Genomic DNA, 144,179 nt, shown 5'->3' with positions numbered 1-144,179 from the left:
TCAATATTTGTTAAATTGAAATCTTATCTCACAGAAAGTAGATTTTTTATTTTTTATTTTTTCCTTTTGCCCCAATTTAGCTTCACTAAAAGTATAAGTAGATCTAGGATACTGGTCAAGCACTTAGTCGCAAAGAGTTGACTAAGCCAGAATGATCTCATTTTTCTCGTCCAGTTTTATTAAGGTATTATTAACATGCAACAGAGTACAACTTTAAGGTCCACAGCATAGAGATTTGACTTACATACATCATGAAATAATTATCACAGTAAGTTTAGTGAACACCTATCATCTCATATAAAAAATAAATAGAAAATGCTTATTTCTATGATAATAGTTCTTAGGATTTACCGTCTTAGAAACTTTCATATATAATATACAGCAGTGTTATATTTACCATGATTTTTATTACATTCCCAGTACTTATTTATCTGATAACTGGAAGTCTGCATCTTTTAATTGCCTTCATCCAACTCTCCTTCCCCCCAACCCCTGCCTCTGGTAACCACAAGTTTTATCTCTTTTTATATGAGTTTGCTTTTGAAATGTAATTGACCTACAACAATATATTAGGTCCTACTACACAACAGAGTGATTCAATATTTCCATACATTTAAATGGTGACTGCAGCTACAAAATTAAAAGATGCTTGCTTCTTGAAAGAAAAGCCATGGCAAACCTAGACAGCATATTAAAAATCAGAGGCATCTCTTTGCTGACAAAAGTTCATATAGTCAAAGCTATGGTTTTCCCAGTAGTCATGTACAGATGTGAGAGTTGGACCATAAAGAAGGCTGGGTGCTGAAGAATTGATGATTTCCAGCTGTGGTGGTGGAGAAGACCATTGAGAGTCTCTTGGACAGTAAGATCAAAGCAGTAAATCCTAAAGGAAACCAACCCTGAATGTTCATTGGAAGGACTGATGTTGAAGCTGAAGCTCCAAGACTTTGGCCCCTGATGCGAAGAGCTGACTTATTGGAAAAGACTCTGAGGCTGGGAAAGATTGAGGGAAAGAGGAGGAGGGGGCAGCAGAGGTTGGGGTGGTTGGATGGCATCACTGACTTAATGCACATGAGTTTTTGAGCCAAGTCTGGGAGATAGTGAAGGACGTGGAAGCCCAGCATGCTGCAGTCCATAGGGCCTCAAAGAGTCAGACAGGACTTAGTGTCTGAACAGAAACAACAATGTATTTACAAATGATCATCATGATAAGTCTCATTAGGATATGGGGTCATACTAAGATATTACATAGTTATTGACTATATCCCACACACTGTGCATTTCATACCTGTCACCCCTTCTGCAACCGGAAGTTTGTAACCCTTATCTCCCTCACTTGTTTCTTTCCTTTCCCAACTCTCCTTCCCTTTGAATGCCACCTGTTTGTTCTTTGTATCTATACCTCTGCTTCTGTTTTGTTATGCTTATTGATTTGCTTTTTTTAAAAAATAGATTTCACCTGTCTGTCTGACTTATTTCACTTAGCATAATACCTTTTAGGTCCATTCATGTTGTTGCAAATGGCAAGATCACATTCTTTTCTGTGGCTGAGTAGTATCCCATTGCATATACACTGTTTTGGTGACTATAGTCTTGTAGCATAATTTGAAATTAGTGAGCATGTTGCCTCCTATTTTGTTGTTCTTTCTTAAGATTGACTTAGCTATTTTGTGTTTCCATTAAACTTTTAGAATTATTTGTTCTAGATCTGTGAAAATATGCCATTGACATTTTGATAGGGATTGCATTGGATCTGTAGATTGTCTTGAGTAGTATTATCACTTTCACAATATTAATTCTTCTAACCTTGAACTATAAAAATAAAGATGAAGCACTTGGTCTTTAATCTCTTTGATCTTTGTCCCTGAAATCAAATGGATGCCTCTTTCTAGAAACCTGACTTAGAGTGGAAAAGAACACCGACATTTATAAGGAAACTCCAAGAGCATTCAGATTTAAGGTGGCTCAGTTTGTAAAGCGTCTGCCTGCAATGCAGGAGACCTGGGTTCGATCCCTGGGTTGGAAAGATCCCCTGGAGAAGGAAATGGCAACCCACTCCAGTACTCTTGCCTGGAAAATTCCATGGATGGAGGAGCCTGGTAGGCTACAGTCCATGGGGTCGCAAAGAGTCAAACACGACTTAGTGACTTCACTTTTTTCTTTTTTAAGAGCATTCAGATTTAAGACTTCTAGCTGGACAAGATATTTGGCTGTAGTCACTTGTGCATAGATCTTGCCAGGGGTATGTAGAACAGAAATCCGCTAGGTTTTTACCGAAGGGCCTGCCCTGCTGGGTTTGCCATTTTCCATGGACTGGTGGCTGTGGTGTTTGACCAGCCTCCCTTTTACTGAATGGGGATTTCCCCTGCAGGTGTGCTGTTTGTTTCAGCATTGAGTGTTGGATATGCAAATAATGAGAAGCAGACAGGGTTTCCCAGTTTATGGGACATTGGGGTTCAAGGAGACTCCATCAGATCTGGTGGAGAGAACTGTACATCTTCCAAGACCCTAGTCTTTCAACACAGGATGGTTCCTAGATGAGTCACCAGGGCGTCTTCCTTAGAGAAGGGTATGATATACATAGAAAGAAAGGTTTGGATGTTGGGAGCTAAACAGATAAATGGACAGGAATTGTTTGATGCCTACTCATATCTGTTGTCCTCTTTTGCCTTAATGGAAGACGCCTCCAAGTTTATTCAAAGTGATGACCCACCCAGATGAAAGGATATATTCCGCAAACTTCCTTGTAGTTAGGTAGGCATGGTGACCAGGCTGTCCAATGAGATGGGAATTTAAGTGGCAGGTGGTACCTGGGAAAACTCTTGAAGGAGACCTAACTCATCAGGGAGGTACACCCAACACCTCTTCTTCTTTCTGCTGCCTGAGATGTGGCCAGTACAGTTAGAGTTCCATGGAGCATGAGGTGACCTTGAGGGTAGAAACTAGCACTTGAATGATCAAGTAGAAGGAGGCCAGGACCCTGATGACCACAGAGTGGCCACACGTGCCCTAGCTTTCCTATCTCTTTGTGTTACTTTGAGTTACTTTGTGTAAGAAAGAAGTGAACTTCTACCTTAACTAAGCTACTGTTATTTTAGGTTGTTACTGTTACACTTTGCCAAGCTGACACAAGTACCTAGTTAACATCTTGGCCGATGAACTGAGAATTTTCAAAGAAGTGCTTGGTACCTAGTAAGTGCTTAACATTGGGCTGGCCAAAACGTTCATTTGGCTTTTTCTGTAAGATGTTATGGAAAAACCCAAACTTTTGGTCAACCTGATAGCTACGAGGCATCATTGCTATACTAAAGCAGTACATGGATGGACCTTTTTGATCATCCCAGTGACCCTAGGGCATCTTCATTTTACGTATGTAAATCCCAAGGCCCATTAACCTATCTAACTTCACTCATTCAATTCATAACAGAAGAGAAATTCCACTTAGGCATTAGGGACCAGAATGCCTGTCAATAAAGCTGACTTCCCATCATCCTCACAACCTACATGCCTGTAGATCACCCTACAATTTCCATGAGCCCTAGTGATGTTCCTTTGTAGCTGGGGGCTCGTTCTACCTCTGCCTGGATGGTAAGGGGTTAACGAAATACGACCGGCAGGACGGTGGTTCCTGCTGCAGTGGACAATGCCCTCACAGAGTTTCCACAATTTCTGTTTTCCACTCCCCACCAAACCAGGGTCATGGCTCCTTCTGACCAAATCTGGAGCCGGCTGCAGGCAGCTGCCTTCTCTTTTCCCCACCCTGCCCCTGACCTTTGGCGATTCCCAAAGCAGAGTGAGAAAGAAGACCAAGGGAGGGGCAGTTAAACTGCTCCTAACCTAATTAGGTGTCAGGGTGGAGGCCAAGGATAGGTGGTTGTAAGAGGAGAAGGGGAAAGGCGCAGTCTAAATGCTGGAGCCTCCAACACAAACTCCTCCTTGGAAACCGCTGCCTGGTTCGCACCTCTGGGCCCACTGCTTTCCTTGGTTAATTCCTCTCACGCCCAGCAGAAAGGGCTGAGCTTTCTGGAAGGAGCAGAAGTGAAGCAGAAACCTCTGGAAATCAGAGAAGGGGAGGGAGACCTGGACTGTTAGCATGCAGCTGGAAGGCCCGGGGCCAGCCGTCCCCAAAGCGGGTTGAAAAGTTTGCGTGGACACTGGCTCCATTTTGCAGTGTTTTTGTTTCTTAGTCAGGAGGAAGATGCATCAGGCAACATTTCCTGACTGAGTGGGAAGTTGGAAAGCTAAGTTTTCCCAAGGTTGGTGTGGTCTTTGTGTTGCAGAGGGGAAAACTTAGAAATAGGAAAAGGAAAATGAAACAGAAAGTATGTGAAGAGTGAGTACCCAACAGAGGCTGACAATCCACAAAGCAGGGCCATGGCGATTACTGCTGAGATGCTGATAACACGTTGTTCTAAGCGCTTTCTAATCCCTTAACCTTCTCAACAAGGGATACCATTTATCTTCATTTGACACATGAGATAATTGGAGCACAGATAGGTTAAATAACTTGCCCAAGGACACACAGCCAGGATGCCAATCTGGGCATTTAAGACAAGGTAGGCATTCTAGAGACCATGAGTTTAATTACCAGATCCTCTGAAGGAAAGTGTTTCTTGAGTTAGCAAGGGAATGATTCAACTATTGCTGTTGTTTCAGTTGCTAAATTGTGTCCTGCTCTTCACAATCCCATGGACTGTAGCATGCCAGGCTCCTCTGTCCTCCATCATCTTCCAGAGTTTGCTCAAATTCATGTCTGTTGAGTCAGTGAGGCTATCTAACCATCTCATCCTCTGTTATTCCCTTCTCCTGCTACCTTCAGTCTTTCCCAGCATCAGGGTCTCTTCCAATGAGTTGACTCTTTGCATCAGGTGGCCAAAGTATTGAAGCTTCAGCTTCAGCATCAGTCCTTCCAATGAATATTCAGGAGCGATTTTCTCTAGGATTGACTGGTTTGATCTCTTCTGTTTGAGGGACTCTCAAGAGTCTTCTCCAGCACCACAATTTGAAAGCATCAATTCTTCAGTGCTCAGCCTTCTTTATGGTCCAACTCTCATATCCATACATGACTACTGGAAAAACCGTAGCCTTGACTATACAGATCTTTGTCAGCAAAGTGTTTCAATGAATGAATGACTAAATCAGTGAATAAGTTAATTACTGAATAAATAAATTTACAAACAAATGAAATGAATCAATGCCACCAATTCTGAGAGGATTATGTAGCATTTTTCAGATCTCCTTAGGGTCTGTACCATGAAATTACATTCTCCAAGGATTCTTTGATCAAAACAGCCCATGGAGAAGGAAAGCTATAACTGATGTCTTTTTAGGAAACACGGGGGACGGTATCCAAGTGCAGAAATGGAAAAGGGAGACCATTGATCCAGCCTCATCTTTCCCTCCAGGACCAGCCTTGAAGTCTCCTAGAGGCTTGAGTCTCCAGAGGCCAGACTACTCAGCAGTTACTTTCCAAACAAATTGTATTTTTTTTTCCTCCAAAATATCATTATTTAGAGATTTATTTGGATTTCATTTTTAAAAAAATAGGGTGAAAGTGTAAACAGTCACTCATAGTTCATTATTCATTCATTCGTTTGTTCAGCTTTCATCAAGTCCAAGTACATGCCAGCCTTTGCACTAGACTCAGTCCTTCCCCGAGAGGAGAATCACTGATTAGCCTTGATTCCCCTAAAAGCAGACTCTAAGACCAGGATGGATGTGCAAGAAGTTCATTTGGAGGCAATCCCAGGACAGCTGGTAGAGGAGTGAGGGGGTGAGGCTGGGCAGAGGAGGAAAGTAATAAAGGCTGTGTCATCATGTAACCGCTGGGGGCTAGCCTTTCCTGGGAACTATTGGATGTGCTGAAGAATTTGCCTTTGTAGTGATCTTGCCAAGGGGTAATGAAGCTGGGCTATTTATCACCTAACTCTCATCCATCACTGGTTATGGCGAGGGCTGTTCCCAGGGACCCTGATCCTCTTTCACTTCTGGTTTTTCCTGCCTGTGAATGCAGAAAAACTGTTCAGGTGGAAAGTTGCATGTACCTATAGCAGGACACGGGATAGTGAATGCTAACAGGCTACAGGTGGGGCCCTACAGTATCTGCTAGAAATGTACATACAGGTGATTAATTAAAGCAGGACCTAGAATAGAGGCTTTCAAATTGCAGTGCTGGAGAAAGTTCTTGAGACTCCCTTGGACAGCAATGAGACCAAACCAGTCAGTCTTAAAGGAAATCAACTCTGAATATTTATTGGAAGGACTGATGCTGAAGCTCCAATACTTTGGCACCTGATGCAAAGAGCTGACTCATTGGAAAAGAACCAGATGCTGGGAAAGACTGAAGGCAAAAGGAGAAGGGGGTGACAGAGGATGAGATGGTTAGATAGGCTCACCGAGTCAGTGGGTATGAATTTGAATAAACTCGGGGAAATAGCGGAGGACAGAGGAGCCTGGTGTGCTGTAGTCCATGGGATCACGGAGTCAGGAACGACTTAGTGAGTGAACAACAGCAGCAGCAGCATAGAGGCATGAGCAGGGGCCGTGAGAGCAGACAGGAAGGAATGACTAACTCTTCCTCCTCTGAGCTTCCCTGAGGATCCTCCAGCATGTATACGTACACACACACACACACACACACACACACACACACACACACAGAGGTTTCAAGGCTGGTTAAACACCCTGCCCAATTTCTTTCAAAGCTCACAGACATTTCTTATCAGAGCACATAGTATAACTTCTGTTCTCTTTACAAGGATGAAGGAGCTTTTGAGATACTAAAACTTGGAAAGGTCACGGTTCCTTTACTTCTGAAATATAATTCTATATAAAAACACTCCAAAAGCATACATAAGGAAGGAAGTTCAAACCAGGGATATTTTCTTATGGTGATAACTTAGTTGCATATGTGTAAAAATATCAAATTATTTCCAAACAATTTATTTGTGCCCCTTCTTTGTTGGTACCCCAAGCACATGCTCCTTGGGTAGTCTCTACAGTGTTTCCAAGACTTAAGTATCATGAGGGTGCATGGAAATGTGTCTCCTTTAAGATCATGGCATCCGGTCCCATCACTTCATGGAAAATAGATGGGGAAACAGTGGAAACAGTGGCTGATTTTATTTTTCTGGGTTCCAAAATCACTGCAGATGGTAATTGCAGCCATGAAATTAAAAGATGCTTATTCCTTGGAAGGAAAGTTATGACCAACCTAGACAGCATATTAAAAAGCAGAGTCATTACTTTGCCAACAAAGGTCCTTCTAGTCAAGGCTATGGTTTTTCCAGTGGTCATGCATGGATGTGAGAGTTGGACCATAAAGAAAGCTGAGCGCCAAAGAATTGATGCTTTTGAACTGTGGTGTTGGAGAAGACTCTTGAGAGTCCCTTGGACTGCAAGGAGATCCAACCAGTCCATCCTAAAGGAGATCAGTCCTGGGTGTCCACTGGAAGGACTGATGCTGAAGCTGAAACTTCAATACTTTGGCCACCTCATGTGAAGAGCTGACTCATTCGAAAAGACCCTGATGCTGGAAAAGATTGAGGGCAGGAGGAGAAGGGGACAACAGAGGACGAGACGGTTGGATGGCATCACCGATTTGATGGACATGAGTTTGGGTAAACTCCGGGAGTTGGTGATGGACAGGGAGGCCTGGTGTGCTGTGGTTCATGGGATCACAGAGTTGGACACAACTGAGTGACTGAACTGAACTGAAAATCAGTGATATCCCCAAGGTCTGGTAATATCAGGCACAAAGTAAGAAGTCACCAAGTGCTGAATGAATGGATGAGAGGATGGATGGATGGATAGAAAGATGGAGAGATGGATGGATGGATGGAAGAATGGATGGATGGATGGAGAGATGGATGAATTCTATTTAGATTGAGAAAAGTCTCAGGACCCATCAGAGGTTTCAAATAGGTGACTCTGAACACAGTTTTGGAGGTTGGTTATTGGAGATCTTCAGACAGACTTTCAAAATAAGAGGCAGGGAAATTGTAAAATGAATTCTTCAGGTGCTATGCACCACCTTTTAATTTGACTTCTCTCTACTCTCCTGTTGGAATGCATCAGGCCCCTGGGGTTAGGGCCTCTCAGGGCCTTCTAGTCAGCGTGAGGTGGAAAGACCTCATGGGTGGTCTCTGAAGTTGTCAGCAGCTTTGGTCACTGCCACAAATAATTTATTCCCTCTGCTTGGGCTTTTGCTACTGAGAAGGACAGCCTAATTGGGTCTTCCTGGCAACCCGCGTCAGCTAGAAGCTTCCTGCTACGATCTCTCCACCTTCTTTCCAACCAGACTCAGTGCCAAAGCCTAACAAGGATGAACGTTCACAAAGCACATGCCTGCTGAGAATACCCTCCAGTGATTGTTTTCCCCAGTCCAGGCTTTCCCTGCCAGCTACTTCAAAGGCTTTTGAAGTCACTACTAATTTAAAAGCAATAATAAGATTGACACTGAAATGCTTCCCAGCTGGTTTTTCTGGGCAATAACTCTCAGCAGTTCCTTTACAACCTGCTTTCTGTTACAATTTGAGGTTTGCAAAACATGACTTCTAAAACACGTTCAAAACAGAACAGAGCATGTTTTTAAAACAAAGAACATGGTCCTAGTACACATATAAATGCATTCTTCTCCACTTAGGAAATACTTCTTAATAATGAATCTGAGTGATTTCAGGTCTGGAGTCTGTGAGTCTTAGGGACAAAAGCCAACACTTTCGTTTATTAATTGGGTGCTTTTAGACAAGTTATTTACCTCCCTGAAACTCTTTTTTTGAAAATAAGACATAAAATTATCTTCCTTAAAAGCTGGTTAGGGAAGTGCAGGCCCTGGGGGTGGAAAATGCAGGTATGAGATGCAAATCAGACTCTGCCACTCGTCAGCTGGTAATCTTAGGCTTAGCTGGTTTTTCTAAACACCCTGAGAATCAGTTTCTTTACTTATAAAGATGATATACTAAGATGTATCTCATATGATAGGTGTGTGCATGCTAAGTCGCTTCAGTTGCGTCCGACTCTTTACGACCCAGAGACTGTAGCTTGCCAGGCTCCTCTGTCCATGGGATTCTCCAGGCAAGAATACTGGAGTGGGTTGCTGTGACCTCCTCCAGGGGATCTTCCAGACCCAGGGATCGAACCCAAGTCTCTTACATATACTACAATGACAGGCAGGTTCTTTTCCACTAGTGCCACCTGGGAAACCCCATAAGATAGGTACAAGGATTAAGTTTTTATGACACATAAAGCACAGTATCTGGTACCAAGGAAATATTCAGCAAAAATGTTAGTTGTTATGGATGTGAGGTTGAAAAGAGAAAAGGCGTGCAAGAACCTGGTGCAGGTGCTGGCACTGGAAAGTGTGTTTGACAAGAATTATCTTCTTTAGAACAGTTTACAATGTATCATCTGTTGCTTCATAACCAATCACCCCAAGCTCAGTGATTATTTTATCATTGCTTTACTTAGTTTTACAGCGATTGTGTCACTATAAACATCTTACCAATGCTTAAGCTCAGGCTTAAAAGAATAGCAGTTAAATATGGCCCCTGAGTCTACAGTTCAGCTGCAAGCTGGCAGCTCTTCTGATCTGGTTGGCGTCGGTTGCAATGGCTGGTCTCTGCTCTGCACAGTTCCTCAACCTCCAGCAATGCTAGCTCCAACTTGCTTACCCAGGGGCCAGGCAAAACCCCAAAAGAGAGAGCTCCAAAGCTTAGAATCGGCTCTTCATAACTTTGGCCACATTCATTGTCCAAGGCACGTCCCAAGCCAGCCCAGATCCAAAGGGGGAAAAGACTGCACCTCTTACTGGAAGGAGCTGCGAAGTTTCATACCAAAGAGCGCTGAACAGGGTGAGAGGAGAAAACGGTGCCCATTTTTGCAAACTATCACATTACCGCAAAGTACATTGTAGTAGACAGTTTAGGATGAGTTCAAGAGAATTCATCTGCTCCGCATTCAGACATAGGTTCAGAAACAGATGTTCTGCCTTTCAGAAGTGGTCAATTGCAAGGTTTACTTTTTGAAAAAAAGAAAAAAAAAATTGTTAAGTAGGTAGTTTGCATCATAGTCCTTGGGAGAACTAACCTGGCTTTGCTCGAGTCGGACACGACTTAGTAACTCAACAACAACCTCCTTCTCTGTTTGCCAGATGAAGGAATACCTGTCTCCTAAGATTGCTGTAAGGGCTGAACCAGCGAATACAGAATGACACCTGCCATATAGTCAGAGCATAAACTAGGCAACGCATCACTACTGGTGTCCTTGATTCGGGGCCAGTTCAGGTTCACCCACTCCTTTGAGGCCGGAGAAATCTTTCTAAGAACCTGATCTGTTCTTCAGGCCCTGCCAGTCCCTGTCCTCAGGCCCTCTGGTGATGACCTTCGACTTTAATGTGGCTTGCTCGGGCTCTCCCCGCGGTCCTGGTCCCAGCTTGATCTTATACTCTTATCACGTAAAGGACACACCATCCCCAGAAATGAGCACTCTGCTTCGGAGCCTTTGCATGCACCGTTCCCCCGCCTGGCCTACCTTCTGGATTTTTGAAAATCAAACTCAAGCACCACACCCTCTGTAGCCCGTCTCATTCCTCCTCCTCTGCCCCTAGACATGATGATCATCCCAAAAAGGAACATGTCCCACAGCATGCTGCATCCTTTGTTACAGATACCAAGTCTCCGACACAGGAACCCTCAAGCTGCAAACTTTCAAAGGTGTGAACGTGCATTCACATGTCCAGTCACGTAAGTTAGTTCACATGTCTGGCGTACCTCGTCACATGAGTGCCTCGTCTACAAGCGGCTGTGCTTTTGTGTACTTAACTGTATTCTGTTTGTTTTCTATGTGTTATTTGTGTGAAAACTATTATAAACCTATTACAGCACAGTACTATATAGCTGATCGTGTTAGTTGGATACCTAGGCTAAATTTGCTGGACTTGCAAACAAATTGGACTTAAAAACGCATTCTCAGAACATAACTCATTCTTATGTAGGGGTCTTCCTGAGTCAGAAGGTGACCGTTCCTCTCCTCTAGGTTCTGAGCCAAAGCACTGGAGCCCTTGGACCTAAACAGGTCCCGGCATAAGATAGGAGTGTTGCTGGGGATCCGATGAAAGATAAAGAAAATAGGAAGCAAAAGAAAGAAGAAAAGAGAAGGAAAGAATGGGATTTAAGGGGTTGGGGCAATTAATGCTGCGCTGGATTTGGGTTTCCTGGGCTACAGAGAGTCACACTGACCCACCAACACCAAAATTTGCTCTTCTTAGAAAAGCTGTTTTGTTTCTAAACTTTGTAAAACAAAAACATCCTGGTCATTTGGGCTGAACCCGCATACTTGCCCACACAAGCAAGACTCTGCTACAGGTTTAGGGGCCGATGTTAGTCAGAGGCATTTTTTTGTGCATTGTAGCTTGTTTAGTTGCTAAGTCGTGTCCAACTCTTTGCAATCCCATGGACTATAGCTCACCAGGACAGAGGCTTCTCTGTCCATGGAATTCTCCAGGGAAGAACGCTGGACTGGGTTCCCATGCCCTTCTCCAGGGGATCTTCCTGACCCAGAAATCGAACCCCCATCTCTTGCATCAACTGAACTGGAAGGAGGATTGTTAACCGCTGAGCCACCTGGGAATTGGCCTCAGATTAGCTCTGAAAAGGCTGTGCCATCTTTCAAGTCACCAGGCCAAAGCCTATTTCTTTAAAATGGATAACCAACAAGGACCGACTGTATAGCACAGGGAACTCTGCTCAAAGTTATGTGTCAGCCTGGATGGCAGGGGAGTTCTGGGGAGAATGGATACATGTGTATCCATAACATACTGAGTGCTGAAACAACTCAAGGATTAATACCCACAATGCATCTATCATAGTAATGCTGTGGCGTAAAGAAGGGTGGCATTATCATTCTATGGAAGAAATCAAAGAGTTTAGGTTCCATAGTGGAGAAGGCAATGGCACCCCACTCCAGTACTCTTGCCTGGGAAATCCCATGGACGGAGGAGCCTGGTAAGCTGCAGTCCATGGGGTTGCGAAGAGTCAGACATGGCTGAGCGACTTCACTTTCACTTTTCACTTTCATGCATTGGAGAAGGAAATGGCAACCCACTCCAGTGTTCTTGACTGGAGAATCCCAGGGATGGGGTCGCACAGAGTCGGACATGACTGAAGTGACTTAGCAGTAGCAGTAGCAGGTTCCATAGTCATCAGCTATTAACTGATTCCCACAAAAGAGATACATCTACCATCTAACACAGGGAAGACGTGGATGCCCCTCAATTGGGAAGGGGTCTTTGCAGGTGTGATTAAGTCCATCCAGGATCTTGAAATGATGGTATCTTTGGGACAATCTGAGTGTGTCTCAAAACCAAATGACAAGTGCCCTTATAAGACACAACAGAGAGAAGGCGATGTGAAGATGGAGTTGAGAGAGAAATGGCCACAAGCCCACAAGCCAAGGGGATGCCTACAGCAGCCAGGGGGAGCAAGAGACCAGGACGGGACACTCCCAAGAGGCTCCAGAGGCTGTACAGACCTACTGATTCCCTGACCACAGGTATCTGGCCTCCTGAGAAGTTTGAGAGAATAAGCTGCTGATGTTTTAAGCCACCCAGCTCATGGGCATTCATGATAGTAGCCTCAGGAAACAATTATAGCTATGAAGCCAGATTCAAACCCAAGTCTCCCTGGTTCTGCTCTGTAACTTGGGATAAAGTGAAAGTCACTCGGTCATGTCTGACTCTTTGAGACTCCATGGACTTTTCAGCCCATGCAATTCTCCAGGCCAGAATACTGGAGTGAGTAGTCTTTTCCTTCTCCAGGGCATATTCCCAACCCAGGGTTCGAACCCAGGTCTCCCGCATTGCAGGCAAATTCTTTACCAACTGAGCTTCTTGGGATAGATTATTAACATTGCAGAGACTTCATGTCCAAAGCTGTAAAAAGGGATATATTAAAGCAAAGATTGTGCATGTTTCTGTGTATATGGGGGCAGGGGGGTTGTGTGGAGCTCAGTCATGTCTGACTCTTTGTGACCCCATGGACTGTAGCCCACCGGGCTCCTCTGTTCATGGTGATTCTCCAGGCAAGAATACTGGACTGAGTTGCCATGCCTCCAGGGGATTTTCCTGACCCAGGGATCAAACCTGCACCTCTTGTGTCTCCTGCATTGGCAGCCAAATTCTTTACCACTGGGAAATCCCAAGCAAAGATTAAGTGAGGTAATATGCTTATGTCAAATACACGATACACTGCCTAGGAGGGAGCCCTCAGCCATACCCTACTGGGAGCTTAAGGATCAAGGAGGGCACAGGAAGAAATGAATTTTGGGGGGCCACGAAGCTTGGGTTCAGAAGCCCTGACAACCTTCTCTGCCATTTCCTAGCTGTGTGATTTCAATCCGCTTATTTAACCTCTCTGAGACTGAGTATACTCAGTAGCAAAATGGAGGTAACATATACCACCGTTTAATATCTACTTCAGATATTAAATGAGATCAAGTTGAAATCTGGCATAACTAGATTTCCTTTCTTTCTTCTCCATTGCTAAGTGAGTTAGAGGCAAAAGCCCAGATCCTCTGCTTCAGACAAATTAGATGTGTTTTTAAATGTTTGTTGAAAAATCCAGTTCTTCAAACCTCTCATGGTGCCTACAGTAAGTCTACACTGGGCTGATCACTGGAGATTCAGAGTTGAATATGGATGAACAGAATTCATTTTGCCAACTTAAAAGTCTCTAAGAATTCATAATCTGAGCACTCTGAACTGAGCTTGAACCCTTTGGCACTCAAATCGGCTGCTACAGTTTTGATTGCAAGAAAAGAGAATTTTAAAAAGTCATTAAATGAGGTGAAAAGCCTTATTGGACACGAATTGGCTCTTAAAGAATATTAGAATGATGTAAAGCTCAAATGGGTCAGAAATTTATGAAAGTCATCTCCCTTAAATAAAACATGATTTTAAATATTCAAGGGAGAGCACTTTCAAAATGCACTTGGTGTTCTAAAACATCTGAAGAACTGCAAGAGTTTTTGCTCATTCTATAGACATTGTCCTGGGTGTCAGGGCAAATGCATTAGAATTGAGGACTCCACTGTGGCTAAGACTTTTTTGCCAGGCACCCTGCACAGCCCTTCTCAGGACAAAGTCACGCATGCCCACACTGTGTCTGCCTGGCCAAAACAGCCACCTGAGATCTAGTGGTGTTGGAGAAGACTCTTGAGAGTCCCTTGGGCTACAGGAGATCAAGCCAGTCAATCCAAAAGGAATTCAACCCTGAATATTCATGGGAAGGACTTATGCTGAAGCTGAAGCTACAATAATTTGACCATCTGATGAGAAGAGCCAACTCATTGGAAAAGACCTTGATGCTGGGAAAGATTGAAGGTGGGAGAAGACAGTGACAGAGGATGAGATGGTTGGATGCATCATTGACTCAGTGGACATGAACCTGAGTGAACTCCGGGAGATGGTGAAGGACAGGGAAGCCTGACATTCTGCAGTCCATGGGGTCGCAAAGAGTCAGACATGACTGAGCGGGTGGACAACAGTAAGACCTGGCGTGGAATACACAGATCGGGAGCTCTGCTGTCTATTACAGTTCTTTTCCGTTAACAACAGGAAGATCTCCTGGAGAAGGGATAGGCTACCCACTCCAGTATTCATAGGCTTCCCGCCTGCAATGCTGGAGAGATAATAAGTGATAATGAACAAAGCAACTTGGGGTCAGAGAATCTACGCTTCTGTCTAGAACCTGACACATCCAGTCCATGTGGCTAAATCGCTTTACCTCTCTGAGTTTTGTGTCATTATTTCTAAAATAAAAGTGCAACAGCACTGTTACTTGACGATTAAACAAACATTCCCCCTTTTCATTGCAGCAGTATTTCATTTGATTCAGAAGCAATCTGCAGAATCCAAAAGTTGATCATGATTAGTTTATAGCATAGCTCTTATTTCTGTTTGCCAGGTATCCAGTTCTGGCCAATGGAAAATAAGGGGAAGTCTAAAATTTCTGGGGATACAAAGAAACAGCTGACTCGGGAGAAAGTCCCTGGGCCATCACCTCTCCTTTTCTTACTTTGAGTTGTATTATATGAATCTTTGAAGCCTGAAGCTTCAGCAGCAGCTGTATAACCATAAGAAGAAAGATGTGGAATTTCAACAAGACTGACTCATGCCCTTGACATGGTTGGAGTTGATAATTCAAGTTCAGAATCTACCGACTTTCCTCTTCTTGCTATATGAGACCTATGAAAATGGGTACCATATATCTTATTTTCCATATGTCGGGTCCTATTCTATATAAATTAACTCACCTAATTCTCACAACTACAGTTATTACTAAATCTATTTCACAGATGAAAATAATGAGACACAAAGAGGTTAAGAAACTTGTCCAAGGTGACTGCTTGCGAATGGTAGAAATCAGATTTGAATGTAGGCAATGGCCATTTGTCAAGCTCTGGGAGTTGGTGATGGACAGGGAAGTCTGGCGTTCTGCAGTCCAAGGGGTCGCAAAGAGTTGGACAGGACTGAGGGACTGAACTGAATGGCCATTTGTGGAATCAGCCCACCATACTGCTTTCTCTTGATTGCCAATTGTTTACTTTGGATACAGCCAAACTATACCAAGTTTTCCAAGGTCTATCCTTCTGTCTTGTATAATTTTTATGAATACATATTGATGCCAGTCTATCACATAACTTTCAAAGCAACGTTAAGAAGTATCTAACATTATTCTGAAATGTGAAAGTTAGGAAAATGATGACTACAAAGATTGAGTCATCTGCCAAAGCCCACACAGCAGACCAGTGACAGAGCTGGGATGGATGGCGCCCTGGTTCCCCTGGGTCTGAAGCTCATTCACTTTCCCTCATGATGCCCTGCATTCCTTTGAAATGCTCTTTTTTTTTTCTTTTTTTTTTTTTTTTGCACAGTGATAAGAAGATCCAAGGGGCTTCTTAGGTGACTCCAGTGGTAAAGAACCCACCTGCCAATGCAGGAGACATAAGAGATGCATATTCGATCCCTGGGTTGGGAAGATCCCCTGGAGGAGGACATGGCAACCCACTCCAGTATTCTTGCCTGAAGAATCTCATGGACAGAGGAGCCTAGCGGGCTACAGTCCATGGGGGTCACAAAAAGTCAGACATGAATGAAATGACTTAGCATGCACGCATGCAAGAAAACCCAAAGGAGTCCTCAGTGATGCTGGTGAAACCTGAATCCTAGGCTGAAAATAGTCCAGCATGTCAGTGAAGGGATTTGGGAGAAAATCCCAAAGGGATGTTCAATACTTTCAAAGGCTCCTGCAGTCTCCTCTCCTATCCTCCAGCTCCGGAAAGGTTATCTCTCTCTCTTCAGTTTGATGATTCAGAAAGACAAGTTCTCCCTTTGGGACTCAGCACTTGAGCAGTTTCAAGAGTTCATGTTCTCATCCCAGCAAGGGTCATTACAGCCTTGCTCCTGAGAAAGCGCTACCAAAGCCAATCAACTCTATAAACTGAGTTGGTCCCTGAAATACCCTGAACTAAGCCTGTCACATTTGGAAGGGGCTGGGATGGAGTTAGAGGGGGACATAAATCAAAGGGGAGCCAAGGGATGGGGAGTAGCCCAGAATCAGAGACCTTGTGATCTGGAAAGCACTAAGACCATCTGGTTTAACATATTCAGTTTATAGGGAGTGGACGTGAGATTCAGACATATTCGTGCATAACTGCAACTTTCATCCATTGAGCATACACTGTAATGTCTGAACTCACATATTCTTTGCAAAACACTTTCTACTCTACTTTGCTATATCTGAGAGATAGGTGATAGTAAAAGTGAAAGTCTCTCAGTCGTGTCTGACTCTTTGTGACCCCATGCACTACACAGTCCATGGAATTCTCCAGGCCAGAATACTGGAGTGGGTAGTCTCTTCCTTCTCCAGGGGATCTTCCCAACCCAGGGATCGAACCCAGGTCTCCCGCATTGCAGGCAGATTCTTTACCAGCTGAGCCACAAGGGAAGCCCAAGAATACTGGAGTGGGTAGCGTGTCCCTTCTCCAGCAGATCTTCCCGAGCCAGGAATGAAACCAGTGTCTCCTGCATTGCAGGTGGATTCTTTACCAACTGAGCTGTGAGGGAAGCCCAAGGGATAGGTGAGACCCCAACAAAAAAACAAATGCTCAGGAAGAATAGGTGATTTTTCCAAGCTCACAGAGCTGATAAGTGGCATAGACAAGCTATGCCAGGCAAGATTTGTATCCTCAGACAGCCAGGCTTTGCAGTCCTTCTGCTTCTTGAAGCCCCTAAGGAGGGGCTGACATGGAACAACAACAACAACAACAAAAAAAAAAAAGCTAGGAGTGAGGAGGAAAATGTCAAAAAGAAAACTGAGAAGGGAGGACAGACTCAGGGCCTGGTGTGATAGCGTGCACAGACCCTGAGCAATGCAAGCAAAGAGATGTGCCTGTATGCGTGGTTGGAGACGAGGAAAGGGAGCAAAGCTTCAGCTTTGTCTGATTCTCTCAGCCATTTGTTGAAGGACCACGACTCAACCGGCATGAATCTGAGCAAACTCCGGGAGAAAGTGAAGGACAGAGGAGTTTGGTGTGCTGTAGGTCATGGGGTCACAAAGAGCTGGACATGACTTAGCAACTCAAAAATAACAACAAAAAGGGGTGGGAGTAACAATTAGAACATCCTCCATGTCACAGGACAAAGTAGTGATCAATTAAGGGATTAACATTTGTGTGTGTGTGTGTGTGTGTGTCCTGGCTTCTCCACCACACACAATCTTTATTTTCCCTATTAGATGAAGTTTCCTCACAGTTTTTGAAAAGTCCTAAGAAGTTACTCAACAAAAAGAGTGGAAAAAGAAACTGCAAAGATAAATCTAGCGCCATGAAGTTCGGAAGGCACCATTGTGCCTGTTGTGAGTGCAGAGGTGATGGAGCATTTGGTTCTGGCTACACACTTTTGGCGGGCTTCCCTGGTGACTGAGTGGTAAAGAATTCACCTGCCAATGCAGGAGACGCAGGTTCAATCCCTGAGTCAGGAAGATCCCCTGGAGAAGGAAAGGGCAATCCACTCCAGTATTCTTGCTTGGGAAATCCCATGGACAGAGGTGCCTGGTGGGCTACAGTCCATGGAGTCACAAAAGAGTCAGACACGACTTAGGGACTAAACAACAACAACGCGCTTTTGGTGCCTTTGTTGATAGTATGAAGTAGTCAACCCACCTGTGGGTTTCCTGTCCCCTGAAATTAAAAGCTAACTAACAGCACCCCTGCCAGTTCTTTCTTCTCTTTAAGATGATTTTAGCATGGAGGGAAAATATCAGTGTGGCAGAGTTTCAGTTGAGCCTAAGCTTCTGGGTAACGCTCCACTTCCTCATGGTGGTACTGGTGCCCCACGCCTTGATCTGAGGTTGCTTTTCCATCGGTAAAGTGGGATGAGTGGTCACCAGTCTTGCTGGTCTCTTTCTTCTGTTCTTCAGCCTGCTGGCTCTCCTCAGCCATGACCTCTGGCTTCAGCCGCAGGCTTTGGCATGCACTAAACCTCTCCCAGGTGGCACTAGTGGTAAAGAACCTGACTGCCAATGCAGGAGACTTAAAAGATGTGGGTTTGATCCCTGGGTTGGGAAGATTCCCTGGAGGAGGGCACGACAACCCACTCCAGTATTCTAGCCTGGAGAATCCCATGGACAGAGGAGCCTGGTGGGACTCCATCCACAGGGCCGTACAGAGTCGGACATGACTGAAGCTTATTACACATGCATGCACACCTCTCCCCAACTCTTCCTGACCCTCACAGATCCAGACAAGCTGCTCTTTTACCTTCATCACAGTGATGAAGCTCTCTAGATTCCACCTCTCTCCCACATCAAGGCTGAAAGTTCTCCAGAAGTAAGGGATCGTGTCTGCATTTGTTGGGCATTATAGCCCAGGGCTCACGCCCTGTGCCCTGCACAGTGTGAACACTCAAAAATATATGTTGAGCCATTGAGTCTCTTTCAAAGGATTATCTTAAAGATCAAAGAATGTAATGTATCTAAAGGAGTTGTGTAACACCTTTTACTTTTTTCTTTTTTGACATCAAACAAATGCTGATTGTAATAGTTATCTTGGAGAACACAGGTACACAAATTCAGAGTCCTGTTGGGTTGGGTGGGATTTTGCCATGATCACCTTCCCCTCCCTCTTGCCTCTAAAGTCACATGGGAGTGTATTTCCAATTCCTACTTCCTTGACCTTGAGCTGGTGAGACAACCTAAGAGAAGGCACATAAAGCACTAGTTCATCACCTGAGAAATCATGGCATCAATGAATGACAGTTCTCTTTCTTTCTGTTTGGTTTATGGGGTCGTTTTGAAGAAAATTTGAGGCCGTGGTCCTACAAATTCATTATAGAGTTGAGGTATCATTAGATGTCCCTCGTTTTGTTCTCTGGGTAGTATGCCAGACTTGTCTTTACTTAATTCCACATGATGTAACAGAGACCGTTTCACCTTATTTAGTGATAAGAAGACCTTTTCTCCAAGTTCTGGTCTCTCACTCTAGCCTTGCTTCTCTCTGAGGTGTAATCATTTATCTGTATGCATTCGTCATCCGGTCCATCGTTGCTGCTGCTGTTTAGTCACTAAGTTGTGTCTGATTCTTTGTGACCCCATGGACTGTACCACAAATATCTTCTGTCCACCGGATTCTCCAGGGAAGAATACTGAAGTGGACTGACATTTCTTTCTCTAGGGGATCTTCCTGACCCAGGGATCCAACCCGAGTCTTCTGCATTCCAGGCGGATTCTTTACCACTGAGCCACCAGGGAATTCCCATCGGTCCATTGGATGGAGTTAAATCTACAAAGATAACAAGCCCTGGGGATTTGGTCTCTCTCATCCCTTCCCCATCTGGACTAGTGAAAGCAGGGACCTAAATTAGTAGACCTGAGCTGTAGACTCAAACCTTACCAGGGTGTGCTCTGTCAAGGTTAAGACTGGGTCTTTAAATTTAGCCGGCCCATTTTCAATCCCACTCTAAGACAGGTCCTTTTACATGGGCTTTATCAATAACAAATCTAAGACCCTGGCTCGCCATGGACTTTTCCTTAATTGTTTTCAAACTCAGGCTGTGAAGAGGGATCCTAGTTATGGCCCCAGTCATGGATCCCCAAACTGTCCTCTACCCCTTGTTTTGGCATAATGCTAGATACATAGTAAGCACTCGCTTCAAGAAAGAATAGTCTCATCTAACATTTATTTACTATTGTTTATCATATGCTAGGCACTGTTCTAAGCACTTCACAAATTTTATTCTATTTTTTGTTTAATCCTTATAGCAACCCCTTGAGGCTGATTTTCATTTTATCTTTCTCACTGCACAGAGTTATAAACAGAAGAACAGAGTTTACATAACTTGCCCAAAGACACACAGCATTAAGTGGCAGATGTGGGGATGTGAACCTTCCCAGCCTAGCCCCACTGAAGGCCCACTACACTCTAAGGATGGTTAAAGAAAATACCTACAAATGTCGCTTCCCTTCATTTATAGTGCATAGCATTTGTAAATACACTAAAGAAAAAGAATCTTGGTTTTGTTGAAGAATCACATACTTGATAATCCAGCAATTGATGGTTAAAAGTAAAATATCTAGTTATTTATGACAAATTTAGTTTTGATATCTAACGCTATGGAAAATGGGGTAGTTGAGAAAATAGTCCTTGTTTTACTTTCACATATTTAAAAGTTGTACATGGAAACAAGGGGATGTACCTGGACAGGTAGAAGTAACTCCGTCTCACAATTACTGAGATCTTCAGAAGTAGCTTGCCTGCAGAAGTATCCTTTGGGTCTGCTCCTCTCAAGAGCATACACTTTGAGTCTTACCCAAAGCTTGCCCAGGGCATAAGCACATCCATGTCGAGAACCATAACCATAGAACTGATCACTTTCAGTCAAGGTCATCTAATGTCTGTTTCATAGACGATCAGACCGACTGGCAGCCATGATTCACCCCTTTGTTCTCCCCATATTTTCCCTTCTTAAGACTCACTCATTTATTCCCAAGCTTCTCCAAATCGATCTTTCAAAAAGATCTAACGTAGTAGATGTATCTGTCTTATTGTAAGATTTTAAAAATTAACAGATGTCCCGTTGGCCTCTGATCTTTGTCTTGAATCTGAGGGAATTAATTCCTTTGCAGAAGAGAATCACAAAATACTTGAAAGGCAGTTAAATGACTCTGCACTTTCCCAGTCCTGCTTACTACCAACCCAAGAGCTGCCACGTGTCACCAGGGGCATGAAGGACTGAGCTGTGTTCTATTAAATCAGAAGTGTCTGACCAGTTGCCAGATACATGGATAAACTTGCCAATGGTTTCAGAACTCTCCTTGGTTGTGAAATTTGTGACATGTCACCATGCTTATTTTGTACTTGACACGCAATTGTACCCTGGCCTTCTTTGGACTCTTTCCCTGGATGAAGGGAAACATTAGCCTTCTGGAGTTCATACAGCAAGGGCTGCTTTTAAACCTTAGGAGGACCTAGTTAGTCTTGTTTTCAGAGGCCCTCTGCATACTTTATCAAAATAAAATGCATCCATACCCCATGCTAGTTATACTGTTCCATTTAGGAAACTGCTAAGGATTATAAAGCTTGTCCTGAATTTGTTTTGCTATAAACTATTGACTTTTTCCTTGTGGTTTAGCTTCCCTCATGGCTCAGCTGGTAAAGAATCCACCCACAATGTGGAAGACCTGGGATCGATCCCTGGGTTGGGAAGATCCCCTGGAGAAGGGCATGACTACCCACTCCAGTATTCTGGCCTGGGCATGGACTGTATAGTCCATGGGTTTGCAAAGAGTCGAACAGACTGAGTGACCTTGACTTTCACTTGTGGTTTAAGCTTTATATATAGTGCCTTAGCGGAGAAGAATCTGCCTGCTAATGCAGGAGATGAGGGTCCGATCCCTGGGTCAGGAAGATTCCCTGGAGAAGGAAATAGCTACCCACTCCAGTATGCTTGCCTGGGAAATCCCATGGACGAAGGAGTCTGGTGGACTAGAGTCCATGGCATTGCAAAGAATCAGATACAACTTAGTGATGAAACAATAACAGTTATATATGTGTGTGAGTGTGTGTAATATAAATTACACATATATTAAATATATGTGTATATGTGTGTCTGTGTTGAGTAGATCAGCTGACATAATGTAAAGTTCTATAAACTTTTAACTTAGCATATGTTCATTTTTCATTTTGAAGCTTTCTTCTCACCCTTTGGAACTTCTGTTTATTTTCTGATATCAGACATTTGTACTTAAACTCATGAAAAACTCTCAGGCCCCAGATTTTCCATGGTGGGTCTCTAAGAAATACTCTGGGTCAGACCACAGCCTCTTTCACTTGATATGTTGGTGGTAAGTATATTTTCATAGAGGTCTCCTTATGATGCAAATCCTTCAGGACAGGATCCCGGCTAAACGTGCAACAACTGTGTGTGCATGGGACCTCTGTGTGGAGGGGCCTTGGATACTGTTGTGGAATTGAGGTCCGCCCAACACGCTCCTAATACATTGTCTGTGGGAAATCACTTCTTGTTTTCACCAGCTGGAAAGCTACAAAAACAGAACAACACAAATCTTGCTACCTGCTTTCTTCTTTCCTACTTCTGCAAAAACTTTATCAACTCAAACACCATGCCATGGTAGACTTAAAACATTCTTTTCAATGGGGCTGTGATATAAAGTTTGGTGCAGAACTTCCCAACTTAGAGTGTTATTTTCTGGATCTGTAGTTTAGCCACAAAATTTTGCTCCAGACAGATTTCAACATGTTAGAGCTGAACTGAAAAATGAATATTTCATGTATTTCTTTCACTTTAACACCACAGAGTTTTTGTAGTATTTTTCTGCACGTGAGAACTGGGCAAAAAACTGCACATGAAAACTGCCATTCTTCCACAAGATTCCCTTTCAACAAGCAGCCTAGAATGTTTAATCTAGTCACCTCTATCCTGAGAAGAAAACTGACTTTGTTGAAGAACTAGTCCATTTTCTTCTTTTTAATCTTGTAACAACCTTGATAGGGGAGATAACGTTTTCCCCACTTTACAGGTGAGGAACCCATGGTTCAGAAAGACTTAAAACATTTTTGTTGTTCTTTTATCACTGTCATCTTCAACTCTTTGTGACCCCATGGACTGCAGTGCGCCAAGCTCCTCTGTCCTTTACTATCTCCTGGAGGCAAATATAAGACTCATTGGAGGCAAAATTTCAACTCAATTCTTACCATTACAGTTGTACAAAGCTTCCTTAAGGGCCAGTTGAGGAAAACAAGAGACTAACAGGAAACATATTCTGTGTGCTGTTCCTGCTACTTGTGTTGGTTATGGGAGAATTTTCCCATCAAAAAAAAAAAAAAAAAAAAAATGGATTTAAGTGTGCAAGGAAGATGCAAATCAGAGGTCTGGTGTTTGGTGATCTTGTTGTCTATATTCATTTTGCAGAAAGATTAATTGTCTTATTTGCCTTTTGTAGTGGATTTGTATTCATCTCTTAACTTTCCCTTCCTTTCTATTCTTATTCTTATATTACTCTTAAACATACCTGATAGTTTTTCCCTGATAGCTCAGTTGGTAAAGAATCCACCTGCAATGCAGGAGTCCCCAGTTCAATTCTTGGGTCAGGATGCTCCACTGGAGAAAGGATAGACTACCCACTCCAGTATTCTTGGGCTTCCCTTGTGGCTCACCTGCTAAAGAATCTGCCGGCAATGCGGGAGACCTGGGTTCGATCCCTGGGTGGGGAAGATGCCCTGGAAAAGGGAAAGGCTACCCATTCCAGTATTCTGGCCTGGAGAATTCCATGAACTGTACAGTTCATGGGGCCACAAAGAGTTGGACACGACTGAGCAACTTTCACTTTCACTTTAAACATCCCTAGGTTCGTGCAGTGACCCACAGTTAACCTCTTTGATTTCAGTACTTTCTCCTTCTCCTTTATGTCTGCCTCGGTTACCAAGGCTAGGTTGTGTGTGCTGAGTCACTCAGTCACATCTGACTCTTTGGACTGAAGCCTGCCAGGCTCCTCTGTCCTTGGGCTTTCCCAGGCAAGAATACTGGAACAGGTTGCCATCACCTTCTCCAGGGGATCTTCCTGACCTCGGGGATCAAACCCACATCTCCTGTGCCTTCAGCATTGCAGGCAGATTCTTCACCTGCTGAGCCATCAGAGAAGCCCAGTGTTAGGTTATTTTGCTTCAAATATCCCACGGAGGCCTCTGTGTGGTGGTGAGTGCCACGTTCTACACAGACGCACCTTCAGCTGCTGCTCCAGAGTGATGGAGACAGACACCTGTAGCTGGGTGTCCTAGACTCAGACATGTTCCCTCAGACAAGGCTACACTCTTTCCTGGGAGACCCACATCCACTGATGGATCAGCATGAGATTACAAAAAAAAAACAAAACCAAAAACAAAACCCGCTTTCTTATGCTAAATCAGGGTAACTCCAAAGATCCCTTCTAGTTCAGAGGCCCTAGTGGGGTTGGAAGAGGCTGTCAGGCCTGCATCACAACTCAAGTCCTGCTTCCTTCTTCTCCCTTCCTCAGGTGTTCACCCCAAGAAAATCCTTCAGTAAACATCCTGAGTGTTCAACTGTTTTGCAGAATTAGAGAACCCAATCCTCAATGCTTGGGCAATAGGCAGGAAAGGAGGAAGGGAAGAAGAAAGTGGAAAACCAATCAAGGAAGACAGAAAAGGAAGGAAATTAAACAGGATTATTTATTTTAATTAACGGCATTTATCTCTACTTCTAGTCTTCCCATTAGCTTCGCTGTTATTACTATCAGTATTTCTATTTGAACCTTTGACCAAAAACAGCCTCTGTGATGAGAACCTTAATTGATTTGTTTAGAAAGAGGATTCACAGCCTAAAAGACAACACTATGAAAAGATCTTCACAAACATGGGCCGCTCAGATGATTATGCCCACATGACCTGCCAGTTACCTGACCACCATATTACAGTTAAGTGGGGTCCACACAGTTCTAGACATATACATCTGTGTGGACCCTTTGACAATTATTGTAACCAGAGCACAGATTTACCTGAAAATCATCTAAAATTACGTTGTAGAGTAAGGGGCATACAAATCTATTTAATGAAACAAATGACTTAAGCCAGTGGTTCCACAAGAGACATGGGTTCGAGCCCTGGGTTGGGAAGATCCCCTGGAGTAGGAAATAGCAACCCACTGCAGTGTCCTTGCAAAGAAAATTCCATGAACAGAGAAGCCTTGCGGACTGAAGTCCAGGGGGCCACAAAGAGTCAGACTCGACTGACCACACAAGCTTGACTCTCAAGCTTTTAGGCACCAGGGACTGATTTCATGGAAGACAATTTTTCCAAGGACTGGAGGATGAGTTGGGGATGATTCAAGCACATTTATTTATTGCACACTTTATTTATAATCTAATGCTGTCGCTGATCTGACAGGAGGTTCCGGCCTGGAGGTTAGGAGCTCCTGGTTAAACAAGATTATCTATTCCAAACTACCATAGGATTGCAAAGAGTCAGATATGACTGAAGTGACTTAGCATTCAGGCACACACGAATGACTTATGGGGCTTCCCAGGTGGCATTAGCGGTAAAGAACCTGCCTGCCAATGCACAAGACATAAGAAACGTAGATTCAATCCCTGGGTCAGGAAGATCCCTAAAGGAGGAATTGGCAACCTGCGCCAATAGCCTGTGGAATCCCATGGACAGAGGAGCCTGGCAGGCTATGGTCCATAGGACCACAAAGAGTTGGAAACGATTGAAGCGACTTGGTAGGCATGCAGGCACTGTCGATCTACAATGTGGTCTAACATTTATTTCTGACTTACTCCTAGAAAACTATCTAGCCAGGTATGACAAAGAAAAGAACACCTGCTCTGGTTTGGGGTAAACTGCTCTTCCGTGTTGTACTGACCGAGTTCTGCTGGTCCCTTTCCGAGTCCGCCTACTGTTGTGGTCACGTGACCCGTGGTGTCCTTTCCTAGTGTCCAGGCCCAGTTTTGACTGTATGTTTGCTCCTAGTTTGGTTTGCAAGTCATCTTAAATAATTGGGTTAGATCGCTTGCTCCACGCAATGCTCAACAAAGAGCTGCCTGTAATCATGCCGCGGCCTGAGGACATGTGCCCTGTCTGCACGCGTACTCGCAGCCCACTGACCGTATCTGATTCGGGCACACTGTGTCCTGAGCCCTCTGTGCATCGGGCTACACCTGTGGGTTCCACACACATTATACATGTTGATCTGAGTCACTGCTGGGCGTCTGAGCTCATAACTCGTGGTCTATAGATAGAAATAGATGCTGTGACACTTTGAGTTTCAATATTTTCAGCACCCCTGGCTGCTAGGCTAGGGATTAACCTACTCTGGGTTCTCTGAAACTGAGGAAATCAAACCCATTGACCATGTAGGCTACACTGATTTGCTATTCCCACTGACCACCCCAAAGGGACGCTGACTTTTGTAGGGGAGCATTTGGCCCCTCCACACAGCATGCAGGATCCTAATTCTCCCACCAGAGATCAAACTCTCGTCCCTTGCAGTGGAAGCAAGGAATCTCAACCACCGGACTGATCACCAGGGGAGTCCCAGGGCCCTGACTTATTGTTTGAAGGTCTCCCAGCTTCTCAGCATGAACCTTCTGCTCTTGGGTTACTAAGACCCCTGCCATTCATTATCTTGTGCTTTTCTACTCAATTTAAATTGATCCTATTGAGGGTCTTCGGTTGTTGCTGTTCAGTCACTAAGTCGTGTCTGACTCTTTGTGACTCCAGGGACTATAGCACGTCAGGCTCCTCTGTCCTCCACTGTCTCCCTCCACATGCTCAAACTCATGTCCATTGAGTTGGTGATGCTATCTAACCATCACATTCTCTACTGCCCCTTCTCCTTTTGACTTCTATCTTTCCCAGCATCAGGGTTTTTTCCAATGAGTTGACTCTTCACATCAGGTAGCCAAAGTATTGGAGCTTCAGCCTCAGCATGAGGGTCTTTAAGAGGAACCAGTAAATAGCTATCATCTTTTTATTTAAGTTCCAAATCAGTGGAGAAATAGAGGAAAGGAGGCAGGCAGATGGGGTCAAAGTTTGACCACTCTTAAGCTGATATTAGAGAATTGGGTTTTACAGTCACAGACATTTCAGTCTCCTAATCCTAAATTCCAGAACTGGCCAGAATTTTTCACCTGCCACGCAGCTCCAAGGAAGGGCAAGTCTGATTCTGGAGGAGCTGGGTTTAATATGTGTCCCCAGGAACCCCATAAGAGAAAGATACTTCTCCATAGGACCAGTTTCTCCTTCTAAACTCTCCAGTGAGCTGAGTTAGTCCTCTCCCCCAGGAGAGGAGGTCAGGAGTGATATAATCATGGATTTTTCTCTACATGGATTAAAAACACCAAGAACAATGACAACTAGTGTCCATTAACCATTCCTGGTGCGTCCTATGTGCCAGGCACTGTTGTAAGCCCAGTACATGTTTTACTGTATTTACTTTTCATTGGAAAAGAGCCTGGTTCTAGGAAAGATTGAGGGCATAAGAAAAAGGGGGCAACAGAGGGTGATGGTTGGATGGCATCACTGACTCAATGGGCATGAGTTTGAGCAAACTCCATGAGACAGTGAAGGACTGGGAAGCTTGGCCTGCTGCAGTCCATGGGGTCACAGAGGTCTGTCATGACTTATCGATTAAACAAACAAACAAAAAAAAAAACAATTCTTATTAACAACCCCACTAGTTAGGAGGTGCTTTTGAACTGTGTTTTTGGAGAAGACTCTTGAGAGTCCTTTGGACTGCAAGCAGATCAAACCAGTCAGTCCTAAAGGAAGTCAGTCCTGAATATTCATTGGAAGGGCTGATGCTGAAGCTGAAGCTCCAATACTTTGACCACCTGACTCATTGGAAAAGACCCTGATACTGGGAAAGATTGAAGGCAGGAGAAGGGGATGACAGAGGGTGAGATGGTTGGATGGCATCACCGTCTTGATGGACATGAGTTTGAGCAGCCTTCTGGAGTTGGTGACGGACAGGCAAGCCTGGAGTGCTGCAGTCCATGGGGTCACAAGAGTCAGACATGACTGAGCAACTGAACTGAATCGATCCCTAACCTCCATTCAATAGACGAGAAAACGAATGCCCAGAGAGGCTCATGAGCTTGCCTGGAACTCTTCCAACAAGCAGTAGAGCTAGGGTTTGAACCCAAGAAATCAGCTTCCAGAACCCCAGAGTTCTAACCACCAAGCTAAGACAGGTTTAAAATCTACCAGTGATGCAAAATTGCTCTTCCCTAACACCTCCCTTCTCTGTAGTCCAGCTCTGCCCGCCCTTCATGAGCTCTAGCTCCTCCAGGTCTTCTTTGTCTTCCTTAGTGTGTGTGTGTGTGTGTGTGTGTGTAGTAAAAGTCACATATAATAAAACATACTATTTTAACCAGATTTAACTGTACAGTTCAGCAGCACTGAACACATCCACATTGTTGTGCAACTCTCACCATCATCCATCTCCCGAATTTTTCACCTTCTTAAGCTGAAACTCTGTCCCCATTAAACACTAACTCCCCATCCCCCCACCTACCCCATCCCCGAGTCCAGTGCCCGGCATCTACCACTGTACCTTCTGACTCTATGAATTTGACTATTTCAGATACTTCATATGTGTGTGCATATAAGTGGAATCAAACAGTATTTGTCTGCATCTAATGTATAGTGGGGGCTTCCCAGGTGGCGCTAGTGGTAAAGAACCACCTGCCAATGCAGGAGATATGAGAGACTCAGTTTCGATCCCTGGGTCAGGAAGGTCCCCTGGAGGAAGGCATGGCAACCCACTCCAGTATTCTTGCCTGGATCTACAGACAGAGGAGCCTGGTGCACTATATATAGTCCATGGGGTCGCAAAGAGCCAAACAGGGCTGAAGTGACTTAGCACGCAAGCCCTGTACACGGGAATGCATTTTTAAAGTTAACACAGGATATGTGCTACAGACAGACTGTACCCTCTTCTTTCCCCCGGTGCTATACAACTGTTGTTAGTTGTTTTTGTTTCATCGCTAAGTCATGTCTGCCTTTTGTGACTCCGTGGGCTGTAGCCCCACTAGGCTCCATTGTCCATGGGATTTCCCAGGGAAGAATACTGGAATGGGTCACCATTTCTTTCTCCATGGGATCTTCTCAACCCAGGAATTGAACCTATGTCCCTCAGACTGGCAGATGGATTCTTTACCACTGAGCCACCAGAAAGCCCATGCTATACAGTAGGTTCCCATTAGTTATCTACTTTAACATAGTAGTGGGTGAGTGTGTGCTAAGTTGCTTCAGTCATGTCCAACTCTTTGCAACCCTTGGACTGTAGCCCACCAGGCTCCCTTGTCCATGAGATTCTCCAGGCAAGAATACTGGAGTGGGTTGCCATGCCCTCCTCCAGGGGATCTTCCCCACCCGGGGATCGAACCCACATCTCTTCTGTCTCCTGCATTGCAGGCAAGCTCTTCACCGTTAGTGCCACCTGGAAAGCCCCAACACAGTAGTATGTATGTGCCAATCCCAGTCTCCCAATTTACCCCACCCCTCCTCTTTCCCCTTAATGTCCATATGCTTGTTCTCTACGTCCATGTCTTTATCTCTGCTTTACAAATAGGTTCATCCATACTATTTTTCTAGATTCCACATATATGCGTTCTTATACAGTATTTGGTTTTCTCTTTCTGACTTACTTCACTCTGTATGACGGTCTCTAGGTCCATCCATGTCTCTGCAAACAACAAGCTCCTTAGGGCCCCATCACTTGTTGGTTCTGCAGGGCTTTGGATCCACATGAAAGGCCTTCACCTGTAAACCTGCTTGTCAGCAGTCTGAACACTGTAGCCTTTGTTCAAGTGTGGACAGAAACCAAGGGATGCAAAGGTGAAGCCACTGAGAGATAAGGTCGGATTTGTTCTGATCAGTGACTAGATAACTTGGAGTGAATGAAATGATGCAGAGAAAAAAGGGCACAAACTAGAGTCTGGTTTGCATCTTATGACTCATAGCACTCAATTACCTACCACGTCGTGATATCATTATGAGAGTCTGCTCTTCGCGGGCACTGCTCTGAATCCTGGGGGGAGAGAGCTGAAAATAAACCACACGAGCAGGCCAGCAAGTCCTCCCTCCTCTCAGAGACCTTCCTGCCCAGCCAAGAGGCCCAACGCCATTTCAATAATCACACAAGCGCACAGAATGAAGTCTTAGCAAAAATACAGAATCGTGCTGTGTGAACCAAGGTTAGGGGAAGTGATTGTGTCTCGGGGGCAAGACAACCTTCCCTAAGGGGCCTTTCAGCCATAAGCGAAGGATGGGTAGTTACTGTTTTGAAGTTGGTTAGAGCGGAGGCCACCTTTAGAGGGGAACTAACACATACAGGTTTCAAGACAGGAGGCAGCCTGGAATGACAGGCAGCTCCCACGGGACTGGTTTCAGGCAGAGGTGGAATTAAACAAGACTGCACAGGCAGATAGGGCATGTGAAGGACCTCGGGGTTTATCGCAAGAGGAATGGGAGGCTTTGTTTTGTGTAATTCATTCATTGAATTTATCCATTTGACATAGATTTTTGCAAAATCTACAAGATGTCCAGGATTTATGCTGAGTGTTTTGGAGGCTACAAAAATGGGCAAGACAGAATGCCTCTCTCTTCACCCACAGGCCACTGTGTGACCTTTGTATGACTTTTAACCTCGATGGGACTCAGTTTCTTCATCTGTAAAGTGGAAATGATGCTTATGTCACATGTCGATGATAAATATTAAATGAAATTCTATGTATGTAATTGTTTAACCCAGCATCTGGTGCATACTTGGAATCAATTCCCTTTAGTTTCTGCTCTCATCAGAAGGCTCAAAAGCTAATAATAATTAGATGAACAACTCAATAATAGAAAACATTGATTATGTTTCTCTGTGTGCTAGAATCACACTAGGAAATTTACATGCAGTGTCACATGTAAACCTTACCTTTAACATGACAATCTAAAGATGCTGTACTTAAACAATAAAGAAACTAAAACTCAGAGCAAAAGTGAAAATCTCTCAGTTATGTCCAACTCTTTTCGACCCAAAGGAATTCTCCATGCCATAATACTGGAACGGGTAGCCTTCCCTTCTCCAGGGGAATCTTCCCAACCCAGGGATCGAACCCAAGTATCCCGCATTGCAGGCAGATTCTTTACCAGCTGAGCCACATGGGAAGCCCCAAACTCAGAGAGGTTAGTTACATAATTTACCTAAGATCATAGTTAAAGGAAGGGGGAGGGGGATTTAAACCCAGGTGAAGACCCACTAAGACTTACTTAGAAACAAGCTGGATTATAGATATGAGAAAGAAAAAGGATAAAATCTTCTGAAATTCTCATGCCTTTTCTAACTGTTCACCTATAATTATCATTCCTGTTTCTGGCCTCCCACCAGGTTATTTTCCCCAAACTCTTTTACCACCTGGACTCCTGAGCCCGGGAAAGGAGGAGACTTGCTGGCCTGAGTCCTAGGCATGGTCGCTGAAGACTCTCCCATCAGAGCGCCAGCGTTGTCAGGACACAATTAACACCTCATTCACAGGCGCTGATATCTCTGTGCTCTGTACTGGCTGGTGGCCCCTCCCACCCCCCAGAGCATTTTATTTTAGACAACTTCCTCAGAGGTTTTCAGAGCCTGAAATCTGGGAGTTAAAGGTGCTAGAAGGAGCAGCACTTGGCTAACAGATGGGAAGATAATCGCTCTGGAGTCTTGCCTGGACTCAGCTCTGGCAGAAGCCACTGGTGCACATTTAACCTGGGAAGGGAAGCACATAATGGATGAGAACCCATGACCTGCAAAGCAGGTAGGTCCCAACGACCTTGAAGACCTGTAGTCTTTGGCCTGCTGCCTATTAGAGTAATATAGGAAGTCTTTATAAAATACTCATGCCCAGACCCCAGTGCAGAATAATGGAATCAGAATCCCTGAGGGGCACCCGGCTGTCAGGAGTAATTTGCTTAATTTTTATTAGAGTATAGTTGACAAACCTAGATAGCATATTGAAAAGCAGAGACATCACTTGACCAGCAAAGGTCCATATAGTCAAAGCTATGGTTTTCCCAGTAGTTATGTACGGATGTGAGAACTGGACCATAAAGAAGGCTGAGCATTGAAGAATTGATGCTTTCAAGCTGCGCTGCTGAAGCAGACGCTTGAGAGTCCCTTCAACAGCAAGGAGATCAAACCAGACAATCCTAAAAGAAATCAACCCTGAATATTCACTGGAAGGACTGATACTGAAGCTGAGGCTTCAATACTTTGGCCACCTGATGTGAAGGGCCGACTCACTAGAAAATACCCTGATGCTGGGAAAGATTGAGGGCAGGAGGGGAAGGGGGCAAGAGAGGATGAGATGGTTGGATGGCGTCACCTGCTCATTGGACATGAGTTTGAGCAAACTCCAGGAGAGGGTGAAAGACAGGGAAGCCCGATGTGTTGCAGGCCATGGGGTTGCAAAGAGTCAGCCAAGACTTGGAGACGGAACAACAACAACAACAATAGCTGATTTACAATATCGTATTACTTTCTGCTTCACAGGAAAGTGAATCAGTTACATATATATATATCCACTCATTTTTTAAGGTTCTTTTCACATATAAGTCATAGTGGTTTTTGAATTCTCACCAAGGGATTCTGGTGGGTTATTGGAGTTAAGAACCAATAGTGTGTCCAACTGATTCTTTCACACATGAGGAAACTGAGACCCTGGGGAGTGGTCCTTGCCTAGGAGTGGCAATTGTCACCATTTTGAATCATAACTTCAGTTCACTAGTGTGTGACCAACATTAGGAATCAACAAAATAAGAAAATAAAGTTAAATGTGAAAATTAAGGGAAGCAACCAGATTACTGGAAAGAGATGCATTTTGCTAATGCAACTACTCTGGAACTGACTGCATTATACATTCCTTATCTGCTCATTTGTCTGACTCATCCCACTAACCCTTTAGATCGTGTTGGTTCCAAAGCAGAACCATGACTCCGTCATCTCCGTGTCCTTGCTTCTAGCACGGTACCTGATCTGGTGTTATAGATTGTTTTGTGTCCCTCAAAAGATATGTGTTTGAGTTCTAAGTCCTGGTACACGTGGACATGACATTTGAACACTGGGTCTCTGCAGATGTAGCCAAGTTAAGATGAGGTCATAGTGGATTAAGGTGGGCCCTTAATCCAACATCACTGGTGGTGTTAAGAGAAACAAACACACAGAACACCTTGTGAAAGTGGAGACAGATTGGATTGATCTGTCTGAAAGTCAAAGAATGCCAAGTATTGATGACTGCTCCCGGAGGTTGGGCTTCCCTGGTGACTCAGATGGTGAACAATCTGTCTGCAATGCAGGAGACCCAGGTTCCATCCCTGGGTTGGGAAGATCCCCTGGAGAAGGGAATGGCTACCCACTCCAGTATTCTTGCCTGGAGAAGCTAGGGGAAGTCAAGGAAAGAACGTTCTCAAGAGCCTTTGGAAGACGTATGGGCAATCTGACACCTTGACTTCAAATATCTAACCTTCAGAACTGCAGGAGAACAGACGCCTGTTGTCTTAAGCCACTCAGTCAGTGCCTGGAGAAAAGCTACTAGCATCTGTGTGATATCCAGAGTCAAAAAATGCCCCAACACATTCTCCTTACAGTCAGACAGAATTCAGAGATACAAGACTGCACACTCCCTGAAGACTGAGACAATGCTTTGCCCATCCTTGATTACAACTAACAGACAATAATTGCCTATGGGCTTCAACTGAACTGTATTTTTAAGTCAGTGTCTTGAAATATAAGGACATTTTTTAAAAGAATTAAGGAAATGGGAGGAGGGAAAAAATAAAAACTGTGAAAATTGTAGAGGGCTACAAATTTGAAGTCTTATTTGATGTAAAAATTAAAGAAGATAAAATCACAACTTGGGTAACAGACAAAATAGAAAGTGTAACAGAATTATAAGGGAAAGGTACAAACAAGATAGGGAGCACCATGTCCTATGGTCTTTAATAAGGTGTAAAGGTAAGAGTCACTAAGAAAATAATCTGGACTAGGGAGTGAGCCTGCCAGCAGGGTCCAGGACCAAATCAACTCAGAGAAATGGTTTGGGATGGGAATTTAGAATGCCAAGGCTCTGGATGTGATCTTGGTGAATCACAGCCCTCAGTCATCCATCCATCCTACTTGTATCCATGGAGCAGCTGCTAGGTACCAGGATCTCTGCACGTAGTGGCCAGGATACCTGCCCTTGTGAAGCTTACTGTCTTTCAGTGAAAAGAGACCTTAACAAACAGCATAGTGTGTGTGTGTGTGTGTTGGCAGGAGGTTTTGAAGGGAGCTGTAGGAACATACCCAGAGGTCTGTCTTGGTTTGTTGTTGTTTAGTCTCTAAGCCGTGTCCAACTCTTTTGTGACCCCATGGACTATAGCCCACCAGGCCCCTCGGTTCCAGGTAAGAATACTGGAGCAGGTTGCTATTTCCTTCTCCAGGGGATCTTCTTGACCAGGGATCAAACCCACATCTCCTGCCTTAGCAGGCAGATTCTTTACCACTGAGCCACCAGGAAAGCACTTGTCTTGGTTTAGAAGAGATGATTTAAACCCAGATTGTTAGAATAAATAAACATTCCTCATTGAAGATGGCAGTGTAGAGGCTTCCAGGAAGACAGAGGACCATATAAGGTGCTATGAACTGAATGCTTAAATCACCACCACCCCACCCCCGCCAGGTTCCTATGTTGAAACTCTAACCTGCAATGTGATGGTATTTAGAGGTCAGGCCTTTGTGAGGTAATTAGGTTTTTAGATAAAATCCTGAGGGTGGGGAAACCACCCTCTTTCCCCATAGAGAGATTCTTATTTGTTGTTCAGACACTAAGTCATGTCTGACTCTTTGTGACCCCATGGACTGCAGCATGCCGGGCTTCCCTGTCCTTCACTATCTCCTAGAGTTTGCTCAAAGACATGTTCATTGAGTCAGTAATGCCATCCAAACATCTCATCCTCTGTCACCCGCTTCTCCTCCCACCCTCAATTGTTCCGAGCATCAGAGTCTTTTCCAATGAGTCAGCTTTTCACATCAGGTGGCCAAAGTATTGGAGCTTCAGCTGGTTTGATCTCCTTGTTGTCAAAGGGACTCTCAAGAGTTTTCTCCAGCACCACAGCGCGAAAGTATCAATTCTTGGTGCTCAGCCTTCTTTGTGGTCCAACGCTTGCATCATATGCTCTATAGAGAGATTAGTGCCCTTGCAAGGAGGGGAAGGGCACTTCTCCATTGGAGAAGACTCTTGAGAGGCCCTTGGACTGCAAGGAGATCCAACCAGTCCATCCTAAAGGAAATCAGTCCTGAATATTCATTGGAAGGACTGATGCTGAAGCTGAAACTCCAATCCTTTGGCCACCTGATGCAAAGAACTGACTCATTGGAAAAGACCCTGATGCTGGGAAAGACTGAAGGCGGGAGGAGAAGGGGACAGAGAATGAGATGGTTGGATGGCATCACCGACTCAATGGACATGAGTTTGAGCAGGCTCTGGGAGATGGTGATGGACAGGGAAGCCTGGGGTGCTGCAGCCCATGGGGTCTCAAAGAGTTGGACATGACTGAACAACTGAATTGAACTGAAGGAGGGAAAAAGAGACTGTAGCTCTCCCTCTCCCAGCTTCCCTTTCTGCTATATCAGGACACAGCCAGAAGGTGGCCATCTGTCAACCAGAAAGAAAGCTGTAACCACTGTCCAACCGTGTTAACACCCTGATCTTGGACTTCCAGCCTTGAGAACTGAGAGAAAATAAACATGCACTGTTTAAGCCGTTCAGTCTATGGTATTTTGTCACAGCAGCCTGAGCTGACTGAGACAGAAGTGGAGGAGCTGAGAGAGGGATTGCCCACCAAGGAACTGATCCAAGTTCAGAGTGAGGGGGAGCTGGTGGGGCAGGATTCAAGAGGGGAGGCAAGAGACAGCCAGAACTGGTCTTGTCTGCCAGGCACCTCTCCAATAATGGTGGTGGTTTAGTCATTCAGTAACGTCTGATTCTGTGCAACCCCATGGACTGTACCCCTCAAGACACCTCTGTCCATGAGATTTTTCAGACAAGAATACCAGAGTGGGTTCCTATTTCCTTCTCCAGGGGCTATTCCCAACCCAGGAATGGAACCCATGTCTCCTGCATTGCAGGTGGATTCTTTACCACTGAGCCACCACGTAACTGTTCAACAATGATAGGGAGCTACTAAAGGTGGGATCAGATGTATCTTCTAGAAAGGTCTATGGGGCAGAATTGTGAAGAAAAGATTGGATGCATGAAAATGGATTAAGGAAGAGTAGCCTGGAAGCTGTTCAGAACTTGGTGAACAAATAATTTAAAATAATCCCCTGTGACTATGACCCATGATGTTAGTGAATGAGTAGAAAACTGTGAAGGGGAAATCCTGGCAGATGCATGGGTCAAAACAAGAAGGGGTCAAAGAGGATGCAGAGGGTCTGGGAACAGCAGGAACTTCTTGTGGATGTGGTTGACACAAGTGAGCAGGCTGATGGGATAATACTGGAAGTACCTTGTGCATTCAGCCAAAGGGTGAGATCCTCCTCCGTGGGATCGGAGCAGTCAGAGTTCAAATCTCAGCCCTGCTACAGCCTGTGTGCTTGTGATCAATTGACTTAAGCCTAAACCTCAGCTTCCTCATCTGTCCAATGGAAGCACTGTATCGAGCCAAAGGTTAAATGCTTGCTGAGTTGTCTTAATGACATGGTAGCAGCTTCTGAGGGGTCTGGAGCCGGTGTGGAAGCAGTGGGGTCACATTCTGGATATTCTCTGGACATCACACGAGTGCACTCTTGCTGTTCTTCTCCAGAGAGCTCTGGGAGGTCAACCGTGAACCTGTCCAAGGAGGCTGAGTGGCCAAAGCACACAGAGGTTTATTTCATGTTAATACGTAGTGTTTCTTAGGACATGCCAAGCAATGTGGAAGGTCTGTGGGTTCTCTGATTCTCTGTTTCAGGTCTTCTTACACTTAGGAAGCCTTAGCATCTTTCCCTGACAATGACCTGCCCCTTCAGGCCCACACACCATCCTGTGTCAATACTAATGCATGTCATTGCCTTCATGAGCACGCTAGCAAGGAGGCTGGTAACAAGTGGGTGTGACCTTTCAACAGATCACCCCTCTGGCCCCTCTCCTGACCCTGGCTGAAGGCAGTGTTCTTACTTGACCCTCCCAAACTGGGCACCCGTGACCCAGAGAAGACGTGCCATCTGCCCTCGGCCTCCAGCAGGGGTGAGATGGGCCCAGATGAACTCAGTCCATCTGCCCCCTGGCCCACTGTTTGCCCTGCTTCACTGGATGTCCTACAGCCAGCAGTCTGATCGTTTACCTGGCTTGCCAGGTAAGTCCTGCAGCCAAGAGGCAGCCTCGGAACTCTAACCGTGGTGATCAAAGCCCATTTCCACTTAGTATGTGTGTTACTCTGGCTATGTTACTTTCTCTGTGTCCTGTTTCCTCATCTGCAACACGAGGCTAATAATGGCATCTCATTATTGTGAGGGTCAAGTGAATTAATATGTGTGAAGCGTTTAATACCTCTCTAAAATGATTATGATAATGATGGTGATGGTGATGATGAGTCCAAGGGCCACTAAGGGGTAAGGAAGCCACGCTCTTCTTTGGAAGGAAGAAATCTTAGTGGGTTGCACAGGGAGCCCCTGCCTTGTCACATGTCACCAGCTGTCACATGCTGGAATATCCTGCCTGCGACCCTCTCCCATCTACATCGAACTAGTGCAAAAGGCAAATCTCTACAAAGCGATCATGCGTGCTAAATTTCCCCAACCTTTTGCAAAGGCTGAAGTATTCAAGCAGAAAGAGCAAATCTAGTCTGACTCGCTCATCTTAGAGTAAAGACATCTAAGGACAGAGAGGGGCAGTAACCAGCCTGAGGTCACACAGCTAATTGTTGGCAGAGCTGGTCCACAATCTGAGATTCTTGATGAATAGCTTAACATCACATAACCAATCTGCAGTGATGGGAGCCACAGAGTGACTGACATTCACTGATGACCTCCTGTGCACCAGGGATGGGGCTTCACCTTCATGATTTAATCTAACAGGGATCCTAAGATGTGGTTGTCATTATCCCCCTTTATGGGTGAGGAAATACTCACCAACGTCATGTCTTCTCATTGTTTAGTCACTAAGTCCTGTCCAACTTGTGAGACCCCCTGGACTGTAGCCCACCAGGCTCCTCTGTCCAGGGGATTCTCCAGGCAAGAATACTGGAGTGGGTTGCCATTTCCTTCTCCAGGGGATCTTCCCAACACAGGGATCAAACCCACGCTTCCCACATTGGCAGGCAGATTCTTTACCACTGAGTCATGCTGCATGTGTTGTGTGTGTGGTGCATTGTGTGTATGGTATGTGTATTGTGTGTGTGATGTGTTGTGCGTGTGGTGTGTGTATGTATCTATCTGTGGGGTGTGCGTGTGTATGTTCACTGGCTCATCTGGTGCTCACAACAACCCTTGGAGGAGGCACCATATTGCTCCCATTTCACACCAGGAGGAACCCCGAACATTAAGCAATGTGCCCAACTCACAGAGCGGTTGACACAGTTGAAATGTGAAGCCAAAAAGTAGGTCTGCAGAGACCATCTTTCCCCTGAAGGAGAATGAAGTTCTTCCTCTTGTCTTTGCAGAGCCAGGAGTCAACCTAAGCCCATGACGCTGAGAGCCAGGGTCTCCCATCACCCACAATCACGCTGGCCCCTCCTGGTGGCATGCCCAGGGCCCTGGGAGCAGCCAGGAGCATTTCTAGGGGCTTCCCTGACTGCAGAGCCAAGCAGAGTGGCACTGACTAATCCCGTGGAGCTGGGGCCTGCCGGGTGCTGTTGGAACTGCACTGAGGATTAACAGAAAAGCACGTGATTTGTTCCTGCCTGGCCGCTGGCCAGGATCCTGAGATGGGCAGAATAACTGCCAGATGGGTTACTGAATCTCGGCGTGTTCCAGTGACGAGCATCTCAGAGCTCGGTTCCCATTCCAAGCCAAGAGAGACTCTCAGCAAATGTCATCCTTGCTCTGGGGACGCTCACCCGACAGGTCACTTCAATTTCCGAGCTGGTGCATTAGTGTGGCGAGCACCCACTTCCTCCCCTCTTGGCCCTTTATCATTCTGTTTTCATTGAGCTGAGCTCCCTGGAATGAGGGCTGCTCACAGCCCTGCCCATCACCCTCAGCACCACACAACGGACGAGGAACAGCAGGTCCCCTATCAGCGGAGCCCGAGGTGCGGCTGGGGGGACAGGAAACCTCTGCCAGGGCCTCCGCACCTGCTCCACCGCTGGCCACCTCCCCAGTGTTCAGCTGGGGCGAGTCACTGAACTCAAAGCACAGCATCTCTTTAGAAAGCAAAGCCCACCCCATCTGCAGGCCCCACAGGACCTGAGAAAGGATGTCTTCTCCAACTGTGTTTGGGGGCCTTCAGATGCTGGACTCTGGGCCTGGAATCAGGGTGGGGGGCCTCCTTTTCATTCCACTTCAACACAGCACTTCTAAGAGTGCTTGTGCTTGAAAATCTAGGTGAAGAGACATCAATGAGAACATCTCGTCTTGCTGTCAAGGTGCTTATAATCTGGGAAAGAAGGGCAAAGCCAGAAGGGGAGGAGAAGCCCCAGAAAAAGACAGAGACCCAGTGCAAAATAGCCTAAAGTGTGTTTCAACGAAAAAGTAATGAGAATCATAATCTACTCTATAGACAAGAAAACCATGGCAGCTGCGGGGCAGGGATGCAAATCCAGTCTGCCACCTGCTTTTATAAATAAAGTTTTATTGAAATATAGCCATGCCCATTTGTTTACACACTGTCCATAGTTGTATTCGCCCTACAATGCAAAGCTGAGGGACCATAGTCCCCTGCAAGGGCAAATTATTTACTATACAACTTTTTCCAGAAAAATGTTTTAGACCCCCCACCTATGTGGGTACTCCCTCTCTTTAGTCGCTAAGTCATGTCTGACTCTTGTGACCCCATGGGCTGTAGCCTGCCAATCTCCTCCATCCATGGGATTCTCCAGGCAAGGATACTGGAGTGTGTTGCCATTTCCTTCTCCAGGGGATCTTCCCAACCCAGGAATCGAACCTGGGTCCCCTGCATGGCAGGCAGATTCTTTACTGACTGAGCTACGAGGGGAGCCCCAAACTGTTAGGAAACATATGGTAATATGTGGGTACTGGACATGTTTAATTCCACTTAATCATTCCAGCGACCTTTGCCCTGTATTATTAATGCACTTTGCAGATGGAGGCTAAGAGAAGAACCTGCTCAAGGTCACATAAATTAAAGGGAAGTATCTGGATTTGACCCAAAGGCACTGCTTCTTCTTCGACACCTGTAAGCTGAGACCTCTGCATTGGCAGATGATTCTGATTAATGACGAGGGGCTGGAGGAAGCCTTTGCAAGAGGAGGAGTGGCTGGTGGACAGAAGTGTGGCAGGAGGGAACTAAGCCAGCAGCAGAGGGGACCTTGAGAAGCGTTAGAACTGCAGAGCCAGAAGGAGCCTTCAGATCAAGCTCATAAAGCCCTTCATCTGAATCAGCTGGGGCTGCTGGCAGAAAATTCCAGAGACCGAGGGTCTTAAGCAACAGACATGTATCAAGGGGCAGTTTCTGTTCCTGGGGAGTGGCCACTTCCTGGTGTACAGATGCTGTTTTGGCTTTTGTTTTTGTTTTTTAACAAGGACACTAATCCAATGACGGGGCCCCAGCTCATGACCTCATGAACCTAATTACCTCCCAAAGGCCTACTCCACATATCATCACATTCTGGGTTAGGGCTCCAACATGGAATTCAAGGGGGGTGGCAAACAGTCAGTTCTACAGAATGGACTGGAGACCAGAGAAGAAAAGGAACACACTCAGGGTCACAGAGCAATAAAGACCGAGCTAGAAGCGAAACACGCCTAGAGCTTTGCCAAGCCTAAGCCTTTTCTGGGCCAACCGTGCCTCCCTATCAGATGCCATGTGTTTACTCTGGGCTGATCACCGCTCCAGGGAGTGCTAGAGCTTTGTGCTGTTTGCACTCAGAATCAAGCCAGTTGCATATTTGGTGCTTGTTTTACCTGCTCACCTTCATGTGACGGTCGTTTCTGTTTGGCCAGGTGCACAGAAAGGACACAGGACTGGAAGTCAGCCAGCCTGGCATCCTGTTGGTCACCGGCTCCATGCGTGACCTTGGACCAGTCACTTAAATGCTCCGCCTCCATCTGACTGCGTAAAATGTGGGGCAGAGATAGACAACACTTTCCTTTTGGCTGCAATTGTTCCTATCAAATAAGATTGATTAACATAGAGATCGTTAAGGGACCAAAGACCACACACCTGTCAGCTGGTCGTCCTTGTTTTTCTGTCACATTTGATCTCATCAGATCAAGAGTCAGGAATGCATTATTTGAATTTGGGAGACACACAATATCAAGAAGCAGAATTCAGGCACGCATTGCACAAAAAAGTATTAATTGAGCTTATTTTTTGTCAGGATATGTGCTTCACGCTAGGATGCAGCTGTGAATAAAACTGGGGTGAAGAGACAGTGCCATGTGGTGTAAGAAATGCCACACAGAAGAGGAAGTTAAGAATAACGACACCAAGGGGCCCCAGAGCAAGACGGCCTGGGTTCAACCCCTGATTGGACCTAATTCCATGTGTAGCTTTATACACATTCTTTAATTTCTCTCATCTGTGAAGCAGAGACAAAAATAGTTAAAAAAAAATAAAGTAAACAAGAAGCAGACTCAGATGTAGAGAACAAACTAGCGGTCACCCGTGACTGGGGGGAGTAGAGCGTCCAAACTGTTGGGTGTAAGATAGGCTACAAGGATGTACTTAGCGTACAACATGGGGAATATAGCCAATAGCTTGTGGAAAATGTAAATGGAAAATAACTTCTGACAATTGTATAAAGAATGTTAATTTTTTTTTTTTTAATGCTACATGTCTCAGGGTTGTGGGGGAGAATCAGTTGAGCTAATTCTCGTAAAGTAGTTTGAACTGTGCTGCGCAGTGAGGCAGGCCAGCTCTCATGGAGGTGATGGAGAGGCACTGGGTGACAAAGGAGAAGGAAGAAAAGGCACCTAGGTGATTCAGGCCAGGGTTGGGGGGACACAGCAATGCGGGCTCCCCAAGGGGGGTGACATCAAACAGGCCCAAAGAATGAGTGGTGGAGGGTGGGGGTGAGGAGCCTCCCAGGAAGGGGGAATCTCATGTGTAAAGCCCCTCAGATGAGGGGGAATAGGAGTTTGGGGGGAACCAAGAAGTGGGTGACAGGTGAGGCTGGGAGATCAGCCCAAGTCTGATACCAAAGGTTTTCTAACCCCCGTCTCCCACTCTGGAGCTAGAGCTGTATTTACCTGCTCAGCCATGTGAAAATCATGGGAAAAGCACTGGAGGAATCCCGCCTTAGGGGCCACGTCAGCGCTGGGGGTTGGAGTCTGGTCAAGTGGGAGTTTTGTCCGAAGCTGCCAAGGACAGAAGGGTCAGGGTGTGGGCTGGCTGTGTGCGGTCAGGCTCGGCCAGAGAAAGAGCCAGAGCAGCGGAAGCGGAAAACAAAGCCGAGAGGGCGGAGGGCAGCCAAGTAGACACCAGGAGAAAGCAGAGAGAAAGAGAGATCTCGGAGAAGAAGAAGTCACGGGGTTCAAGACACGTGACCAAGGAAGGCCAGAGTGCCAGCAGCCTGTGTGAATGGTCTTGATCGCAGGGTCCACGGGGGCACCAGGTGGCTTGACAGCCAAGGGCCTGGAGGGATGCCTGGCACCCTCACGCGCTCACGAGGCCAGTCAAGGTGAGCTCATGAAGATCTCTGCACAGACTGGTACCTGTGCTCAAGCACTGCCCTCTCTTGCCCTGGTGAGATGAGGGGTCTTTTATGGGGGCTTTTCACCATCACCACCCCAGGATGTCTAGGAGGAAAGTGTTAGGAGAAACAGCTTTCAACAGTCTCTGCTCTAAATCCAGAAGGTCTACGATCACCACTGCACCCCCATCTCATGTACGTGTGAGTGTAGATTATAATGGAGCTGTTGGATTATTTTTTTATGAGGATTACATACAGGCACTTCATGCTTGAAACAGAGTTCTCTGTGTTATTAAGTAGTTTGGTTTAGCTTTACCCACCTGAGAGGAAAGTTTATCTAAGCCTATATTCTAGGCTCCCTGTTGGCTGTTCAGAATATGAAGAGTATGGCATAGTCCCTACCCACAAACAACTTACAGTCTAATGAGTAAATCAGGCAAGGGAATGGTGAGTTCTAGCGACTGGGGTAGAGAGAAGCCAGTGGTTCTGGGGAGGCTGGATGAGCTTGATGAAGGGAAAAATGGGTTGGCCCATCGTTTGACAATAAAATACAATTAACCCTAAAAAAAAAAAAAAAATGGGTTGGAAACAGACGTAAACATAGTAAACGCAGACTGACCTGTCCAGATGACTCACACTTCTAACAATGATCCAGGGAGGGAAGAGGAACAAATACTGACAAAAACAAGAACTATTGGGGACTTCCCTCATGGTCCAGTGGTTAAGACTCCATGCTTCCAACTCAGGGGCACGGGTTCAATCCCCGAGCAGGGAACTGAGTTCCCATATACTGCGAGGTCAAAAAATTTAAAACAAACGAACAAAAATAAGAACTGTGAAGATAAAGTGGTGATAAAGTTCTGAGAAGGTACTGCCATATCACCAACTCCTGGGCCACCTCTAAGAGGAGACCTTCTTCCCCATTATTAAAGAGAAAAAAGATGCTGACAGACATTGCTTTTGTGGCTCAGAAAAAATAAGTATTTCAGAGCATAACCAACAAGTTGCTACCAAGTCTCCTTTTCCTCCTGATATTCAGGCTTCTGGGTTTTTATTGTTCCCCATCAATATACAAAGCAATAAAAATAAATATGAAAGGCAATGGATTTGTCCTATGGAAAAAAGAAGGTATCAGCGACTTTCAAATACATTTAGGGTTTTATTTCTATTTGAGTTTCATGTGTTGAAATGTGAATATATTAAGGGTTAGGATAATGATCATTCTAAGTGACTCCATCATCGAAACATTTAAAACAAGAAAAAAGTTTTTGCCTACAAAGCAAAGTGAAAATGGAAGTAGCTACCAGAATAATCAGAATAATTTAAGGCTACATAACATCATTTTACTTTTTCGTTTTCTGCCTTACAAATAGCTGTGAAAAGAAGAAAAGTAAAAAGCAAAGGAGAAAAGGAAAGATAAACCCATTTGACTGCAGAGTTCCAAAGAATAGCAAGAAGAGATAAGAAAGCCTTCTTCAGTGATCAGTGCAAAGAAATCGAGAAAAACAATAGAATGGGAAAGTCTAGAGATCTCTTCAAGAAAGTTAGAGATACCAAGGGAACATTTCATGCAAAGATGGGCTCAATAAAGGACAGAAATGGTATGGACTCAACAGAAGCAAAAGATATTAAGAAGAGGTGGCAAGAATACACAGAAGAACTGTACAGAAAAAATCTTCACAACCCAGATAATCACGATGGTGTGATCACTCACCTAGAGCCAGACATCCTGGAATGTAAAGTCAAGTGGGCCTTAGAAAGCATCACTACGAACAAAGCTAGCGGAGGTGATGAAATTCCAGTTGAGCTATTTCAAGCCCTGAAAGATGATGCTGTGAAAGTGCTGCATTCAATACGCCACCAAATTTGGAAAACTCAGCAGTGGCCACAGGACTGGAAAAGGTCGGTGTTCATTCCAATCCCAAAGAAAGGCAATGCCAAAGAATGCTCAAACTACCACACAATTGCACTCATCTCACACACTAGTAAAGTAATGCTCAAAATTCTCCAAGCCAGGCTTCAGCAATACGTGAACCATGAACTTCCAGATGTTCAAGCTGGTTTTAGAAAAGGCAGAGTAACCAGAGATCAAATTGCCACTGGATCATCGAAAAAGCAAGAGAGTTCCAGAAAAACATCTATTCCCGCCTTATTGACTATGCCAAAAGCCTTTGACCATGTGGATCACAATAAACTGGAAAATTCTGAAAGAGAATGGAATACCAGACCACCTGACCTGCCTCTTGAGAAACCTGTATGCAGGTCAGGAAGCAACGGTTAGAACTGGACATGGAATAACAGACTGGTTCTAAATAGGAAAAGGAGTACGTCAAGGCTATATATTGTCACCTGCTTATTTAACTTCTATGCAGAGTACATCATGAGAAACGCTGGGCTGGAGGAAGCACAGCTGGAATCAAGATTGCTGGGAGAAATATCAATAACCTCAGATATGCAGATAACACCACCCATATGGCAGAAAATGAAGATGAACTAAAAAGCCTCTTGATGAAAGTTGAAGAGGAGAGTGAAAAAGTTGGCTTAAAGCTCAACATTCAGAAAACTAAGATCATGGCATCTGGTCCCATCACTTCATGGCAAATAGATGGGGAAACAGTGGCTGACTTTATTTTGGGGGGCTCCAAAATCACTGCAGATGGTAATTGCAGCCATGAAATTAAAAGACACTTACTCCTTGGAAGGAAAGTTATGACCAACCTAGACAGCATATAAAATGCAGAGACATTACTTTGCCAACAAAGGTCCATCTAGTCAAGGCTATGGTTTTTCCAGTAGTCATGTATGGATGTTAGAGTTGGACTCTAAAGAAAGCTGAGTGCTGAAGAATTGATGGTTTTGAACTGTGGTGTTGGAGAAGACTCTTGAGAGTCCCTTAGACTGCAAGGAGATCCAACCAGTCCATCCTAAAGGAGATCATTCCTGGGTGTTCATTGGAAGGACTGATGTTGAAGCTGAAACTCCAATACTTTGGCGACCTGATGTAAAGAGCTGACTCATTTGAAAAGACCCTGATCCTGGGTAAGATTAAGGGCAGGAGAAGAAGGGGACGACAGAGGATGAGATGGCTGGATGGCATCACCAACTCGATGGACATGGGTTTGGGTGGACTCCGGGAGTTGGTGATGGACAGGGAGGCCTGGCATGCTGCAGTCCATGGGGTCACAAAGAGTCAGACACGACTGGGTGACTAAACTGAACTAAAGGCAAAAACCACTACAATATTATAAAGTAATTAGCCTCCAATGAAAATAAATAAATTAATTTACACACCAAAAAAAAAGAGAGTGAGAGAGACGGATATGACTGAGTGACTAACACATTAAAAAAATAAAAATACTGACTGTTGTCCAGCCATGGCACAGGCTAGACTGGAAGAAGCAGCAGGACCAGCTCAGGGAGCGGTCACAAGGGAGGAGACATGACGGTTTAAAAACAACAAAGCCACACACTTAGGTCCACAGTTCCTGGGAGCCAGCTGACGTCAGATCCCCCGAGAGCCCCTCCAGCTATCCCCGCCCTTGTCCAGCCTGACCGGTAAGGCTGGTGTTTCCTCTACAGCTACTGTGTGGACACGTCAGGAAGCACCTCCACCGACCCACCCCCAACCCCCATGCACTTAAAACAAAAAGGATCCTACTTACATAGCCTGGCAAAGGCTCTCTGACCAAGACAGGGCTTGGCAACTGTCTAAATGTTTTCTCTCAAGGACCAGACAGTAAATATTTTAGACTTTGTTGGGCACTTACCATGGGTCACATAGTTTTCTTTTTTTTTTTTCTTGTTTGTTTAATGACCATTTTAAAATAAAAAAGAAAAATAAAATAAAGTATTAACTTGAGCAGTATAAAAACAATCCATGAGTGAGAGTGTGGGGACCCCTGGACAGGGACTTCTTTCCTTTCTTATTAAAAAATAAAATAAACAGAGATCCTGAGAATTGTTCCAAAATTGCTAAGAAGTATGACATGGATTCTTATCCGATCTTTTTCTTTTAATTGAAGGATAGTTAATTTGCAATGTTTTGTTAGATTCTGGTGTACAGCAAAGTGATGTATGTACACACAACTTGTCTAATCTTAATTCCTTTCCTGAGAGACAGCCAGCACAGGCAGTTAAATACTCTGCGATGCGCCTCCAGCTCCCACAGGAAGAAGAGAGAGTGCTCAAACATTCTGAGACCATAGGTATCAAACGTTCTTTACATCTTTGTGAACTCACCACCATCGTGAGTTTTAAGAGGATGCCTTTTCCAAAATCAGAAAAGCCTAACTATTGCAATCAATGAATGGTTTGTAACACTAACGAACTGTAAGAAAAACAAAAAAAATTTTTGAAAAATACATAGTTTCATCTATTTTCGTCTTCACCAGAAACACAAACCATGATGCTGCACATACTTGTAAACTGAGTTGAATTGAGAATTTTACCCAAGTAGTTAATGAGAATGAAAGACTGAATCCACAAATGAGCAACAGCCAGGTCATACATAAAAATAGAACTCTGACCCAAACTCTGCTGCAACCAGCCCAGGAAACCAAACGTTTATCTATAGTAATCAGCCCAGGAAACCAGCCTGCTATAAATCAGACTTTCAGGAAGTCAGACTCCTGTATCTAATAACAATCCAGAAAGCCCAACAATAACCCCTAAAACAATCCACTCCAAGTGGCCAGGATTTGATTAATAACTGAGAACTTCCCTAACTTTTGCCTCTGTTTCCAACTTAAGACCAACCAGAAAAAGCCAAATTGTTGTAGCCCATTGCATCCAATTAAACAGGATGCCCCACTTCTAATCATCCTACCTACAGTTTCACCACATCAATACCTTCTGATCAAGACATACCTGTAGCTTTTCCTATTTCCCATTATAAAGCTTTTCTACTCCTCTCCTTGACTTTGGTGCTCTCCCAAACACAAGTGATGGTGACTGACTCCCTTACTCTAGTAAGTTCTGAGTAAATACCCTTTGCTTTTCTCATTGGCTAGCCTTCACTTATTTCCACATGGTTATACCCCCTTCTTCTGTTTTGCATATTTAAATCATAAAATATCACCAGCTTTAAGGCCCCAATTCATGATTACAAAGAATTTAAAGGTAGCTAATAATACAGGGGAGCTTTTTATTAAATATTTGAGATGCTAAGGTTATAAATAAGGAAAGTAAGCTACAGAGATTTTTTTGTTCCAGTGTTCCCTCCATGACATGACACTGGTTGTCTGAAGGTGGGGCCGTTTCACAAGGGGCTGGGCTAAACTGCTCTCTGTGTGAAGTAGAACACAGAACCAAATGAACAGGTTGAACAAAATTTGTTTTGCTAAGTATCTACTATTTGCCCAGTGCTACAGCAGATGTAGACACATACAAAGAAACGTGAAGAGTCATTGAAGAAGCTCATTCCCCAAAACTTAGGAACTTACATAAGATGCACCAAAAAGGAGTAAGTTACAAAACATGTTATTTCCAAATTGTGTCCCAAAGAATAGCTGCTAAGTGAAAAAAGAAATTTCTATCACAAAAGCATTCAGAAATTAAAACTCCAACAAGCTATTTTAGATAGCAACAAACTGATCCTTAAGTTTACAGAGAGGGGAAAGACTCAGTAGTCAATACGTTGTTAACAGAGAAGAACAAAGTTGGAGAACTGAGACTACTCAACTCTAAGACTTACCATAAAGCTATTGTAGTCAAGGCAGCACGATACTGGTGAAAGAACAGACAAATAAATCAATAGGACAGAACAGAGAGCCCTGAAATATTCCCCCATAAATATAGTCAACTGATCTCTGACAAAAACAGCAAATTCAAAACAACGGAACAAAGATAATCTTTTCAACAAATGGTGCTGAAACAATTGGACATCCACATGTAAAAAAATGAATCTAAGCATAACTCTTATACTTTTCACAAAAAAATTTAACTTAAAATGGATCATAAAACTAAATGTAAAACTCAAAACTATTTAATTCCTAGAAGAGAATGTAGGAGAAAACATAGATGATCTTGGGCATGATGATGATATTTTAGACACAACAACAAATGAACAATCCATGAAAGAAATAATTTATAAGCTGGGCCTTGTTATAATTAAAACCTTCTGCTCTGAAAAAGACAAGTGTCAAAAGACTGATAAGGCAAGCCACATACTGGGGGACAAATACTTGCAAAAGACACATCTGATCAGTTAAGTTCAGTTGCTCAGTTGTGTCCGACTCTTTGCAACCCCATGGACCAGGCTTCTCTGTCCATCACAACTCCTGGAACTCATGTCCATAGAGCTGGTGATGCCATCCAATCATCTCATCCTCTGTCATCCCCTTCTCCTCCTGCCCTCAATCTTTCCCAGCATCAAGGTCTTTACTAATGAGTCAGTTCTTTGCATTAAGTGGCCAAAGTATTGGAGCTTCAGCTTCAGCATCAGTCCTCCAATGAATATTCAGGACTGATTTCCTTTAGAATTGACTGGTTTGATCTCCTTGCAGTCCAAGGGACTCTCAAGAGTCTTCTCCAACACCATAGTTTAAAAGCATACATTCTTTGGTGCTCAGCTTTTTTTATGGTCCAACTCTCATATCCATACATGACTACTGAAAAAAAAACATAGCTTTGACTAGACAGACCTTTGTTGGCATAGTAATATCTCTGCTTTTTAATATGTTGTCTAGGTTGGTCATAGCTTTTCTTCCAAGGAGCAAGCGTTTTTCTGATAAAGGACCATTATTCCAAAACACAAAAAATAAAAATCCTTAAAATTTAAAAACAAGAAAACAAACAACCAGATTGAAAATGAGCCAAAGACTCTAACGGACATTTCACATACACACACAAAAAAATACAGATACAAATAAACATTTAGAAAGTTACTTCACTCAGGTGTCATCATGGAAATGCAAATTAAAACATTATGATATTACTATGTATTTGTTAGAATGGCCAAAATTGAGAACACTGACAAATGTTCAAATGCTGGTGAAGAGATGGAGCAACAGGAACTCTCATCATTGCTAGTGGAAATATGAAATGGTACCACTACTTAAAAATAACCTCATTGGTATCTGGATGCCTTAAGTGCAAGCCAAGAATGGAAGACAAGAGGAAACTCATTGTCCATGTGGACAACACCTTGTTTTTATCTTCTGAATCAGGATCCACCCAGTCAAAGTTGGTGACATTGAGAATATCAAAACATTCCCTGCTATCAGGGAATGTTTAACCAGGACCATGTAGACCAGTTGTATCAAGATGTTTCCATACTGGATACACAGAGAAGAAATTCATGGGTTGGCACAAGGCAGAGAGGTGTCTGGCTTCCTCTTTACATAAAAGTCAGTCTTATTCATTAAGGTAGATTCTCAAAGAGTTACCGGTTAATACAGATGACATGATATTATACCTAGGAAATCCTAAAGATGTTACCAGAAAACTACTAGAGTTCATCAATGAATTCGGTAAAGTTGCAGGACATAAAATTAATACACAGCAATCTGTTGCATTTCTACAACAACAAAGTATCAGAAAGAGAAATTAAGGAAACAATTCCATTTATCATCACAACAAAATGAAGAAAATACCTAGGAATAAACCTAACCTAAGGAAGTAAAACTTTGTGCTCTGGAAGCCATAAGATGTTGATGGAAGAAATTGAAGATGACACAAACAAACAAAAAGATATACCCTGTTCTTGGGTTGAAAGAATCAACATTGTTCAAATGACCATACTATTCATGGCAATCTACAGATTCAGTGCAACCTCTATGAAAATACCAATAGCATTTTTCACAGAACTAGAACAAATAATTTTAAAATTTGTATGGAAGCACAAAGGCTCCAAATAGCCAAAACAGTGTTGAGAAAGAAGAACAGAGCTGGAGGAATCATGGTCCCTGAGTTCAGACTATATTAAAAAGCTACAGCAATCAAAACAGAATGGTACTGGCAAAAAAAGATACACATACATCAATGGAACAGAAAAGAAAGCTCAGAAATAAACACTCACACTTATGGTCAATTAATGTGCAACAATATACAATGAAGAAAAGTGCTACTTCAGCAAGTAGTGCTGGACAGCTACATGTCAAAGAATGAAATTAGAACAACAAATACTATATACAAAAATAAACTCAAAGTGAACTCAAGACCTAAATGTAAGACCAGATACTGTAAAACTCCTAGAAGAAAACATGTGCAGCATACTCTTTAACAGAAACCACAGCAATATTTTTTTTATCCATCTCCTAAAGTACATAAAATAAAAGCAAAATATATACAAATGGGACTTAAAATAAACTCTAAAGCCTTTGCACAGCAAAGGAAACCATTGACAAAAAGAAAAGACAACCCACTGAATAGGAGAAAATATTTGCAAATGATATGACCGATAAGGGGTTAATACAATGCAACATTAAAAAAAAAAAAAATCAAACCACCTGATTCAAAAATGGGCAGAAGAATTGAATAGACAGTTTTCCAAAGAGGAAATGCAGATGACCAACAGGCAAATGAAAAATTGCTCAACATCATTAATCATCAGAATATAGATGCAAATGCAAATCAAAACCACAGATAGCACCTCATACCTATCAGAATGGCTATCCTCAAAAAGATCACTAGTAACAAATGTGGCAAAGATATGGAGAAAAGGGAACCCTTGTATACTGTTGGTAAGAATGTAAATTGGTGGAATTTTCACCATGGAAAACAGTATGGAGGTTTCTTCACAAATTTGACATAGAACTGCATATGATCCAAAAATTCCACATCTGGGAATATATATATAGAAAAAGACAGAAACTAATTCAAGAAGACACATGCCCTGCAATATTCACAACAGCTTTATTTACAATTGCCAAGATATGGAGGCAACCTTAGTGTCCATCAGCAAATGAATGGATAAATAAAATGTAGTATATACATACTGTGGATTACTACTCAGCCACTAAAAAGGATTGAACTTTGACATTTGCAGCAACTCAGATGGATCTGGAGAACATTATGCTAAGCAAAGTAAGTCAGAGAAAGATACAGCATCATATCACTTATATGTGGAATCTAAGAAATACAACAACCTTATGCACATAACAAAATGAAGCAGACTCACAGATACAGAGAACAAACTAGTGGTTACTAGAGGTAGGCAGGGTGGGCAAAAGTGGGAGGTACAAGCTATTGGCTGTAAGGTAGGCTCAATGGTGTACTGTGCAAAATGGGGAATAAAGCCAATATTTTGTGATAGTGATAAATAAAGTGCAACCTTTAAAATTACATAGAAAATTTTTAAAAAAAGATAATAATAAAATAAATGTACCTGTTGTTGTTTAGTTGCTAAGTCATGTCTAACATTTTGTCACCCCACAGAGTGTAGCCCACCAGGCTCCTCTGTCCATGGGATTTCTAGGGAACAATAATGGAGTGGGTTGCCATTTCCTTCTCCAGGGGAACTTCCTCACCCAGGGGTCGTACTCAAGTCTTCAGCATTGCAGGCGAATTCTTTACAGCGAGCCACTAGGGAAGGACACAAATGTACCTGTGCCATAGAATAAGGTGCTACAGTTTCTTCCTGGAATGCTGAGTTCAGTCTGCTACCTGAGAGCTGTAAGAGGGCAAATGAGGAAGTTCCTCTGGGGGTATTTACATGTTATGAGTGTCTTTCTGGCAGGCACCAGGCATGAGAGTTCTGTTTCTGCTTCATTTATTTTACAACTGAAAGGAAAGTTGACCAAGAAGGATATTTCATCAAAGTCATGTCCAAAGAATAAATCCACTGGCAAGTTTTAAGAGATGTCTAACAGATGTCAAAAAAAAATAAATAAATAAAAATAAAAATTTCAAGCTGTTATAGAGGTCCTGGAATTCTAGTTCAGTTAATTCTCTTGAGAGACCTTTTTTAAATATTTTTTTAATATTTAAAACTTATTTTTTTTAAAGTGTGAATATTTTTATTTTTGAATATTCCTTAGAAATTAGGAAGTAGAGTAGGCAGAGAGATTCCTCTTTATTCTATATAAAAATTCTTCTTTTATATAGTCTCCAGTTTTTTGTGTTTTTTGTTTTGTTTTTTTTTTAATTCAGTGGGTTTTGTCACACATTGATATGAATCAGCCATAGAGTTACACGTATTCCCCGTCCCGATCCCTGCTCCCACCTCCATCTCCACCTGATTCCTCTGGGTCTTCCCAGTGCACCAGGCCTGAGCACTTGTCTCATGCATCCCACCTGGGCTGGTGATCTGTTTCACCATAGATAATATACATGCTGTTCTTTCGAAATATCCCACCCTCACCTTCTCCCACAGAGTTCAAAAGTCTGTTCTGTACTTCTGTGTCTGTTTTTCTGTTTTGCATATAGGGTTATCATTACCATCTTTCTAAATTCCATATATATGTGTTAGTATGCTGTAATGTTTTTTATCTTTCTGGCTTACTTCACTCTGTATAATGGGCTCCAGTTTCATCCATCTCATTAGAACTGATTCAAATGAATTCTTTTTAATGGCTGAGTAATATTCCATGGTGTATATGTACCACAGCTTCCTTATCCATTCATCTGCTGATGGGCATCTAGGTTGCTTCCATGTCCTGGCTATTATAAACAGTGCTGCGATGAACATTGGGGTGCACATGTCTCTTTCAGATCTGGTTTCCTCAATGTGTATGCCCAGAAGTGGGATTGCTGGGTCATATGGCAGTTCTATTTCCAGTTTTTTAAGAAATCTCCACACTGTTTTCCATAGTGGCTGTACTAGTTTGCATTCCCACCAACAGTGTAAGAGGGTTCCCTTTTCTCCACACCCTCTCCAGCATTTATTGCTTGTAGACTTTTGGATAGCAGCCATCCTGACTGGCGTGTAATGGTACCTCATTGTGGTTTTGATTTGCATTTCTCTCATAATGAGTGATGTTGAGCATCTTTTCATGTGTTTGTTAGCCATCTGTATGTCTTCTTTGGAGAAATGTCTGTTTAGTTCTTTGGCCCATTTTTTGATTGGGTCATTTATTTTTCTGGAATTGAGCTGCAGGAGTTGCTTGTATATTTTTGAAATTAATCCTTTGTCTGTTTCTTCATTTGCTATTATTTTCTCCCAATCTGAGGGCTGTCTTTTCACCTTACTTATAGTTTCCTTTGTAGTGCAAAAGCTTTTAAGTTTCATTAGGTCCCATTTGTTTAGTTTTGCTTTTATTTCCAATATTCTGGGAGGTGGGTCATAGAGGATCTTGCTGTGATTTATGTCGGAGAGTGTTTTGCCTATGTTCTCCTCTAGGAGTTTTATAGTTTCTGGTCTTACATTTAGATCTTTAATCCATTTTGAGTTTATTTTGGTGTATGGTGTTAGAAAGTGTTCTAGTTTCATTCTTTTACAAGTGGTTGACCAGTTTTCCCAGCACCACTTGTTAAAGAGGTTGTCTTTTTTCCATTGTATATCCTTGCCTCCTTTGTCAAAGATAAGGTGTCCATAGGTTGTGGATTTATCTCTGGGCTTTCTATTCTGTTCCATTGATCTATATTTCTGTCTTTGTGCCAGTACTATACTGTCTTGATGACTGTGGCTTTGTAGTAGAGTCTGAAGTCAGGCAGGTTGATTCCTCCAGTTCCATTCTTCTTTCTCAAGATTACTTTGGCTATTCGAGGTTTTTTGTATTTCCATACAAATTGTGAAATTATTTGTTCTAGTTCTGTGAAAAATACCGTTGGTAGCTTGATAGGGATTGCATTGAATCTATAGATTGCTTTGGGTAGAATAGCCATTTTGACAATATTGATTCTTCCAATCCAAGAACACGGTATGTTTCTCCATCTGTTTGTGTCCTCTTTGATTTCTTTCATCAGTGTAAAACTTATTTTGTAAAGATATAAGTTCTCTGAAAACTTATTACACATACAGCATAATTTATAATCAACACAGAGATTTTTCAAAGTAGGTTAACATTTTATGGAACAGAGTTTGGATTCTGTGATAGCAGTGTGTTTTGAGAAGGCCAAAATACTAATAAAATGATTTTCATCTTACTAGCGATTGCTAACATTTCTTTGTGTATACTACTTGCTAGTCAAGGTTTTTTTTTTTAATATGTGCAATTAATATCTGTTGCTCTTGTTGTTCAATTGCTCAGTCATGTGTGACTCTTTGCAACCCCATGGACTACAGCATGCCAGGCCTTCCTGTCCCTAATATTTATTTAAGAGCAATTATGTCCTAGGCAATAGAATAGAACAAACATTCAGCTCACATGGAGATCACCTTTCAGTTAGGAGAACAGACAGTAAGTAAATTATAACTTACAAGATGATAAAGGTTAAAAAATAATAAGTTATAAGAGGACAATAATGAATGCTGGGTTCAGAAGGGAAGAGAGGTGAAATTCAAATAGTGATCAGAAAAGTCTTCATTGAGAAGATGACATTTGGCAAAGATTTGATACGGGAGATAAGGATGCTTATCTTATGTCCATTATCACATTTAATTCATTCTACAACTAGATTTTATGATTATCTCCATTTTATACATGAGGAGAGGAGAACAGAGAAGTTAAATATCTGACTCAGATCACGAAACAGTGGGCAAAGCCAACATTTGAACAATGGCAAATGTGGACTATTTTAGAGCCAGAACTCCAACCACCACCATCTGACAGTGCTTCCTAGAGATCAGAAAACTGGCTGACCCCCTTGTGTTTACTGTTTCTCAGCTCCAAACAGATCCTTCTATATTCTCCTGTTGGGGGTGTGAACATTGAAATTCTTCAAACCACGGTTTTCCTTTGCCAGATGACTTTGCTTATTATTGTTCAGTCACTCAGTCATGTCTGAGTCTTTGTGGCCCCATGGACTGCAGCTCACCGGGCTTCCCTGTCCTTCAGTATCTCTCAGAGTGAAGCTCAAACTCATATCCATTGAGTCAATGATGCCATCCAACCATCTCATCCTGTCACCCCCTTTATAGATGCTGCCAAACACAGGATCTCAAAAGAAGTTGGAAGCCCCAGAAGGAAGCAGGGACCTAGTTCTTTGCCCCAGCAACAGCACTTCACCATGGCAGCAACAGCCTTAGTTACAGTCTCCATCCCTATTTCATGGTTCCAGGACTAGTGGTGTGCAGAAAATTGATTCTCCAGAAAAAAATAAATAGCATTGGGCTATTTCTGTTGTATAAATACACCATTGTGGGTGACCTCAAGCTACTAAAGTTTCAACAACTGTCTCAAAAAATTCCTGGAAATTTAACAGTTGGCTCTCCTAACCCCCTGCTAGCCACCTCCAGCCCACCCTTGGCAGGAACAGACTCCTGTTATCCCCTCAGGGGTTCCACAAGCATCCAGACAACACTCCTCTTCAGCGTCTGAGTCCCAGCTCCTCAGGAACACCTTTAATTTCCTCATTTCTAACCACAGTGGCCCTCCATATCCATGTGTTCTGCATCCAATGATTCAATCAACTGCAGATGAGAAACATTAAGAAAAAAAAATTGCAGAAAGTTCCAGAAAGCAAAACTAGAATGTGCAGCACCAGCAACTATTTACATAGGATTTACATTGTATCTATAACTATTTACGTAGCATTTACATTGTATTTACAACTATTTACATAGAATTTACATAGCGTTAGGTACTATAAGTAATCTGGAGAGGAGTTAAAGTATACAGGAGAATGTGTACGTTATGTGCAAATACTATTGTCATCTTATATGAGGAAGTTGAGCATCCAGGAACTTGGTATCTACGGGGGTTTTGGAACCATTCTCCAGTTCAGTTCAGTTCATTTCAGTTGCTCAGTCGTGTCTGACTCTTTGCAACCCCATGGACTGCAGCACGCCAGGTCTCCCTGTCCATCACCAACTCCTGGAGTTTACTCAAACTCATGTCCATTGAGTTGGTGATGCCATCCAACCATCTCATCCTCTGTTGTCTCCTCCTCCTGCCTTCAATCTTTCCCAGCATCTGGGTCTTTTCCAATGAGTCAGTTCTTCCCATCAAGTGGCCGAAGTATTGGAGTTTCAGCTTCAGCCCTTCTAATGAATATTCAGGACTGATTTCCTTTAAGATGGACTGGTTTGATCTCCTTGCTGTACAAGGGACTCTCAAGAGTCTTCTCCAACACCACAGTTCAAAAGCATAAATTCTTCAGTGCTCAGCTTTCTTTGTAATCCAACTCTCACATCCATATGGATGCCCAATTTTTGCCCTGTGCTCCTCAGCCCTTGGGGTGATTGCTGCTTCCTGCACTTAACATCTCTAGGGCCTCAGTGTTTCTATTTTGCTTTCTTACCCCTCCAATACCTGCTTTAACCAGTCTTCCATAGTGGTGTGTGTGTGTGTGCTAAGTCGCTTCAGCCATGTCCGACTCTTTGGAACCCTATGGACTGTAGCCCACCAGGCTTCTCAGTCCATGGGATTCTCCAGGCAAGAATACTGAGGTGGGTTGCCATGCCCTCCTCCAGGGGATCTCTCCCACCCAGGGATCGAACCCAGGTCTCCTGCACATCCTTCATTACAGGTGGACTCCTTACCACTGAGCCATTGGGAAAGTCCTCAGTAAGTGGATACTTGTTAAAATAATTAATATAATTTCTCTTTTCCTGTATGGAACCTGACAAATGTTCTGCCAATTTCATCCTTCCAAGATTTTTTTTTTTTTTTTTTACAAATTTCCCCAATCAGATTATTCCCTTATGCCACACTCCCTTTAAATTCACGGGGCCTCTGGCCTAAATTCTCATCCCTTGGCTCTCCAATCCCATCAGTTCCTTCTCAGAACTCAACAACAATATATCTACTGTGTTATTAATGTTCTTCCCTGGGTGGTAAGAGTCTTGAAAATAGGGCCTCTGCCTTCTTATCTTTGCTGCATCCCTGGATTCCCAAAGTGCTGAGCACAATTTTAGAATATCACTGTATTAGAGAAATAGAACCAATAAAATGTAGGAGATATATGTATTACAAGGAACTGGTTTATGTAATTATGGAAGATGGCAAGTCTCAATGTCTGCAGGGGGAATTGGCAAGCTGGAGACACAGAAGAATCAATGACTCTGTTCCAAAGGCTCTCAGGAGCAAGACCCAGGAAGAGACCATGTCTTGGGTCAAGTCCAAAGGCAGGGAACATTTTCTTGTGTCTGGGAGAGGCCTTTTTCTTGTGTTTGGGAGAGGCTTTTCTTGTGTCTGGGAGAGGCTTTTTCTTGGGTTTGGGAGAGGCCTTCTTGTGTTTGGACTTTTTGCTCTCTTCAGGCCTTCAAATCATTAGACAGGTCTATCCATGTTAGGGAGGGCAATGGTCTTTACTCAGAATAATTTAAACATTAATCTCACCTTAAAACCCACTCACATAAACACTGAGATGAATTTGGAATCCATTATCTGGACACCCCTCTCATAGCTCAATTGGTAAAGAATCTGCCTGCAATGCAGGAGACCTGGGTTCGACTCCTGGGTCGGGAAGATTCCCTGGAGAAGGAAATGGCAATCCACTCCAGTATTCTTGCCTGGAAAACCCCATGGACAGAGAAGCCTGGTGGGCTACAGTCCATGGGGTTGCAAGAGTCAGACATGACTTAGCAATGATTAGTGATTGGTGATGGATGCCACCAGTCAAGTTGACTCACAGAATTGGCCATCTCAATTGCAGAAGTTCACTATACAGTAGTTAAAAATGTAGGTCTGGTATGGAATGGTATGGTAGGACCAGAGTGACCTGGATTCTAATCTGAGTCCACCCCTTTGTAGCTTGTGTGACTCGGCATGTGTGACTAGACTCCCTGAGGCTTGTTTGCTCATTTGTAAAGTGGGAAGGGTCATATCTGCCCATCAAGGCTGTTGTGAGAATTTAAATTGCTCATGGTAAGTGCCTAATTCATCTTCTAGACCAGTGTAAACAATTCACCTGTGTGCCCTCATCATGTGGAAGGGAACACACTGGATAACGTGTATGCTGGCTAGTCACACACCGCCTTCTCCAGGGCTCCTGGCTGAATGTGCAATTACTCTCAACCAGACTATAAAGAAAGCTGAGCGCCGAAGAATTGATGCTTTTGAACTGTGGTGTTGGAGAAGACTCTTGAGAGTCCCTTGGACTGTAAGGAGATCCAACTAGTCCATCCTAAAGGAGGGAGATCAGTCCTGGGTGTTCATTGGAAAGACTGATGCTGAAGCTGAAACTCCAATACCTTGGCTACCTGATGCAAAGAACTGACTCATTTGAAAAGACCCTGATGCTGGGAAAGATTGAAGGGGGGAGGAGAAGGGGATGACAGAAGATGAGATGGTTATGGCATCACTGACTCAATGGACATGAGTTTGGGTAAACTCCAGGAGTTGGTGATGGACAGGGAGGCCTGGCATGCTGCAGTCCATGGGATTGCAATGTTGTAGCCATGTGTTCCCAGAAACAAACTCACTCAGAAGGACCATGCAGATAGTGGAGTGCAGTTTATTACACTGGTGGGCCCAAGGCAGAATCTCCTCTTAGCCAAGGACCCCGACCAGTTATTGTGAAAACCTTATATACCCTGAGTGTACTTGCTCAAACCCACCTCCCCAAATTCCTTGAAACTAGTCTGGACAAGGTAAAAGAGAGTCCATTCAGAGTCCACTGGGAGGGTGGCCATGCGTGTAGCCTAATGTTTGCAGCCTGTGGAGTCCAGCTCTGTCTGTTTCCTCCTTCAGCAAAGAGTCAGGCATGACTGAGTGACTGAACTGAACTGAACTGAGACTAATAAGCCAGATTTCTGGGTGCCTGGGATGAAAGAAGTTTTTTCAGATTGATCTCTTTGGAGACCAGGAAATGTTGCACCCCAAAGAAAAGAAATAGATGTCTATCAGATAGGGGGCGGCAGAGGAAAGAATCTGGTTCTCTACTTAGAATGGAGTCATTCAAGATCTTAGGAAACCGCAGGCCTGAGAAATGGTACACAGGCTCCAGTTTCTGATCAAGATAGATCAAAAAGTTCTGCTAGACCCTGAGGCTGGGAAAGATGGAAGGCAAAAAGAGAAGAGGGCAAAAGAGGATGAGATGGTTAGACAGCATGACCAACTCAATGGACATAAATCCGAGCAAACTCCGGGAGATAGCAAAGGGCAGGAAAGCCTGGTATGCTGCAGTCCATGGGGTCGCAAAAAGTCAGACAAGACTTACCAACTGAACAACGACAGTATCTCAGCCACAGCCCAACCTGAGTCAGTGGCTGTCAGTCCCACCTTTGACCTGCGAGGTGTCCTCAGGTGCCACAGACGCGAGACACACACTCCTCCCTTGCTCTTCCCTTGACAGTGAGAGAAGTGGGTGGGTCCCTGGCCCTTGGCTCTTCTCACCGGCCCCCACCCACCCCCCATGGATTCAGAACAAATTCATTTCCTCCTGCCCTTGTTCCTTCTTTCGGGAATTTCTGCTCATTCTCTTTAGAAGCAGACCCAAGTTCAGTCATATCACAGCGGCTCAGCTGTCTGGCCTTGTTGGGTAAATTGCTTTATTTTTCAGATCCTCAGTTCTTTGTTTTGCAAAGTGAGAGAAATATTACATACCTCTCTACCCTTTATTAACACCTGGAATGTACTGAGTTCCTCCCCTGTCCTAGGCTCAGTGATCACCTTAACAGCTCTAGGAGGGACAGCTTCAAGTCATCCATGGACTTGACCTCAGAAAGGCCATAATGTCTGGACATGGTGCTCCACATTTTCAATCAGTACTAGACCCTGCAAATACTGCAGCCTGTCTTGGGTCTAAGAAACAGAAATTTCCCTTATCCTCCTTTTGAAAGTGAAAGATGAAATTGTTAGTGGCTCTATCATGTCCGACTCTTTGCAACGCCATGGACTGTAGCCTGCTAGGCTCCTCTGCCCATGGGACACTCCAGGTAAGAATACTGGAGCGGGTAGCTGTTCCCTTCTCCAAGGGAATCTTCCAGGCCCAGGGATTGAACCCGGGTCTCCCCATCGCAGGCAGATTCTTTATCACATGAGCCACCAGGGAAGCCCCCTGATTGAGGCGACCCCCTGGGCTGTTACCACCATCTCCTCTATCCTCCTTTGACAGATGAATGAGCCACGGCACAGAAAGTTTCACTTATGTGTCCAAGGTCACACAGCTAGTAGCTGGCAGAAGAAGGAAGTCTCCTTTAGACTCATTTTTTTTTTCTTTTGTTTTTAAGGCTTTTTAAAATGTTCTTTTCTTGTGGTGAAAATCACACAATATAAAACCTCCTATTAATATTTTAACCATACGTAACTGCACATTTCAGTGACACCAAGTCTGCTCAGACTGCTGTGTAAATTCTCACTATCATCCAATTCCTGAATTTTTCACTTTCCTAAACTGAAACTCTGTTCCCATTAGACAGTAAGTCCCCATTATTCCTCTCCTCCACCACCCCCAACCCCCAGTCCCTGGTATCTACCAATGTACTTTCTGACACTATGAATTTGACTATTCTAGATACCTCGTAGAAGTGGAATCAAATAGTATTTGTCTGCACCTACTGTATATTGGAATGCATTTTTAGGGTCAACTTAATATATCAGGCCCATGTTTTTAACTACTTCTGAAGAGCGCCTAAGAGAACTCTATAAAAAGCCATTAGTTAGTGCTTCATAAATCTGAGTCATTTGCTATGATTGGACTGAGGGGCCTGCTACAATAAAGTCACTGCCCTAGAAGCTGTGTTGAAGACAATATATACCTCCCGACTCTGCCATGCCTGGTGATGGCAGCTGAATAACAAAGGAATGATCAGGAGGAAGTGAGTGAAGTGAAGGTCACTCAGTCATGTCTGACTCTTTGTGATTCCATGAACTATACAGTCCATGGAATTCTCCAGGCCAGAATGCTGGAGTGGGTAGATTTTCCCTTCTCCAGGGGATCTTCCCAACCCAGGGATTGAACCTAAAATCTCCTGGAGAATTAGGTTCATTCCCTGGGTTGGGAAGATTGTGGATTCTTTACCAGCTGAGCCACGAGGGAAGCCCTCGCGGGAAGCAGGTCTTTTAGATTAGCTAGGTGTCCCTGGATCAGTCCTCTTCACCGTTAATACACGCTCACTGAACCACCGAGAAGTCTCCTGAAAAGGCACGCTGACTGATTCAGGAGGGCAGGCCTGAGACCCTGCCTTGTCACTGAGACCCCAGACAGGGCCGATGCTGCTGGTCTTCGGGCCGTATCTAGGGCAGCACAGTCTTACAAAACGGCCAGTTTAAGCTCCAGGCCACTAGATAGGTTACGTTTCATTGTGTAAATGTAAAGAACAGAAAAACGCCAGCTTGCTATTTCTGGGCAAGTATGCATCCCTTCACACAAAACCTGAAAGACCCAGGATGATCACTGCAAAGAGAATGACTGGGAAGAAAGAGAAGCTGAACATTTTCATTGACAAGATTAATTTATTTTCACAAAGTTTGGCATGATTTTAGGAATGACCAGAAGCCCCAAGGGGGTCTCATATCCTTCTTGCCTTTTTCCAGGGTATCTGAAATTCCCTTGATGAGGAAAAAACTACTATGTTTTATTAAGGCAGTATTTCCTCAAGAATATCCCACTCAAAGCAGTTGTTCCAAAGTGTTAATTCATGCTACAAAAATGATTGTTCCGTGATCTAATTAATTAAAGGAACACTGACTCAACAATAAAGTTGAACACCTGACCATGAGAATCCTCAGAGCATGTACGCTGTGATTAACTAGGATAGGAACATGACACACAGCATCTCCTAATCTTGTTTGACTACATAAAACCTCTTTTTACCTTTTGGATCCCTCATTTTGTTTATTAGCAATTAAATAAACACACCAATTACATCAAGGAAATGCTGGGGGTGGGAGACTCCTTATTTGATTTTTCTTTTTTTTAAGTATTCAATATGAGTGGAGGGGGGCATGGCAACCCACTCCATTATGCCTGCCTGGAGAATCCCACGGACAGAGGAGCCTGGTGGGCTACAGTCCATGGGGTCGCAAAGAGTCAGACACGACTGAGTGACTTTGCATGCAGGCACACCGTTGGCAGGGTGGTAGAGTAAAGCCTCTGATGTGGACTGAAGTTGGTGTAAGCTTCTTGCAAAGCGCTTTAGAAGAATGAAGGGAAAACAATAAGAATACTTATAAACTTACAAAAGATACTTGTCATACTTATAAACAAGACATCCACTTCTGTGATTCTGTATTAGGATTTTTAAAATAACCCCAAACAGAAAGGTTTGCTCTTCACAAAACTGTTTGCTGTTCTGCAGCAAAACAAGCAAAAAAAAAATCCTATATTTCTTAAAATATGACTATGTGCATGCTAGGTCATCTCAGTTATGTCTGACTCTTTACGACCTGATGGACTGTAGCCCTCCAAGGCTCCTCTGTCCATGGGCTTCTCCAGGCAAGAATACTGCAGTAGGTAGCCATTTCCTCCTCCAGGGGACCTTCCTGACCCAAGCATTGAACCCTCCTCTCTTATGTCTCCTGCATACTACTAGTGCCTCCTGGGAAGCCCTCCTTAAAATACGGGGATATTTAAATTATCTGTGATGGTGTCACTCAATGCAATACCATAAAGTCCTAACATATGTTGATGAGTTAATACAGAGTGTTCTTGCGTTATACTGAGTGATGGCAAGCCCTAGATACAACTCTCCTCTATCCCTGGCCATTGCACATGACCAGTCCCTTCCCATTGAGCATGCAGGCTACCTGCTCAGCTGTGGAATCCAGGTCAGCTTTGTGGCCTGCACTGGCAATAAACCACCGGGAATCAGCGATACACCCAGGCTGCAGTTAAACCTCCCCTGCTCCTGCTCTCTCTCTCCGGGAATCTTGCCACCATCACAAATACAAGCCCCGGCTGGTCTTCTGGAGGAGAGACTGAGAGCAGGTGAGTGGGGAGCCCCGCCCCCTACATGACTGAGATTGCCCAGCAAAAATCACCTGATGGCAAACCCATGTGTAAGCTCAGATGAGACTGCAGAGGGAAGAAATCTTCAGTCAACCCCCAGACTCATCAGTAATCAAAATGGTTCTTATTGTAATCCACTGAGTTTGGGGGTGAAAATAGATAACTCCCAGAGCTGTAATATAACAAGAAAGAAAAAAAAAAAAAAGCACAGGACATAAAACTATATCAACTAATAGGAAATAATTACAAAACAATTACAACAAAAGGAAATTGGTATATGTGAAAATGCAATGCATGCTACATCGCTTCAGTCATGTCCAACTCTGTAAGATCCCATGGACTATAACCCACCAGGCTCCACCATTCATGGGATGCTCCAGGCAAGAATACTGGAGTAGGTTGCCATTTCTTTTTCCAGGGGATCTTCCCGAGCCAGGGATCAAGCTCTGATCTCATGCATATTTGTCTCTTATGAAAATGTAATGAATTGCTGTTTTAGGGCAGTTCAGTCATGTCTGACTCTTTGAGACCCCATGGACTATACAGTCCATGAAATTCTCCAGGCCAGAATACTGGAGTGGGTAGCCTTTCCCTTCTCCAGGGGATCTTCCCAACCCAGGGATCAAACCCAGGTCTCCTGCATTGCAGGCGGATTCTTTACTAGCTGAGCCACAAGGGAAGCCCTTTAGGGCAGCAAGTCTACTAAAATACTGATGCATTTGTCCATATTTTTCTACCCTTCTGCATTTCCAAATTTTCTCTGATGAGTGGCATTATCATCATAATGTTTGCATACTGTAAAAATGGTTCACTTAAAATAATAACTCAGTAGTCTGATGTATAGGCTTCCCAAGTGGCACAGTAGTAAAGAATCTGCCTGCCAATGCCAGAGACACAGGAGATGTGGCTTTGATCCCTGGGTCAGGAAGAGCCCCTGGAGAAGGGAATGACAACCCACTCCAGTATTCTTGCCCAGAAAAATCCATGGACAGAGAGGCCTGGCCAGCTACAGTCCATGGAGTCGCAAAGAGTCAGGCACAACTGAGCACACATGTAAAAAAGTCATATCTATAGTTGGCTTCTTCCAGATACTCTAGAATTTACATAGGTGCAAGGAAAAGTATATGTGTTTTGAAAATCATATATTCTAGAATCTGTAGGTGTTATAGTGTTTATTACTATACACATTTTCAAAATTGGCAAATACTCTAAAATGATGCAACTCTTTTTTATTCTAAAATCAGTGGGGGTTCTGCATTTTATTTTGATTTAAGGTAAGAATGTGAGTATTAACCCTAAAAAGCCAAAAAAGTAACAACCTGAGAACTTGGCCCAACTTCTTCCTCACTAAATGACACATAATGCCACATCACCTCCCCGGTCACACTGAGGCTTCTCACGCTAAATAAAGCTGAGCTTTCATCTTGAATGGTAGCTTTGGGAACACAGCCCGTATGGAGCAATCCTTAAACTGTTTACAGAGACAGTAAAACCAGGAACACATCCTCTCAGGATAAAAGCTGTTTTATGGTATATAAAGAAAGTCCCTCTTTGAAAGTTCAGCTAAAACTGAGAAGGAGACTTTGTAGTTCTATAGAAACTCTCATCCAAGCCTCTGAAAGCATTTTATTGACATGCACCTTTAATCTACAACCTCCTGAGGGAACATAGCAAGTTTTACTATTCCCATTTTACAGGTAGAAAAACCAAGGCAGGAAGATACCAAAAAAGGTTGCATATTAGTTAAATGTCTTTGGTTGAAAGCAACAGAAAACAATTGGCCAATATAAGCAAAAAAAAAAGTATATATACACACATTTACGTGCTGCGCTCAGTCACTCAGTCTTGTCCAACTTTTTGCAACCCCAGGGACTGTAACCTACCAGGCTCCTCTGTCCATGGGATTTCCCAGGCAAGAATACTGGACTGGATTACCATTTCCTCCTACATGGGATCTCTCTGACCAAGGGAAGGAACCCGCATCTCTGGCTCTTGCATTGGCAGGCATGTTCTTTACCACTTAGCCATTTTGGAAACCCATACACAACTATATACAGTATGATTTTAGATAGACAGCTAGGTACTTAAATAGATAGATGATGATATGAGAGAATACAGGACTATAAAGAAAACAAGCTGTGTGCTCCAGCACCCCCAACTCCAGGAACCAAAGGAAAGCCTCTTCAGGGTGCTAGATGAAGCAGCTATAGCCATTTCTCATTACTATGTCACTCCATTCAAAGTCAGATTCTAGAGACTCTAGTTTGAATCTCAGGCCAACCCTACAAGTGTTGAGCAACATGGTTGAGGGGTAAGTCCTAAAAGGAAAATCAAAAGAAAGAAAATGGATGTTGGACAAGCAGACAAAAAAAACCTACCTATGCATATTATGGGGGCTTTCCAGGTGGTGCTAGTGGTAAAGAATCTACCTGCCAATGCGGGAGACACTGGAGATGTGAGTTCAATCCCAAGCTTGGAAAGATTCAATGGAGCAGGAAGTGGCAACCCACTCCAGTATTGCTGCCTGGGAAATCCCATGAACAGGGGAGCTGATGGGCTACAGTTCATGGGGTTGCAAAGAGTCGGACATGATTGGAGTGACTTAGTATGCACATGCATATTATGAGATGGATGAAAAGTAAAGGAAAGATTTTACAGGTTTCTGTCTGCCTGTCACTCTGCCATTCCTGGAATCAACCAGATGCTTCTAAAAGCCACAGGGAGGATATGTATCTTTAGGTCTAACCCACAACCTGCCACAGAGCTATGTTCAATAGGGGCTGAATGAATTCATGGACCATTTGTGTCATCCTTGACAAAATATCCAGGAATGACACATGTCTACCATTTCTCTCCCCCAAGGTCCTACACGCTTCAACACTCCAGGCCATGTTCTCTGTTCTCAGGACTCTTTCCAGGGGGCAGTGACTGTTTTCCTACCTACTAACCCCCCAATTCCCTGAAGTTGTTCCTTCCTATGAATGTGTTCAAAACTAGTTCTGGTGTTGGCCATCCAGAACCAGCTATATCTCAAGTCTGATACCTCTTTGCCCTCAATTTTCTTGCTTGTCTAATGGGAACAGATAATAGTTCTACCTTTCAGGGTTGTTATGAGGACTAAGAAAATATTTATAAGGCACTTAGGGTCACTGTGACACATACTGAGGCACTATTTGTTACCTGCTGTCATCATCAGCATTGTCATCGTCATCATGACATCACCACTATCCTTGGTTTGGACACTGCATAAAACCACTGAAAAAACATTGAGGTTTCAGGATTTATTCATAAAACCTCAGTTCAGTCACTCAGTCACGTCTCACTCTTTGTGATCCCATGAACTGTAGTACTCCAGGCTTGCCTGTCCATCACCAACTCCTGGAGCTTGCTCAAACTCATGTGTTCATGAGTTGATGATGCCATCCAACCATCTCTGAGCATGCACTAGCTAATTTATGTTTCTAAAGCTGAAATTTGACTTCCTTAAAAGCCTCTGATTTCTGCCCATCATCCTTGGGATGTGGTCCAGTGTTCTCTGATTCTGGACCTGTTTAGCATTCTAACGTCATTTTCCACCACTAAAGTCACACACTCCTTTTACAGTAACATCCAAGTATATATATATGCCCCCACATCCAAGATAGTTCATACAAATTTCTCTGTTTCCCTAATGTTTAGAATACCCTTTCTCTCTCTCTTTCTCTCTCTCTCATCACAAATTTAGTTCATTTACCAGCAAGGAGAAGTTCAAGTACAATATACCCTAGAACATCTTCCCTGCCTCCTTAATCCAGGCTAAGCTCCACTCCCTTCAGTGCTTCCTTCTACCTCAACATACAACAAATTCAATTACAGAAGTTCCTGATTATGTGGCCATCTGGTTGACCTCATACATTGCCAAAGTGAAAGTGAAAGTCGCTCAGTTGTGCCCGACTCTTTGAGACTCCATGGACTATACAGTCCATGGAATTATCCAGGCCAGAATACTGGAGTGGGTAGCCTTTCCCTTCTCCAGCGGATCTTCCCAACCCAAGGATCGAACCCAGGTCTCCCGCATTGCTGGCGGATTCTTTACCAGCTGAGCCACAAGGGAAGCCCATTGTTTGCCAAGGAACACTATATAGGGAGGGTCTATGACTTATCCACCATGATATTCTCAGCACCAAGCTCCATATAACCCTTACTGGACTGAAATCCTTCTCATTCCAGCTGATTCATTTGCAAGGTTAGTGGTTTCTTTTCTTTGTTGACAAGGCACCTTCGTTACATAAAAGTATTCCCATAAAGCTCTTATTTATCAAAGAAATTCTATCTTAGTTGTACCCACACGAATCCCCCTCTCTCATCTGGATCCTATAAGAATCTTAGAGCTTACTAGATCCAGGAAAATGATGGAGGTGGGGAAGGGGTGGGTAGTAAGGAGGCAACAGCCTCAGTTTTCATTTCTAGTCCCTGGTGTTGCTGTTGCTGAATAGAAGCCCTTTCGCAGCTGTCATGGATGACCAGAGAGTGAGTGCTTGTGCTAGCAGTCCCCCATCTCTGCACCAGCTCAGCCACAGGGGACTTTGCCAGAACTCCAGAGGCCACTGCACGCAACCCTCAGGACAGCAAGGAGGTCAAACCAGTCAATCTTAAAGGAAATCAATCCTGAATATTCATTGAAAGGACTGACACTGAAGCTCCAATACTTTGGCCACCTGATGCAAAGAGCTGACTCATTGGGAAAAAGCCCTGATGCTGGGAAAGATTGGAGGCATAAGGAGAAGGGGGCAACGGAGAATGAGATAGTTCAATAGCACTGCTGACTCAGTGGACATGAGTTTGAGCAAACTCCAGGGAATAGTGAAGGACAGGGAAGCCTGGCGTGCTGCAGTCCTTGGTATTGCAAAGAGCTGGGAATGACTTAGCAACTGAACAACAACAACAGGCCAGTGTAATGACCACCACCACCTTCCAGCTGGACTGGGTCTCTCAATATCTGCACAATCATGCCTTGAGCCAGGCCAAGAAGATACAACCATCTCACTGATTGTGTCCCTCACTGCTTTCAAACCCTGAAGGGGTCCCATCTCCAGTTTAGACTATACTTCAGTGGGTATGTACCTTGAAAAAAAAACAAACGAAAGAATACATGAGACTGAACGGGAAGGGGCCCACTCACTTATTTTTTTCAGCCTTGAGGCCCCAAAAGGCTATTAACTGCCTTCATTAAGATTAAAGAAAATTCTGATCTCAATAACCCAGAAAGGGATACCTTTCCTTTGCTTCCAGTGAATCTGCAGTAACATAAAAAAAAGAGACACAGGTAAGTTTCTCAATCACCCTGCTATGTTGCTCATTCTTTCTAACACCTACTATGTAACTTGGGCTAATAAGGTCTTGTTCCTCAAGGAATTCATCACATGATTGAGAAGACAATTGATTACACAGAAAACCGGGCTTCCCTCATAGCTCAGTTGGTAAGTCATCTGTCAGAAATGCAGGAGACCCAGGTTCAATCCCTGGGTCAGGAAGATGCCCTGGAGAAGGAAATGGCAACCCACTCCAGTGTTCTTGCCTGGAGAAACCCATGGACAGAAGAGCCTGGCAGGCTACAGTCCACGGGATCACAAGAGTCAGAATCGACTTAGCGACTAAACCACCACCAGCAGACAGAAAACCAGAGTACAGTGAGGAGCAGTAGGACTGAGCTGAAAAGAAGTCCAAGACGTGAAACAAACATACAGCGTGGGCACCTGGCTCAGACTAGCCAATCAGAAAAGCCAACAGCAGAGATGAGTCTTAGAGACTAGAAGACCCTGGGCGGGTCGGGCAGGGAGGCAAAGGGAGAGAAGTGAGTCTTTTTTTCTTTTCCATTTAACCTGCATAAGCATTCTTCCTGTTGTTAAGTAGAGGGTAAAAGGAAGTCATTAAAGATCTTAAGCGTAAGAGGGACATGATGATGGGGCAGGCTGGAGGGAAGCCAAGCCAGAGGCAGGAGGACCAGTTCTGAGCCTCAGTCCCTGCTTTCCTCCCGGGCGAGCTGACTGCTAATTATAACCTCCCCGGGAAACCACAGGCCCAGTAGCCTGTGATGACGCAGCACTGAGGGGTTCCTGCTTTTGCTGGGACTCCTAACGAGCTTCACTTAAGAGAGGGCTTGACTTCCCTAGTCTCCAACTCTTCTGCGAATCCCCAGAAGTCACCTGAAGTCTCAGACCAGAGTATACATGACCTGATTTCTGACTCAGGAGCATACCCTCCACTGACAGTGTTTTCAGGGACCAAAGAGAGAACGATTAGCTGAAAGGAAGAAACCTACAGAGGCACGGAGTTCCCCTTGGTTGAAGGAGAGGCGTGTGCCACCCACAAATGGTGCAGCTTAAAGAACCATAGTGCTCCCTGACCTTAAAGACTGGACCTAAATGTATGGTTCTTTTGAGCCTGTCAGAAGCCGGAATGAGTCATAACCCAGCTTGGCTTGGCGGGGAGGGGCGGGCTGTGGGGTGTGAGTCACCGTGGAGAGAAGGACTTGTTAACATGAAGCTCAAGAAAGACCTGCAACAGATGGTGGTGGCATCTTCTGGTTTCTCCCCTTTCCTTTAAGACTCTTAAAGGAAACCCCTGAGCTAAGCCAGGGGTTACAAAAGGAACTGTGTGGTGGCCTCTTGTTAATGAGACTAGATAATTAGAGGAAAGGGAAAATCACACCAGGAACAGGGATAACCCAGGGGAACTAGAACTCCAGATCCTTTTTTTTTTTTTTTTTTCTTTCTTCAATTAATGAAAAGTCAGGGTTTGTTTTTCTTCCAAGAAATGCAACTTGGCAACTGCATGGCACTACAGGAAGTGTACGTGTGATCTCCGGAGCCAGGTTAGTCATGCTGAACTCCCCCTATCGCCACCCTCTAGCTACGTAACTTCACAGGCAAGTTGCCAAATCTGTCTGAGGCTCAGTTTCCTTATCCAGCAAATGGGTTTAAACAATGCATTAATGCTGTCCATGAATGAACAATTACTGCGTGCCAGGCAGTGGACATGGTGTCTTACTTATATCATCTCAAATGATTCCCATTCCTATTCTATAATAATATATTCATTTTAGGGTTACTAGGAGGATTAAATGACTGTCTCACTGCCTTAGCACAATAAAGGAGCTAAATGCAGTTGTTGTTTCATCACTAAATTGTGTCTGACTCTTGCAATCGATGGACTGTAGCCTGTCACGCTCCTCTGTCCATGGGATTTTCCAGGCAAGAATACTGAAGGTTTTCCATGTCCTTCTCCAGGAGATCTTCCTGATCCAGAGATCAAATCCACATCTCCTGCATTGGTAGGTGGGTTGTTTGCCACTGAGCCACCAGGGAAACCCAGGGGCTAAATAGATATTAATCACTGTCAGTTTTATTTTTAATCTGTAAGGAGGCTGAACTATCTTGAACTGTAGGTTTTCTTTGGACACATTTACTTAAATTTAATTAAATCTGTACATTTTTCCCTTGGGCAAAAACAAAACAACAACAACAACAACAAAACACCCTGCTTTTATTTTGATCATTCTTATATTGCTTTCCTTTATTTGGATTTTTTCATCAATGTGAACATTGCATATATCATCCTTATTCTGATTTGTAACATATGGTATCTTAGAACTTGACGAGGATGTAACAGTGAAAAGTCAAACTGTTTAAGCAACAAAGAGACTGGAATAACACTGTTTTTAACTGTACCTATTACTGTGAGACCTTGAAGGCAGAAAGAGGCAGCTCACTTGGTTTTATGGAAATGACCTTCAGATTGTACAAATCAGATCCATTTGGCACCAGAAGCAGTATCCGAATCTAGATTTTAACAAAGGAGAGAGTGAGAGGGAGGAAGAAGGAAGAAGCCTCTCCACCAGATTCCTCCTCATTGGAAGCGGGATCCTTAGATAAGGCTTGTTTCTTACGAAGACAAAATTATATACTAATTTATGGGGGCTTCTCAGGTGGCTCAGTGGTTAAGAGAATCCGCCTTCCAATGCATGAGGAGCAGGTTCAATTCCTGGCTCGGAAGATCACTTGGAGTAGGAACTGGCAATCCACCCACAACTTATTACATAATTTTGCCCTCTGTAAGAAACGAGCCTGATCAAAGGGATCCCACTTCAAGTAATTTGTATATTGTTAATAAGTTGGATAACATCACTGACTCAATGGACATGAGTTTGGGTAAACTCCGGGAGTTGGTGGTGGACAGGGAGGCCTGGAGTGCTGCAGTCCATGGGGTCGCAAAGAGTCGGACACGACTGAGCGACTGAACTGAACTGAAAGAAGGACCTGGACTCTGGACGCAGAGAGCCTGGGCTTGACTCTTGGTTCTGCACACTTTTGTGACCTGGTATGTTAATGAGCTTCTCTACGCCTCCGTTACCTCCTCTGTGAAACGAAGGCATAGAGAGCTTCAAAGTTTGTCTGGTTTGTAAACAGCACTCCCTGAATCTTATCACAAATCCCCCTGTTGACTTCATTTTATGGATGAGTAAGTAGGCTCAGAGAGGCTTCCCTGGTGGCTCAGAGGTTAAAGCATCTGCCTGCAATGTGGGAGACCCAGGTTCGATCCCTGGGTCGGGAAGATCCCCTGGAGAAGGAAATGGCAACCCACTCCAGTGTTCTTGCCTGGAGAATCCCATGGACGGAGGAGCCTGGTAGGCTACAGTCCACGGGGTCACAAAGAGTCAGACATGACTGAGCGACTTCACTTTCACTTTCAAGTAGGCTCAGAGAGGCTGTGACTTGCCCAAGGTAACACAGCAAGGAATGAGGGCAGAGTTTCTCCATCCTGTCTCAGCTGTGATCCCTTCCTAGCCCACCACACTGCAAGGGGTTGGGAGAAGAGGACAAAGCTTCACTGAGAAGTCTGTAAACAGCCTTGGGAACTGACGTGGAACTATGCACAAATCTAAGAGCAGATTGCTTGTAAATTCCTAAAGCAGAGTGAAGTGAAGTCAAAATCGCTCAGTCATGTCCAACTCTTTGCCACCCTATGGACTATACAGTCCATGGAATTCCCCAGGCCAGAACGCTGGAATGGGTACCCTTTCCCTTCTCCAGGGGATCTTCCCAACCCAGGGATCGAACCCAGGTCTCCCGAATTGTAGACGGATTCTTTACCAGTTGAGCCACAAGGGAAGCCCAAGAATACTGGAGTGGGCAGCCTACCCCTTCCCCAGGGGATCTTACCTGCCCAGGAATCGAACCAGGGTCTCCTGCATTGCAGGCAGATTCTTAGAACTCATTTAATGCATCTCATATTGCCAGTGCCCGGCCCAGTATCCAGACCAGAGTAAGCACTAAAGGAGTACTTGTAGAACAAGTGATAAAGAGGGGAATGAGATAATTTAGGGATGGGAATAACGTCAGTATCAAGATTTTTGAACCAGGATGAATGAGCTGGACCCAGGGGGTGGCCATTATCCAGATTTCTAGGAAAAGGTGGACAGGCTGCCCTGCCCCAAGAAAATACAGCTGAGGTGCAGCCTATTGGAAAGAGAAGGGTACACGGTTCTTGACTTTGAAGATTAGGTCTATTATGGGGTACATCCAGGGAAGGGGGAAAAACATATGGCTGAATTTATAGCCCCCAGCAAGATCTCACCCTTGACATTCTCCCAACACCCACTTCCACTCAAGCCTAGAAAGGCTTGGTAGAAGCTGAGCAGAAATCAAATGGCTGATCAGGAAGAGCAATTGCCACAATTGCCCTGGTAAGAAACTTCTTTTTTTTTTTTTTTTTCACAGAATTACCTGAATTCTCTGCTCATGCTAAGTTATAATAATCATGTCTGTGCTTCACAAGGCATTTTATTGATTTCATTAGAGTTCCTCAAGGCTGCTACAAGGTAGAAAGGGCAAAGTCTATGTACCCATTTCACAGGTGTGAAGACTGAGGTCCAAATGCACATGCAAGACACACTCAGGGGTGAGGGTCAGGAGCCAGCCCTGACACGTGTACCATATCCACACCCCAGCCTCTCCCCTCAGTTCATCCACATTCAGGAGCCACACCTGGCAAATCCCATAGCCCAGGCACTGAGTGCTTGCCTGCATGCTAAGTCACTTCAGTCCTGTCTGACCCTTTGCGACCCTATGGATTGTAGCCCACCAGGCTCCTCAGTCCATGGGATTCTCCAGGCAAGAACACTGGAGTGGGTTGCCATACCCTTCTCCAGGGGATCTTCCTGACCCAGAGGATCACACAAGTACCTCCCCCACCCTCATACATCACCCTCTCATCCCACCAGCCAGATGTAAGTGTCAGGAGGGGCAGTGACTCTCTGTCTCCAGAGGTTGAGGGCAGTCTTGATTTGAACACAGCTATGATGGCCTTTGGTAAACTAGGAGCCATCTGCATAGTGGTCAGAGGGATGGACTAAGGCAACTGTCTAGATTCAGATCTGTAGCTGGCCCCATACTGATGGTATGGACTTAGTTATTGAACTACACAGGACCTTAGTTTCTTCATCTTTGTAAGAGAAAATCATAGGAGATTTTTAGCTCCATTTAAAGGTTTCTCTGAACAATTAGAACTTTTCATGATAGATAGGGTTGCTCCATCAGATAATGAGCTCCCCATCATTGGGAGCATACAAGCAAATCCATATACCCATGCATCTGCTCTTAGGGAGGATTTGTATGGGTGAACGCTAGATGATAGGTAGACACGAATACTGGTCCCAAAACTACCAACCTGAGCAGAGTCACTCAAAGAACATTTAGCAAATGTAGTTCCAGTGGTCCCACCCCTGAGTATTCTGACTACAAACATGTCCGACAGAGCTCAGAACCCTGGGTTTTTCATAGAAGGATCCGGGTGTATTAGTTAGCTAGGGCTGTCCTCACAAAGTACCACACACTGGGAGGCTTAAACAACAGACACTTGTCTCACCGTCCTAGAGCCCAGGAGTTCAAGATCAAGGTAGCAGTAGGTTTGGTTTCTTCTGAGGGTTTCGGGGAGAATATGCCTGAGTCTCTCTCCCAGCTTCTGGTAGTTCACTGGCAATAGCTGGCATTCCTTTGTTTATAGATGCATGCATACCTACACACTCAGGCATGTCTGACTCTTTGCGACCACATGGACCGTAGTCGCCAGGTTCCTCTGTCCGTGGGATTCCCCAGGCAAGAATACTGGAGCGGATTGCCATTTCCTCCTCCAGGAGATCTTCCCAACTCAGGGAGCAAACCCACAGCTCTTACATTGGCCAGCAAATCCTTTACCACTGTGTCACCTGGGAAACCCTTCTTTATCGATGTATCAACTCAATATCTGTCTTCATCTTTGCAAGGACGTTCTGCTGTGTGCATGTCATCTTTGTGTCTAAACCGCCTCTTTTTATAAGTCGTCACAGGTTAACCAGGCTCAAAGTTAAGGCACTGATGATCTGCAAAGACCCTAGTGCCGAACAAGGTCTCGGCCATGGATCCTGGGGGCTGAGACTTGAGCATCTTTTTGGAGGATACAAGTCGACTCAGAATTCCAGGTGATTCAGATGTGCAGTCAGGGTTAAGGACCAATAACAAGAGTTCTAAACAAGGATTGTAAACAAGAGCTTTCCAAATGGATGTGTGTGCACCCCACTGGGAATCTCACATAACCACAGCTTCAGATTCACAGCGTCTGGAGGGCCTGGGACCCTGCTTTGAGCTGCCTTTTTTTGTGTTTTCTTAATTCAATCTGAGTGCACAGGGAAAACCCTGCCAGCAGAACTCTGGATCCTTCGTGCCTGATGCCCATTTAGGAGGCGGCATTCTAGTAGGAGCAGGGATCCTAGGGTGGGGAAAAAAAGGGATTGGGGCCCCACACTCGGGAAAAGCTTCCTTCATCCCTGCGCACATATTCGGGGTCACCTCGTTGTTCTTGTCTTGTTGCCCTGTCCGCACCGCCCCCAACCCCACCACCTGTTAACTCAGCCCGGCCTGAACCCTGGCTGGGGGCAGCAGGCCACCAGAAAGGACGGCCCCCTGGTCACGCGCGCTGGCCGAGGCAGAGGCCAGAGGCTTCGGGGCAAGCGAGGCCAGTCCCCCGGGGGCAAGGAAACCCACCTTCGGTGTCAATCCCCGAGGCCCGCCGGAGGCGGTGCGCCCCCCCAGCACGCACCACACCCCGCCTACCGTGTAATCGCATCCGCCGCGGGGCAGGCTTGGCCAGGCACGAAAAAGACAGCTGTGCCGCCGGGCTGCAGCCCGGGGGCCGCCGCCCGCGCCTCGAAGCCTCCTTAATTTATTTATAGATGCGCTCACTCTTTATGTGGCCTAGTTAAGGACGCCTTTCCATAAATACATAGAAACGGATGTTATTCTAGAACCCACCAATAATAGACACAGCTGCAGCGCTCGCGGCTGGATTAAGAGCCGGGTCTCCAGCTCATCATCCCTTTCCCCCAAAATAGAAAATAAAGTTTTGTTTTTGTTTTGTTGTTTTTAAGCGTTTGTATGAAAGAGAGAAATTCTGCTTAATAATGAGACGTTTCTTTCAGAGCCAAGACAGGATTTCTTAGGAAACAGAACATGGGGAACTAAGGCTGTATCTGTGCCAACTAACCCATCGAAGTAGCTTTCAGCCTCCCCCTCCGGTGATGGAAATGTCTGGGTCCTCTACTTTTCTCTTTAAATGTGAGCATAGGTCTAACCCAAACAAAATCCTCCTGCTCCAAAGACTGTACGAGGTTCATTTATCTGCAATATATATATATATGATTTGCCAAAACATGATCTTCTGGCTTTCTCCAGCGTGGTCAGTTGTTTGGATTGCTGGCCTGGGGACGGCTCTCTGGATTTACGGGGCAGAGAAAGAAAAAAAAATCAAATCATCACAGAACTGTGAATGAGTCTCCAGCCTGCATCCTTTTGTTTTTTTCTCCCAGTTTGTTCTACAGACCCTTAATTCTATTATCCAGCTGTAATTTGGCTCTGTGTCTCTCCAACATTTTCTCCTTTCTTCTGCCCCCTTTCTTTTTAATCGATTGATTCATCTGTAATTGGATTTTCTCTGGTTCTTACCAGCTATTAAAAGTATCTATGTGTGTTTATGTGAGGGAGCTTTGTAACTAGGTCACCCTTTCAAATGCCTGTTCATCCTGACTCTTGTTTAGGCTTCTTAGTATGAATTCAATTCCCTGGTTCCTTTAGAGGGGGCAGGGCATCCCAAAGGGAACTGCCTGCTTTGGAAGCAGACAAATCCATATCCTGTCCTGTTTTTTGTTTTGTGTGAGACTGACATTAATTGAGCTCATACTATGTGCCAGGAGTTTTTTCAAGCACTTTACAAGCATTCATAACCCTCAATGCACGCTTTTAAAGCAGGCACTATTATTAGCCCATTTTACAGATAAAAGCATAGCAACAGAGAAGGTTAGGGAGCTTACCCACTATTACAAATGAGCTCTTTTTAAAAACATTTTTATTTTATATTATATTTCTAATGTAATTAAGATATAATTACATTACATTTTATTCTATATTAGGGCTCCCCTGGTGACTCAGCAGTAAAGAACCCACCTGCTAACACAAGAGACCCAGGAGGCGCGGGTTTGATCCCTGGGTCAGGAAGATCCCCCGGAGAAGGAAATGGCTCCGCACTCCAGTATTCTGGCCTGGGAAATCCCATGGACAGAAGAGCCTGGAGGGCTACAATCCATGGGGTCACTAAAGAGTCAGACATGACTTAGAGACTCAATAACAACAATAAAGTGAAAATGAAAGTGAAGTCGTTCAGTCGTCTCCAACTCTTTGCAACTCCACGGACTGTTGCCAACCAGGCTCCTCAGTCTACAGTCCATGGAATTTTCCAGGCAAGAATACTGGAGTGGGTTGCCATTTCCTTCCCCAGGGGATCTTCCCCACCCAGGGATCGAACCTGGGTCTCCCTCATTTCAGGCAGACGCTTTATCATCTGAGCCACAGGGAACTGATTAGCAATGTTGTGACCATTTCGGGCAGACAGGAAAGGGACTCAACCAGACATAGACAGGTGTCCATTCTCCCCCAAACCCCCCTCCCACCCAGGCCGCTACAGTTCATCCAGCAGAGTGCCCTGTGCTATATACATAGGACCTCGTTGGTTACCCATTTTAAATACAGCAATGTGCACACATCGATCCCAAATGAGCTCTTGACTGTGGGGCAGTTTGCCAAAATTCTGCCCCTTTATAATATGTGTAACTTCAAATATGGCTTATCTTTTTCTGCTTCAGTCTCCACATCTACAAAATGGATTGAGTGGCTCCCACTCACAGGACGATAGTTAGAATGCGTGAGTGTGGGGCCTGACTCTCACTGGCGAGGGTCAACTCACAAGATCACCACGAGGGAGACCCCTAACTCCTGACCGTGGCTGAGACCAAAGACCAAATAAAGGAACCCTGTGAGCGTGGAGAACAGGAATATTGTCCTTCGATGCTTGCTTCCTTAAACACCACAGTCTTTGCTCTGAACAAACAAATAGAAACCAAGCAGATTCCTTTATAGCATCTCTAGAGGGATTGTGTTGCTGGCAAGCCATGGGGTTTAGACAAGCATTTCTGCTCTCCCAAATATGAAACGATGGAGTCGAGGTAGCTGGCCAAACCTCGGCCGTAACCATCTCAGGGGACAGGCTCAGTGCTGTCACTGTAAGACTGGCCCATGGACCAGCTGCCAGGTCGTTATAAAGCACTTGAGCTCTTAACAGCTGCATTTAATAGAGTGATTTACCTCTCACCACAAATGCGTCCAGCCCACACTCTTACCCCCATTCCACAGACGGGAAGACTGAGCCGCTGAGCGGTGGCGCGGTGACTGGCAGAACCCACTCCCACAGCCACGCTCTCTCCACTATGTTCACAGGCGTGTTGGACCTCAGGGAAGATGTGCAGAACTTGGCTTTCTCATCGAAACAGGGTGGGACAGGTGCCGGGGCGAGTTAAGCACTGGGAAGGAATGAATTGCTGAGGAACAAAGGAGCTGCCAAACTGACTGCTGGATAGCTTGTGGCTTGACCTTCCTTTGGGTTGTGTAATACTTCCAACCCCCATTTCTTAAACAAGCCCATCAGTGATTTCACAAGACTGTGGAACGAAGCAATATACACGAAACAGCACAGCACCTGATCCTCAGAGCCTCATGACTTCCCGGCCCGTGGAAGTTATGCTAATAACAGTTATTGTTACTGCAAGGAATTTTAAATATGATCTACATGTGCAATTGTATGCAAGGTTTTTTTTTTTTTAAAAATATGCTTGCCAGATTCCTTTTATATCAGATTATGGTCTTTTTTTTTTTTTTTTTCAAGCCAAATTTTAAAAATCCTAGAACTAGGAACAGACTTGGTTCCGCTGCACACCCTTCCTCCTGCTTCTTTCTACCAGGTCCTAAGGCTCCTCAGAGAGACACAGAACACAGTTTGGACTGTCACTCCGGGAGGAGGAGTCAGAGACCAGCTTCCACAGTGAAACTGCAGAGTCATATAATTTCACAACTTTGAACGTCTGGCAAACTCAGCAGGCAGTATTTGCAAAAGCAATTTTGCAATGACCACACTAGGGAAATCCCCAAAGAATGTTTGTAATTCTGCAGATTTAGAGGTTTGTTTGAATTCTAAATTTCCCCCAAACCGCATCATCCAAAAATGTAACGCTCCTTTTCAAATTGAAACAGCATGTGTGTGTTCACTGTGACATAAGTCAAAAATATCATTTAATTGCACCACAATTTCACAGACTGATCATTACAATATTTTTGAAATCATACGTAGTTGTAAGCAATTTACATATCCGAGGGTGAGAAACTCTGTCTGTAACTCTAGCATCTCAATAGCATTATAGTTACTATGCGCCAGGGGCTAGAGGAAGGGGTGAACTTTGTCAACAGATGTCTGTGTTGTTTCAGGGGTGACGGACATGTCCTTGAATTAGAAACCAGTTATGGTTGCCCAGTCATGTGGCTACACTGAAACCCACTGAATTGTATACTTTCAAAGGGTGAATTTTATGGCAGGTGAATTATCTCGATAAAAATAGGTAGTGGGAAAAGATTGGTAGACTTCTTTGTAAATTGGGTCAATGAACTATGATGGAAAAGTTGGAAAAAATAATGATATATAAACACAATTTTTAACAGAATAAAATCAAGATATTAAGTGGCGGGGGGGGTGGGGTGCGGAGATCATGTTCCAATGACCAAATCTCACACACTTTGATAAAAAAAAATAACATCTGATGGATCTCGAAGAATATATTGGCTTCCCTGGTGACTCACACTTTGATAAAAAAATAACATCTGATGGATCTCAAGGAATATATTGGCTTCCCTGGTGACTCAGTGGTAAAGAACCACTGCCCCCCCTCCCCGACCCCTCACCAATGCAGGAGACTCAGGTTCGATCCCTGGATTGGGAAGATTCCCTGAAGGAGGAAATAGCAACCCACTCCATTATTCTTGCTTGGAAATCCCATGGACAGAGGAGCCTGGCAGAAAATGACTTAGTGACTAAACAACCACAACAGAAGAATATATACCAAATTGTTAACTGGTTTCTGGGATGATAGGTGGGTTTTAGTTTCTTTTTGCATTTTTAGGGTATCTTTTTTTTTTTTTTAATAAAGTTAAGGAAAAGATAAAAACAGTTAGGCTGGAGGAGGAAGGTAGATGATAAAGTTTTACTTTAGACCCTCAAGGTAGCCAAACCCAACAAGCTTCAACAGTGTTTCCAGCAAACTGACAATATGTGCTGTGTTAGGAAAACAGCCATTGACTGCCAGCAACAAAATGACAAATAAACAATGCTTCAGTGTTTCTTCACTGACTTCTCTCCCCGATTGCTTTCATTTTGATTTAGACAATGTGGGGACTGTTCTCCTGATTTAAGTTACAAGCAAAGCCAATCTCACTTATCAACTGCTTTTTGATAAACATCTTCCCTTCCCCTGTTATCAAAGAGACCTTATTCAGAATGTTATGAGCGATGTTTTGGTTGGTTGGTTCTGTTCTATCGACATCATGTACAAAGTTACACCTATGGAGAAGGAGAAGAAAGGAAAATAATAGGATGGGACCTACTGTATGTCAGGGGCTTCCCAGGTGGCGCAGTGATAAAGAAGCCACTTGCTAATGCAGGACACTCGGGAGCCGCGGGTTCGATCCCTGGGTGGGGAAGATCCCCTGGAGGAGGACATGGCAACCTGCTCCAGTATTCTCTCCTGGAGAATCCCATGGACAGAAGAGCCTGGTGGGTTATAGTCCATGGGGCCCCAAAGAGTCAGACAGGACTGAGCATGCACACACTCTATGTCAGATATGTTTCAGGCATCCTTGATGGCATGGGGTATTTCATTAACCACAAGAGTATGTTCACGAGGGGAGCAGTGTGATCTCTGTTGTTAGAGACTGAGAGAGCCCAGTTGACCAGCCTGTGGCCTCCTGGCTCCAGAGTAGGAGAGCTGGTGTCTGAATGCCTGTGTGTCTGACCCCCAAGAGCCACGTCCTAATCCTTTATAACCACCCCCCGACCCTTGATCCCACGGGCTCCTTACAGCCGACTAATTATCAAACCGCATCATATGAAATAAATTTGATCAGCTGCCAAACAAGTCATTTCCTAAATTGCCAGCTCTCAGCCCTGACCTTCCTCACTGAGGATGAAGCCCCCCGCCTCCCCCCACATGCACACAGGCTCCAAGCGGCACTAGAAACATTCTGTTCCAGGGGGGAGGGAGAAGGGGTGGGAGGAGGCAGGGAGCCTCGCTCTCTCTCCGCGGGCCCACCCTTCAAGTGCTCCCGGGGCCCCAGCTCTGCAGTTGGTCCCATTGAAGTTTCCACCCTGGCTAATTATAGTCACTGATTACCTAACAGCAAGCCCGCTGTCACCTGCTTAGGCCTGACGGATTAGGCCATCTGGGCCACGTGGCCAGGGTCCGAGAGCCACGAGAGGTCACAGAGAGGGGCAAATGGCTCTGAATGGGAAGAAATGTGTTTACAGCCCTGACAGCTGACTGGGCCATTAAAGGGGCTTTAGCCCAGCGGGCCCAGCTGAAACCCCCTCTCCAGGGGCCCCGCTATTAGCTAATGGGATGTGACTGCGTATGGCTCCCGCTCCAAATGTGGGCAGGCTCGGGGCCGGCATGCTCTCCTAAAAAGGAGAGGAAAAAGGACTCGGGAGAAACCCGGGCTCTCAGTCGTCTGGGGTCCCTGTTGAGCAGACAGCGGAACCTGCCTGCAGAAACCATGTCCCACTGCTGAAGTGATCCAAGCGCTCGGCCCACCTCCCGCCTGCATGTACGTTAAATTAGACACGTGTATGAAGTGCCCTGTGTGACGCTAAATAAACTCTGTAGGGCGACTTCCATTTCATTTAGAACTTGCGTGTCCTTACCAGCAGTGCCTTGACCTCGAACTTTAATACTCCTGTGTCTGACCTGGGAGTCTTATGACAAGGCAGGTAATGAGTCAGCAGACCCGGGTGGGAGAAGGGCAGATGGAGTAGTGAATCTGTATTTCTAAGGTGTCCCCAGATCTAGATGGAGGAGGCCACTGGTCCACGAACCATGCTTTGAGTTGCAAGGAATTAGTTTGTTTATTGAATGAAATTAAACACCTGAATTAACATTATGCAGAAAACCTATAAAACAGTATTTCTCAAGTAGTGTATTACAGAATGAGAGTCAGCTAAGGAAGTTGTCTCCACCCCAGCAGGTACGCAGGAGAAGGCAACAGTGGATGAGATGGCTGGATGGCATCACCGACTCAACGGACATGAACTTGAGCAAACTCCGGGAGAGAGTGGAGGACAGAGGAGCCTGGTGTGTGGAGGTCTTTGGGGTCACAAAAAGCCGGACACGACTTAGCAGCAGCAGCAGCAGGTAGTCAGTCTATCAATTCAGAAATCACCGTGTCCTCTGAGTCCCCCTGGGAATCCTCAGTCCCCATCTGCCACATACTGGAGCACTGGAGGCCCGCAGTGATTTGTTCCACTTTGCATGTGAACAGTTTGCACTCAGCCACAAGTTTGGCGCTCTCTGCCCTATTTTTTGTTGCAACCCTTGCTGAAGATTTTATATTATCCCGATTGCTTAACCTGTCCATAACTTTCTTGATTTGAAAGAGGCCTTCTCAGTCATACAGGATTATTCATGAGAAATACACACAAGAAAGACTTTGAGGCTGTGAAGCGCTGCTCATAGGCGATACTGTCATCAAATACAGGAATTATGGAGACTAGTTACCTCTGAGAATTTCGGGGGCCTGTGGCCACAGCTTGCCCAGCTTCCCCTACCCCCCCCCCCCCCCCCCCGCCCCAGCTTGAGGATGCAGAATGGACAAGGAAACAGCCAGGGAGAAGTGGCCAGCAGGTGGGATCCTGAGGACTGGATAGGCATTATTAGGTCAGGAGGCCTGATGACAAAGGTCAGTCCCCTTTGGAGATTAATGCTTCAAGACTGCTTTGCTTAAAATGTAACTTAAGAGGCAGAGAAAAAAAAAAAAGAGGCAGAGATTACCAAACTGCTTTCTAAAAGTGCTTCCACAGGATATCATAAACTGTTTACCACACAATGCTAGATAAAAATAAAACAGGCCACAAAATGGAAGATACAATGCAATCACAGCTTGTGTGTGTGTCTGTGTTTGCAGCCTGTGTATGTCGGGGCGGGGGTGTGCATGTAACTACACACAAGATTTTTTTTTTAATATTTATTTTTTTGGCAGCGTGGGGTCTCAGCATGAGGAATCTTCGTTGCATCATGCAGGATTTTTCATTTGCAGCGCACGGATTCTCTGTGGTATGCAGGCTTTGTCGCTCCAGGGCATGTGGGGTCTTAGTTCCTCCTCCAGGGATCGAACCCTCATCCCCTGCATTGCAAGGCGGATTCTTAACCACTGGGCCACCAGGGAAGTCCTGGCACACAGGATTTGAAGGCTCAAGGAGAAGCATAAAGAGTGTTAGCTTTGGAGTCAGGCAGTGTTAAGTTCGGGCTTCCCAGGTGGCTCCGTGGTAAAGAATCTGCCTGCCAGTGCAAGAGACTCAGGTTCAGTCCCTGGGTTAGGAAGATCCCCTGGAGAAGGAAACAGCAACCCACTTCGGTATCCTTGCCTGGAGAAGCCCACAGACAGAGGAGCCTGGCAGGCTACAGTCCACAGAGTCACAAAGAGTTAAACATGACTGAGCAACTGAGCCGTGTTAAGCTCAAACTGCAATGGATCCAAGTTTCTTAACCTTTGGTTTGTATCTTCTTTGAGATGGGGTTGCTGATTCCCACCTCAGGCTTAGGTGGGAATTAAATGAGATAATGTCTGGCAAGCACTTAGAACACTGCCTGGCTCAAACTAAGCACTCAGCAAATGGAAGTTATGCTTGTAATTAACATAGAAAAAAAAGCTGGAAGAAAATGCATGGATTGCTAACAGTGGGTCATCTCTGGGTAGTGAGTTAGAAGTAATTTTGATTTTCTTCTTTGTACGTTTCTGTATTATTCAAAGAATGAATGTCATTTTAAAATTAAAAAGAAACAGAAAATAAACTTTTTGAAGTAAAATGCTACTGGTAATTTTCTCTGGTAAAAAATGGATTACTTTTATTTTCTCTGCTCCACTTTCAATGTTTCCCAGATTGTCCACATCTTATTAGTCTTAACAATTTTTTACTATAAAAGTCATGCCCATCCATTTTGGGCATTTTAGAAAAGTACAGAAAAACCCTGAAAAAAAAGTAAAAACTACTAACAGTGTCATTTGTGCTTGTCACTCAGTTGTGTCCAACTCTTTGCAACCCTTTTGATTTTAGTCTGTCAGACTCCTCTGTCTGTGATATTCTTCAAACAAGAATACTGGAATGGGTTGCCATTTTCCTCCCCCAGGGACTCTTCTCAACCCAGGAATCAAACCCAGGTCTCTTGCATTGCAGACAGATTCTTTACGGTATGAAAAAGCCCCCAAAAGTGTTTCTCTGTGTTTGTTATTCTTTGTTTAAATTTATAAAGTACAGATTCATATAGAAATGAATGGTCCCTAGAGTTGTGCAGTGTGCAACATGGACAACCATACTCAATGATTCTGATATAGTACCCATTTTCCTCCCCCCGCCCCTTTTCTCTTTCCACTTTTCAGAAAAAGCCATAGATAAGTTTTATATGAATTCTTTCAGTGTATATATAGTACCCACATTTGCATGTGTACATTAGTATCTCAGTCATGTCCGACTCTGTGACCCACAGACTGTAGCCCACCAGGCTCCTCTATCCATGGGATTTCTTAGGCAAGAACACTGGAGTGAGTTGACATTCCCTTATCCAAGCACCTACATATACATGTAAATAAATGCTCATGTGGTTAGGTAAAAACATCTCAATGAGAAAGTTCGAGAAAGATTTTAGAGACCCTGTCAATGTTACAGATATAATTAGACTCTCAAGACCAACTGTAGGAGGGAGGTGCCTTCTCCATGTTATCCACGTGTGAATTCACTTTAGCAAATATGCACGAAGCATCTACTCTATTCCCTATTCTACTATTAAGGAAACCAAAACGAAGTTACAGGCGAGACCTCAGCAAGCTTCTGGTGTTTATCAACATGTGTGTATTACCCAAGTTTGGAGTGCCAAGTGATAAATGCAATAATGGAGGCTGCTAACAGGTCCGCAGAGTCGGATTCGACTGAAGTGACTTAGCAGCAGCAGCAGCAACAGGTCCAGAGGCAGTGAGGGGAGAGAGCGTGACCCCCTCCTTCTGTACGGATTCTGGAAGACCTCCTGGATGGGAGCTCATCTAGCCTGCATCTGAAAGGCTATACATTCGAGTTCCTATCACACCTACACAACTTGACATTGTCCCACCTCCATCAAGTCCCTGCAGGTGTCTGGTTGGGCTGGAACCTGCTCCCACACCTGCTCTCCAGGGCCAACCTACTCATCTTTCACAACTGAAACAGAGGTGACTTCCCGGAGCCCTCCCTAACTCCCAGAGGAGAGGAGAGTCCTCTTCTTTCTGTGTCTTTATCATACACTTGCCTATTAATAAATAACTTGTGCCAAGTCTCTCAGTCGTGTCTGACTCTTTGTACAACCCCATGGACTATGGCCTGCCAGGCTTCTCTGTCTATGGGATTTTTCCAGGCAAGAAACTGGAGTGGGTAGCCCTTTCCTTCTCCAATAAATAACTTACAGACATGGAAGTCGGTATTTTGCCCAATTTTATTGCTTCGCCTGAGGGGGCAGAAGTAAACACTGCAAGCGGTACACAGTTTTCCAGTAAATGTTACTAAAAATAAACAGACGCTGCTAGAGAAGCTCTACATTAGACCAGAACACAGAGGACTCTTGCACAAAGATCACCGTGAGGCTTAGAAAGCAGCTCTTCTGAGCGGAATGGTTAAAACGGGGCTTCCTCTGGGAACATGCCCTTCCTCAGGCCATAGCTTAGCACAGAGACTGTACCTTTGTCTCCCTGAAAGGAGTCAGAACTCCATCCAGGCTGTTCCTCCAGGCTGAAGCCGCTTCGAAAATCCAGAGCAAGGTAACTTCCCTGGCTGTGCAGTGGTGAAGACTTCACCTTTGAATGCAAGAGGATTGGGTTTGATCCCTGGTTGGGGAGCTAAGATCCTACCTGCCTTCAGACTGAAAAACTAAGACATAACACAGAAACAGTAATGTAACAAAGTAACATAACAAATGAGGAGAAGGGGGGGACAGAGGATGAAATGACTGAATGGCATCGCGGACTCAGACTCAATGGACGGGGGTTTGAGTAGGCTGCAGGAGATAGTGAAGGACAGGGAAGCCGGGGGTGCTGCAGTCCATTGGGTCTCAAAGAGCTGGATACACTGAGAGACTGAACAATAACAATGTAACAAAGTCAATAAAGACTAAAGATGGTCCACGTTAAAAAAAAAAAATCTTCCAAAGCAGAGCAGAGGTTGAATTCTAGCCCTGACCCCTTCGGCTCTGTCCTGGAGGTATACTGCACCACTGTCTAAGGCAGGAACAATATACACTCCCTCCCCGCAAGGAGCCGAAAATCTGTTTAACGACCAAGTAAACATACATAGGTTTGTCACAGCTTTCCTTCCAGGGAGCAAGCTTCCTTTAATTTCACGACTGCACTCACCATCTGCAGTGATTTTGGAGCCCGAACAGATAAAACCCTAAATGTTCATTGGAAGGATTAATGCTGAAGCTGAAGCTCCAGTACTTTGGTCACATAATGCAAAGAGCCAACCCACTGGAAAAGACCCTGATGCCCAGGAAAAGTGAAAGCCTAAGAAGAAAGTGGTGGCAGAGGATGAGTTGGTTGGATAACATCACCGATTCAATGGACACGAATTTGAGCAATGTCTGGGAGATAGTGAAGGACAGGGAAGCCTGGCCTGCAGCCGTCCATGGAGTCACAATGAATCAGACATGGCTTAGAGACTGAACATCAACAATAGAGGTTCATAGTGAGTGTTACTATTAGTTGCTCAGTTGTGTCCAACACTTTGCAACCCCTTGGACTATAGCCTACCAGGCTCCTCTGGTCCATGGGATTATCCAGGCAAGAATACTAGAGTGGGTTGTCATGCCCTCCTCCAGGGGATCTTCCTGACCCAGAGATGGAACCCGGTTCTCCCACATTGCAGGCTGATTCTTTACTGTCTGAGCTATCAGGGAAGTCTACATAGTGAGTGGCTACTTACAAAATCCTGAGCAAGTAAGTGAATCAATGTTAAAAAAAAAAAAAAAAAAGGATGGATTTTGTCAAACCCATTTTGACGGAATTCAGTTAAGTTCAACTGTGTATTTGCTTGGGGCTCTTGCTAAGGTTTTGCTTGAATCCCGAGAGGTTCTAGCTCCTTTTCTTCCAGGCTAAAGGCCATGGGGTTCCCTGGCTGGTTTGGAACCAGTTCAGCATCCTGGTGCCGGTCGAGGACCTGAAGAGCAAGTGGAGCCTGACTCAGCACACAAAGGGCTCTTTCAGGGAGATTTATGTAAACTGACTCACCTCTGCTTTGGCCCGGGCGCTCCTCAGGTACCCCGTCTCTCCCCTTGGCTTTCAAGCGCATTCTTTAATACACGTGGACACTGTTTGAGGCAGGCAGAGGCAGTGATTAGCCTGTTTTATCAGGAGGGTGGTGGTGGCAAGCGGCGATGACCCCAGGGCTACCCACAGCCCTCTGCATACAGGAGGCATTCCGAATGTCCTAGAAGAGGGCCTCTGTGCCAAAACCCCTGTTAGACTGAGTGGATGAGATGACGCAATCATGAAAAACAAGGCCAGAAATCTATAAGAGCTACCTGAGGCAAAGCCCGCCCCCCCCAACCCCCTCCAGTGGGTCCTAGCCTGAGGCCTGGGGCTCCTGACTCTAATGAGAGCTCTTTAAGTGCCACACACAGGCCTCTGGCCACCCAGGGGGTGACTCTAAAGCGCCCCTGAGGTCCCCAGACATCAGTTACAGCAGGATCAGCAGTGTCATTAAAAAGCAAATTATAGCCCAAGGTGGCTTCAGATGCCTGTGGAATCAGCCCTTTGCTTTGCCAATTACACACAGCCACCACTCTCATCTCTTGGCAGGACTGTTGTAAAAGCATCTTTACTGGGCGTGCCAGACATGCCCCTCTCCCTATTCAACCCCACCCTCAGCTCCCCAAACCATACTATAATCAGACCACCTCTTTGCTGGAAGGTGATCAGCTTCTCTCAGATCATCCACGAGTCACAGCCCCACCCAGCTTCTTAGCCCTGCATGGATGAACCCCCTGGACACTCGACCCCCGATTCCTGGCCCTTCTGCACATTTCCCCAGCACCCCTCTCCTCTCCCTGGTTTCTCTGCCTCAGCCAAAGGGATCCATTTCCTGGTCTGACCTGCCCAGGACCTTCCCCTCTGCTGGCCCAACTGCGGAGAAGTCGGCTCAGAACGGCCTTTCGCTCTGTCTCCACCTGTGCCAACCCTCTTCCTCCTCTGTAATTTGGTTCACCCTCCACCTGTCTGGAGAAGCCTTCTTGGACCCTTGCAGTGGAAAGTGCTGGTCCCATTTCTGGTTTCCCCATGGCTGCCCTAAATCTGCCTTGGGCAGGGCATTTAGCAGACCTCTGTGGTCTACGGCCATTGACCTGTACCCTGCTGAAGTCACATCTCATCTGTACAAGCTGTCTTAGCGTGAGAACCACACCATCTTCTGCATAGCATGGTGGACAAAACCTCAGGTCCTGGAGTCACCAGCCTTTTTATAACCCTTTAACTTCCTTTAACTATCTTGCCTGGGCTTCCCAGGTGGCTCAGGGGCAAAGAATCTGCCTGTCAATGCAGGAGACAGGTTGGATCCTTGGATCAGGAAGATCCCTTGGAGAAGGAAATGGTAACCCATGCCAATATTCTTGCCTTGGGAAATCACATGGACAGAGGAGCCTGGTGGGCTACAGTCCATGGGGTCACAAAAGAGACATGACTTAGCAACTGAACAACAACTATATTGTCTAGAGCAAGCTTCCTTTCCAAGCCTCAGTTTTCTCGTCTGTAAAAGGAGGATGTAAGAATTATCACTTGGACAGTTCTGAGGTTTATTGAAATGCAGACTGAGTGATTGGAAAGTACCCAGCATAGCAGGTGGTCAATAAATATCAGGTGCTCTTATTATGAGAGGGCGGGATGGATCAGAGAATGAGTATGGGACTTCCCAGGCGGTGCAGTGGTTAAGAATCCACCCACCAATGCAAGGGACACCTGTTGGATCCCTGGTCCCTCATACCGATGGGTGACTGAGCCTAAGAGACACAGCTACTGAAGCCAGTGCACCCTAGACCCTGTAATCCGAAGCAAGAGAAACCCCCGAAACAAGAAGTCTGTGAGCTGCAACTAGAGAGTAGCCCCTGCTCGCTGCAGCTAGAGAAAAGCCCAGACAGGGACAAAGACCCAGCACAGCCAAGAATAATAAATAAATAAGACTGAGTGTTGCTCCCCAGAGGCTGGACTTTGGCTGTAAGGGCAGAGTGGGTGGACCAGGTTGGAGAGCTCGGCCAGGTCCGGGAGATGAAATGTCCCCTAAGCCTTGCGAAGGCGTTTGGACTTCCCCAGAGGACGAGAGAACTCATTGGAGAGTTTTAAGCAGCGGAAGGATGGGTCTGAGTCCCATCTTAGAGACTTTCCTGACTCTGATGGGGAGGATGGTGTCCAGACTGAATAAACTAAAGTCAGAAAAGCGAGTTAGGAAGCTGTTGCCGTCACCCCGGTGAGGATTGAAGAGCATCTGAGAGGGCAGCCCTATGTGAACAGTCAAACAACTTCTGTCTAGAAGTTAGTCATTAAATGTGCCCAAGTGATGAGACTCAGTCCCTGACTTCAGGTAGCTCAGAGTCTATGGCAGGGAGATGGGCAAGAAAAACAAAATATGATAAATGGAAAATGATGGGAGAAGAAATGTCTACCACTCAGAAGCAAAGAAAAAGAAGCACTGTCTGCACCTGATTCAGAGGGATATGGAGGAAGGCTTTAGGGAGGACACACCTGTGAGGTCTCCACCTTTTAATAAGGCTCCTTCAGACTGTCTTTGGGCTTCCCAGGTGGCGCTAGCCTTAAAGAACCCGCCTGCCAATGCAGGAGATGCAGGAGACTCAGGTTCCATCCCAGGGTCAGGAAGATCCCCTGGAGAAGGGCATGGCCACCTACTCCAGTATTTTTGCCTGGAGAATCCCCATGGACAGAGGAGCCTGGCAGGTTACAGTCCATAGAGTTCCACAGAGTGGGACACAGCTGAGCTACTTTGAAGCAGCAGCAGCTGGTATTCTTGTCTGGAGATCTCCACGGACAGAGGAGCCTGGCGGGCTACAGTCCATAGGGGTGAACAGAGTTGGACACGGCTGAAGACACTGCACGCGGGCACAGGCATGCTGTCTTTAGGTCACGCATGTGTGCTAAGTTGCTTCAGCCATGTCTGACTCTGTGCGACCCTGTGGACTGTAGCCCTCCAGGCTCCTCTGTCCATGGGATTCTCCAGGCAGGAGTACTAGAGTGGGTTGCCACGCCCTTCTCCAGGAGATCTTCCCGACCCAGGGATTGAACCCACGTCTCCTATGCCTCCTGCTTTGGCAGGCAGGTTCATCTTGAGCTTGACCTGGATGTAAATTCTCAGACATTATAATATGGTCCCACAAGTCCAGGAAAGAAGTTCCCACCATGTATAATGGATGAGAAGAGAAGATGGTGAGGATTCCCTTCAAGGATAAGATACCAGAATGGTTTTATAAAATCTCTAGATTCCATTTTCATCACTATGGTTTGAACCTTTTTTTTTTTAATTGTGATTGAAGTATAGTTGATCAACAATATCATGTAAGTTTCAGGTGGACAGCACAGCGATTCAGTTATATCTATATATATCTCTCTATATATACACATATATATTCTTTTTCAGATTATTTTCCCATATAGGTCATCCATAACAGAGTACAGATCCCTGTGCTATACAGCAGGTCCTTGTTGGTTCCCCACTTGGTTTTGACGTCACAGATGTCACCTTCCTCCTTCTCCATCTTATTTCTCCTCCTCCTTATGTCCCTTTGGTGCCGAAGTGTCAGTGTTTTATATTTTAGAGGGCAATTATGTGAAGAAGGTCAATCAGTTACTCTTCTGCCCCATCCATTCATAACTCTATCAGTCTATTTATTTTTAAAGATTCCCTGGGGGAAAAAAAAATTAGAGTAAATCAGGAACTCTCTAATGAACCAGAGTTTTCAGAAAATTCCAGCAAGAATCTTGAGGAGATAATTGTATACTAGGGGAGAAAATTGGGTGTGCATGCCATAGTTCCACCAGAAAGAAACTGTTTTGAAGTGGGTGGTGTCACCAAATATTATTTGGACTCAATAAGTATGAACTCAGTAATTATGAATAAAGTGATGTTTGCATTTGAACAAATAATTTCTAACTGGACTGTTCATTAAGTGATTGAGTCCAGGAACCATGATAAATGTGACCAAATTGGAAAGGCTCAGACAGGAGGGCTGTGATTCATTGCAGAAGGTGAGAAATGCTCAACTCTTGGGTCCTATTTGCCTTCAGCTGTTCCAGAAAGGAGTGGCGTGGCCAGGAGCCAGCAATGCCCAGAGCACCAGCAAAAGCCCACTCCTTCACAGAGGTTTACAAAGCGCTTTCCCACCTAGTTTGGTCTCTCCCCACCGTCCTGAGAAGACACAGGGCAGATGCTCTTCTTTCTCCCTGTTTATAGCTTCGGAAACCAAGATTCCAGTGACCCACCCAAGGTCGCAGAACAGGGGCCGGAAGGGGACACACTTGAGGCCAGCTCCTCTGACTTTCATCCGTGTGTTCAGGCTACCCTGCCTCTCAAAACCTTCCAGGAGTTTCAGCTCATCATCAAGAGACTAGGCTTGAGGACAAGTGTAAATGTATGTGTGTGCGTGCTCAGTCGTGTCCAGCTCTTGGTGACGACATGAACTGTAGCCCACCAGGCTCCTCTGTCCATGGGATTTTCCAGGCAAGAGTACTCGCTTGGGCTGCCATTTCCACCTCCAGTGGATCTTCCTGACCCAGGGATCGAACCTGCACTTCCTGCATTGCAGGTGGATTCTTTCCCACCCGAGTCACCTGGGAAGCCCGTGTGTAAACATAGCTGGTACACTAATGGGTGTAAAATGATTGTGCAAAAATGACCTGACCTACTGGGGCTCAGGGAGCAGGCATGGAGATGCTGCTGGCGAGGCCCAGAAGGGCAGCCGTTTGCAGCTCAGGCTCACAGCTGCAAGTGCCTCACTCGCCCCTCCAGGCAGGGGGAATCCAGAGAAAGAGACCAGAGAGAGATGGCTGTCACAGCAGACAGACGGGAGGCAGAGTGACCAGGAGGGCTCAGCTGATGGATTCCAGATATAGACTGTTCTCTGACGATGCGCATAAGGTGATTCTTAGGGCCCTGTGTGGTTAGCAAGAACAGATGCAAAGCAGGAAGCCAGCACCCGGCTCAGGCTCAGAGACTCGAGAGCAGGGTGGGGCATGCAGACTGAGACACATCTTTCTGGCACCTTATTGTGGAAGGAGCTCCCTGGTCCATGAGGGAGGAGAACAGTAACTGTCTCAGCCCCACTAACCCTTTCAAAGACGTCCTCCATTGACCAGAGGGTGCCATGCAAATTTCTTAGGCGGACCCTCAGTACCCTCTGAGATCCCACCCTTGATTACTTCTTCAACCACGGGTCTCATCCCATGCCACGCCTCGCACATACACCCCCAATCAGCTGACACTGTCACCATGGCGCTCCAAATATTTACGGCCCCACCTCCTTAGTTCTCTCCTGCTTCTAGGCCCTGCCCCATGCTGTCCTGTGTACCAGCTTCACTTCCTCCTTCCTGTCCCGACTCTTGTTGTTGTCTTTCAGCTGCTGCCCTTCCTGACTCTTTGTGACCGTGTGGACTGCAGCCCGCCAGGCTTCTCTGTCCTGCATGATCTCCTGGCCCGTGCTCAAATTCAGTTCCATTGAGTCGGCGATGCTGTTTAACCATCTCATCCTCTGCTGCCCCCTTTTCCTTTTGCCCTCAGTCTTTTTACTTCTACTCATCCTCCAGGTGGGAACCTAAAGGTCACTTTCCATAGGAAGCGTCTCTCCATCACCTCTTAGCCTTTTCTAGGTGAAGTCAGCCAGCCACACCCACCCATACTGGTTTCTGTGCTTCCTCAAACGTCACTGTGAGTCCTTAATTCACAGAGCCCATCCTCGAATCTGGCAATCGCTTGATAGAAACAGGGACAGCTAACCTGCTCTCTATGTTAACCCCAGGCCAGGCATTGTGGTGTTCGTGGAATGATGAGCTGGATTAATTCTTTAATTAGTTTAGCAGGTAGTAAAATCTTGTGAATGAAAAGCATGTCTCCTCCATAGATGCTAAGTTCAGTTAGTCTCAGGTCAACGAAGCTGGACAAGCCCTCCAAGAGCGTGTTACATAAACCCCCGAATGGACCTTGCGTCAAAATTCTGCTGCCAAAGTGAACAAGAGTTCTATTTAGAAAACTCTGTCTTAAGAAGGCTTATTTCTATCTGGGTGGGATCCAAGTTTTACTGAGGGCTTTAAATAATTGGGGAAAGACATTATCTTTGGAAACTCTTTAAAATCCAACCTCTGTCCCTTGATTCTTGCCAAATCTCTCCCACAGTTCACATTAAATGGATTACCCTGTCTTTAATCACATACTAAATGCCTGCATCTGTGGTTGGCATCAGCTAGCTCTGAGGCAGCCGCAATCGACTCGTACATGTCCTGCTACTAAAGCAGGAGGAATATTAGGTAACGAGCTCCAAGTAGTGAGTGAGAGCAAGATCTTGATTTACTCAGTCAGTCAACTCTATCTGAGAGTCAGTTATATTCTAGGTACTAAACTGAGATAAATACAACATATTGCTTTTCTCTGGAGGGGGCACTCTTTAAAAAAGTGTTTGGAGGACTAAAAATTTCTTGTAATTGTACAGTCTCTGCTTCTCAGACTTTCATGTGTAAATGAACTCACCTGGGGACCATGACGACTTGAGATTCTGACTTCGTACGTTTGGAATGGAGTCTGAGACTGCATTTCTGACAAAGCTCCTGAGTGATGCCAGCACTGTTCGTCTGGGGACCACACTTTGAGCAGAAAGCATCACAATATGACCTAAGAAACATGTATATTATCTAGGGTGAAACAGATCACCAGCCCAGGTTGGATGCATGAGACAAGGGCTCGGGCCTGGTGCACTGGGAAGACCCAGAGGAATCAGGTGGAGAGGGAGGTGAGGGGGGGATCAGGATGGGGAATACATGTAAATCCATGGCTGATTCATGTCAATGTATGACAAAAACCACTACAATATTGTAATTAGCCTCCAACTAATAAAAATAAATGAAAAAAAAAAAAAAGAAAGACAATAAGCATATGCTCATTATCCCATTTGATTCCTATAAAAGTTCCTGGGAAGGACTTTTCTGGCAGTCTAATGGTTAAGACTTCACCTTCCAATGCAGGGGATGTGGGTTCAATTCCTGATCTGGGAGCTAAGATCACACGAGCCTTGCAGCCAAGGGAGCATAAGACAAGCAATATTGTAAGAAATTCAATAAAGACTAAAAATGATCCACATCAAAACATTGTTTAAAAACAAATGCTGTGAGTGAATAAGGGAGATACTTTATGACCCTTTTGCAAATAAAACATTGAGTCCAGGAGAAATATTACTTTTCCCAGTGATATCACTATGAATCAACCAATAGTTAAGATCAAGATTAATTTATTCATACCCAGGACCTCAAATCCCCAACTTAACCCTTTACAGGCTCCCTACCCTTGGCTGCTGGTCACAGCCATGATGCTCTTCTGCCTCAGGACAAGACCGTATATCCATCAGGTGGCTGCTTAAGCCCCAGAGTAACACAATGGCAGCCATAGCCCTTTCCTCTGTGATTGGCCTTAGCTGACCACCATGAGTTTGGCCACTCCCAGGAAAGTGGACAGAGGACACCAGGGAGCAGAATAAGCAGGGCTTTATGTTCTAGAAGCACCTGTTCCCTCTGGGTTTCAGCAAGATCTCTGTGCACCCAGCATCTCTGCCTCTGCACTTCTCTGGGGCCCCTACTCAAGTTACTCACAGATGATAAGCCATGCTCCTAAGGGGAATGGAAGAGAACCACCCTTGAGGAGCACCTGTTATGTGTAGGATATGGCTCAGATGTTTCCCCTGAGTTACCTCATTCAGTAGGGGCAGCGTGGGGAAAGATCATCACTCGAGCACACATTGATTCATTTAACACTCATTAAGGACCACCTATGGGGCTTCTCTGGTGGCTCAGTGGTAAAGAATCTGCCTGAAATGCAAGAGACACAGGAGATGCAGGTCTGATCCCCGGGTCGGGAAGAAGCCCTGGAGGAGGGCATGGCATCCCGCTCCAGTATTCTTGCCTGGAGGACCCCATGGACAGAGCAGGCTAGTGGTCTATAGTCTATGGGACTGCAAAAAGTTGGACACAACTGAAGCAGTTGAGCACATCACAGCTCAGAAAGAACCACCTGTATTCTAGTCACTGAATATCAATAAAGAGAAATAAAATTCATTCCTTCCCTTCAAGTGATTCTTGAAACAGGTAAGTTACATGCCAAAATGACCCTGCTAGTAAGCGTGCCAGAAACCAGTGTTCTGTGCCAGTGGAACAGAAAACCACTATTTGCCCAGCCTAAAATTCATCACTTTTTTCTAACCTTAATGAACCTTAGGTTTCTATACAGAGATGCTCTATACAATCAGCAAAAACAAGACTGGAAGCTGACTGTGGCTTGGATCATGAACTCCTTATTGCCAAATTCAGACTTAAATTGAAGAAAGTAGGGAAAACCACTAGGCCATTCACGTATGACCTAAATCAAATCCCTTACAATTATACAGTGGAAGTGACAAATAGATTCAAGGGACTAGATCTGATAGAGCGCCTGAAGAACTGTGGATGGAGGCTTATGACACTGTGCAGGAGGTGGTGATCGAAACCATCCCCAAGAAAAAGAAATGCAAAAAGGCAAAATGGTTGTCTGAGGAGGCCTTACAAATAGCTGAAAAAACAAGAGAACTTAAAGGCAAAGGAGAAAAGGAAAAATAAACCCATTTGACTGCAGAATTCCAAAGAATAGCAAGGAGAGATAAGAAAGTCTTCCTAAGTGGTCAATAGAAAGAAATAGAGGAAAACAATGGAATGGAAAAGAATGGAGATCTCTTTAAGAAAAGTAGAGATAACAAGGGAATATTTCATGCAAAGATGGGCACAATAAATGACAGAAATGGTATGGACCTAACAGAAGCTACTAAGAAAAGGTAGCAAGAATACACAGAAGAACTGTACAGAAAAGATCTTCATGACACAGGTAACCATGATCCCTCACCTGGAGTCAGACATCTTGGAATGTGAAGTCAAGTGGGTCTTATGAAACATCACTGCAAACAAAGCTAGTGGAGGTGATGGAATTCCACTTGAGCTATTTCAAATTCTAAAAGATGATGCTGTGAAAGTGTTGCAGTCAATATGCCAGCAAATTTGGAAAACTCAGCAGTGGCCATAGGACTGGAAAATATCAGTTTTCATTCCAATCCCAGAGAAGGGCGATGCCAAATACCATTCAAACTACCATACAATTGTACTCATTTCACAAGCTAGCATAGTAATGCTCAAAATTCTCCAAGTTAGGCTTCAGCGGCACATGAACTGAGACTCTCAGATGTTCCAACAGATGTTGGCAATTTGATTTCTGGTTCCTCTGCCAGATCATAGAAATATCAAGAGAGTTCCAGAAAAACATCTACTTCTGCTTCATTGACTCGGCTAAAGGCTTTGACTGTGTGGATCACAACAAACTGTAGAAAATTCTTCAAGAGTTGGGAATACCAGACCTCACCTTACCTGCCTCCTGAGAAATATGCAAGTATGCATATATGCATATGCAGAAGTATGCACGTCAAGAAGCAACAGTTAGAACAGAACATGGAACAGCGACTGGTTTCAGATTAGGAAAGGAGTACATCAAGCCTATATATTGTCACCCTGCTTATTTAACTTATATAGGATACACCAATGCAAAATGCCAGGCTGGATGAATCACAAGCTGGAATCAAGATGGCAAGAAGAAATATCAATAACCTCAGATATGCAGATGATACCACCCTTACGAGAGAAAGCAAAGAGGAACTAAAGAGCCTCGTGATGAAGGTGAAAGAGAAGAATGAAAAAGCTGGCTTAAAACTCAACTTTCAAATAACTAATATAATAGTATGCAGTCCCATCACTTCATGGCAAATAGATGGAGAAACAATGGAAACAGTGAGAGAACTTACTTTCTTGGTCTCCAAAATCACTGCAGATGGTGACTGCAGACATGAAATTAAAAGACCCTTGCATCTTGAAAGAAAACCTATGACAAACCTAGACAGCATATTAAAAACCAGAGGCACTGCTTTGCTGACAAATGCCCATCTAGTCAAAGCTATAGTTTTCCAGTAGTTATGTGTGGATGTGAGATTTGGACCATAAAGAAGGCTGAGTGTGGAAGAATTGATGCTTCTGAACTGTGGTGTTGGAGAAGACCCTTAAGAGTCCCTTGGACTGCAAGGAGATCCAACCAGTCAATCCTAATGTAAATCAATCCTGAATATTCATTGGAAGGACTGATGCTGAAGCTCCAATACATTGGCTGCCTGATGTGAAGAGCTGACTCACTGGAAAAGATCCTGATGTTGGGAAAGATTGGGGACAGGAGAGAAGGAGGTGACTGAGGATAAGATGGTTGGATGGCATCATTGACTCGATGGACATGAGTTTGAGCCAACTCTGGGAGATGGTGAAGGACAGGGAAGCCTGGTGTGCTGCAGTCCATTGTATCACAAAGGCTTGGCCATGACTTAGGGACTGAACAACAAAAATGAACTTTGGAGCACAACAGCCCTCATCATCTTGGAGATCTTGGAGATCTGATGCAGAGATTATGGTTCCGCAAGTCTGCGAGAGGCCCAACAAACTACATGTTCACAAGCACACTTAGTGATTCAGGTTCCAGCAAACTGCAGATCACACATTGAGGGCCAGGACTTCTGACCAACTGTAGAAGTCAGACAGGACTGGAAACTTCTTGGTGAGGAGAGAGGAGACATGCTCCCACATTGGAGACATGGAGCCAACTGAAAAGAAGAGGGCCATTATTGCATGCAACCACATTTGAAAGCGATATAACGAGTGTCACATGGGAGCTCAGGAATGCAGCCATGCTAGAATGCTGCAGGGCTGGCAGGGTGTGGGGGTAAGGCGGCTCATGAGAACCACCCCATGCCACTCACATCACATCATGGTATTACGCCTGGTGTTCCTTCATGCCAATGACCTGCCATATGATTATCACTTTGTGGTTTTCAGCCCCACAGTCTTAAGGGATGAGTCACTTCGATCCTGGATGAACACAATAGTACACAACCCTACTAACCAAAGAGTTAGGGCTAACCCTGTGTACCTGGACCCCAAGGGAATCGCCTGCAGCCACCAGCTTGAACACAGAAGAGGGGAACAATGAACCCATGTTGACAGATGCACTGATCCCAGCTGGATAGACTCAGGACAACTGAGGTAGTGAAAAGATCCCTGGGCTGAGAGCTGAGAGTTCTGGGTTATGGATCTATCTGATTGCAAGAGCCTCAGTAAGTCACGGAGAAGGCCATGGCAGCCCACTCCAGTACTCTTGCCTGGAAAATCCCATGGACAGGGGAGCCTGGTGGGCTGCCATCTATGGGGTCGCATAGAGTCAGACACGACTGAAGCGACTTAGCAGCAGCAGCAGCAGTGAGTCATGTCTCCACTCTGGGTCACAGTGTCCTCATGAGTAAAAAGCTTTCAGCTCTGGTTTTCTGAAAGTCTTCCACTTGGCTAACGGGAAAAAGCCCTTGCTCATCTTTTCTCGTTACACCCTTCACTCCTTAGAAAGTGTCTGAGTCTCTCTCATTCCACAGCCCACCTCCCCCTACTCCTCCTCTTTGCAAGGTTACTGAGCTATGTCACAGAATCAAGAAGATTTGACCCAGAAGGAGAAAGCAAATGGACATATCTCAGCAACAAGAGTTTGTAGCTTTTCTTCCTAGGATGTTGCGATTACCTTGAGTCTGTATCACCACCTGCCAAACTCTGTGCTTTTCTACTTTAATTCTTCAATTCTGGGAGAGGGAGAATCCCACTGGCCCAGATGGAGTTGTCTGTCTACTCCTGGCTCAACCAGGTATAGCCAGGTGGGCAGGGTCACTACATGAAAACATGGCCAGTTTTCCTCCGTGGCGTGTAAGATGCAGTCCCCAGGGAATGGGGTAGCCACGTCAGGGCTGCAAGGCAGGAGAATTCCTGGGAGACCTGAGCCTTTCCTGTCCTTTCAAGTGTTTCCAACTTCTGTTCATACTTGCCCTTTCTCCAGCCATCAGAGCACCATCCTAGACCCTCCGCAATGAATACACAAGCTACTGCCTCCTCCCATAATGTCATTCTCTCCATCCCCAGAGGTCAGCCCTCACTCAGAGCTCATGAAATCTGGAGCTGGTGGAACACACTGCTATGATCCACCCTATCAGAATGCCATCCCACCGCCGCCCCCTAGAAATCCTGTAAGTAAACCTTTAGGCCACATTGATTATAATGCAAAGTGTTGTGCTGAATGCTGGGGATAAAGATAAGCTCACCTGTACATAATCCCTGCTTCCAGGAGGGACATCAGGAGAGAGAGTGGGGCACAGTCAGCAACGTAACAAAACAGCTTCCGAGTGCTTTCAGAGGCTCAGTGCAGAAAGCAGAGGATGAATTTGGGAAGGTGGCGCTCTTCTGACCAGTGCCTCAGAGAATAAGCAGAAGTTATCCAGAAGCGAATACAGTAGAGCAAGTACTCTAGGCAGGAGGAAGAGCATGTGGAAGGCTCGGCCGTTTCCCCACGATCCAGCGAAGGAGAGGAACATCATCTGTGAGACCGGAAATCCAGTGCGGATGAGGCTGGAGGGCTGGGACGGGGCTGGCCTGGGTCAGGCTGAAGGGACCAGGCTGAAATCTGTGACTTGTGGAGGGAGGAAGGGAGTGCAGAGAGAGACATGGAGGCAGAGAGACCAGCAGGGAGGTGATGACAGTCATCCAGGTGGGGGGTGATGAAGACATCCTGCAACGTACAGCTGAAGCTAAGACCTAAAAGACAGGGAGGAACCAGCTACAGAAAGAGCAAAGTGAAGAAAAGTCCAGAGAGACAAAGACAAAAAATCAAAAGTCGGGCTTCCCTGCTGGCTCAGTGGTTAAGGACCCGTCTGCCAATGCCAGGAGACACGGATTCGATCCCTGATCCAGGAGGATCCCCTACGACTCAGAGCAACAAAGTCTGGCACAACAACTACGGAACCTGTGCCCTAGATAGAGCCTGTGCTCTGCAACAAGAGAAGCCATTGCAATGAGAAGGCCGTGCACTGCAACTAGAGTAGACCCTGCTCTCCACTCTAGAGAAAGTCCACACGGCAACGAAGACCCAGCCCAGTCAAAAATAAAATAAAAAAGTCCCCAAGGAGGGAAACTGCATGGCTTGTTGATGGAATAGAAAGTAGGCTCTGAGTGGCTTATGGGCTTTCCTGGTAGCTCAGTTGGTAAAGAATCTACAGTATTCTTGGGCTTCCCTTGTGACTCAGCTGGTAAAGAATCTGCCTGCAATGTGGGAGATCTGGGTTCGATCCCTGGGTTGGGAAGATCCCCTGGAGAAGGGAAAGGCTACTCATTCCAGTATTCTCGCCTGGGGAATTCCATGGACTGTATAGTCCATAGGGTGGCAAAGAGTCGGACACAACTGAGTGGGTTTCACTTCACTTCACTCAGTGGGTGGCTGAAGAAAATAAGAACAGTGAGATCCAGATGATAAGTAAAGACTGAAATTGACCTAGTAAACCGGGAGAAGGTGTCTGGATTTTCTCTGAAGCATTTTAAACAATCAGCTTACATGATCTCATTAACATTTGCTTTTAAATTGTCTGTGCAGACAGTGGGCTGAGTGAAATCAAATCGGAACTACTGATGTATTTGAGGAAAGAATGAGATCACCCTGGGATGAGGATGGTGAAGTGGCAGGGTGATGTGGGCAGATTGGGAGAAGTTTTGTAGGTAGAATTGATGGGAGTGGCTGATATCTTAGATGAGGGATGGTGAGGGAAGGAAAGCAACCTTGTCTCATTGGCAAGGGCAGCAGAATGCACAGTAGTCCCATTTACTGAGGTGGGAAGACTGGCAAATGAATGAGGTTTTATTCTGAGGTAGGGGGACAGGTAATACGGAAATCAAGGGTTCTCTTTTCAGTGTGTGATGTTTGAGATGCATTTTAGACATCAAAGTGGAGATGCCAGGTAGAAGATGGTTGTATATGTTTCCCTTTGTGGCTAGAGACATAAACTTGAGTTTCATTAGCCTAGAGATGGCATTGGAAGATATGGGACCGGATATGACTACCAACACAAGAGAAGACTCTACACATGGACATCACCAGATGCTCGACACCGAAATCAGATTGATTGTATTCTTTGCAGCCAAAGATGGAGAAGCTCTATACAGTCAGCAAAAACAAGACTGGGAGCTGACTGTGGCTCAGATCATGAACTCCTTATTGCCAAAATCCGAATGAAATTGAAGAAAGTGGAGAAAACCACTAGACCATTCAGGATGACCTAAGTCAAATCCCTTATGATTATACAGTGTAAGTGACAAATAGAATCAAGGGACTAGATCTGATAGACAGAGTGCTGATGAACTAGGGATGGAGGTTCATGACATTGTACAGGAGACAGGAATCAAGACCATCCCCAAGAAAAAGAAATGCAAAAAAGCAAAATGGCTGTCTGAGAAGGCCTTACAAATAGCTGTGAAAAGAAGGGAAGCAAAAAGCGAAGGAGAAAAGGAAAGATATACCCATTTGAATGCAGAGTTCCAAAGAATAGCAAGGAGAGATAAGAAAGCCTTTCTCAGTGATCAATGCAAAGAAATAGAGGCAAACAATAGAATGGAAAAGACTAGAGATCTCTTCAAGAAAATTAGAGATACCAAGGGAACATTTCATGCAAAGATGGGCTCAAGAAAGGACAGAAATAGTATGAACCTAACAGAAGCAGAAGATATTAAGAAGAGGTGGCAAGAATACACAGAAGAACTGTACAAGAAAGATCTTCATGACCCAGATAATCATGATGGTGTGATCACTCACCTAGAGCCAGACATCCTGGAATGTGAAGTCAAGTAGGCCTTAGGAAGCATCACTGCAAACAAAGCTAGTGGAGGTGATGGAATTCCATTTGAGCTATTTCAAATCCTGAAAGATGATGCTGTCAAAGTGCTACACTCAATATGTCAGCAAATTTGGAAAACTCAGCAGTGGCCACAGGACTGGAAAAGGTCAGTTTTCATTCCAATCACTAAGAAAGGCAATCCCAAAGAATGCTCAAACTACCGCACAATTGCACTTATCTCACACGCTAGTAAAGTAATGCTCAAAATTCTCCAAGCCAGGCTTCAGCAATACGTGAACCTTGAACTTCCAGATGTTCAAGCTGGTTTTAGAAAAGGCAGAGGAACCAGAGATCAAATTGCCAACATCTGCTTAATCATTGAAAAAGCAAAAGAGTTCCAGAAAAACATCTATTTCTGCTTTATTGACTATGCCAAAGCCTTTGACTGTGTGGATCACAATAAACTGGAAAATTCTGAAAGAGATGGGAATACCAGACCATCTGATATGCCTCTTGAGAAATCTGTATGCAGGTCAGGAAGCAACAGTTAGAACTGGACATGGAACAGTAGACTGGTTTCAAATAGGAAAAGGAGTACCTCAAGACTGTATATTGTCACCTTACTTATTTAATTTATATGCAGAGTACATCATGAGAAACGCTGGGCTGGGTGAAGCACAAGCTGGAATCAAGATTGCCAGGAGAAATATCAATAACCTCAGATATGCAGATGACACCACCCGTATGGCAGAAAGTGAAGAAGAACTAAAGAGCCTCTTGATAAAAGTAGAAGAGTGAAAAAATTGGCTTAAAGCTCAACATTCAGAGAACTAAAGTCATGGCATGTGGTCCCATCACTTCATGGCAGATAGATGGAAACAGTGGAAACAGTGGCTGACTTTATTTTTCTGGGCTCCAAAATCATTGCAGGTGGTGATCGCAGCCATGAAATTAAAAGACACTTACTCCTTGGAAGGAAAGTTATGACCAACCTAGACAGCATATTAAAAAGCAGAGACATCACTTTGCCACCAAAAGTCCATCTAGTCAAGGCTATGGTTTTTCCAGTGGTCGTGTATGGATGTGAGAGTTGGACTATAAAGAAAGCTGAGCAGAGCCGAATTGATGCTTTTGAACTGTGGTGTTGGAGAAGACTCTTGAGAGTCCCTTGGACTGCAAGGAGATCCAATCAGTCCATCCTAAAGGAGATCAGTCCTGGGTGTTCATTGGAAGGACTGATGTTGAAGCTGAAACTCCAGTACTTTGGCCACCTGATGGGAAGAGCTGACTCATTTGAAAAGACCTTGATGCTGGGAAAGATTGAGGGCAGGAGAAGAAGGGGACAACAGAGGATGAGATGGTTGGATGGCATCACTGACTCAATGGACATGAGTTTGGGTGAACCCCAGGAGTTGGTGATGGACAGGGAGGCCTGGTGTGCCGTGGTTCATGGGGTCACAAAGAGTCAGACACGACTGAGCGACTGAACTGAACTAAACTGATGATTATCAAGAGAGTGAGACAGAGAAGAAAAGGAGACTCAGGACCAAACCTTGTAAATGTGGAACAGTTTAAACTGAAGAATGGAAGGTAATCGAGGAGCAATAGCCTATGAGTTGGAAGTAAATAGAGTCGTTGTTTCAGAGAAGCTGAAGCAGGGGTGGGAGAGGGGATTAGAACGTAGCTTAAGAAGAAAAGAAATGGCCAACTCTGTCTAATTTTGCAGAAAGGGTGAGCAAAATGAGAACTGAAAATAACCATTGGATTTATACCCCCAACCCTTGGGCCCAGAACCAGCACAAAGTAGATGTTCAATAAATAAAAGCTGAATGAACTAACTGAAGACTGCACTCAGGACTGGCAATATTTTCGGTTTCCAGGGTACCACTTCTCATTTGCCTTCCTCGGTGACAGACACATAATCAATTACTGGCGTGTTGTTGTTGTCGTTGTTGTTTTTTAAATCCCGTCTCAGCCCCGGAATCCTTCCGCTCTAGGCAAACACTGTCAAGTAATTGGAATCGTCGTGCAAATTTAAGCTGATTTGCAGCTCCTGGTATAGACTAAAGAGTCTGAACATATCTTTCTATCAGAGCTATTCAACAATGGAGTCTCATTGGGGCAGCTTCTGGAGCGACCCCAGACCATCTGCAAGGGGCCCTGCAGAGGGAATTCCTACTTAAATGAGGACTGAACCAGGTGATACTTAGGCTCCTCAAAGAGTCCACAGTTCCACTGGTGGTTCTCCCTCCCCCCTCCCCCACACAGCAGCTCAAAGCACAAAGAGAAAAATCCAACCCAGCCTAAGTTAATATGTGGAAATCAACCCTTTCTTAAAACTTCCTCCTATGCATTCCTTCTCTCTCTTATCCTTACTGGCCTCCTGAAATGCCTTATCTGCAAAGGCAAGTTTCTGTTCTAAATCTGTGTCTGTGAACACAATTACCAATTCTGCTTTCTTCACCAGGTAAAAATGAATCACTGAACACCAGACGTTACCTTAACTCATCCACCTGGTCATAGGCAGACTGGCTTCATCCCTGAATGATGTACACCCCCACATAAAATAAGAGCAGACGGCTTCATTCTTCTGTCCAACGCACTGAGCATTATGGAGAGACATCTGCTGCAGACAAATCTTGGGTCTTTGGAGCCCTTAATATTTTAAAATTTATTCCTCTCCACCACCTGGAGGCTCCTGAGTCCATTTGTGGACTTTTCCACCTCATGCTGCCCTGCAAGCTAATGAGCAGTTGGTTCATAGGCATGCAAGCTGTAGCTCCTCTAATAAAATTCATGCATCCATATTGCAGCAGAAAAGACAGAATGCACCATCAGGAGTTTCTTGGTAGCTTCCATCTTGTCTCACCTTGAATAACTGCTTCAACAAACATGTTCTGTATGCCAGATTCTATCCTGTTTTCTAGAGGAGAATGTAGAGGTACAGCAAGGACTAAGATTAAGTCTCTTTTCCCACCTGGGGCTCATGAAGGGGCCTTAGACATCCCATGCATCCTTCTGAAGCAATAGGCAAGATGCTATGTAGATGTGCATGTTTGTGTATAGGTCTCCAGTGGGTGGCCTGTCATTTTCACTGGATTCTGCATCCAAAGAGATTAGGGGTCAATGGGACTCTAAAGGCAGCTTTGACAGCTCCCTTTCCTTCATCCCCAGTCACATACAAATCAGTCACCAAGACCTGTCAGTTTTATTCCCTTAAATTGCTGTAAGTCTAGTCCTTTGTCTTCATGACCCCACCCTGCTCCAAACTACCCTTATCTCCATGGGTAACTGAAAATGGCCCCCTCGAGGCCTCCCCGTGGTGTCTTTTCCCTTCTCCATATATTCTCCAAAGAGCATCTGGAATGTATTTTCAGATCTCTAATCCGATCATTTCAATCCTTTGCTTCAGTGTTCAGTTCAGTCGCTCAGTCATGTCCGACTCTTTGCGACCCCGTGGACTGCAGCACGCCAGGCTTCCCTGTCCTTTACCAACTCCCAGAGCTTGCTCAAACTCATGTCCATCGAGTCGGTGATGCCATCCAACCATCTCATCCTCTATCATCCCCTTCTCCTCCTGCCTTCAATCTTTCCCAACATCAGGGTCTTTTCCAATGAGTCAGTTCTTTGCATCAGGTGGCCAGAGTATTGGAGCTTCATCTTCAGCATCAGTCCTTCCAATGAATATTCAGGACTGATTTCCTTTAGGATGGACTGGTTTGAGGTCAGTCATAGAGGGGAACTGAAGGCCTCAGATCAAAGGGAGAAAGCAGGAGGCAACAGGCATTGCTGACAAGTTGCCTTCTTGCATTGCTGCAAGAAGGACAAGTACAAAGGTCTGAAACCACAGGAAGGAGCAGAGGTTCTATGGAGGAAATGGAGAGTGAGTGTGGTAGAGATAGAAAGTCCACTCCCCATCCCTCACTAATTCTCCTTCTGGGAGAGGCGGCCTCCTTACCCCGATGCTGTCTGCTCTGAGCCCGTCAGCTCCTTAGTCGTGGCCTCTGCTACGGAGAACAGCCTGACCCAAGGTCTCCTGGTCCAGAAGCAGTGGCTGAGGCTTGAAGTACCAGCAGGGGACCTTTCTGGAAGCTTTCTAGCTCCAGGGAGCCCACAGGGGCTGGCAGAGGCCACAGGGACCCCGCATCATTACAGCCTAACTTACTATTCCCTCCACCTTCCTCGCTCAGATGTTGGTCCTCCCACGGAGCACTGAAGTCAGTATCACAGTCAGCCTCGGTGAGGAGTGGATTTACAGCCTCCTGTAGGAGTGGGTTAGCACAGGAAAGTGAGTTTGGGGCTAGACGGTGAGGACCCTCAGTGCTGCGTCAAGAGACAGCAACTTTTCCTGCAAGTGGGGAGAAACGAGAGGCTGCTGAGGTTACAGCCCGGTGTTGAGAGACCTTCCCGGCTGCCGTGCGGTGACACAGTGGGAGAAGGGAAGGGACTTGGCAGCCCCTGGACCAGTCCGGGGAGGAGAAAAGTGAGGCGCCAGCTGGAGAAGTGGTGGGTCGTGGGGAGAAAGACTGGGCTTGAGAAATGGAGGAGGAAAAATCCACAGCCCCTGGGACAAGGTGACTGTGGCAGGGTAAGGGATGAGGGACAATGACACAGAGGGAGTGTGCTGAGTCCCAGGACTTGGGTTGAGAGCAGCATCTGTAGCTAACAGTGCTTCATTATATACTTAGCATCCTGCTGGGAGGAGAGATCTTACGTTAAGCATTTTATCACCAGAAAATAATAACTAAATAAAGAGAGAAGGAAGAACCACTGTGTAGAAAGAAAGAAAAGAAAGTGAAGTTGCTCAGTCATGTCCGACGCTTTGTGACCCCATGGACTGTAGCATACCCGGCTCCTCCATCCGTGGGATTTTCCAGGCAAGGATACTAGAGTGGGTAGCCTTGCCCTTCTCCAGGGGATCTTCCCAACCCAGGGATCAAACCCGGGTGTCCTGCATTGCAGGCAGACGCTTTACCATCTGAGCCACCAGGGAGAAGGTAGAGGATGTGTAGAGGATGAGTTATACTGGTTATGGTTTCGCAGGTGTACGCTTAACTCCAGATTCAGGCAGTTATATACATGAAGTAGATACAGCTTTTTGTATGTCAGTTATACCCCATTAGAGTGTTTTTTGTTTTTTTTTTTTTTAAGTATTTAGCAACCTGGAAGAGGAGTTTTTTCTCCTAACTCTTTTTTTCGAGACACTCCTGAGTAGTGGAGAATAAAACAGTAACTGGCATATTCCAATATCATTTAAATACATAATCAACCAGTAAAGTTTTATTTTTGAATTTTAATCATATGTTTTATTTAACCCAGTGTATCCAAAATATTTTCTTTTCAGCAATCAACAAAAACATTACTGAGGTGGTTTTTTTTTTTCCTTCTTTTTTGTTTCATTCTAAGTCTTCAAGATTTTTATAGTCACCACTTCTGTATCTCCTCTTAAGAGCTCTTTGTCATACAAGGTTAAATGATTTTCTAATCAGATATTATCACCCAAATATCTGAAATAAGCCAGAAGCTTGTTAGAAATATGAATTTTCATCTCTTCTCAGCCTTTTGGCTAAGATCAAGTAAAATAGAAACTTTCATTTACCACTACTCTGCTATAGCGCATCTCTAGTAGACTGTGCCTTCAGACACTAAGTAATGAAGGCATGAAGCTATCACAAATGGTGAAATATTTAAAATTATTTTTCTTTGCACATTATTCTTTGAAAAACAGCTATTTGGTATACAAATTATGCATTTATAATGTATTTATATTTATTTATAAATTATATATCCTTAAACCAGTGATGTTTTATAAGAAGTGAAGTAAAAGCACTCAGTCTCTGCAAACCCGTGGACTGTAGCCCTCCAGGCTTCTCTGTCCATGGGATTTCCCAGGCAAGAGTACTGGAGTGGGTGGCCATTTCCTTTTCCAGGGGTTTTTCCCAACCCAGGGGTCGAACCTAGGTCTCCTGCATTGCAGGCAGATTCTTTGCCGCCTGAGTCACCAGGGAAGTCATCATCGAAATGATTGTTTGTTAAGATCTTGGGGGGTTTTCTTTGATAGAATCAAACATTATGTTGCTAAAGAACATTTTCATGTCAGAGAGGTCTTCAGAGAAGCAAAGAGCAAAGCAGGTATGGATTTGCAAAAGCAGAATACCAAAGCTGTATAAACAACTTGTTATTGTTGTTCAGTGGTTAAGTCATGTCTGACTCTTTGTAACCCCATGAACCAGGCTCCTCTGTCCTTCACTATCTCCTGGAGTTGGCTCAAATTCATGTCCCCTGAGTCAGTGATGCTATCTAACCATGTCATCCTCCACAGCACCCTTCTGTTTTTGCCTTCAGTCTTTCCCAGTATCAGGATCTTTTCCAATGAGTTGGTTCTTCACATCAGGTGGCCAAAGTGTTGGAGCTTCAGATTCAGCATCAGGTTAGGTAGCTTCATGAATGGGCATGAATTTGAGCAAACCCCAGGAAATAGTGGAGGACATAGGAATCTGGCATGCCGCAGTCCATGGGGCTGCAGAGAGTCAGACATGACAGTAATGACTGAACTATGATGACACATATGTTCTAGAATAAAAATATATGTTAATTTACCAATTTTGTTTTTACACAACCCACTCCAGCATTCTTGCCTGGAGAATCTCATGGACAGAGGAGCCTGGCAGGCTACAGTCTATGGGGTCACAAAGAGTCAGACACGAGTGAGTGACGAACACTTGGCCACTAACCAGAAGCAATCTGTGCATCTACATAAAAGTCACATATTCTGACTTTTAAATGATTTATGCTTCCCTATACACACAGGCTTTCTAGAACCTGCAGAAGATGCTAGTCTTCCCCTTTTCTTTTTTTCCTTGGATAAGAGCCAACCTTGAGCTAGGGTCTTAATTGCCTGTTTTGTATACAGAACCTCACTCAACCTTTCTGCAGCCCTGTAAGGGAAATATTACCGTCCTCATCCTCCAGATGGGGGGGAAGCTAAGACCCAGAGCAGGGAAAAGATTTGCTCCAGTTGCCCAGCAAAGAAGTGGCAGATCTGGGATTTTAATTTGGATCTTTGGACTCCAGGGTCCATGCTCTCACAACATGACTGAGTAAATGTTTGCTCCTTCCCACTCTCCTTTCTATGAATCTTACTCCACCCTTTTGAAGTGCAGAATTGTTTGAGGAACAGGAAAGGTGCTTTTCTGCATCCTCATAGCAGAGAATAGTTCGCCAAGCTGGGAGGTAGGACCACAAGAAAGCTTGAAGGTCTCATCTGTACTTCCAGAGCTCTGGTTATCAGATGGTGAAAAATCAGGGCTGACGTCACCGCTCTTCAGCTACCCAAACGTGAGCCCACATGGAGAGAATGCTATTAGGAGGAAAAATCATACAGGTCATTTCAGAGTGAGCCATAGATGTAATTAGTGTTATTGACAATGAAAAGCCTCAGTCGCTGAGAGACAAATGAGTCAGTGGTGAGTTTGCTGTTGAAACTGCATGCTCTCTGCTGTTGCTCAAATACTTACTGAAAAAAGAAATTTCTTGATCAACACATACAAAATTTGGGACTGAAAACCATGTAAAATGTAGAAGAAAAGCAACCTATATCTTATATTTTCAGTGCACACATGTGCAGGCAAGTACGCACACACATACACACACACAGACACTGATCTGTGTGCATAATTCTGGGCTTGCCATTACCCTTTAAGAGTTTTTTTTTTTTTTTTTTTTTTTGTCTTCTGTTAGCATTAGACCTTTCATAACCCAATCCCTGTTTCCCTTCTTGTAATGACCCTCTCTAGTCCCTTCATTCGGAGAAGGCAATGGCACCCCACTCCAGTACTCTTGCCTGGAAAATCCCATGGACAGAGGAGCCTGGTGGGCTGCAGTTCATGGGGTCACTAAGAGTCGGACATGACTGAGCGACTTCACTTTCACTTTTCACTTTCATGCATTGGAGAAGGAAATGGCAACCCACTCCAGTGTTCTTGCCTGGAGAATTCCAGGGACAGGGGAGCCTGGTGAGCTGCCATCTATGGGGTCGCACAGAGTCGGACACGACTGAAGTGACTTAGCAGTAGCAGCAACAGTCCCTTCATTAAGTATCCAGATTCTACTGGTCATTTCAGAAGCAGTTGTACCCAGATGTGATGCCCACTGTAATCTCTGAATCAGAAATGCAGGTCATAAGAGGGCATGACCTGTTTGCACACCAGTGAGAAATTTAAGTGCTCCCCAATTTTAGTAGTGACAGGCATGTCATCTCTGTGTTGTATCAACCCTTTCTTTTTCTGAGAGCCTTTCTCAGCACATAGTTCATACATCTATTATAGGTCTCGACATCATGCATTGCATTGCATGTATTTCCATCCACCTCGTAAACTCAGAAAATATTTGGTGCATGAGAATGGATGCACGGTAGCATCTTTGACAATAAACTATGAGACTCGTAAGAGTAGCATCCTTATATTATTCGTTTTGTTCTTCTCTCTGTGCTTGGCATCTTGTTTTGAACAAAGTAGGTGCTTGATGAGTATTAAAGGGACGTATTTGCATCCATCAGATTGCTACCTGTGATCACAAATTTGTCACAGTCTACATGACATTGGGTGCCTCTTAAAAACAGAGGCAAACTGATTATCTGATAACACAGAGAGAGATCTTACCAGGCTGAAGCAGGAGCATGAGGAAATCCATGTGCGAGACTAACACAGATGCCGCTGCGTCAAATTATTCCAGCCTGTAAATCTGCGTAGGATGTAGAACTGATGGAGCATCACATGTGAGAGGACAACTTGACACCCATGTTTGAAAAGGGATCTTCTGGCCCATTTTGGTGAAGTAGAATCATCCGTCTCGACCCTAGGAAGTTGATGGCGACGGTAATAATAGCTACTGCCTTTTAGTAATTTACCGTGTGCCAGATGCTTGCAAAGCCCTTTAGAATATTAGCACATTAAATGTGTCTCATTAGCTCCCATGAGGAAAGAATTATTACTATTATGCATTCCGTATCCCAATTTGGAGATTAAGTTTCAGCAAACTCCAGTAATTTGCCCAAAGCTTCAGAACTACTAGGTGGAAGAGGGGATTCAAATTCAGATCTGCTACTCTCAAGGTCCAGGCTCTAAGCTAGTCTGTTCTGTAAGTGAATGCTTACAGATGGGTGATGCTTTGAGTTGAATTGTAGAGGGGATCATCTACTACAGAGGTCCGTCCGCGGCTTCTAGGATCTAATGCCTGGCAATCTGAGGTGGAGCTGATGTCATAATAATAGAAATAAGGTGCACAGTCAATGCAATGCACTTGAATTATCCCCAAACCATCCCCCATCCTGGTCCATGAAAAAACTGTCTTCCAAAAAACTGGTCCCTGATGCCAAAAGATTGGAAACCACCTATAGACCCTAGTCTCATTTTACAAAGAAGAAAAATGAAATCCAGAGAGATGAAAAAAATGCAGAACTTGGAATCTCATGACCAAAATATACTTTAAAATTCACTTAAACACCCTAACATCCAGCTAATGACTTAACATCTGCTTTTGTTTTCAACAGCTTTATTGACATATGATTCACAAACCATACAATGTACCCATTTAAAGTTACAATTTGGTGGCTTTTAGAATATTCACAAAGTTGTGTGACAGTCACCATATTCAAATTTTAGGACATTGGCGTCCCCCTAAAAGAATCCCTAGGCTTCCCTGATAGCTCAGCTGGTAAAGAATCCATCCACAATGCAGGAGATCCTGGTTTGATTTCTGGGTTGGGAAGATCCCCTGGAGAAGGAAAAGGCTACCCACTCCAGTATTCTGGCCTGGAAAATTCCACAGACTGTAAAGTCCATGGGGTCGCAAAGAGTCGGACATGACTGAGCGACTTTCACTTCATTTTACTTCTACAGGAGTCTTCTAGTCAAGTACCCTGCCACTCTTAGCCTCCTTCCCAGCCAAAATCTGCAGAATCATCATTTTTCTAAAGTTAAATCCATGAGATTTTCACTCAGTCTAGGCTTTCTTCCAGAGTTCCCTATCTCGGGCAAAGGCACTACAACTCAAACTGTCGTGCAACTCATAATTCCAGAAGTCACCGTTTACTCCACCCTCCCTAATCTCTCTCACACACACACACACACACACACACACACACACACACACACGAGTTCTAGGCTAAGAGTTTCAAAAAAGGATTCTAACAAGTTTTTGAAGACAAATAATTCCAACCCTGATGCTAGGAAAGTTTGAAGGCAAAAGGAGAATAGGGCGGCAGAGGATAAGTTGGTTAGATAGCATCACTGATTCAACTGACATGAATCTGAGCAAACTCCAGGAGACAGTGAAGGGACCTTGTGTGCTGCAGTTCATGGGGTCACAAAGAGTCAGACATGACTTAGAACTGAACAACAACAACAAGTTCCAATGCTATTTAAAATATTCCAGATCATTAAAATTAAACTTGCAAATTACTTCATAAAATCAGCAGATTATTACCAGAGCCTGAAAAAGAATAGAAGAAAATCACAGAGACTCAGTGAAGAATATTCATACAAGCCTTAATCAAGTAATTGCTTGCCTGCGTGCTAGGTCATGTCCGATTCTTTGTGACCCCATGGACTGTAGCCCTCCAGGCTTCTCTGTCCATGGAATTTTCAGGCAAGAATACTGGAGTGGGTTGCCATTTCCTCCTCCAGGCTATTTAATCCATGGCTGTATGAAAGAATAATATATCATGACCAAGCACAAATTTGTTCAAGAATGTAAGTCCGCTTCCTCTCAATCTACTGGCCCGGAATGTTATCATATGAGATCAAGGATCTTTATAAGTTTTCTGGGACTCTATGATTTTCCCTTTTGAAAATACACTAAGAGTTTTGCCAAATTTTAGTCTATTGAAATGTCTGTCTACGTGGAGCCTTTTGCAATATGGATGCATATAAAACCCTCACTGCCAACATTTAATGAGGGTGACAAGTTACATAGTAGTAAAAAAAAAAAAAAAAAACCTTTACCACATATGAATTTGAATTTTAAAACCAAAAATTCACTTACTAGGAAAAATTCTCCTGAGAAAAATCCCTTTAAGTCTGAAATTCAACCCAACTCAGTGTCATTGCTAATTACCCATTGCTGTGTAACAAAACATTCCCCAATAAAAGAATATGATTATTGGAACTTCCCTGAAGGTCCAGTGGTTAAGAATCCACCTGCCAATGCAGGGGACAAATTCAATCCCAGATCCAGGAGGATCCCACCTGCCACAGAGCGGCCAAGCCCACGCATCACAACTACTGAGCCCACGATCTAGAACCCATGCTCTGCAACAAGAGAAGCCACCGCAATGAGAAGCCCACACACGGCAGTGAAGAGCACCCCCCACTCGCTGCAACTAGAGAAAGTCCCTAGTAGCACAGCCAAAAATAAGTGAATAAATAAAAGAATATTATTATTTTTCACAGTCCGGTGGGTTGAGTGGGCTCAGCTGGTTGGTTCTCCCCCAAGGCTTGTCACGTGGCTCTAGCCTATTGACCAATCTAAAGGTTTGCCTGCATTGCTAGGTCCAAGACGGCTCACTCACATGGCTGGCAACCGATGCTGGCTGTTGGCGGGGAGGTCAAAGGGGGTGGCTGACTAAGACATTCTCTGCAACTCCAATAGTCAGCACTAACGGAGAGGTACGTCTAGGGGCTTTAACAGGCGCAGACGCCAACAACTGAGTCTAGCAGCCCGCAGTCAACTCCACTGTAACCTCTGCAGCACAAAGACACAGCATCAGAAGCCCTTTAAAGTCACAGGAGCGTTCTATGATAGGACATTTGGAGGTCTGGCTCTCAGTCCTGTGTGAAGACCTCTGGGCCACCACTTCTGACATCCTCGGGGTGAGCACTTTGCTTTGAGATGGACAAGTCTGGATTCCCAGCTGAGTAGATTTGGCAAATTGCTAAACCTCCTCTTTTAAATGGATACAGCATTTTCCAACTTGCAGTGTTGTAGTAAGATTTAAAAAAAAGGTTGAAATGTGTGAAGTATTTTGTACACTGCCTGGTTTATGGTGAGGGGTTAATGAATAATAATTATCGTCACTACCATTAATATACTCATCCTATAGAGAAAAGAAAGGTTATAGTTGGAAAAAAACTATTTCAATATTTTGAACATCTATAGTCTAAGATGCCATATTATGCCCATCTTGTATTTTACCATGGGCTTTATTTTCATATAAAAAGTCAAATGGACTATTAAAACCACATTCTCTCATTTTGATTCTTGTCTGAGCATGTCTTCACTCTATGTAAGGTTTAAAAAAAAAGTGCGTGTGTGTGTATGTGCATGCGTATGTAAGCACAGCAAAAGGATTAGAAGAATATATTAAAAAATATTAAAACTGACCATCTTTGGATGATAAGATTAGTCATACCTTTGTATTTCCCCCACTTTGCAAAGTGTTTATAATAAACAATACTCTTAAACCTTAAAGAAAAAAAAAGTGTTTCTATGTATGTCAAACTTCTTGACTAGATGGCAAAATATAAAATACAATATAATCATTCTTCCTGCTGCCTTGTTGAGCCTATAAACAATGGAATATAGAATTCCTGTGGTTGAAATGGCCATTCATTTATTCTCCCTCATTTCTTCATTGACAGTCAATAAGCAGAAACTGAGAACTGCAATTTGCTGAGCACTTTGACAGACTCTGTGAGAGTTGGACCATAAAGAAAGCTGAGCACTGAAGAATTGATGCTTTTGAACTGTGGTGTTGGAGAAGACTCTTGAGAGTCCCTTGGACTGCAAGGAGATCCAACCAGTCCATCCTAAAGGAAATCAGTCCTGAATATTCATTGGAAGGACTGATGCTGAAGCTGAAGCTCCAATATTTTGGCCACCTGATTCGAAGAACTGACTCATTTGCAAAGACCCCAATGCTGGGAAAGATTGAAGGTGGGAGGAGAAGGGGACAACAGAGGATGAGATGGTTGGATGGCATCACCGACTCAATGGACATGAGTTTGAGTAAACTCTGGGAGTTTGTGATAGACAGGGAGGCTGGTGTGCCATGGTCCATGGGGTCGCAAAGAGTTGGACATGACTGAGTGACTGAACCAAACTGAACTGAACTTTACAGACTCTGAAGATGCTTAGCTGAAATGAGATCCATAGCCCTCTTTGAAAGCTCCACTTGTGCCTGAAGCTTCTCCTGCTTGTCAACTACCCATGCAAACTTCCTTCAGCCCACTCTTAAGGGTCTCCCCTCTTTGTTGCCACCAGGGTGTGACTGCTCCTCTGCCCAGCTCTCACTGCAGCCTGAACTGCGTCAGAGGAAGCTGGGCATGCATTCTTGACCCCAATGGATTGTGTGCTCAACAGAGGCAGGGATCCACCCCACTCTGTGTCACTTTTCCCTCTGCTTTATCCCTGCTCCCACCTCCCTCTCCACCCGATTCCCCCGGGTCCTCCCAGTGCACCAGGCTGGAGCACTTGTCTCATGCATCCCACCTGGGCTGGTGATCTGGTAACGATAGCCACTAAGTTTTGTCTGACTCTTTGTGACCCAGTGGACTGTAGTCCTCCAGGCTCCTCTGTCCATGGAATTCTCTCCTGGCAATAATTCTGGAGTGGGTTACCATTTCCTTCTCCAGGAGATCCTCCTGACCCAGGGGTAGAATCCACATCTTCTGTAATGGCAGACGAATTCTCTACCCCTAAGCTACTTGGGAAGCCCTTCCACTAGCCCTAGTGGGCCCCAAACATTTTATAGTTAAAGTAACTGTAACCAAGGCAGGCTTGTCACTTGCCTAGAGTCACACAGCAGAATTTTTGCTCCCTCCTCCCCAGCCGGTACTGATGCGTTCCACCAGCCAATGCTATGGCTGGCTGGGGCAGGTGGGACAGGTAGATGGTGGGACATGAGGAACCAGGTACACATCTGTCCATGGGATTACAGACAACTTCTCCAAGGACCCTTCTTCACAACTGCCTTTACCTCCAAAAGCCTAGCTGGTGGTGTGACCCCACTGGGGAGGGCCTGAACCACTGAGATGAGGTCGTTTTACTGCTGGAAATCACAATGGTACTAAAACATCTTGGAAGTGGCAGAGCAGAAAAGTGCTGGCTCTGAGTTAGTCAGGCTTGAGTTTGAACTGTATTTTTTCTCCCTACCAGCTGTTTGATCTTGGGAAAATCACTTCTCATTTCTGTTTCTTCATATGTTAAATGGGAGCTATGGCATCCACTTGGAGGTCCAGAGCACATGCCCAGTAAAGAAGAGTCATTGTGTATCACTGATATTTTGGATAATGACATAGCGCCCAGGTTGCCCACAAATTTAGGTTCTCTCTGACACCAAATTGTTGTTTCTGTTTAGCCACTAAGTCATAACCAACACCTTTGCAACCCCATGGACTGTAGCCTGCCAGGCTCCTCTGTCCATGGGATTTGCCAGGCAAGAATCCTGGAGTGGGTTGCCGTTTCTTTCTCCACGGGATCTTCAAACCTGCATCTTCTGCACTGGCAGGCAGATTCCTTACCACTGAGCCACCAGGGAAGCCCATCACACTAAATACAAACTCACAATTGCATCTTTGATCCTCTGCCCTGTGGATGAGGCTCTGGCCTGAGCTCCATGCTTGCTGCCTGGATAAGACCGTGCATTCTTAAGGAAGCACCTTTGAAGAGGCTCAGATGTTCAAGGTCATACCTCTCCACCTTCTGGCTACTTGGGGCTCCCATACAGTCTCTCTCTGCCTCTTGCCTAGAATCCTCTTGCTACATATTTGCTTGGAGGAGACATTCAAATAAGACCATCTATCAAAAGACAGCATATTCATTCAGTGTACTCAGAATTCTTATTTTTCTAGCTGCCCAGAGAAGAGAACCATTAGCAGGATTTAGAAGTGCTTGGTATCTCCTAAATAAGATGATATTTAAAGTTAAAGGAGGGGAACTCCTAGGGTCAGGGGGTTACTCAGCTCACACCTGTAGCCCTAGATGACATGAACGGGATTCAGCACAAACAGTGCAGAGAAGCGGCATGGTGTCATGTGAAGAGTGTGTAGGGTGATAGACGGATGCTGTTAAATTGTGATGACGGGCCCAGTGCTCCCCCGACCCTGTCCCCCTCTCTCCACACACTGAGCCAGCCTGGACATGCTCCTGTGTGATGACAGAGGCTCAGGAGAGCAAAGCCCAGAATGCAAGGTCGTTTCGAAACACTACTGTGTCATATCTCCTAATCTCCTATTGGACAGAGCAAGTCACATGATTACGTCCTCTTTTAAACGGCCAGGCAGAAAAGCAGCATGACTAACATAGCCTCTAAGAGCCTCCGGACTTGTAGGCAATGCCCCAGAGAAGGAGATGAAAGCTAAGGCATCCCCTATGGCCTGCCAGCTCCCATCTGCCCACCCAGTCACCTTCTACCTTGTGGGCATAATAGGTATTAAGAAAAAGGCATGGGGAAGGATGACTGGTCTGAATTCCTCTTGTGACTTGAACAAGCTACTACATCTTGCTTGTTTTCCTCCATTTTGCCTCCAGTGGAGAATAGTGAAGATGCAAATTCTTCCTCTAAAGTCTTTCCACGTTTTGTTTTGCTTTGTTTTAAGAGGAACTTATTGAGTACAGGACACTCAACAAAGACTGCTCCTCAGGCTTACCAATAAATTCAAAACTCCTCAGCTAGACACTCATTGGTCATTTAGATCACTGGTCTCCAATGATCTAAAGACTTTCTAATTCCTAAGCTATTCACATTCTGCTTTGTACTAGAGCTATTTATGCAGGAATCTTATCTCGGCTATTCAACTGTGAGCCTCTTTAGCACAGGGATTGGGAGTTATCAGGCATTTATCCAGCATCCTGGCTCATAGCAGGCACCTAATAGGTTTTTGACTGTTGTTGAGATAAAGCCTTAAACAACTCCAAGGCAGGGTTAGTGTAATAATCTCTAGTGGAAAGAGCACGGGATGTGAAGTCAGAAGGCCTAGTTCTAGGTATTAACTCTGTGCTGGCTGACCTTGAGACTGTTGTTTATCCTCCCCAAGTATCAGTTGTCTTATCTGGAAGATGAAAGTGACTCTATCAACTTTCCTGGTTATTATGGGGAAAAATAAAATTGCAAATACAAGAAAAAAGAGTGCAGTGCAACCTAGAGAGAAATGTCACTAAGTTATAATTTGAGCTAGAACCTTTGAAGAATTCAAGGCTGTCACTACCAGACCTATGACGACACACAGTTTAACAGGGTTTTATCCCAACTAATTTAGTGAAGTAAGTGTTCTTTTGCAAAACTAAAGTCACATTTTACTTCAACAAATTCTGGATCTTAAAGCTAGAGCTCACTTGATTGGGTCAAAGACTTTGGATGAAATAAACGAACGGCTTTGCTGGAAGTAAGATTTGTTGCTGTCGTTGAGTCGCTCAGTCGTATCTGACTGTTTGTAGCCCCATGGACTGTAGCCCACCAGGCTCCTCTGTCCATGGGATTTCCCAGGCAACAATACCAAAGTGGTTTGCCTTTCCCTTCTCCAGAGGATCTTCCTAACCCAAGGGACTGAAACCCTCATTTCCTGCATCGCCTGCATTGGCAGGGGAATTCTTTACCAGTGAGCCACAAGGGAAGCCGCAAGAGGTAATAGGCATTCTTATTAGGCATCCTTATAGCACAACCACTATGAACCATGGGGGCCAAGTGATCTGCACAAGCTAATAAGCTATGAATCATATATTAAATGAAATATACCAGGAGGGAAGAAAACTGTATCTATACTAGACTCACACTAGAACTAGGTTTAGTTATTCAAGTCATGGGAACATTTCCTGTGACTGCTCCAGGCTGTCAAGATAGGGATCTCTCAAAGAATAGTGTTGAAGTGAAGGGAGCTTGCAGGAAGGGGAAAACCAGCCAAGAATTTCCCACGTGAAAACTCTTGGGTAACCAACACAATTTGGCACCACTGCAGAAGTGAAGATTTTCGTCTCTTCATACCACACAGTCAAGCTCACTAGCAGCCCAAACCTGACTCCATGGGCAATTTGGAGCTCATCAACAATGGAGAGAGCCTCTGTCACACCCATCAAGAGTTTTATTGCCTGGGAAGAGACTCCAATGCTGAGAAAGGAGGAGGAGGGCTGAGTGCAGTGGGAAGCTCCACCTTCTACCCTCGGGTCCTTTCCCATTCAGGTTCTGCAGGTATCTTGTTGGAATCTGCTTCATTTCCTCATTCAGCTTCCTCCTAATTGCCCCTGAAAACCTTGCCAGCAGAAAAGGAGGTGGCCCAAAATAGTCTAGTCATCCTGCTTACTGGTCATTCATTTTAAAACTTAAGCCATAGCTACACTTCTATCGATCATAGTCCGGCAGCTCTGGGTTATCGTCTGCCTTGCCAGGAAACCGAAGAAGCGGCTACCTTCTGGAGTACACATAAGGAAGCTCAGTTGATCTCTATTTAGAGAATATTGCCATTTGACTTAAGTCTTCTTGAAATTCTTTCACTCAATATTTACAACTTCCCTTTGGTTTCCTTGAAAATCTGATAAAAGAATAACCTTGTGTGAAGCTTCCCATGGGACACTGTTAAGGCATCCCTAGAGATTGCAGATAGGAGTGCAGGGGCCCAGACTAGTTAAGGAAGTTGCTGAAGGTCAACCAGCACCTCAGATGCAAAGTAAAAATAAAAACCAAGTTCTCCAGCACAGTTTCCACTGGGCCATACTCACTTCCTCAGTAACACCCCGGCAATAATTGCTAGGTGGCATAAGCCACCTCCCAGGCCTTGATACTGAAAGAAAAGAAGTGAGTAACAATGGACCACAACCTGTTTGGCTTCCTGTTGTTGTTCAGTCCCTCAGTCGTGTCTGACTTTGTGACCCCATGGACTGCAACTTGCCGGGCTTCCCTGTCCTTCAGCATCTCCCGGAGTTTGTTCAAACTCATGTCCATTGAGTCAGGGATGCCAGCCAACCATCTCATCCTCTGTTGTCCCATTATCCTCCTGCCTTCAATTTTTCCCAGCATCAGGGTCTTTTCCAATGAGTTGGCTCTTCACATCAGAGTAGCCAGAGTATTGGAGCTTCAGCCTTAGCATCAGTCCTTCCAAAGAATATTCAGCACTGATTTCCTTTAGGATTGACTATGCCACAACCTGGATGGCTTACACAACAGAACTGTATTTTCTCACAGCTCTGAAGGCTGGAAGTATGAGATCCAGCTTTCTGTAGGGTTGGTTCATCCAAGAACTATAAGAAAGAATCTCTGCCATGTCTTTCTTCTAGCTTCTGGTGGTTCGATGGCAGTCCAAGTGGAGATATTGAGTAGGCAGTTGGAAGTACATGAAAGAATGGGGTTTTCTTGATACAACTATTGTAAAGGACCTACTAAGTGATTGACAGTCTTCTGGTACTTGAAATACAGTTGTGAATTACAGAAGACATTCTTGGTTGTCTTCTAACTAACCCCCAGCTCTCTTTCCTTCATCCTTAATGGAAAATCTTTGATTTTATTCATGTTAATCTTCCCAACTTCTCAAAGAAGATGGCTCCAGGCTAGGCCCAAGAAATGAATATTGATAAACCTAGGCCAATAAAGGTGATTCTGTTTCTTTTGACAGGGCTTGATTTAGGCATGACCATGGGAGAATCCCCATGGACAGAGGAGCCTGGAAGTCTACAGTCCATGGGGTCACAAAAAGTTGGACACCACTGAGCAACTAAGCACATAGCACATGGGATAGAGCCTTGTCCAATAAGGCACAGGGGAAGCCCACTGGGGCTACTGTGAAAGATTTTCCTCCCTGATAAAAAGAGATAGATGAGAAGAAACTTGATTTCTTGTTGACATACTTGTGTAAGGGCTGGAGCTATAGCAGCCATCCTGACGTCATGAGGGCACTTGTCTTGGATGAATGTCATGCATTACATGTTAAGTCACTTCATTTGTGTCTGACTCTGTGCAGTCCTATGGACTGTAGCCTGCCAGGCTCCTCTGTCTATGGGATTTTCCAGGCAAGAATATTGGAATGAGCTGCCATGTCCTTCTCCAGGGTATCTTTCTTACCCAGGGATTGAACCCAGTTCCCCTGCATTGCAGGTGGATTCTTTACCATCTGAGTCACTAGGAAAGCCCTCTTGGATGAATGCCAATGGGCTACAAAGGGCAAAAAAGAGTGATAGAAACATTCTTATCTCTGTTGACACACTGCACCATTGGATTAAATAACCTGGAACATCCTACCTTCCAACCCCTCTGTAGGTTAGATAATAAAACTTTATCAATATTTAAACTACTTTCATTTGATAACTCAGTTTCAGTTCAGTTCAGTTGCTCAGTCGTGTCCGACTCTTTGCAACCTCAGGAACTGCAGCACGCCAGACCTCCCTGTCCATCACCAACTCCCAGAGTCCACTCAAACCCATGTCCATTGAGTCGGTGATACCATCCAACCATCTCATCCTCTGTCATCCTCTTCTTCTCCTGCCTTCAATCTTTCCCAGCATCAGGGTCTTTTCCAAAGAATCAGCTCTTAGCATCAGGTGGCCAAAGTACTGGAGTTTCAGCTTCAGCATCAGTCCTTCCAATGAATATTCAGGACTGACTTCCTTTAGGATTGACTGATTGGATCTCCTTGCAGTCCAAGTGATTCTCAAGAGTCTTCTCCAATACCACAGTTCAAAAGCATCAATTCTTCTGCGCTCAGCTTTCTTTATAGTTCAACTCTCACACTCATACATGACCCCTGGAAAAACCATAACCTTGACTAGATGGACCTTTGTTGGCAAAGTAATGTCTCTGCTTTTTAATATGCTGCCTAGTTTGGTCATAACTTTCCTTCCAAGGAGTAACCATCTTTTAATTTCATGGCTGCAATCACCATTTGTAGTGATTTTGGAGTCCAGAAAAATAAAGTCAGCCACTGTTTCCACTGTTTCACCATCTATTTGCCATGAAGTGATGGGACAAGATGACACTATCTTATCCTAATTTATAACTGATCATGAAAAAGCAAGAGAATTCCAGAAAAACATCTACTTTTGCTTTATTGATTATGCCAAAGCCTTTGAAAGTGTAGATCACAACAGACTGTGGAAAATTCTTCAAGAGATGGGAATACCAAGCCACCTAACCTGCCTCCTAGAAATCTGTATGCAGGTCAAGAAGCAACAGTTAGAACTGGACATGGAACAACAGATCAGTTCCAAATTGGGACAGGAGTAGGTCAAGACTGTATATTGTCACCGTGCTTTTTTAACTTATATGCAGAGTACACCATGAGAAATGCCAGGCTGAATGAAGCACAAGCTGGAATCAAGATTGCCAGGAGAAATATCAATAACCTCAGAAACCCAGATGACACCACACTTATGGCAGGAAGTGAACAGAAACTAGAGAGCCTCTTGATGAAAGTGAAAGAGGAGAGTGAAAAAGCTGGCTTAAAACTCAACATTCAAAAAACTAAGAGCATGGCATCCCGTCCCATCACTTCATGGCAAATAGATGGGGAAAAAAATGGAAACAGTGAGAGATTTTATTTTGGGGGTCTCTAAAATCACTGCAGATGGTGACTGCAGCCATGAAATTAAAATTTCATGCTTGCTCTTTGGAAGAAAAGCTATGGCCAACCTAGACAGCATATTAAAAAACAGAGACATTAGTTTGCTGACAAAGGTCCATCTAGTCAAAGCTATGGTTTTTCCAGTAGTCATGCATGGATGTGAGAGTTGGACTAAAAAGAAAGCTGAGCGCAGAAGAATTAATGCTTTTGAACTGTGGTGTTGGAGAAGACTCTTGAGAATCCCTTAGACTGCAAGGAGATCCAACCAGTCAATCCTAAAGGAAATCAGTCCTGAATATTCATTGGAAGGACTGATGCTGAAGCTGAGGCTCCAATACACCGGCCACCTGAGGCAACAGACAACTCATTGGAAAAGACTGATGCTGGGAAAGGTTGAAAGCAAGGGGGGAAGGTGGTGGCAGAGGATAAGATGGTTAGACAGCATCACTGATTCAAAGGACATAAGTCTGAGCAAACTCTGGGAGATAGAGAAGGCTAGGGAAGCCTGGCCCATGGGGTTATAATGAGTCAGACATGACTTAGCAACTGAACAACAACAATGATCCAGAAATACACTCACAGACACATCTAGAAATGCTGTTTAACCTGGGCATCCGATGGCCCAGTCAAATTGACACCTAAATTTAGCCATCATGCCTGGAATGTTTGTGATACATTCTCTATTACATGACCATTTTAGTCATATCACTATGAGAAATACAGGAGTACTGGCCTTAGATTCATTATCCCCAAGAGCCTCACCCTTACAAGACCTTACTACATTACTTCTTGCTCTTGGTCTTAGCTGCTCCCCTACCTATTCGATAGGTGAGGGATTTTATCTCTTCCTGAGGTTTTGGTTTAGGGAAAATTAGCTAGCATCCTGACAATTGTCCTCTAGAGAAATCAATCCACTAAAATAAAAGCCTCCATCTTCCCCTCTGCTGGCTCCCAAAGTCCTCTTGTGTACTTAATGCTAGCCACAAGCCAGAACCACTGATCATCTCAGGTTCTGCTGTGGGAAGAATAGGAGAAGCTATTAGTATTCATAATATTTTTTGGGAGGAGAGGGATCCCCTGGTGGTTCAGATGGTCAAGAATCTGCCTGCAATGCAGGAGACCCAGTTTTGTTTCCTGGGTTGGGAAGATCCCCTGGAGAAGGAAATGGCAATCCCCTCTAGCATTTTACCTGGAAATATCCATGGACAGATGAGCCTGGCAGGCCACAGTCCATGGGGTTGCAAAGAGTCAGATGCGACTAATACACACACATTTTACCTTCGAGTGTGGCCGATTAACAATGCTGTGATAGCTTCAGGTGCACAAGAGAGTGAGTGAGCCAGACAAATATCCATTCTTCCGGCCAATTCTTCCAGCCAGTCTCCTCCCATTCAGCCTGCCACATAGCACTGAGCAGAGTTCCTAGAATTGTTTTTTTTTTTTTTTACTCTCTACCTCCATTTACCAACAGTGTAAGTCTTCTTCTCTCCCTGTGGTCCATTTCTATTGTTCTATACACTTGGAGAACCTTATCCAAGTTTCTTCTATGTTTATTTACCTCTAGGCATATCAGGCTTCCCTGGTGGCTCAGCCGGTAAAGAATCCACCTGCAATGCAGGAGACCTGGGTTCAATCCCTGGGTCGGGAAGATCCCCTGGAGAAGGCAACAACTTACCCACTCCAGTATTCTGGCCTGGAGAATTCCATGGACAGAGGAGCCTGGCAGGCTACAGCCATGGGGTTGCAAAGAGTCAGACAGGACTGAACGACTTCCATGTCACTTCACTTCAGGCATATCAGAGCCACTAATAATATACAGATGTGTTCATACATGAAATACTGTTAATGGTGTCTGGCACATAGTAAGTTCTCATTGTTGTTGTTTAGTTGTTCGTTCGTGTCTGACTCATGGACCACAGGGGAGATTTATTCATTCAGTATGTGATGGGATATTGGTAAGTGGGATATTGGTAAGTGGTAGAAAGAGAAAGATGGGATATTGGTAAGTGGTAGTAAGGTTTATGTCAGTAATCATCTATATATCTATTTTTATTGCTATCGTTATTTTTATTATTATTCCTATCAGTATGGCTCCCTAAGAATCAAGGTATGTATTTTCAAAATTACTCAACAAGAGAAAAGTCAAGTTACGTATTTTCGAAATTACTCAACCCAAGAATCATTTTCTCTTACAGCACCAATTGATAAGAAACATATCTCGGATAACCCTCATCACTCAAAAGGACTCCCATACTACTCCACCCACCTGACACTTTGCTTATACTTGTCTTACCTACTTGGTCCTGAATATTTTCCTCTGTGCCCTGCTTTAGACCTCTGATTTAGAGGCCATCTAGCATCTCTTCTTGGCACTTTGAGTCTTTGCCCACCAATCATTTTCAGCATTGCTTTTGTTCCAGCTCATCACCTTGCTGTCTGGTCCCATGCCCATCTCTTCTCAGCACCTCCCACCTGCCTTGGCAAGCTCCGGCTCCTACTTTAATCAAAGAGAATAGAAAGACATTTGGACAGTTAGCCAGCCAGCAGCAAAGGTTTGTTGCTATGTGTTTGGACAGAGGATCACACAAAGAGAATCCAATGTGTTTTCAAAAAATTGTTACAGCTCCTAGCAATTTTGTAGAATAATAATGGAGTCTCCATGGAGTGGGGAATGAGAGAGTTAGTGTTCCTCATTTCCCCTTTGCGGTTGGTTTTTCTGGGTGGAAAAGTTGAAGGAAATGACTAAAATGGCACAATGCTGGCCCACTTAAAACTCTTATTACAAAACTGAGTTGCATAAGCTGTAAGAGAAAATAAGTTATATTCTCAGGAACAAATTCTAGTGAATCAGCTCATTTTAGCCTCACATCTTCATCTTTCTCTGAAGTGGCTTATTTAAATTTTAATAGAAAATGTTCGATGTGGGCTCAAATGGAGGGGATGAAAATAACACTGTTTATCCCCAAGATAAAATTGTGGTGGGAGCAAAAAAGGAGAAAAATGCCATGCTAATTTCTTGGAACAAGTCTCCTATATCCCACTTCGTAGGAAGTGGACAAAGCAATATAAAGTCTATTGTACTGAACAAAAGCAACGGAGATGCATTTAGATTCTCACTGTCCCTTTTTATTTGGCTTTTTAAAAAAATCATTCAAGGAAGAAAAGTGCCCTTGGGGGAAGTGAGAAAAGCTTGCAAAACAAAGTTTTACTGCCATTACAGGGTGGTTGCAGGGGAAAGGAATGGGCGATAACTTGGGGTAAGGGGAAGGTCTTTCATGGGCTTGAAAATAAAATTTAAAAAAAAGATCTTGGCTCAAGTATTGATTTTCCCACTTACTTGTGTGACCTTGAAAACGTCATTAACAGAGCCTGAGTGCAGATTACTATCTCTAACAAGAAGAGTCCTAACAGTTACTTCCTGGTGCTCTGGTGAAAAGGAAAGGAACTGACATATGCAATTATTTGTTTAGCCCATCTTACTCCTGGTGGTTCAGATGGTGAAGAATCTGCCTACAATGCAGGAGACCCAGGTTTGATCTCTGGATAGTGAGGATCCCCTGGTGAAGGGAGTGGCAACCCACTGTAGTACTCTTGTCTGGAGAATCTCATGGACAGAGGAGCCTGGCGGGCTACGGTCAATGGGGTTACAGTCAGACGTGATTGAGTGACTAAAACCAGAAGTTGGCAAGCTTCAGCACAATCTGAGCTGTTTCCTGTGTTTAAATCAAGTTTCATGAGGAGATAGCCAGGTCCCTTTGTCTTCTGCTGTCTATGCCTGCTTGTACACAGCTATGCAAAGTTAGGTAGTTGCAAGACATCATGTGGTCCACAAAGTCTAGAAAATTTTTTATCTGGCCTTTTGTTGAAGAAGTTTGCCAGCCATTGCTCCAGGGAGTCCTGAAACTTGGGAGTCATCTCAGACAATCAATCACTATTTATCGTGGATCCCATCTCTAAAATATCTCTTGAGTCTTTGCTCATCTCTCCATCTCATAACCACCACCCCCATCCAGGTCACCATCTTGATCATATCAATCTCCTGCAAGAGCTCTCAGCAGCCGCCCTTGCCCTCCTTTCCTGCCCACCCCACCAGATGCACACACTCACTATTCTTCAAATAGCAGCCTGAGTAAGCTCTTTCACGTGTATTTCATGCCAACTCCCAGCTGAAGCTGCTCAAAGGATTCCCACTGCGCTTAGGATAAAAACCACAATTCTGACGGTGGCCCTGCAGAAGCAGCTCCCGGCTTCTCACACTCTAGACTTGAGCGATAACTCCCCTAACACTTCCCTAGGTCACCAGCCTTCTTTCTGCTTATCTGTTAAAAACAAGCTTGGTTCTTCTTGCTTCAAGGCCTACACATAGGATGCTTTCTGATCTAGGGACAGACTTCTCATATCCTCCATCCTCTCCACCCAGATAGCTCCTAGTCATCCGACAGGCCACCGCATAACTGCCACCTGCTCAGGTACAGCTGTCCGCAGCCCCCATCTGCACTCCAGACCGTGTCAGAATCTCCTGATTTACCCTTAACTGTGCGCCTGTTAATCGCCTTTTAAATATCTACCCTAAGAATGTAAGTGCTCAAGCGCATGTGAAGGTCATGCCAGTGGTTGCCTCTATCTCCAACACATGGCAACACCTCTGCCTATGGTAGGATGGTGCCATGGTGAAGAGTGGACATCACTGCTAGATTTCTGTATCAAAATCTCTATTGTTGGCCCACTGTGTAATCAACCACTGTGTAATCAACCACCTCTTGTGTCTTAATCTCTACATATGTAAAATGGAAATGGTAGAGTATATCATAGGGTGTTGTGAAGGTGAGATTTTTTAAAATATGGAAAACACTTAGGACAGTGCCTGGTGAAGGTTAAACCCCACACGAGGGTTTGCCATCCTGGCTAGAGGAGGCTCTCAATAGAAATGGAATGGAGGGATGATTGATGTCTCCAAGGGAGCATGTCTTTGGAGTTTGCTATTTAATCTGAAGTTCATATCCATGCTCCAATAACACTAGACACTTGACTCTCCCAAATATCATCTGTATTGTGACCCCTATTTGCTTTTGCACATGCTATTCTCTCATCATCCCCAGTCTCTCTACTGAATTGTGTTCATTGATTACGATTCTTTGCAAATACAACCTTCACCCCAAAGCCAGTTGTTTCTTAAGGGCCCAGAGCAAACAAGAGAAATTTTCCCCCTTTTCCTCTGTGCTAAAATGAAATAGATACATGATAGATAGATAGATGGAATGTTACATTGATCTTCTTCATTATGCATACATATTTATATATGTGCATACATATCTATCTATATATATGTACATATATACATATATGTACATAATTATCCCATGATGCTTCAAGTCATTTTTTTTCTGCACAGGGACCATGGTAAAGAATTCTTATAACCTCAACATTCCTCAAATATAGTATTTGCACCTTTGCTATAACATTCAAACTATTTTCTTTCAATGTTTATAGCAATTTACTTGTCTCTTTTTCAGGAAATTTTAACTTATGAAGGGACAGGGACCAACCACATCTTACCTTGGAAAGCCCTCTTCTATGCATGCGGTAGTTATTCAGAAAGTGCTTAGTAATTTACTACCAGTGGTTGAATTAATTTATGTGTCATTAGCACCTACTGTGAAATACTAGGCTTTTGAGCTAATGTTTGTGGAACTGTGGTTTTTTCCAGTAGCCATGTATGGATGTGAGAGTTGGATCATAAAGAAAGCTGAGCACCTAAGAATTGATGCTTTCTAGCTGTAGTGCTAGAGAAGACTCTTGAGAGTCCCTTGGACAGTAAGGAGATCTAACCAGTCAATCTAAAAGAAGATCAACCCTGAATATTCACTGGAAGGACTGATGCTGAAGCTGAAGCTCCAATACTTTGGCCACTTGATGCAAAGAGTCAACTCATTGGAAAATACCTTGATGCTGGGAAAGATTGAGGGCGGCAGGAGAAGGAGGTGACAGATGGTTGGAAGGCATCACTGACTCAATGACCATGAGTTTGAACAAACTCTAGGAGATAGTGAAGGACAGGGAAGCCTGGTGTGCTGCAGTTCATGCGATTGCAAAGAGTTGGACACAACTAAAGTTGCTAAGACAACAACTTGATAAAGAAGCATCTTTGGCACTGAATTTTTACTTTCTGAGATTAAGCTTCAAGGACCAGCCATAGTGCAACCTAATGCAAGGGGAACAGGGATTTGCCATTTACTGAGTCGGAGGGATAGCTAAGGAGTATGTTCATGAAGGCCAATGCAGTAATGAGTCAGGGAGACCTAGAGCAGAAACAGATATAGTACACCAGCTAGAGAGGGCAGTGAGATTTTCAGATTCCATCCCCCCACCCAAAATCAGATTTACACCCTGATTCCCAAGCATCTTAGGGCTTGCCCTCAGTGAGATATTAGTACACATTGCAATGTTCCCATTGGGCTGTTTGCATCTTTGTGGACAATATGATCTTGACATGCTACACACATGTATTGGGTCCCACCACATGTGGGGCATGTAGCTACATGCTGAAGATGCAGCAATAAAGGTCCTGTCTGCCAAGGAGCTCACAGCTTAAAGCGGGGGGAAGGTCCAGAAAAATCAGGAAGTCATACATTCACATAAAAGATTAGAAGCCATTGCGTGTAGAAAGTTGCTTGTATAATACTATGAAGAGTATTTTGCAAAACAACTTGTTGAATTAAATGTTTTTGTTTATATGTATTTTTCTATAGGAAATAACATTACTGCATAGGAGTATGTGTGTGTGTGTGTGTGTGTGTGTATCAAAATGTTAGTTCTATTTCAGGTGAGTTGATTTGGGAGGTCTCTGACGAAAAAGAATTTCTGTAGTGTTTGATATTTTTTAACAATAATTGTGCTGGAGAAGGAAATGGCAGCCCACTCCAGTACTCTTGCCTGGAGAATCCCATGGACAGAGGAGCCTGGCGGGCTACAGTCTCTGGGATCGCAAAGAGTCGGACACGACTGAGTGACTTTCACATCATGTCATATCACATGCTTTTAAAAGTAAAATTTTTGAGATAAATTCACATGCAGTTATAATAAATAATACAGAGATCCTATATGTATCCTTTATCCAGCTTCACCCAATGAAAACATCTTGCAAAGCTACAATACAGCATCACAACTAGGATACGGACATTGATGAAGTCAAGATGTGGAGCATTTCCATCACTGTGGGGATCCCTCCTGCTGTGAATGACTTATTTTCACAAATAAGCAAATACAGTTCTCAGGGGAAAATGTAATAAGTCACTGGTCCTAGAAAACAAGGATTTAGTTCATTAAGATTAGATGCTTTTTTATTTGATACCTTCATACAAAGATATAATAAATAAATTTTGTGAAAACTCCAAAGTGAAAGAATTATAGTCTTTTGAATCAATATAAGTATTTTAAAAGAGAATTTTAAGATGTAAAGTTCTTGAATGAATCAAACTTTTGCCACAAGTTTTACTAACAGTCCAAAAGCATTGATGATATTTGAAATGATTACCACTCAATATTATGAATATTCCTTTACTCCATGAATCAGACATTATAATGCTAAAAAGAAGAAGAAGAAAATAAAAAACACTTGCCTACCCCTTCCATACCAATAGAAGCAGAATACTGGGGGAAAAAAATATTAAATGCTTCTTAACTTTTACATTCATTAAACTGGGGTATTCCCACTGGCTATTGACTTGATTCTGGGAGCTTTTGTGGGGTCTGAACTTCTGTGGCTGCCCAGAATCTAGACCCCTTTCCTTTTCTGGGAATACCAAGAAGAGTGGGAGCAGGGCAGCTGTCTCCAGGGACAGAAGCCAAAGGAGAACAGGTGCTGTCTCCACGTCGACGTATCAAGGGTGCAAGCACAGAGGTGAGGCACACAACTCATTCCGAGAGTTCCCAGGACTCTGAACCCTGAAGGACTGACTTATAGGCACAGATGCCATAGGGATTATTTATCAAAGAGGCTGAGTCAATGGTAAGTGACCAGTTCTGAGACCCTAGAGTGGACATTCTAGCCAACTGGGCCTGTCATCGGCTGGTGTCTGAGCCTTGCCTCCTTTGGTCCCTGCCCATTTTTCAAGGCTTCTGATCAATTCTGTGCGCCTTCTCACTCAGACTTCCATTTAATTCCCTTTCTGCTTCAATAAGCCAAAGTTTCTTTTAGTTGTTTTCAAACAAGTAACACTGAGAGGAATAAATACTGTGTACAATTAACTGTTATTGCTATGACCTTTTTGGTTGGCAGAACAATCTTGTTAAATTGGCAGTATCCCACTACGCAACTTTTTTTCCCCTGAGATTCTAAATATTAGAAGCACCTAAAGAAAAGACCACATGGCCTAATGGATAAGGTGTCTGATTCCAGAGCACAAGATTGAGGGTTCGAGTCCCTTTGTGATTGTTTGTTTCTTGTTAGGCAAGAAACAGAGTCTCTTTTTTTGAGGCTTCCTGGGTGGCACTAGTGGACTTGGGTTCCATCCCTGGGTCTGGAAGATCCCCTGGAGGAGACAATGGCATCCCACTCCAATATTCTCACCTGAAGAATCCCAAAAATAGAGGATCCTGGCAGGCCCTAGTCCACAGGGTCACAAAGAGTCAAACACAACTTAGCAACTAAACAACAATAACAACAAAACTTCTAATCCACTCCATCTTTCTTCCAGTGGGTTTGCAAAGAGCTTAGTAAAGTGCCTGGCATATAGTGAGCAACACATACCTGTCAACTATCAGATCATCAAGATGATTCATCTCTTCTCTAACCCATCCATTGGGTTTTAATTTCAATAGTATGTTTTATCTCCAGAAGTTCCCTTTCATTCTTTTATCAGATCTATTGGGTCGTGATTGATAGTCACTTTTTGCTTGCTACTTTTATTCCATCTTTTATTTCTTCAAGCGTGATAGTCTTGGGTAGTATATTTGTATCTGATAATCCCAAAGCTTCTGCTGACTCTCACTCTTGGTGGCCTGCTCCCACACGTGCCAGGATATTTGGTCATCTTTCTCTAGGAGTTTCTTTGCGGTTCAAGTTAACCTGTGGACACCCTGAAGGCCTGAGTTGAAGGTGCTGATCCCGTAAGAGAATTTTGCACATGTATTTGCCCGGGTGTTTCTGGACACCAGGGACTGCTCTCAGGTTGGGACCACTTTCATTTCTTGGCTTTGTTTTTCCCGACGCCATGGATGCTACAAAAGAAGTCTAGGTTCTCATGAGAACAGACCTGGACTGGAGCTAATGAACTCCAGGATAGACAAGTGTTACCATAATTAAGTTAATGTGACTCTATCCAGAGTCACAGCAAAGACAGGCACACCTTCTAGCCAGCTACAGGCAAATCTTTCTCTTTTTAGGCCAGCTTTTCCCTGACTATAGAGATGCTTGAGGAGTCGTGGCTTATGTGTTGTGCTTAGTCGCTCAGTCGTGTCTGACTCTTTGCAACCCCATGGACTATAGCCTCCCAGGCTCCTCTGTCCATGGGATTCTCCAGGCAAGAACACTGGAGTGGGTTGCTGTGCCCTCCTCCAGGGGATCTTCCCAATCCAGGGATCGAACCCATGTCTTACGCACTGCAAGCAGATTCTTTACTATCTGAGCCACCAGGGAAACCTACATAGATGCTATAATTTAAAAGAATGTATACCATGTACAATAAGTACACAGGCTAGATGAGGGGAGCTCAGGGCCAGTTTGTGCTTGTGCGTGAGCCCCAGACACACTTTGTCGTAGTCTGTGTGATCACCAGTCCTCAAAGCTTCAGGTACACCTGGGGGTCTCATTTTACACAGGATGACTCTGCCTTCATGATCCTCACCTCTCTGGTTTCAGTGTGTTATTAATAGCTTGCAGTTTTGCCCTTTAGGAAATCCCTTACTTTCTTGTGGACTCAGTACCACACTGACAAGCGTGTTGTGTGTTGGTTGGTTTTGTGATTTATTCCACACACAGGCATTCCATAGCAGAACATTTCTGCAGTCCATCGAGTCCATCACCTGGCTGGAAGAGGAAATCTGTACGAACCTCACGATGAGTGCAAGAGTACCACGGAAGAATTCTGAGCCCTCTTATTCCCTCCCCTTTCAAATGCCAGGTCCAAAAGCATCCCTCCAGGTCCTAGAAGGGCGTCTCATAGGTGCTCTGAGAACTACACACCTTTCAACTTTTTCTCTCGTCCTCTGTGGATCACAGTGCTGCTATTAATGTCACCGGTCTCCAAGACACCAAAGTGGCCACTCTTTCCTCCACATTCATGAAAGGACCCTCTGCCTTTGCTGCCGCTGCCCAAGGACCAGAGCACTGACTTTACGGACAAGAATGCCAAGGCCAAGGGTCACAGCACCATCCCACTCAGCCCAGACATTTCAGCCCTGTGATCAAGGACACTGCTCCCAGGCTATTGGCAGCTTTGTCCTCAGTCTCTATAGAAATTATAGAAAGATCACTTTTTAACAATGCTAGCAGTAAGTGTGATGATAGTCAAATAGAGTCACTGTCCTTGTGAATAGCACTTGCCAAGTGTACCAGGCACTGTGATTTCTCTGTACATGCTGTCTCAGTCATCTGATAACAATCCTCAGGTCTCCAATGAGGATCTGCCAGCGGGGAGGGTGGGTGTCTCCTTCTGTTTTCAAATGAGCATCTAAACCACATCACGGTTAGGAATGCTGGTTCTGGAGCCTCACTGCATATGATTAAATTCCTGTTCTGCCGCTTATTAGACATGTCATTTTGAGCAAACTACTTCACCTGTCATACAGACTCGGTTTTCCCACCTGTTAAATGGAGCCGGACAGAGAATATACCCCATAGGGCTGGCAAGAAAATCACCATAAAAATGTTTGGCTCCATGCCTGGCATGCTGTAAGTGCCAAATGCATTTGAAGATTTTTTAATGTTTTGCTATAATTATGTACATCCACGTAAAAGTTAATGAACACAGGATAGGTTTTGATCACCATGACTTTTTCAGTGAATGAATACTGAAACTATAATTAGTGGACAATGTTGACACCAAAAGGTGTGGGGGTGTCACAGATTCAAGAAGATTATAAACTACCGGCTAAAGGAAATCCATTTCTACCACACAGGGCTGTTGTGAGAATTAAAATAGAACTGTGGACCACAGGGCCAGAGGGGTTACACCCACCTAGGCCCTGAGTATGGATCAGGTCCACCAGGACCTGTGAGTATTGGGTCTGCATCAAGAACAGCTCGTGTGAACAGAGATGGGTGGGACTTGTGCCAAATCTCTTCCCATCCCTTGATCAAGGGTTTGACAGGCCAGACCTGTGCAAATGTTAGGCTTCTGGATCTGTTGGGAGAAGTGAAAACATTTAGGAAAATCAACATTTCCTAACCCAGAATCTCACAATGGGTAACAGGAGAATGGCTTGCAGAAATCTCTTACTATTTCTGAGTTGTCTTTTTTTTTTTTTAAGATATATATTGAAATAACATATGAGAGAATAAATGAATGGCACAGCCTTGAAGATGCAACAGGGAGACTGTATTTATATCTCTATTGATACTCACATCTCTACCATGTCTATATTTATAGCTGTACTTTTATCGCCAATCTAATTTGTCTCATGCAATTAAGAGTCATCTTCTGCAGAGCTGGCGAGCTACATGGAATTCAGGGATGGCCCTGAAATACAAAAACCTGCAGCGATAATTGCCTGTTCTCTGTCTCTACACACACTGCCTGGCTTTTCTCTTTCTTGGGACTTGGCGTCCTCATTTATACTCATTAAAATGTGTTAATGAGAACTTTGCAGAGAGAAAAATGAGGAAAGTAAGAAGGGGAAAGAGAAGGAAAGATACATCAAGAGAGTTTAGGTTCTAGTTAATAAGCAAGACAGAGCAAAGTCGTATTTCTTGGCCATGGGCACATTGTTTGCTCCCTAAAGATGCTTATCACTCCTTCCCCAGTTTCTCTGAGTCTGCAATCACTCTGTAGTGGCATAAACAGGTTTTCAATTCAGTATAAAGCTAGTTCTAAATACCTACTGGACACGAGGCACGTACCTGGATGAGCCAGGAAATGATGTGTATAGCTCAAAACTAAGTCTCTTCTTTCTGCCCATGCTTGAGTTCCTCTGGTGGCTCAAATGACAAAATATATGCCTACAATGCAGGAGACCTGGATTCGATCCCTGAGTCAGAAAGATCCCCTGGAGAAGGAGATGGCTACCCACTCCAGTATTCTGACCTGGAGTATTCCATGGACAGAGGGCCCTGGAGGCCGACAGTTCATGGGGCCCCAAAGAGTCAGACACGACTGAGCAACTAACCCTCAGGTAAGTCAACCGTAATCACCCTCCAAGGCTCTTCTGTTCAGCCTTCTCTGATACATAATGTTGGGCATATGCTAGCTACTTAGTAAATATTTGCTTAGTACATAAATAAATAAATCCACCTGGATACCCAAACACAATCAAGGCACACCACTATGGCAGAGCCATGTCTCTTTCTTTAAAAACAACTCAAACCAGCCAGACCATGACTATTTGTACGAAACCCTGTGCTTCCTTCCCTGGCAGCTCAGCTGGTAAAGAATCTGCCTGCAAGGCGGGGGACCTGGGTTCGATCCCTGGGTTGGGAAGATCCTCTGGAGAAGGGAAAGGCTACCCACTCCAGTATTCTGGCCTGGAGAATTCCACGGACTGTATAGTCCATGGGGTCGCAAAGAGTTGGACACAACTGAGCAACTTTCAACTTCACTTTCTGTGTTTCCTTACTTTAAAACATGCCGATTTGGGGATTCCTCTTACCTCATTCGTGTTGGTCCTCCCTTGCTCTCCACCTCATTTTCCCACTCCAGCTCTGACACCTTACCACAGTTGTGCACCCCAATTAGCACAGCTATTGAAACACCTCAGTTGACATCAACTTGGCTGCATTTCATGTCAGACCTTCAGGACCATATTTGAAGTGAGGGGTCAGCAGATGAAAGAGGAACCTCCTGCGCACACCACGTTTCAGTCTCAGCTCTGCCCTTTCACTTCACCCTGTTCGTCACTCAGTCATATCCGGCTCGGAGAAGGCGATGGCAGCCCACTCCAGTTCTCTTGCCTGGGAAATCCCATGGATGGAGGAACCTGGTAGGCTGCAGTCCATGGGGTCGCTAGGAGTTGGATACAACTGAGCGACTTCACTTTCACTTTTCACTTTCACGCATTGGAGAAGGAAATGGCAACCCACTCCAGTGTTCTTGCCTGGAGAATCCCAGGGATGCAGGAGCCTTGTGGGCTGCCGTCTGTGGGGTCGCACAGAGTCGGACACGAGTGAAGCGACTTAGCAGCAGCAGCATATCCGACTCTTTTTGACCCCATGGACAGTAGCCCACCAGGCTCCTCTGTCCATGGAGTACTCAAGGCCAGAATACTGGAGTGGGTATCCATTCCCTTCTCCAGGGGACCTTCCCAAACCAGGGACTGAACTTGGGTCTCCTGAATTGCAGGCAGAGTACGGTCTGAGCGACCGAGGAAGCCCCATTTCTCCCCATCAGCTTCTAAAGAATATATTGACTCAGGAAGGGCTGTGTGCTTTGGGGAGATGATCCTGAAGGAGACGGCAGGTTGAAGGGAAATTGAGTGAAGGTAGGAAGTTAAGAAAATATCTGGCCATCCACGTGAGAAGAAACGAAAGTCTGAACTAAGGTGGTGATGAGAAAGAGAAGGAAGACACGAGACAGACATTCTGGGAGGCAAATGGCCTGGAAAAGGGATTGAATGAGATCCAGGCGCAGTAAGCTGTGGTGAGCTGATGGTCTGTAAAGACCTGCTGGATCAGAGAAAACAGTCTTGATGGATAAGAGCTGCCAGAGAAGATGCCGTGGAGTCCATGACAGGGGGACAGAGCGTCCTGAACACCAAGACTGACGGGTAGGGACTGACGACCCCTTTACTGTGGCTTCCGGAGTCAACAAGCCAGGCTAAGCTAATGTGAGAATTCTACTTGGACAATTAGCCCCCAAAGGTCTAATTCATTGGAAAAGACCCTGATGTTGGAAAAGATTGACGGCAAAAGGAGAAGGGGGTGGCAGAGGATGAGATGGTTGGATGGCATCATTGACTCAACAGACGTGAGTTTGAGCAAACTCTGGAAGATAGTGAAGAACAGGGGAGCCCAGTGTCCACAATCCACAGGGTTGTAAAGAGACGTACATGACTTAGTGACTGAATATCAACAAAAAGATCGAGATGACCTATTCTACTGCATGACAACTGTTACTAAGATTTCTTTTTCTAATGACCTAAATGGAAGGAAATCCAAGAAACAGGGGATATATGTATACATATAGTTGGTTCACTTTGTGTACAACAGAAGCCTACACAACACTGTAAGGTGACTATACCCCAATAAAGTTTTAAGAAAATATTTATTTTTTCTAACTAGAGTATAAGTGGTTTCCCAGGTGGCAGTAGTGGTAAAAAACCTGCCTACCAATGAAGGAGACATAAGAGATGTGGGTTCAATCCCTGGGTCGGGAAGATACCCTGGAGGAGGGCATGGCAACACACTCCCTCCTCTTTTCTTCCCTAAAAAATCCCGTGGATATAGAAGCCTGGTGGGCTATAGTCCATAGGATCGCAAAGTGTCGGCCACTACTGAAATGACTTGGTGCAGAGTGGAAATGCACTCTAACTTTTATTTTTCCTAATCCTCTTCCCTACACAGCCATTAGAGCGGCCATGGGACGCTTTCAGTTGCATGTAATTAAAACCCAATGCTAACTAGTTTAAGACAAAAAAAAAAAAGTTACCCTGATTCCCAGGCTAATTTTCCTTCCACCGTGCCCTACAGTCTTCAACATCCTTATAGAGATTTCAGCAGAGTTATATAACGGAGATAGTTTACCTCCTCCGAGAAAAGAGGCTTGTTCTGCTAATTATACAACTGTCTTCTTGACATTTCTGCTCTGTTACCTATTCACACCACTTTTTAAAGATGTAACAGCAGATGATGTTGCTTCACATCACACACACATACACCCATGCCTTTGAAAAGTGCTACTATCTTTTGTCCCTAGCTGTTTGGCTGTTTGTATAGTTCTCTTTCTTTTTGGATGCTGGGCTTTTCCAGATAAGAAAAGGAAAAAAAAAAAGTTTTAGAATTGGATAAAGGTTAGGGATGAACCAATACCACCCTATTGTTGTAGAGCTGAGAAAATTGCATAGCAAATTTTCTACATTGAAGACACAGGGCTGTGTAGAGCCTGGATTCTGCAGAATTACTGAGAATCAGTGCACAGCTAGTAGGTACTCACATTCCACAAGAAGCCAAACCTGTCTTGCTCAGTAGAGGTGCTGGAAGTTTCTTCTTCTATCACCTCCAAGTTTGCTGTAAGTTATGTCTGTCACTGGATACCTCTGATGGGGCAAATGGAGAGGTCTGGTGTTTACATGGCCCACAAAAATCAATTATCGATGGAGTGAGTTTGTATACGATTTTAGAGAATCACATTTAAAAACTGCTTGGATATGAATAGTTAAGTAAGCCTCGATTTTTAAAACTCTTGCTAACTAGAAAACCTATGCTAGCAGGCTTTTAGGGAAGAAGGAGAAAAATCACAAGAAAACTTGCTGAAGTCAGGGATTATCTCAAAAAATTTTTTTGAAAAGTCTAGGCTAATCACATAGTTACTCATATTTTTCTAGGCTTTTACCACTTGAAGATATTTCACTCACAGACACTTGAGTTTGAGTGAGCAGGCACCTTTATTTTTATCCCCTTTTGACGGATGCTAAAATTGAGGGATCGAGTGGTCAAGTCAGTTTCCAAAGGTCAGACTACTAAATGGGGGACACGTGAGTCAGAGAGCACTTTGCCTCTGTGTCCACAAGGCAGCAAGAAAGAAGATGGGGTCTAAAGTCAGAGCTCCCCAGACTTTGGTCCAGTTACTTAATAATTTTAACCTGCTAATTGCCTATCTCATTTATCAAATGTGGATAACATTTATCTGGAAGTCCTACTTTGGGATAATGTAAAATAATGCAAATTCGACACCCAACCTGTAGTATGTAGTCACTGTTAGTTCCTCTCTTCTTCCTTCTCTTGGAGCACATTGCAAATTCCATATGTACTATGGTGTAATTCCAGAGCCATGATCAGTACGTACATGTTCACACATTCATGATAAAAACCAGGAGGAGGCCCTCAGCCATCAGTGAAATATTTATTCACACTCACTACCTCCCTCTCCACCCCGCTTCCACCCCAGGAGTATACCTCCTTTATTTCTTACTTGAGCACTTCCCCAAACCTGAAATCTGCGAGGCAGCCCATGCCCGGCCTTCTTGCCTTTGACATCTTATTAGTCCTTGAGTCCTACTCATGTCACATCCTGATAATCTCTGCTCACTTTGCTTTCTCCCCTCCATCACCGAACTGTCTCCGGTGACCTAACACAATCCCGTCTATTGCAATGTGTGACTCTGCTCTCAGCCCACTCTGTTCTACCCTCCAGGGTGGTTCCCACTGTGAGTCTGTAAGGGACTGATCTGATTACAGAATCACCTGCACCAAGTTATCCAATCTCTGCAACAGCCTGAAGCATCTACAGTCTCTAGTCTGGTACATAAGACCTACCATTGGCTATTCTCCACCTCACCTCCTCCACCTCCGGATGGCATAAGGTGTTCCCTGACCCAAGGCCACATGACTGCAATCTCTGCCTCCAATGCCATGTGGCCTATTCCTCTTCTGTATCTTCCATCTCTATGTCTCTCATAAAACCATTTTTCGCTGGATCCCATCTTTTTTCCAAAACTCCACAGGCCACTGGGCTTCCCTGGTAGCTCAGACAGTAAAGCGTCTGCCCGAAATGTGGGAGACCTGAGTTCGATTCCCGGGTCAAGAATATCCCCTGGAGAAGGAAATGGCAACCGACTCCAATACTCTTGCCTGGAAAATTCCATAGATGGAGTAGCCTGGTGGGCTACAGTCCATGGGATCGCAAAGAGTTGGACACAACTGAGCGACTTCACTGGCACTACAGGCCATGTCTAACTATTACAATACCCTAAAATGCTTTGGCCACCTGATGAGAAGAGCTGACTCATTGGAAAAGACTCTGATGCTGGGAAAGATTGAAGGCGAGGAGAAGGGGAATGACAGAGGATGAGATGGTTGGATGGCATCACCAACTCAATGGACATGAGTTTGAGTAAGTTCTGGGAGTTGGTGATGGAAAGGGAAGCCTGGCATGCTGCAGTCCATGGGGTTGCAAAAAGTCGGACACGACTGAACGACTGAACTGGAACTGAACGGTGCTTTGCACTTGTCCGTTGCTTTTTCTTGGAAAACTTGTTGCTGTTGTTTAGTCACTAAGCCATGTCCGACTCCTGGTGACCCCATGGACTATAACCCACCAGCCTCCTCTGTCCGTGGGATTTTCCAGGCAAGAATATTGGACTGGATTGCCATTTCCTTCTCAAGAAGATCTTCCTGACCCAGGGATTGAACCCTTGTCTCCTGCATTAGCAGGAGGATTCTTATCATTGAGCTATACCTGGGAATCTCCTAGGAAAACCTACCCCACTTTATAATCTAGAGAAGTATCTCCATCATTCAAAAGCAGTCCAATATCCACCGTCTCTTCTAGGATGACTTCCCTAATAATCATTCACCCAAAGTTGGGTACATGTAGCTTTTGCATGTACCCTCATATGCTCCTATAGCCCTTTATGTTTGCACCGTGTTTTCACAGAACATTTTGGAATATAACATAACTGATAGTTTATTTATCTCTGTGAAGACAAAGTTATGAGATACAATATTCTACTAAGGTTGAAAGCAAGTTCTAAAGCTGCCTGGGTTAGTGTCATGTAATATCATTTACCAAATATGGTACCTTAGGTAAGTTCAAATTGACCCTTTTATGCCTTGATTTTCCTTGAGAAAACCATAACTGAAAAAGATGCAGGTACCCCAATGTTCGTAGCAGCACTATTTACAATAGCCGGGACACGAAAGCAACCTAGGTGTCCATCAGCAGATGAATGGGTAAAGAAGTTGTGATACATATACACAATGGAATATTACTCAGTCATAAAAAGGAGTGCACTGGAGTCAGTTCTAGTGAGATGGATAAACCTAGAGCCTGTCTTACAGAGTGAAGTAAGTCAGAAAGAGAAAAACAAGTTTCAAGTATTAATGCATAGGTATGGAATCCAGAAAAAGTGACATCAATGAATCTATCTGTAGAGCAGGAATAGAGCTGCAGACACAGAGAACAGACTTTGGACACAGTGTGGGACGGAGAGGGTGGGATGAATTGAAAGAGTAGAACTGACAATGCATGTATAAAATAGATAGCCAGTGGGAAGCTGCTATACGGGCACAGAGGCTCGACCCAGTGCTCTGTGACAACCTAGAGGGGTGGGAGGAAGAGGGCTAGGGAGGAGGTTCGGGATGGAAGGGGCATATCTGTACTTGTGGCTGATGCACATTGTTGTTTGCAGAGGTCAACACAATATGATAAAGTGATTATCTTCCAACTAAATTTTTTTTAAAGGAGCTATCTTCACATAGGCTATTATCTCCCTTTCTTAAGGACATTAAAGATTTTACGCTTAAAAAGTATGTGTTAGTTTCTTCCATCTGCTCTAACAACACATTACCACAAACTTAGTGGCTTAAAACAACAGAGATTCATGTATTCTCTTCCAGTCTGAAGGCCTGATGTTGGATATTAAGTTGTCAGTAGGGCGGTTCTCCCTCCGAAGGCTGGTAGCAATGATCTGTTCTTTGCTTCCTTGGCTCCTGGTGGCACAGGATGTTCCCTGACCCGTGGCCACATCACTGCAATCTCTGCCTCCGATGCCATGGGCTTTTTCCTCTTCCATGTCTTCCCTCTGTGTGTCCCTGATAAGAACATTTTTCACTGGATTTATGGTCCATCTTAATAACCCAAATGATACCCTCAACTCAAGATCCTTAACTCAAATACATCTATAAAGACGTTTTTTTTCAAATAAGGTCACATTCGTGGGCTCCAGGAATTAGGGCATGGACATATCTTTGGGGGGGACCACCATTCAACACACCACAAGTCTAGCTTTTCTATTTCTTGGGAATCTTGAATGAAATTATGCATGTAAAGCTCTCAGAACAGTACACAACAGGGAATAAATTTTCAATAGCTATGATGATAATAATGAAGATGAGGAGTCATAGTGATTATCTCAAAAGCTGGTATACACCTAGTCATTCATACATGGCTTCTTATTTTTTTAAATGTGTTTCTTAGATCAAAAAAAGTTAACTACAACACGTAAGAAGTATTGTTAACATCAAGGATTTATATGGGCTTCCCAGGTGGTGATAGTGGTAAAGAATCTGCCTGCCAATGCAGGAAGATATTGCAGGAAGAGATGCAGGTTCCTGAGTCAGGGAGACCCCCTGGAGAAGGAAATGGCAACCCACTCCAGTATTCTTGCCTGGAAAATCCCATGGGCAGAGTGGCCTGGTGGGCTACAGTCCATGGGGCTGCAAAGTCATATGTGACTGATTACAAGGGTTTACACAGGTTTTTCTGGTTAATTTTCACTTTAACAACAAAAAATTCAATTAACCAGAATTCTCCTCCACCACCATATGTGAACCTTGACAGTAGCTATTTCCCCAAAGGAGTTTATAGACGCCAAAGGCATGGGAGTGCTTACTATTCGCCAGCACCCAAAAATGAATGGCTTTATTGGAAATGAAGTTGGAGAGATCAAGTGTATTTGATTATGGACTTGGAGAGGCTAGGAAAGCAACTATCAAATAATCACCCAGCAGGATGACAGATGTAAGGTTACCAAGGCTGGCAAAGAGACAACCTTCCCCAGGTCACTCCTTGAGTTGGTGACAAAGCAGAGACTAGGACCCAGGTCTCCTGATTCACCCCAGTGATGAATGGGGTTATTCTCACCAATGATCTGCCTCATGTTGTTGACACTATTTAGAACAAGAAATTAACATAAATAATAAGATCAGCTATTTAAAAGGATGAAGAAGGTCAAGAACCTTAACACAGGCTTATTATCATAAGCTTTCGATATTCTACTCCAGTAGACTCATGCTATGGTATAGGTAATGGCCATATAAACTTATCAGCTCAGTTGCTCAGTCGTGTCTGATTCTTTGTGACCCCATGGACTGCAGCACACCAGGCTTCCCTGTCCATCACCAACTCCTGGAGCTTGCTCAAACTCATGTCCATTGAGTCAGTGATGCCATCCAACCATCTCATCCTCTGTGTATTTCTTTTTCATTTGGTAATAGCAACATATAAAAGCCATGTAGTGTATTCCAGCTACTTCATATTGACACCAAAGGCCCTCCATGACTTTCCTTGATAATATAATCACCTTCTGTTCCCCTTCATATACCTACTACTCCATTCAATGTAGTGTCAACTCCATACCTATTCCATCCTTTTCCAGCCCATGTGTTGTTTCATCTCTTGTTCTTTGTATCCTGAACACCTTCTCCTCTGTGTCTACATCTCCAAGCCCTGCCATCCTTGAAAGACTCAGTTCAAACAGTACAGGATCCAAAAAGTCTCTCTTGCTTCTACCTATATGTGACATTTCTTGTTTCTGAACCCCCATTTCCTAATGTTTTACACCTCTCTTAAAGCATTAGTCATTTCCTGATTTCTATTTTTGTAGCTTCCTCTTAATCTTTTAAGGTCTCAGAGACATCTGTAAAATAAGAAGTAAACAAATAATATTTATATTAGACTGTATTATATGCTGGAAACTCCCTCTTACCCAAGGACTTTCTGAGAAAGGTTCATGGTGTTCCTGACACCATGACCACAGTATAAATGGACCAGGATGGGAATCCAGTTCAAGGCCAGCCAATCCCTAGACTGACCAGAAACTCACAGGATCCAGTTTTTAAATTTTCAGGATTTGAGGAGCCAGGTGACACTGTGTCAATAGCTTGAAGCCAACCATAGTGGAAATATCTGCACCATGGAAACTGGCAAACACTATGAATCAGAATTTTCCGCCACCCCAACCCCCTACAGATAGCCAGTTATTAAATATTTATCAGCACACCACTAATGCTAAGAAACTGAATCTCCTCCCTCGGCAGTTTGAGGGAGAGA

This window comes from Dama dama, chromosome 6 (assembly GCF_033118175.1).
Source record: "Dama dama isolate Ldn47 chromosome 6, ASM3311817v1, whole genome shotgun sequence".
Lineage (NCBI taxonomy): Eukaryota > Metazoa > Chordata > Mammalia > Artiodactyla > Cervidae > Dama > Dama dama.
Note: the sequence above shows the minus strand (reverse complement) of the source record.